The sequence below is a fragment of the Protopterus annectens genome, chromosome 1.part2 (assembly GCF_019279795.1).
Source record: "Protopterus annectens isolate FY-2018-M chromosome 1.part2, PAN1.0, whole genome shotgun sequence".
In the NCBI taxonomy this organism is placed as follows: domain Eukaryota; kingdom Metazoa; phylum Chordata; order Ceratodontiformes; family Protopteridae; genus Protopterus; species Protopterus annectens.
In genome coordinates, this window is record NC_056727.1 from 168,912,873 (window position 1) to 169,057,051 (window position 144,179).

The following is a 144,179-nucleotide window of genomic DNA, read 5'->3' on the forward strand; positions in this document are numbered from 1 at the left end:
AGTAATATCGCAGTAGGGAATGGATGGCAAACTGATAACAGGTTCATAGTTACTAGGTATCCTTGCCAAAAAGGACTGCAACATCCACCCCATTTACAACACAGTACAGTATCAGCAATGCATCTACCTACTGTGGGTGTAGAACCCACAGCCTTCTGCATCAAAAGCAAGCACACTGCCTGTTGTGCTATTAACAATCAAAACACAAACAAAAAACTGGAAAGTTTTAAACAACTAAGAAAACAATAAGTGAGTCCAACAGGCGCACCCAATATAAAAAAAAAAAAATTTTTTGAGTTGACACGTTATACAACACAAACATACACTTACTTCTTCAGACAAGTATATAAACCAACTTGTGAGTTTTATATATATCACATACCAACAATTGTATCCAATTTACTAAACAATTTATCAATTATTAAGTTTATTATTAAATAATTTACTTTGATTTTATTTCCTTAAAACTGCAACCTAATATAATGTATGTATATTAAGAGACACACATTTCCAAAAAAAAAACTAAATTCAAAATACCATATTCTAAACTGTATTACAAACTGTCCAACAATATATATTTGATTAATAAAAACATAATTATTATATAATATAAATGCATACCAAATTCATATTATACAAATGAAATTTTATATTATATATTATATATTCTATAAAATGCCTTTTGAAACAAAAAGCTCTTATTAGGTAATAGTACATTTACAAAAATATAATATATAATATAAAATATAAAAAAACTTCTTATGTATATATATATATATATATTTTTGTACTATATAAATACATTCACAAATTCCTAGATGGTCTAAGCTTGTACAAATGTGATATAAACATATAGAAGTTGATTTGGTATTTTTGTTTTAATTGGTGAATGCATTACAGATTATTTCATTTGTATAATATGAATTTGGTATGCATTTATATTATATAATAATTATGTTTTTATTAATCAAATATATATTGTTGGACAGTTTGTAATACAGTTTAGAATATGGTATTTTGAATTTTAGTTTTTAACTGGAAATGTATGTCTCTTAGTGAATACATTATATTAGGTTGCAGTTTTTAAGGAGGTTAAAATCAAAGTAAATTATTTAATTGATAAACTATTTAATTGATAAATTGTTTAGTAAATTGGATACAATTGTTGGTATGTGAGTATATTTAAACTCACAAGAGGTTTCAGTAATACTTGTCTGAAGAAGTGTATGTATGTTGGTGCTATTAACAATGCAAGTTGACTCACCATAAGCAGCACTAAACTTTTGTTCCCCTGCAGCTCTCAGCTCCTTGTAAAATCTACTCAATACTCCACTCTATCTCTGAACTTTGCAGCATAAGAAATCTGGAAAAGGCCAAAATTTATCAGGGCGGGGACAAAAGCCCCAAAACCAGGGACACATTTTAAACATTGCTTGTATAATGTTGGAAAGTTGTTGCAATAAAATACTGTGTTACCACCATACATTTCACTGCCAAGTCTTAAACCCAGGGGAACCCTGTGCATAACAGTCAGAGCAACATACCACTATCCCACATCAGCTGTTTTGTGAAAGAGAGGAAGACTGAAACTTAAATGACTACCATTTAGTGAATTCAGTTCTCACCATAGCTGTCAACCTCTTAGCACAAAATACCTGAACAAAGCCAATAATGGGGGAATACAGCCCTCAAACATATTCAGTGAATTCAGTTCTCACCATAGCTCTCAACCTTAACACAAAAAAAACTGGACGAAGCCAATAATGGGGGAATATATTCCCAAAAATAAGGACACATTTCAAATATCCATGTTATAAACTTAGAAAATTGCTAGAATAAAAGGTCATGCACTTTCTGAAGAATATGAAGACTGAAATTCAAATGCCTGTTATTTTTATTTAACATTTGTTAACCAGGAAAGTCTGACTTAGAAGAAAAACCAGTTTTCAGCAGAGCAGGGAGAAACACTCCAGACACATGTCTTTGTAAGATGGGAAGACATGCAGACTCCACACAGAAAGCACCCCAGCCAAGAATCAAACCAGAGAACCTGTAGCTGTCAGGCAACATTGCTACCAGTGCATCACTGCACTACTAACTTGGCCAGGATCAACAAACATATAGAAACCACAGATTTTATGAGGAACAGAACAAATATGATGCAAAAAACCTGCACATTTTTTACAAATGGTGGTGGGTAGGGAATTCAGACCCTTACTACCAGCACCCATGGTACAGGGTTCAAGCCTGAGTATTCTCTACCCACCACCAGGTGTTCTCTCTAGCCACCAGTATGTAGCAACTGGGGCATTACACACACACACACACACACACACACACACACACACACACACACACACACACACACACACACACACACACACACACACACTGTTCGTCCTCCATAGCAGCCAGATCAGTCCTGAATCACACACCCTACCTCCATAGCAGCCGATCAAAATCCTCATCCTCTGTAGCAGCCTAAATCCATCCTCTGCAGCAGCCCACTCTATATAGATCATCTGCAGCAGCCTGTGCAAGATCCTCTGCAGCAGCCTGTGCAAGATCCTCTGCAACAGCCTGTGCAAGCTGTACTGGTTTTTCTGTGAGATGAGAGTAGGCTGGAGCCTCTAGCCTGTGGGTGATGCAGTCCAGTGTCCTTGCGGTCATCACCGCACAGACTTCTGGGCTGGCAGGGCAGAGATCCCTTTCTTCCCTATCCGGACTGCCTAACACAGCAGTCTGGAGTTTTGAGTACCAGGAACTCCAAGCACGCATGCATGGAGTTCCAGGACTCGCAATTTTTTTTTCTATTTACTTTCTACAGGTGGGGAGACTTGCAATTTGGTTTTATTCTTTTCTGTTTTCTTTCTACAGGTGGGGGGGGGGCTGCAGTCCTGCAGTCCTATAGCACGAGCCGCCCCTTTTATTTAATAAACTCAGAAAAATCACTAGTATTTCCAGTCAATCTATCCCCAAACTAACAATATACCCATTGCCCACAGAAATTAAATTTAAACACACTATGAAATATGTCAGAATTATTTTTCATGAAGACCCATCATTAGTGTACTAAAGCAATGTAACAAACCTATGGTCAACAATACAACAGGACTTTCATAAATGGGAAAAACTTCATTTATCTGTACGAGCCAGGGTTGCCATTATCAAAATGAACATTCTACCCAGAATGTTATACATATTCAATGCTACTGACATACCAATATAATCTAACTTCTTCCATAAACTACACTCTTCTCTCTCCAAGTTTGTATGGTATCCTAAATTAGTGAGAGTTCCATATAAAACACTGATTCTCCCTAAAGAAAAAGGAGGCTAAGCTCTCCCAGACTTTAAACTATACTATGACATAATAAGAGTAAACAGGGTACTGGCAATATCTGAATATAGTCCAAGCAAAAAAAAAATATGGTCTCCTACTTGGATAACCCTATACTATAACTTTGTTAAATCATTAAACATAAATCCCCAGGCTCTCCCTTTCTTGGACAAAAATAGTGTGAAGAATATGAAGTTACATTAAACAATTGGAGGCAAAATTAAGCCACTGCAAAAACTTATTAACTCACTTAATTTATATAATGCCTTTATTATAATGCAACCTCTGCATATGAATCCTAATCTTAAGATTAATGATAAAATGTTAAACTTAAAACCATACCCCTTGCTAAGAGAGCTGATGGTGTTAGACCTTTATTCATATAGGAATCAATCCCTTACAGAGCTGAAAACAACTTTAAATTTACCTAAACAATACCTAATTATGCTAAGACAAATCAGAGATATGTGTGCCAGTATAATAAATAATCCTACAATCACACAGAGAGACATAAGTTTACTCAAAACACTCTGATCTCTACTAACACTGAGAAAGAAAATGATATTGTGCTCCTACAAATGAATAATGTCAATAAGGTACCAAGAAGAGATACTTTTCTCAAAATACTGGCATGACATAGATCCACTAATTTCTAATGACCAAATGACTCAATCTGTGCAAATGATAATTAAATATATTCCCTTCAGAAAACTGAGACTCAGTTCATGATACTAAATAATGCGTACCTTACCCTAACACAAATAAACAAATTTATACCTACTTCATCCCCCTTATGTCCACATTGTGATAGCCAGAATGCTGACCTACTTCACATATTCTGGAGCTGTAAATGCTCATACAAATTATGGTGTTCAGCGGTGTTGCCTCACAGTAAGACGCTGACCAGTTCGATTCTCAGCTAGAGTGTCTTCTGCGTGGAGACATGCATGAATGGGCATACCTTCATTGAAGGTTGTGCATTAGGGCTGGCAACTCAGCACATAAAAATCAACTGCCAATCATTAGCGGATCGGAGTTCCGCTGTGGTGACCCCTAAATGGGAAAAACCGAAAGACACCACAACAACAACTCAAAGTCAGATTAAGGAAAATGGGATATGAGAAATCTACATTATCCTGGAAATTTGCCCTATTACATGTTCTCCCTGTGAAGCTAAAGAAACAACAAGAAAGAATATTAATTACACTATTCACACTTATGAAGTATTATATTACACTGAACTGGAAAGACAGAACTCAGATGTCTTGGAATTAATTCAGACAAACAGCAATTAGATGCATAACAGCGCATGCATTTTTAATGAATACCCAAAAACAAAATAAACATTTTGTTGAATTTTGGAACTCGCTAATGGATCACATACTGAGATAACACCCACTGACTCCTACCAATGTCCAATTATTAAGGAATAAAACTGTATTTTTCTCTACACTCAATCCCCAATACCTCTCCCCCCGCCATCATTTACTTATAATCAATACACTTCTGGGATACTTGTTATGATCCAGCCTCATTTTATTCTTCCCCAATAGAAATAATTACATACAAAGTACACCTACAATGTCATATTTTTTGTTTGTTTGGTTTGCAGTAGCAGCACATATGTGTATATATATATATATATATATATATATATATATATATATATATATATATATATATATATATATAGTTTATTGAATTTAATTATTTTTTTCTCTTTTTTTGCTAATCATGTGTGATAACACCATCCTCTATTACATTTCATTGTATTTAACATTGTTATCTAACTATTTTTTGTTTTCTGGTCTGGTATGTTTGTTCTTGGTATTGCACTCAATGGAAATGTTATTTAAGAAATGTCAATAAAGAGATTGTTAAAAAAAAGAGTAGCACAATTCTGCAAAATGAAGGACAATAAAAGGGGTGGGTGAACTTCAATGTTTTGATTTTAGGACACATTTGTTTCCACTACTTTTTCTTGCTACTTTAATGATTGTGTATGCATGTGTGTATGTGCCTTTTTCTGTCCATCTGTATCTATATGCGAGTCTGTTTGTATTTCTGAATATATATGTTTTGTATGTAGATGCTTGTGATTATGTCAGTCTGTTTGTGCATCTGAATGTGTGTGGATGTGTGTGCTTTTGTGTGTGAGCTTTTGTGTGTGTGCACGTGTGTGTGTGTGTGTGTGTGTGTGTGTGTGTGTGTGTGTGTGTGTGTGTGTGTGGACAATAAATACTTAACATAGCTTACATTTTGGATGCAAAATCCTTCCTCCAACAACAATTACATATATTTTAGCAAGATTGAATCTTTAGATGGTGCAACAGTTTACATCAGAAATATAAGCAAATAGTAAAAAAACAAAAAACAAAACAAAAAAAACAATTAAACAGATCTCTAAGCACAATAATGTCCTGGGTGTATGTTATTGTGTAAATAATACCCTTCCAGGAGAGTAGAGGACCTCTGTCTATGGCATTGGGCCTCAGAACACACTGAACATGCATTATTTACAAAATAACATATACCCTGTCAGGCATTATTGCTTGCATAATGTCTAGGGACTCTCTTAGCTTCCTCGTCACTCATACCTGACTGTCATTGGTCTTCTCTCCCACAGTCCATCCATCTCTTTGCTGCATGGCGTTGTTTTCTCTTGCCTTATTCCTGTCTATCCCAAATCCTCATCAGATTGTCTTCTGTTTTCCTGCAAGTGCCCAAATCACTGTAATCTGTTTTTTTTCACCTCTGCAATTGGAGCTAGTTGGGCTTTTGCTCTGATGTCTTCATTTATTTATCTGCCCTACAGTGTTTATCCTACTACTTGCCTCAGACACTTCATTTCCATCACCATTTGCTTACTCAACTGTTCTGCCTTTACTGCCCAAGTTTCTGTTTTTACTTTTCAGGTTCTTTGGCATTCTTTGGTCATATACTATCCCTGACACTCTGTGCCAGTTGGCTGCAGCCCTTCTGATTCTATTTGAGTTCCTCATTCAGACTTCCCTTTTCCTCAACCAAACTTCATAGGTACCTGAAGCTGTTAACTTGTTACAATACTTTCTCTTCTATTTCAGTTCTCATCTTTTTCTGATTTCACCCATTTGCTGCCATTGCAACTGTCTGATATGTACTGTGTTTCATCCCATTTGCCTTGAGTATTGCATTCCATTCACCTATCCTTTCTGAAGTTCTTGTTCAGTGTCTGCTGGTAATGCCACATTGCTTGCATACAGCAACTTTGGTTATCTGTCCCCTCTGACCTGTTTACTAAGGTATTCCCTCACCAGTATGAACATTGGTGGGATCAGAGCTGAACCCTGAAGCGCACGCACTCCTACTGAGAATCCCTGTGTGAGTCCAAAGGAATGCACAGTTGGATTATTTCCTCATCTCTAGCTTCTTCAGAAACATCTGTCTCACTAGAAATATCAGGTTGGTTGTGCTGCATCCTGATCTGAATCTGAACTACTCATCTACCATCTTACTTTCTACTATTCTGCGTATTCATTTATCAATCACCCTCTCCAGAACTTTTATGCAGTGTGACAGGACTCTGATACTTCTGTACTGCCCACAGTTGTGGATGTCACCTTTGTTTGTGCAAACTGGCACTAATATGCTTACTTTCCAGTCATCTGGGATACACCTTTCTCTCTGTACTGTTATTAAGTACTCTCAAGAGATATTTCTCCTCTAACTTACAACTATGACTACCCTCAGGAGTCATTTCTTCCATTGCACACCCCATGAGTACCCTCATGAGCCATTTCTCCCCTAACTCAACCTGATATTCATCATCATATAGCTATACTATTAACTGATCAGTCAGTGGCATGCTTGTAGCAAAATAATGTATTTGCACAATCCTAAGCCTGTTTGAATACTGCTTACTTTGGGTTCTTTCTATTACATTTTTACCTCTAAGTCTCTTACTGTTTGAAAACTTCTGCTTTGATACAACCATAGCCGGCCTTAGGCATAGGCCAACTAGGCAGCTGCCTAAGGTGTCGCTCTAGCAGGGGAGCTTTTCCAGCATTTATTTGGTATAGGTAGACCAGGATGGGGGCACCGGGTGGTGTGGGGGGGGGCATTGTGGAGCTCTTTTGCCTAGGGCATCAGTTGACCTAAGGCCACTCATGGATACAACATTTACTATGGTTAGTGCAGCTCTGCTATAACTGTGGAAACAAGCTTTCATAGAACTTCTCATATATGTGCTAAATCACATTATTTAAGTGTTTTAATGGCTCAGCATTTATGCATATATTTCACATACCTCACTCACGTCTGGCTTTTTTTCTTTATCGTGACTGCTTTTAAACAAGGGGTGGTAAACACTGTAACTCCCATGCTCCTTTTACTCTGTTACATATAATTCGGATCTTACTTGTCTAATAACAAATGGACAGGGCTCAGACTGTCTCTTCTGAATGAGTTCTCAAAGGATTTATTTCCTAATTAGAATAACTAGATAATAAAGTTACTGTCACTGGTGCTCTTGGTGACAAATGGTCTAAGGTTTGTACATTTCATCAGACATCCCATTTCATGCTAAGGCAATGCTTTCTTTACTATACGTATTTCTTCCACAGTAATTTCTGCCAATTTCAACAAGCTCTGGTTCTGTGGAAAATGTAGTTCATGTTTTGCACTTCTTGCCTTTATTTTTATGGTGGTTCTGTCTTGCAATAACTCTGTGTGCACTTTATTCATTTTGTTTTTTATTCAACGTGCCACGTAACATTGCTTACATTTGATTGTCTATATAATGGCATGCTTACTAAAATAATTTGGCGATAATGTAGTGTACTGGCTCACCAGATGCGCAGTAGCAAGCCCTGCCCAAAACCCTCCCCCGTAGTTGTACGTCAGTCGGACTGATGAATATTCATCTTGTGGCAATGAATATTGATGCCAATGTATTTGAGAATGCTCAGAAAGCATGCATTTTCCAAACATAAAACCTAAAACATGCCACAATGTGTAAAACATGCATTTTCCAAACAAAACCTAAAACATTGCTGTATTTAAAATAAAAATCCATTACCGAAAGAAAAACATCTTTGCGAACATAGGCACGGACACACAGAGCTACATTACAAATATATCTATTATGCTCACCTCCACCAAACCACAAATATCCACACATTAAGAAAACCAGATACACATACCAAATAACAAAATTGATACAATACCATATAAGTGAAGCATCATGTACGGCCCAAAACAAAAACGGGACATTAAGGTACCTAGTCACCTGCAGTTAGTGTATGAGGTGATAAATGACATTAGCACAAAACAAAAACGGGAGTTTAAGGTGCCTATTCACCTGCACTTACAGTTGAATATCTGAATAGGGACTGGTAATTGATTGTGCAACTGAAATGTATTTCTGAACACCAGGCATTTACAGTTGAATAGTATGATTTGCGAGGTGGTAACTGTCAATAGTTGGACTTGCAAGGTGTTGAGGAGGTTATGATATTGATGAAAGTCTCCGAGCTATGTTCCTTGAAATTGTAGCTTTATGAAAGTTAACTACCGATGTACGTGTATGCTTTTACATTTAAGGGGATCTGGAAATTGTACATTGGAAGAGTAGGTAACTGTACATTGCTACGTGTATGGTTATACATTTAGGGTGATATTTATCAAATACTTTAAAAGTGTATACTTTTACATTTCAGGGGATATTTGTAAACTACACTTGCCTCTGAGCTACGTTTCTGGAAATTGTAGCTTTATGAAAGTAGCTACTGATGTACGTGTATACTTTTGCATTTAAGGAGATCTGGAAATTGCACATTGGAAGAGTAGATAACTGTAACGGGAGTTTACACTTGTACACTTGACTTACATTCAGCCACCTTAATTGTATGCATGATGTCACTGCTAATATGAATGGCACGTCAATCATGCCTCATTTCATATGCATATTTTAATGCCAATCAATGTAGCCACGCCCACTCCTGCGCAGAACTGAAGGTGAGCCAGTACACTACACTACACTACACTATCACCAATAATTTAAACTGCAATTTTTTTTAATGTATTATCAGTGAAATATGTTTGTGGCTGTTTCCTCACTAACACATGGCATCTTAATAATGTTTATTTATTTAATATTTGTTTACCGGGAAAGTCCGACTTGGAACGCAACAATTTTCAGTGGAGGCCCAGGGAGAAACGGTCCAGACACATGAGTTTACAAAGTGGGAGGAAACCCACGTGAATGCAAGGAGGACATGCAAAGTCTGTACAGAAGGCACCCTCAGCCAAAAATCAACCAGAAAACCTCTTCCTATCAGCCGGCAGCACAAAATGCTGAACCGTTCAAGTACATGCTCTTTACTTTTTCTATTTAACTACATCTCTGTACCAGCAGAAGCTCACCTGTATTATCAGGGTGATGTTAATTTTTATAACTACAAAGACATTTTTGTTATCCTGAAATTGCGATCTCAATCTATGATACTGTTTTGTTTACATTACATTTTTAGTCTGTTTCTGATGTTACTTTCATATACTTGGAGAAACACTTGTTGTCTGCCTCGTCTATTATTTATATTTACATAATGCCATCCTTTTTACTTGAAAAAGATATATGTTCACAGCAGATATATTCAAAGCATTTAATTTATGATTCTTATTCCATTATAAACGTGTATTCTCATTTTTCTGACCCAGTCTGGTCACTTACTGGTTTTCATATTTACTGCTTTGGACATTGAGGTTAGAGATGTCTCAGTTCTAGGTAATCCTATTACAATGAAGTTCTGGACAGTGCCCATAAACTACAGACATTTTTTAGGTTTTTATATAGTTTGTCTATGAATTATTTATACTTATTTTTTTTCATTTTTAGAAACATAGCAAATGTTAGGAGAACTGTTCCCAGATAATCAGTTTGAGGATTAGGCCTAAGGTGGGTCAGGAGTGGAGTTATGTTTTTTTTTACTTTGGTCTTTTATCAGTAGCGTTTTGTTTTGTTTGTGATTTTATATAACAACTACAGCACCCCTGCTTTAGATCTACTCTATATCATTTTCACTTTAGATTTTGATACTGTCTCAACACACTGATTAATAACAGCCAATGGTCTTTAGGATCCCCACAAAGGTTATCTGTTTTATAAATTTTATAGAAATATTACATTAATACAAGGAGCATATATGTACAAAAAAATAAAAACAAACAAAAAAAAAAACAACTGGATAACATTCAGACTGTATGAACACCCAACAGGAGAGGTCCCAGCACAGAACCCTGGGTGACTCCACTGGTGACTGGTCTCTTAGTGGAGGTAACTTCCTCTATTTTGATCTCTTGTGTCCTATCTGCAGAGATGCAGCTGGCACAACCGGCACCCTTTGCTGGTATCATGAACTACTTACCCCCTCAACTCTTCAACAGAATATTATATACACCGTACAACACATCGTAAGCATTGGCTTATTACAGTTAGACCCATATCCACTCAACATCTCTTCCCCTGTAGAGTATTAAAAAAAAACTTTACTGTAACAAGCTGATGGCTTATTATAGTGAAATCAATGCCCCCAGCTCTTCCATTAAAAAGACAAAAAAAAAAAAATATACACTTTAATATAAAAAAAAATAAAAAGAAATGAAGTATTCTTTTAAACTGTAGAAATCTGTTTGCTACAAATTTAGCAAACAGTTGCTACAGTTTATACCATGCCTGCACAGAGCTCTGTGGTGTTCAGGTTTAGTTAAATAAATATATTTTTTTAAAACTGTAGACAATAGTTGCTACAGTTTATACCCTGCCTGCACAGAGCACTACACCATTCACATTCTAGTAAAAAAAAGTGCTTTTTTTGTTTGTTTGTTTTACTTTTAAAGTGTAGGAAACTGCGTACAAGCAATTATTAAGTTATTACAGTTTAGACTAAACATGGAGTGCTACAGTGCTTAGGTTTAACTGCAAATGCAATACTAGCTTTTAAAAGTCAGTATTGCATTAAAGAGGGATCGGCTGATCAGACCCCCCCCCCCACACTTTGTGCTCGGGGCAGTTGCCTCTCATCATAGCTATGTTACTGCCTATCTGTGAGCAAGTTGAGAATCCAGCAGGTGATGTAGAGGTTTATTCCCAGTTTAATTAACTTTTGTACTATGCCTGAGTGGAAGGATTATATCAAAAGCTTTGGCCAAGTCAAGGTATGTGGTGTGTGCCATTTTACTTTCATCTATTGCTTTGGTGACCTTATTAAAAAAGTCCTCCAGACTGAGTAAGCATTACCTGCCCATAACTGAGATGGGTCCATTGTTTGGAGATTCCCTATGACTTTATTGACTTAGTCTTTCCATGGTTTTGCACATGAGGCTGATCAGACTTATGGATGTGTAATTTCTTGGGTCTGTGGAAGGTCCTCCCTTATGCCTCGGAATGACTGTAGCTGTTCTCTATTCACCTGATACAAAACCTGCATAGAGGCTGAGGATGAACAGTGTTGTTATTGGAGTGGCTGAACTGCGCTTCATGTAGGTATTTAAGATACATCCAGGGATATTGTCAGGTCCAATAGATGCAGTAATCTTCACTTTTGAAAGTGCTTTAAGACTTGAGTATTGTGTTATAGCTGGAGATGAGTCAGTTTCAGGTACATCTTGTGGGATAGATGGGGGGAGATGTAAAATTTTGCTGAATTTATCAACCAGTAGGTTCACTACATCTTCTGCCTCAGTGTAGGTAACATTGTCTGTAATCAGCGCAGCGTGTTGCTGCAGGTTGCTTCTGAGATTATGAACATAACTAAAAAAGGCCTTGTGATTGTCTTTGTCTTTGACTCAGTGTTGATACAGGGTACAGCTATATCTTTGCAGCTTGTTTACATGCTGGTGTAGTGCAGTGGTGTGCATATATTCAGCAGAATTAACTGGGTTTTGTTGGAATTTGAAGCATGCCAATGTATCACCTAGGAGTAGATAGTTTGTCTTAGAGAAAATTCTAAGGGTACCTTTTGTGGAAGGGGTTTTTGATTTCAAATTTATTTTTGTGGAGACTTTTATGGTCAGACATAACAGGTGAGGAAGATATTGAAGGGACTGTGCAAGATGCCCATGTATTAGTAAAGATAAGATCCAAGATGTTCCCCTAGTGGGTACTCTGACTAATTGTTCTAGGGTGTTTATACTGACAATGTCCAGGAATCTGCTTGTGCACTAGTGGTGCACTAGTGGGGGTTAGGTTTCCTAGTCTATAGCTGGATAGTTTTGATCACATAAGTAAATGGTATTGAGTTTAATACTGAGTGATCCCAGTTCCTGTAGACTGATATTGTGACTTTCTTGGGTCATAGAGGGAGTTCTATAGCTAGCTAATATATGGTACAGGACCTTTCCAATAGTTATTTGGACAGAAAGAAGTTCTTCTACATCAAGCTGCTTTACCAGCTTCTGGATGAAGATTAATACACCTCAACCTTTTTCCCCCATCCTGCACAGCAACTGGCCTAAAAGTGTGGAAGACATTATAACTCTGCATAGCCAAAGTGCTTTCTGCATTTTAAACCATGTCTCAGTCACTATACAGATGCCTGTGTTTTCAAGGGTGTGCAGGGATTGTAGGGAGTGGAGGTTCTTGTTTAGATACTTAGCAGTGACTAGTAACATTGTTAGTATTCTTCTCTGCTTGAGTCATTATATTGGTAGTCTTATCAGGCTGGCATTGCCTTAAAGAGGCACTATGAGGTTAGATAATGTCATTGCAATAATCAAAAACCTAGAGGGAACAAATGAAGGCATCCCTGGTAAAGCAAAGTGATCTGTTGATCATATTTCCAGGCTGGCAAATGCTGGATCCCCTTCAGATGACACCAGAAAGTAATTCAATTATTGAAGTCAGTTTGTTTTTATTCATATTGCAGCATCATCCTTAGAGAAGATAAGACTGCTGCTCAATGCTAGACTCATCCCTGTTTGGGACATGTGGACTGAGAGCTCCATCATATCTCTCTTTGTGTAATTAGGGAGGTGACACCCACATGTACTGTAACAGAATCACAGAGGCAATTGTTGTTCAAAGACTTGAGTGTGTGTGTGTGTGTTTGTGTGTGTGTGTGTGTGTGTGTGTGTGTGTGTGTGTGTGTGTGTGTGTGTGTGTGTGTGTGTGTGTGTGTGATTTGATGGAGCCTGGCACCAGACAAACAAGTAACTATCACTCTTTCCTTGCTCAGCTTGATAAGAGGTACAATTTTATGTCTTACAATGGAGTCCTCCATAACTAAAATGTTTTGTCTGGTAGATGGCCCCTTTATGGGATCAGCATCTGTGATTTTGGGACTTCTTATGCTACATGAGGTGGTAGACTGAATTTGCTGAGTGTGTTTTGTGCTAGTGTTGTATTTTGGAAGTCTCTGAGGTTGAGGCAAGTTAATGTAAAACATCTGAGCTGTGGTGTGTGGTGTACTGCTAATGATTTTGGTGTCTGAGTTTGCTGTATATGAGAGTTTTGCTTCTAAGGGCATTATATATGTACATCTGTCCCAACTATGTTATGCTGCCTGAGAAATGATTGCCAGACAGCATGAGACAATACTTACACTGTCTCAAGAAACTTATCTCACTCAAGCTGGCTATAGAAATTGGGGAGAAGTGCTGGTCCATGGTTTGGGGATGCAATACTGACTATAATTGCTTGAAATTTGTTTTTTTTTAGGATGTAGTTTGGATGGATTTACTACTAAGGTATGGGGAAATGGAAATGTGTTATTATTTGGTTGGGGGTTTAATGCACCTCAAGTTGTGTTTATTTGTGTTTGCCATGAGTTATTTCAGCCTCAGACATGGATTTCTAACATTGTGTAGATTTTTCAGGTCTCTTATAGGGGAAAAAGTTCTTGCAGAGACAACCCCCCTGTAGAGTGAGTCCAAAGTTGGCAGTGCACTGAGCGCAGCCTTTTTTCCTTCCCTTTTTGATGAAAAGCTAATTTTTCACAGTTCAGGGATTTCCAGGGTTCTCTGAGTCTTGAATAAAATACTTTCAGTGAGTGCAGCTCTATGAAGGTTAAAGCAGACAAGCTAGAGAGGGTTCCAGTTAAATAAAGTTATTAGTGGAGCTCTGTAACTTCAGAACATGTGGCAAATTACACTTCTTTTAGTGTTACAACTCTGAACTACAAATCAACAAACCCATGTAGATTAAAATTTCAGAAAATGCAGCTTTTACAGAGGGAGGAAGGAGAAACTGTAATTACTGTGCAAACAATGGGGAGCAGTAGGAAGATCAGTACTTAATGTATCAGTGGGAAATGGGAGGACTGTAAGAAAGTAGCAGACACAAGAACAGCAAAATGGTAACAAATATAACAATAAAACAAATGTAACAATTTGAAAGGCACTGCAATACAATTTTAAGGAGGCAAGTAATAAGAAGGATATAAAATTCTAGCAGCAAAGCTAGACTGGATACAACGTAGCCATCACTATTGCAATCCAAACATCAGTGTAAGGCACCAGACCAAGCAGAAATTTACCAGTAACACTGCTTATGGAAAAATTCAGCAATAAATTACTAAATGAGGCACAGATCCTGCATTAGGTCACAATTCTTCCACAACTGCGAATGAAACTGCAAAGCTAAGGTCCTAGACAAAGTTCAAATACAAACCATTAACTTTTAAAATAATTCTACTTATGGAGGTAGGAGTGCAGTATACTGTATACATGATGCTCAGATCTTAATTATCCTACAATTGTGAATGAAGCTACAAGCCTAAGGTCCCAGAGCAAGTTAAAACATGTAAACAGATAAGTCTTTGGCCAAAATGTGAAAAAATGCAGAAAAGTACAAAAAAACATATCACCACACAGGCTACTTTAAGTGCAACTGCAACATTCAAGCAGAATTGAAATAAATACTTTTTTCTTCCATTTTTGATTAAAAGCTCATTTCTCACAGTTCAGGCCTTTGCATTTTTCTTGGAGTCCTGAATAAAAGACCCTGGGTGGGCATAATTCTTTCCTGGTTATAGCAGACTAGCTAGAGAGGGATTCAATTGAATAAAGCTAATAGTGTAGTTCTGTGACTTCAGAAGCTGTAGCAAATCACAGCTCTCTTAGTCTTATGACTGTGAGCTGCAGAATGATGACCCCAGGCAGTCTATGATCTTTAGCAGCTCTGTAAATGCCCTAAGATGGTAAAACTGATGGCTACCTGCTAATGCATGTGAAACATCATCTCTTCATCCTTGTTCACTTACGTGACTTGAAATGCAATGTTGCCATCTTTTTTTTATATTAGAGCTTTGGACAGGGCACAATTACTAGCTGCCTTTTAGAGTTCTTATATTTTTTAATTTCTCCAACTGTTTTGGGCTTCTAATATCATGATGGGAATGGACCCCACTCCTAAGTCAAAGTGTGATTAAAGTTCATGAAATTAGTATTGTTTTACTCTTTGATGTCAGCCAAAAGTGCTGTTTGCAGCACCAGCAATGTGGCCAGTAATGACCCCTTCTGCAATTCGTATGGAGTTACATGGATAGGTAGCATATCTAAATATGATTGTAAACTCTTTTTTTATAAGACCTGTTGCTCTTACTACTATTGGAACTATCTGGGTATCTTTCTTCCACACTGCTGTCATTTCTGCTTGCAAATCCTGATATCTTATGACTGTGTGTCTGTCTGTACAAAGGACACTGTAGTCACTGGGTGTGGTGATTTCAATGATCAATGTTAGTTTTGTCTTCTTTTCTTGGAACACTATATCCAGTTTCCTAGTGTCTATCTTTTGAACTGTTGGTAATGGATGATCCCATGTGATGTAGACTTCAGGCCAGATTCAATAAAGGCTACACTAAGTGTACATGATGTGTATTCAATAACATTCTTATCACATTGTTTGTGCTTTCTAGTCACTCAGCAAGATTACATTGTGTACATGTAGTCTAGAGTTTCTGGTAACCTGTATGAATCCCTGTCAATATTTAAAGATGCAGGAATATCAGTAGGAAAACTAAAACGAGGAGGAAGATGGTGTGCGTTATGTCTGTGTTGTCTGTTCACACTGTACACAGTATATATGTAGTGTAGGCTTTATTGAATCTGGCCCTTCATCATTTTCTCTGATGCTTTGTGGCTCATGTTTCCAGTGTTTTTTCAACCACGTTAATACCATAATGTTTGCACAATCTCCAGTGCAGCAGTTTCACCACATTATTATGCCTTTCAGTATACAGTCCTTCTGCCATTAGTATGTCGCAACCAGCAATGAGGCTTGCAACTGTTTCCAGTTCTGTTTTACAAAAGCTACATTTGTCTTTCATCCCACATGTTCAATGGACTTTGTAAACCAACGTGTATGTAGCCCACTATCTTGGGCCACCAATATTAACATTTCATCTCTTGGTTTGAATTTACCTCTCCTTAACCATTCATGCATTCGTTCCTGATCAAGATGAGGTTCTTCCAGAAGTTTTCTATACTTGCAACTGTATTTATGCATTTTCCACATTTCTTGCCTCCTCATCTGGTCCTTCACCTTACATTCTTTCTTTTGTTTTTTGGCACATTCAGTTGCTGCCTGGTTTTTATCTGGTTTGATTTCCATTCCTGCTTAATGCCAATATGCTTCTGCTAGATTAAGCAGAGAAGACACCTTTAATTTATTCTCCTCATGTTTCAAAACTTTTACTATGTTTGGGTCTGGCAAAGTCAGCAGATATGTGTGGAGTCCCACAATTGCAGATACTGTAATCAATTTCAAGGAGGGCCATCCCTCCTTCAGAATGATGAGTATATAATCTTGGTATGCACTGAGTTTTATAAATCATTTGGTGAGCATGAAGCATCCTTCCTGTTTTCATATCTAATCAATCCAACATGCTTTGGGGCCAGTCAATCACTCCAGTACTGTGAGTTAGGACAGGAAGACCAAATTGGTTTATAGGTTAGATTTTGTTCCTAGATGTCAGTCCTGTTTTCAGGATTAATTTAAGTCATCTGAAATATTCCTTACTAAGTTTTATTCACATTTGTTTGTGTTTTATTGTTGATCCTTCATAGATTCCCAAATATTTATACACTCCTTCTTGCTCAAGTTCTTTTATATCACATTCTTGTCCCAAACTGATGTTTTCTTGGTGTTGCAGTTTTCCTACTTTAAAGGTTGCTTTTGCACATTTATCAAGACCAAAGAACATTCTTATATTATCTGAAAAAGTTTTGGCAACTTGCAGTTATGCTTTCAGTTCCCTATCTGATAAGCTATACAGTTTTAAATCATTGACAAAGAGAAGATGAGAAGTCTTTAAACATTGTTGTTTTCTAGGAGCCAAATTCTAGCCATGGCATAAGCTGTTAAGTAGACAGCTTAATGGGTTAAGAGCAAGGCAGAATAGCAGCAGTGACAGAGTCACCCTGGAATATCCCCTTTTGAATTTTTATCCCTGGGATAATAATTTGTCCTTTATCATGGCTTAATTACAAAGTGGTCTGCTACTGTTTCATGGTCACTGTAATGTAGTCGATCACTGTAGGATGTATCTTATACATTTTTAAGTACTCTTTTGTCCATGAATGTGGGATACTATCGAATGCTTTTGTGCAGTCAATCCATGCTATACTTAGATTCTTCTCCTTTTTACAGTTCTCCACAATGACTTTATTTAACAACAAATGATCCTTTGTTCCATATGACTTTCTTTTATTGCCCTTTTGTGTAATGCTATAATTGAGTTTTCTTCTAAATAACCATAAACTCTGTCAGGATCAATTCCCATGTATAGTTTATATGTTGTCGGAAGGCAAGTTATTGGTCGATAATTTTTAGGGTAGCTTGCAGGTTCTCTCTTAAGTAGGAGCATTGTTTTTCCTGTTGTTAGCCAGCTTGGTGTCTGTTCAGGATGCGCATATAAATAGTTCTTACTCATGGCTAAATCTTTGTGCAAAGATGTTAATGCTTTTAACCAAAAGTTAGGTACAGCATCTGGGGCTGGGGTTTTCCAATTAGATGATTTTCTTAACTTTGTTTCAATCTCTCTTCATCCCATTTCATATCCTGTACCTTTAAACTTCTTATTCTTTTTTTACTTGTTCTGTCCATTTAGCATCTTTGTTATGTTCCGTAGGATCTTCATAGATACTTCTCCAAAATGTATCTATTTTTTTTGGCGGTCTTTCACTTCCTTTTACCTTGTTTCTCAGTTTTCTATAAAACCTTTTTGGGTCATCAATAAATTGTTTATTTTGTACTTTTCCTTTATATTTATCTGCATATCTTCTAAGTTTTTCCACCTGTGCTGAAATTTTTAGTTTATTATTTGTGATAGTGCATGATAGAGCCTGCGCATTGATTTTATCACATCTATGAGCTATTCCCTCTTCTGTAGTTTTCTAACAGTGACACTTCTTGTCTTAATTGCTTTATAGTTTTCTCTATTCAATACTTCCATGATGGCATTCGATTTCCCCCTTCCTTTCCCTCACTACCCTGTGTTCTTGTGGTAATACTTTATCAGGTATTAATTTAGCTCCACAGTAATATATATCCTGTTTACTTCTGTTATATTGCACGAATCTCCATGAACAGTACTAATTACTGTGTTCATTTGGTTTATCAGACTTCTGACTTTTTGGGTTTTTATTGACCTTCTGCAGTCTATTTCTTTCATTGATTGTAATATATCTATCTATGTCTAGTAAATCAAGCAACTCTTGAAATGTTCTTAATGTATGAGGAGGATTGTGGTGAGAAATATATACTGAGTTTGAAGCTATTGCACTGATTTTCCATACTTATAATGAATTTAACCATTAATTAATATAAAACTGTCTTTAGTCTATATCATAGAATACAGTAAGACTCATTTTAATAAAAAAATGCCTGCTACACTCTTACCACAGAGTACCCTGTACTGTATAACAGTGTTTCAAGGATGAAACATTTTTGTCAAATTCATGAACTCTGACAAGGCATGAATAATATCTAATAACACCCACAATTTATACCTGAGACACAAATGCAAACCTATTACTCAGTAGATAACCACAGGGCATAGCTCTTTCAAGGGCTTCATGGTGTCACAAATAATTATAGCCTCGGTTTTATATTATTCTTAGTTACATTAGGAAAGAGATGGCCAACCAGATCAGTCTGAAGCAGGAGAAATGTTTTTAGGTAGAAACATTGCATTCTTATAGGAGATTTCCTCTTACTAAATACAACTAAAACATTCTGTTTATCTGCCTTGACAATTGTTACTGTAAATGCATCTGAAAAGGTACTTGAAACAGTGTACTTATCAATCAGGAAATGTGTCCACAAAGACATGCATGCATTCATAACTCACTCACTCACTCACTCACTCACTCACTCACTCACTCACTCACTCACTCACTCACTCACTCACTCACTCACTCACTCACTCACTCACTCACTCACTCACTCACTCACTCACAGTCTTCCAGAAAGTGGGTCTGCCTCAAACGCCATTCCAGCCTTCAGTGTGCTCTTCTTAAGGTTTGGATTTCATACTTATGTTGTGGCTTGTGAGCTCTGTTTGACATAACTCAGACCTGGAATGGGAAAACTTGATAAGGAGCACCAGTGACTGCACAACTCATCCCGAGATGAGAAGCTTAGGATCTCCCACATCACAGTTCTATAGGAGTTGGCCAAGTACGGGAGTCAGATTGCCATTTGTGATATTTCTCCATTTCCTGTAAATGATCAGCTCAGTGCCTTATGACCTACAATGGTGGAGCTCCACGCTAATGTAGGTCAAGCAGGTGGTCACATTAAGAGACTGTTTGCAGGAGCACGTCAGAGAAGAGTACATCTTGCGGAAATATCAAACTGAGGTAATGACTTCTTTATGAGAGCACTGTTAAAACTAACTGAATAAATCACTGATCTCTAATTAACGGGATATCTTTAGTAAGAGATCATTTCTTAAAGAAGTCATTCAAGGTGAACAAAACTATAGAATAAGAAAATGTCTGATAATCAATCAAAAGCCCTCTTCCCATAGTGCAGTGCCTAATAATACCTTTAAAACATCAATAATTTCTGCAATACTATCACTGTATGTTTTATATAAAGTATTTGTAGAAAACTTCCAATGTGCAACATCTAAGTGATAATTTTGGTACTTACTGATATTTCTTGTGGGCTACTGCTATGTAATTATTTTCTCCCTTAGTGAAGGCATTTGTACTGTCTTCTGTAACACCAGTTGCCATTAATTATTTACAATGGATTAAACTGTTTTCCTAATGAAGAATCAGAGGCAAACATTCCTTTTCAAGCATCCAGCCCATGCAAACATGTCAATGTCAACAGGTCCAAGTTTTATTTTATTCTCTTACTTTTATGTACAAATAATTAAACTGGACAAATTTGACTTTGTTTCTTACATATATGTTTATTTACAGGTAATTGGACTAGATCACTTAGACATGTTTCCAGTCATTAACACGTTTCATAATCACTGAACAAATAGATTATATGCAGTGGTACTTTAATAAGGCTACACTTCTTAAAAAGGTGATTATGAAATGTTCTTTGCCTTCTGTGTCCCTCCCTTTCTCTTTAGCTCAGGATACAGTGATATCATAGGTGTATGCAAACTCCTACACATTCTACTTACTACATCCATCAATGTCTGGCTGATGATCTTGCACTTAATATTGTCCCAGAAATAGAAGGTTAGGACACCCACGGTTGCCCTATCTGGGAAGTAGAGCTAGCCTTGGCTGCTAAATTCTTTCCATCATGGCTGACCCACTAATATTCTCAGCTCATTCCTGAATGTGGTTTTCAAAGGCACAGATGGGTACTCTACCTCTTTACCCAGTGGGACACTCAAAGCACAAGACTATTTGAGCCAAGTGATGCAGATAAAAATGAAACTCAAACAGACTTTCTAAATGGCCGTAGCTTGTCGTTGTAATATCACATTTCATAATCATGTCAACTTCAGAAAAAAGAAAGTGTAAGTTTGGAAATAATGATTCATTGCCACATACTAAAAACCCAGCCGGTCTTGTTTTCTCTTTCTCAATTTATATGAAGTGAAAGTAGATGTCAGCAAGCATTGCCGCACTCTCTTTAAACTGGAGGAACTTGATGGAAGTACAGTGCAAGAATGTAGTGTTTCTGGATTGTTTGTGGTGATTTTCATCACATGATGGCTGAAAATTATTCTGTCATAGCTGATGTAAAGTCTTCCTAAATGTCTAACCATATTTGATACTGCTAGGTAAAGTCACTGGTCTTTCAGATTTGATGGTTCCATAAGATTGGGGCTTGGTATAATGGTTAAGGTGTCTGACTCACAGAGAAAAGGTAGAGTGTTTGATTTTCACCTTTGGGAAGGAAATTGGTTAGGCTTAGAATGGCCTATTAAGAAAGCTAGCCCTGTAATTAGCCATGGATTTATGAAACCATGAATCTCAGGAAAAAGGAAAATGAACATTTTATTCGAGTCACTCAACAACTGTTATGTCTCTGTCATAGTACATGTTGGGGTGAATGACTGACGATTCATACCTCTGTGGACTATAGTAAAACAAACCAGAGTATCGACCACCACGATGATGAAAAAGGCTTCTTTATTCAAACAAACACAGGGATGAGCGCTTTCGCGTACACACTGTACGCTTCTTCAGATCTAATGATTTAGTAGAACCATGATCCTTATATACACCAAAATACTCTAATTAATCAATCAATCATGTAAAAATAGCATCAATCATCCAATTAATCAAAATTAATTAAAATCAATAAGATGGAACTACTTAAATATATCTAGCTACAAGAGCCAAATAAACTAGTAACATGCACTTACTAAAGGGACTGTGCTATCAAGTTAAAACAAAACAATATATATATAAACTTTAAAATAGTTAATCAAATAATTTATATATATAAATAGAAGTATAAATATATAAAAAACATATATATATATATATATATAAAGTATAGAAATATAGAAATATAAAGTGCATGAATATAAAGACATAGAACTATATATATTGTATTTCTGAGTTCTCTCCTAATGTTGTGTTTACAATTGCTAAAATAGAATAAAATAAACCTAAGTTCATATAAGAATTATATATATATAAAAATATATATATATAGACATGTGTATACAACCTTGGATGTGTTTGAGTATATACTGTTATATTCATAAAGAATAAAACATGAATAATAAAACAATTTAATATGGAACAACAAGTGTAAAATGGAGATAGATCATTTCAAACTCCGTCCTTTTAACGAAGATCTAATGCTAATATATTGATTGAACCCCGGTGGATAATGTGCTTTAAAACGTAATATCCAACCTAGTTCAATATTCTCTAATTCATTAAAGGTATCACCTTTCCTTTCGCTAGGTGTAACAAGTTGTAATGTTCTAAACCTAAAGATATGTCCAGGATTACTGCTAACATGTTTTGATAAGGCATTCTTATTATCATTTTTCTTTATATCATATAGGTGATTGTAAATTCTCTCTTTTAGCAACCTTGTTGTCATTCCTATATAAAACGCCTTACAATCTAAGCAGTCCGCTAAATATATTAAGTTGGTACTATCACAACTAGCTATAAAATTAGGGTTAAACTTAAAATCAATTAAAGGGTGTATGAAAACTTGTTTTGTCGTAATATAAGAACACATATTACATGCATGACAAGGATATGTCCCTAGTTTATTATGTAAAACCCTTGTGATAGCTCATTTCTCTTTATCATTACTTTTTTCTATACATAATAATCTTTTAAGATTTTTGCTGTTAGTATATGTAAAAGCAGGTCTCACACCTACTAATTTCTTAATCTCTGCATCTGTTAGAAGAATATGCCAATTTTTATTTATAATACTCGTAATACATTTATTATCACTAGTAAATCTAGTTCTAAAATTAACAACTTGTCTTCTAGGTGTATAGGTATCTTGTGTGACATTGGTCCTGTCTCTAATATTGTGCAATGTTTCTGGTGACTTAAATGATTGTTTTATTGAAGATACTATCTTTGTGGCATAGCCCTTCTCTATGAACATCTGCTCTAATAGATGGTTTTGTGTGGATAGATCATCAGCATCTTTACATAGTTTATTAATCCTGGTAAACTGACTCTTTACAATGTTGTAAAACACGTGCCTGGGGTGCATGCTATTGAATTGTAAAAGTGTATTTTTCCAACAGGATTTCCTGTAAATGGAAGTATGTAAGGAGCCTTGTTCATCCTTTGTGATAGTAATATCTAGGAAATCTATCTTATTATGAGAGTATTCAACTGTAAATTTAAAGAAGGAAGTAGTTGATTCCAAATATTCTATAAAAGTCATAAGTTCATCTGTAGTGCCCTTCTAAAATATGAGGACATCATCTACAAAGCGCTTATATAGCAATACCTTCTGAAAATCTATGTTGTTAAAAAGATACATACATTCCCAATAATAAACGACTAAGTTTGCGAAGGTGTTAGCACAGGGAGTGCCCATAGCCACTCCCCACTTTTGCAAAAACAAATCGTTGTCATACATAAAAACATTGTTACTTAATATTAGATCTAACAAAGCATTAAGTAAGATCTGTTCATTGCCATCAAATTTGTTACTGTCTTTAATAAGACATCTAATAGCATCTGTGCCATAACCATTGGGTATGGATGTAAAGAGATTTTTAACATACATGGTTACTAACAGGCAATCTATAGGAAGACCTTCATCAAAAACATTCAGCTCATCTAACAGTTGGTACGTGTCTCTTAGTATGGAAGGAATATCAGTAACTAAAGATCTTAATTTCCTTTCAACATAAACGGACAAAGTTTCTGTAATCCATCTGTTCCCAACTACTATGGGACGTAGAGGAGGTGGTAGTATGTTTTTATGTATCTTGGGCAGACCCTTTATGTATGGAACTTTAGGTTGTTCTACCAAAAAATAAGAATATAATTCATGATCTATTTGCCTACACATTAAAAAGTCATAGAGTTCCTGATGTACCTCATAGATCAATTTTTCTAAATCAGTTTGTTTTATTTTTGTGTATGTATCAACATCATTTAACATAGTTCGCATACTACTGTTATATACTTGGCTATCTAACAGAACAATCCCCCCACCCTTATCAGCTGGTTTTATAACAATGTTATTATCACGCTGTAAGGAGTAAATCATCTCCCATTCCATATGTGAAACATTAGTGTACAACTCTTTGGTTCTAGGGTTAGTAAAATAACAATAAAAGTCATTTTCACAAGCTTTCATGAAGCATTCCACTACAGGTGGTAATGTCGGTGTAAAGGTGCTTTTCCTTTTAAATTCAGAGCGCGTTTCTTTAGCAACCTCAGAGGTTTTATTCTTATTTTTACTAAAAAACTGTTTCAAAGCAATCGTACGTGTAAATAGTCTCAAGTCAATCAAAATTTCACTGATGTTACTGACCTGCGCCGGTATGAAAGAGAGTCCTTTATTTAATAAGGTGTTCTCAGTCTCTGTAAGGATCCAGTTAGATAAATTAAAAACTAAACCGCTCGATCTCTCATTCGGTTCCTGTGACTTGGTTGTTCACCTAAGAACTTCCTTTTTGTTCTCCCTCGGCTGTTGGACCTGCTTTGAGATGTTCTTTGAAATTTTGCTGGTAACGGTAAAAAACCCTCTAAATTTCCTTGTTTAACTTTTGGTTTCGCACCCATCATACTTTGATTCTGCCTTTCTAGCGCTTGCTGGTTGGGAGGGGGAGTGTCTGTGATGTCATGAGCCACAGTATTCGCTGTAGTTGAATGCGACGTCGATGTATCATCTGTGGAGACAGGATCTCTTAAAAGGGAGATATTTTGTTGAGTGTTCGGAGCCATCACTTCATTTACAATGGGCATACGTTCTTCTTGTATATTATCATTATTAGTAGATTCCATTCTGGTGTCACGATATCTAGGCCAAACAAATACCTGGCCATTATGAAAATCGATGTGGTCTCTTTGTAGTTTTCGTGATTTTACCAATTGGAGTTTATCACCATAAGCAGACACTTGGCTATATAGATTGTCAAGTCTTTGAAGAAATGTTTCCCCTTTAAACTTATTTGAAATTTCTTTGAACAAAGTTTCAGCTTTAGAGGTCAATTCTTTTTTTATAGGTAGGAAATAGTCAATAAGTAATCTTATATAGCTGAACCCAAGATCTAGATTCAACTGTTGCCATCTTCTTAAGAGTTCCGGATGGTTTTCGCCATACGTTGGCATACAGAGAACTCTCATTCCCCTGGGTATAACTTTAAAATGTAAACAGGCTTCTAGGTGTCGCCTTTGCCAAGTGAGCCTGTATAGTCTATAAAGAGCATTTTCAAGTTCTTTATACATGGAATTGAATTCTCTTTGTACGTCTATATTGCCTTTATCTAAAGCTATAGTTGACACCATAAATTCAATGTTAAGTAAGGGATTGTCTTTTGATTCAGTTAAAGCGTTCCATTTCCTTACCAAAACTTGTTTATCAGGCACATAATCCAATTCTACCGCAGAAACATCCATCATGTGGAAACAGCTGAGTGTAGAAAGAAAATATGAAACCAAACCAAAAAACAAAACCTCAGCTGGTTCCCAAAGGTCTCCTCCACAAAAATGGAAACTATGCAGTAAAACAAACCAGAGTATCGACCACCACGATGATGAAAAAGGCTTCTTTATTCAAACAAACACAGGGATGAGCGCTTCCGCATACACACTGTACGCTTCTTCAGATCTAATGATTTAGTAGAACCATGATCCTTATATACACCAAAATACTCTAATTAATCAATCAATCATGTAAAAATAGCATCAATCATCCAATTAATCAAAATTAATTAAAATCAATAAGATGGAACTACTTAAATATATCTAGCTACAAGAGCCAAATAAACTAGTAACATGCACTTACTAAAGGGACTGTGCTATCAAGTTAAAACAAAACAATATATATATATATATATAAAACTCCTGCACATTCTACTTACTAGATCCATCAATGTCTGGCTGATGATCTTGCACTTAATATTGTCCCAGAAATAGAAGGTTAGGACACCCACGGTTGCCCTATCTGGGAAGTAGAGCTAGCCTTGGCTGCTAAATTCTTTCCATCATGGCTGACCCACTAATATTCTCAGCTCATTCCTGAATGTGGTTTTCAAAGGCACAGATGGGTACTCTACCTCTTTACCCAGTGGGACACTCAAAGCACAAGACTATTTGAGCCAAGTGATGCAGATAAAAATGAAACTCAAACAGACTTTCTAAATGGCCGTGGCTTGTTGTTGTAATATCACATTTCATAATCATGTCAACTTCAGAAAAAAGAAAGTGCAAGTTTGGAAATAATGATTCATTGCCACATACTAAAAACCCAGCCGGTCTTGTTTTCTCTTTCTCAATTTATATGAAGTGAAAGTAGATGTCAGCAAGCATTGCCGCATTCTCTTTAAACTGGAGGAACTTGATGGAAGTACAGTGCAAGAATGTAGTGTTTCTGGATTGTTTGTGGTGATTTTCATCACATGATGGCTGAAAATTATTCTGTCATAGCTGATGTAAAGTCTTACTAAATATCTAACCATATTTGATACTGCTAGGTAAAGTCACTGGTCTTTCAGATTTGATGGTTCCATAAGATTGGGGCTTGGTATAATGGTTAAGGTGTCTGACTCACAGAGAAAAGGTAGAGTGTTTGATTTTCACCTTTGGGAAGGAAATTGGTTAGGCTTAGAATGGCCTATTAAGAAAGCTAGCCCTGTAATTAGCCATTGATTTATGAAACCATGAATCTCAGGAAAAAGGAAAATGAACATTTTATTCAAGTCACTCAACAACTGTTATGTCTCTGTCATAGTACATGTTGGGGTGAATGACTGACGATTCATACCTCTGTGGACTATATGAAGAGAGACATGACTGAACTCTCAAATTATGTGTGTGAGGCAGGTATGTCCCTGTCCCTAAGCAGCATTCTACCTTCACCCAGGATAATGCCACAATATAGGCAAAAATGATTGACTTCAACAATTGGCTTAGCTTCAGGTGTCTAGTATTTGGCAGCCTGGGAAAATATGGTTGACAGACCAGAATCAAGGTTATGCTGTTTAATGCTAGGAGCTTAAATGGGAAACTGTACTCCCTGGAAGCACTCCTCATCTTAGAAGATGCTGATGTCTGTGCAGCCACTGAGACATGGTTCAAGGCTGCAGACAGCATCCCGGCTATGCAAGGGTGCAATGCTTTCCACATATTCAGACCTCACAATGAGTGTGAAAGAAACAAAGGTGGAGGTGTATCCATCTTCATTAAAGCCAAGTACATTTCGAGATTGGTTAAACGATATGACTCCCTTGAGCTACTCCAGGTCCAACTAACTATAGATAAAACACCCTACCATATCATTGCCAGCTACAGGTCCCCCACCATGAACCAACAGAAGCACACCCTATACAGCCAAACACTTTGGTCATGGGTGATTTCAACTATCCTTCCATCAAATGGGTGACATACATAATCAAAAACATGCTCACCCTGAGGTTCCTGGACTTTGTCAGTACAGATGCCCTGGAATAGTTAGTCTGCACCCCCACAAGGGGCTCAAATGTTCTAGACTTAGTACTCACCAACATAGAGTGTCACTGCACTACCCCCTGTGTGTTGTCCTCCTTGCTAAGGTCAGACCATAAGTCTGTCTCGTTTTAAGTACTGATCAGACCTGACACCCCCACAGGAGCAAAAATAACTGAACAATTCCTCCAATGCAAACTGCAACCTATTAGATGATGGTATAAAAAGTTTTAAACCCCCTGCAAACACAGCCAGCAATGACCCTTACACAGAAAAGTACACAAATACCCTGTATAAGCTCCTAAACAACTGTATAGACTCAGCTGTACCTAACCAGATCAAAACCAGGTCCTCCCAAAAAAAATGCCACCCTGGTGGACCTCAAATATAAATAGATTATATAACAGAAGGAAGAAACTGATGTCTAAGAACAATAGAGAACTTACTCAGCAAAAGAAGAATACCCTCCCCAGCTTGAACAAGCAAATCAGATATCTTGTAAGGTCATCTAAAGCTAGTTATAAAGCTAAATTAACATCCCTAGCTAAGGATAATCATATGGCATTCTTTAACTATGTCTGAAATCTAAAACGAAATGCACAACTATGTGCCAAACTTATAGTGGACAGTATTTCTCACTACTTAACCCAAGGAAATTGCCAAACTGCTAGGTGACAGATTTGGCACAAACTTCACCCGCTGTTCCCACCAGTCATACCCCAAAGCATACCTGATGCCAGTCCTCTACCTAGTATCGTCAAAGAACAGATAATATCCTCACTCTTCAAGACCAAAAACATGGCCTCTGTGGCACCAGATAATGTCCTAGGCTGCTTACTAAATCTAAAACAAGATCTAGTGGACCCACTTGGCATTGTCTTTAACCTCAGCCTGAGAACTGGCTTTGTACCAGCAGAGTGGAGAACAGCAATAGTAATCCCCTTGCAGAAAGTGAGTCCATCCAGTGATCCTGGAAACTGTAGACCATAAGGGTAACCAGCCTTATCTGCAAGGCTATGGAAGTAATCATCATGGACCTTATCAACAAGGACATAGGCAACCTTCAAACTATTGACCTGACCCAGTTTGGCTTTATTAAGGTAGGTCATGCTTATTGAACATGGTGAACTTCTTTGTGAGTGTCACCAAAGCCCTGTATGAAAGCAAAACAGTACATACAGCCTATCTTGACTTAGCCAAGGTTTTTGACACAATTCTCCACTCATGTATCATTGAGAAACTCTCCCAGCCTAGGATTAACCCATACGTCACTAGATGGGTAGCCAACTGGCTCAACAACAGAATGCATACTGTCAAAGTTAGGGATTCCACCTCTACCAGTAGACCAGTTACCAGTGGTATGCCACAAGGATGTGTGCTGGGCCCTGCACTGTTTGGAATTTATTTCTAGAAGTCCAGGCAAAAGTAGATGGTCTGTGGCTTACTGACTTCGCTGATGATCATAAACTAGGCACAATCATTGAGTCCCCAAATGATGTTAACATATTATGGGGACACTTGGAATTAACATAGCTAGGCTTGTAAAGACTCTAGGGCCACCAGCCTAGTAACTTCCTATGAACCTATGAACAAAATGAGCTAACACAGACAAATGATTGGTGCCAAAGTCACAGACTAAAACTAAATGCAAAAATGTGAATTAGTATCCCCTTTGGCAAAGAGGAAGTCCCTGAAAATTACAATATTGACAGCACCCTCTAATCACAAACCCAGTGGTGCGAGATTTGAGAACACAGGTTGATAGCAATCTAAACTTCGATCACCATGTGTCTACAGTGATACGTAAAACCTTCTATGTTGTGCAACTCATAAGTAAGGACATTGCATCCAAGACTAAGGATGTTATAACTCCTCTGTACTTGACCCTCATCAGACCACTAATAGAGTACAATATTCCCTTTTGAGTGTACCTCACTAGACACCTGCAGCAGCTGTAGAGACCACACAGGCTTCTCACCAAGAAAATTCAGGGCCTCCAAAACATGAACTACATGGAAAGACCAAAAGCCCTGTCATTGTATTTTGTATCCTACAGGCTGCTGAGAGGCGACTTGTCCCTCGCTTAAAGAGCAGTCTCTGATCCTCCCCTAATGGAAATGCTGCACATCTGCAAATCAAATGGGACAAGAGTCACTCACTGCAGGGATCTCAACCTAGCCTGTGACATTAACAGAGCATGCTGGAGAGACAGATATATCTCCCAGAGACTGCCACTCCTCTGGAATAAACTCCCAATTCACATGAAGCAGAGTTCCTCAATGACCCTATTAAAGTTCAACTGTGGCAATTGAATGGGAGACCATAAATTCACCCCGGTGATGGCACATATGTTCCTCATGGACAGGAGCAGTCAGTGCTGATCATAGACTCACTGTGTGAATATCTACCATCTAACCAAGTTCAATTAGGAAATACAGGTATAACATGGATAGGCTTGTAAAGGCCTTAGGGTCATTAGCCTAGTAGTCCCAAAAACAAGCCCGCAAGTACGGCTGGTGCAAAAGGCCAAAACGCCTCTTGACAAATCCAGAAAATGGCCAGCACCAAAAGAGTGAGTACTACAAAACTTCTTTATTGTGGCACACCAAAAACATCAGACTGGTTTCAGCAATAATGGCTTCCTCAGTCGCTGAGTTTTATAGTACTCACACTTTCGGTGCTGGCTGTTTTTTTGGATTTGTCATTAGCCTAGTCATCTCCTATGAACCTATGAACCTATGTTATTTAATGCCCACTGTGTGATGGGCTTTGCAGGACTCTGCGCCTTTTATAACATTTCCACCATCTATTAAATAGGAGTGTCAGTGGTGCAACAGGTAGCACACTTGCTTTTGGTGCTGAAGACTGTGAATTTGTTTCCCACACCAGGCAGATGGATTGCTGATACTGCAGTGTGCTGCACTCCTGAGCATGTCATTTCAATGAGATGTTAAACCAAGGCCCCATCTTTCACTTGGTGGTAGCTCAGGTGGATGTAAAAGAGCCCATGGCAGCTATCAAAAAGAGTATTGGAAGTTTCCCGGTGTCTTAGTGACATTTCCCTTAGTAGCATAAATATCACTTTGGATTCTCCCATGAAAAGAGTTCTAAAGGGAATAACCCAGTAAAATGATAAACAGATATGTCAATAAATAATAAATGTTTGCTAACAGAATTAGCCATGCCCCCTCACTGTATATAAGGGCAATTACGGCATTGTAGACTAGTGGACCAGAGAAGCCATACGTTATTTCCTGTTACTGGTACAAGGCCCAAGCTAAGACCTTTTGTGACTAGTGATAATAGAACATATGGATAGTCTTTATTTTGTAATTTTAAATGCCCATAATTTTTATACCTCTTCAAATTTATTTTCTTTGTGCTGTGATTGAGTCTGGTGGCTTTGCTATATTTCTAGGAAGAGATTACATTCCCCAGGTTTCTATACCATGAAAGACATCTCTACCAGCACAGACAGCTCTGACACTGGTGACCCAGTTTCATTTAATGGTTTCAGCACCTTCTGGAATTGGAAGAGGGGGGAGAGGGGAGGTGAAGAATGAGGAGGCTTATTCTGCTTGCTTGGAGGGGTGGGAAATGTGTGTGTATATATCTATGTATGTTCTCAGTGTGAGAATCACAAGTGGAGACTGGAACCACGTGCAGGTGCTGTCTGAAAAGGGGCAAAAATAACTGAATTTATTGCATGTGGAAGTGTGGATGTTCTTTGCAAAGTTCCATTGCACACTGCCTCCATGTGTGCTGCAGAAATGTACATATGGAAGAAAATCCTGATTCCCGGTGCATGGATGATAGTTCCCACTCCCAGCTCGCTCATATCTGAGCATAAATAACACCAAAATAACAATAAATACATTAATTTCAACTTCATTTCTGTCTGCTGCCTACATGACACTCAGTAAACTGTATTTGAGAACCAACTGCTTCCCTTACACAGGGAATACCAACACAACACTTCCCATTTTTTCCAGTGGTTATCAGTACATGGAGCAGACAAATCTCCATGCTCTACAAACAATTATGATCAGATCGCTAATCATAACTTTAAATTATGTGTTCTTGAAAGGGATGCCAAGATTCACTTTTTGAGCTTCACTCTTGAGGTGAATTACTTGGCATCCATGTCTCAAACATATAGTATTTAAGTTATGACTGGTGATCTGATCATAATTCCCTATATTATAATAATTATACTAATATACTGGTCATTAACAATTACTGAGTATGCTGTACAATTGATCTGTGATATGGGACACCCCAAATAAGAAAACAATTTAAACAATATCTAAACATGAATTAAACAATAATAGGTCCAATGTATATTAGTTGTAGTTGATATTTTATGTGTTCTTTTCCACTGTTTCTCATTCAGTTATACCACCTCGTCTGTAATCTTCTGTTACCTGTTTGTACTGTTGGTAATGAGTAATCAAGAGAAAGAATACAAAGAAATCTCCTAATATTACTAATGTAGTCTCCCATACCCTTGGAAGCGGAAACATCATTACCAATCAGGAAACCTCAAAGAAAGCCCATCTGTTTTACAGAATACATCATGCAAGGTGTAAATCTAGTATCTTTCTCACTCAGCTCTTCCCAACTACATACTATTCTATCTACCCCTGTAACCTCATTCCTACCCCTCCTATTACCTCTCTCTCTCTGGTAGCATGCAAAGCTTCTATCCTTGCTGGCTTCTATCACCTAACCTTCTCTCCTTCCCCTCGTTCTAGGTAACTAGACCCAACTACTCAATGGAGCAGACCACAAGCCTTGTCAGCATTCAGCCGAAGGCTTAAAAACCTTAACCAGACTCAGTGGTCCTACACTATGGCAAGCAGTATACTGTATGTTAGGTCTTAATCATATTCCTGCTAAATATCTGTTATTGTTAGGCTGCTTGCCCATCACCATGATGAACTCCTGCTCCACCCCCACCCCACCCCCTCAGCTCTCTCCCCACTCTATGTACTCTACTCCACTGCAACCTACTATAATAATATAATAATCCTACCCTCCAGAGTTACGATTATTGTGCAGACTACCAGCTACATTGCCACAGAATTCTCTACCTTACACCCCCCCTTAATTCAGTAGTTGTTGACTTTGCTTAATTTGCTCTGTCTGCATAGCCCTGTACTTAACCACCTGCTCTTCCAACCTCATTGTTTTTCTTCTGTCTGTTGCAATCTCACAACATGGTTCGGCCTGCATCATTCCCCCTTGCTATGCTCGGGCTCACTCCACTCCCCTACCCACCCCCAAATCCCACCACATCTCCTTCTCAACTCATTATGCCACCACATCTACCTCACTTTCTACAAACCTTGCAAGCTATACCTATATATCTCCTAACCTTTACCTAATAAACCCTCTCTTCCAATACAAGCTAAAAATTTCCCCGTTATAAACAAAATCCTAATAACTTCTAAAAGCTACACTACCACAATCCTTTCAACAGCACAACACCAAATCTCCCACAGAACAAGAGCCTTTATCTTATATATTTACTTTTACTACTTTGCCTTTATCAGGAGATATACACCTCAACCCAGACCCCATTACAATAAATATATCCACGCCTCCACCTGGAACTAACTCCCACAAATCCATTTACATGGCAACTATAAATATTCAAAGTATTTGCAACAAAATCTCCCATTTACACACATGGATCACCCATAATAACCAGACATCATTGCCATCACTGAGACCTGAACATTTTAGGGAGTAAAGAACAGTACAATGATGGGAGAAGTTTTTGGAATTTGTTGCGAATTTTGCAATTTTATTATAACATGTGTCGAGCTTAGCTTTTAGTGTGGTTTGGAGGTTGGTAAGTAGAGGGGTGCCATACATTAATGACATTGCTCCACCAAACACCTCCCCCACCTTTCCCATCTCTACAGGCACTGCATCCCCCCGAATCCAACTCCCATTCTACCCCTAATTTCACTGTCAACACTATTTCTACCACAACTATTAAAAGACTACTCCATAAAACCTACATTAAAGACTCTGAATTTCTCCCCACTGACTATCAAACTATAAGATCCGACAGGCCCAAGAAATCAGGAGATAAAATAGTGCTAATCCTTCCTAATTCATTGAACATAGTACCCTACACAAATCCCATTCCACAATTCACAAATGATGAAATTACCATCGCTCTCCTAAAGATTAACAACTATAAAAACCTTTATTTCATAGCTCTCTACATATCCCCCTGGAAACGATATCCCTCTACTAGAAGAAATTCTTGCCTGGATCTCTACTAACATTAAAAAATGAAACTGTTATTCTAAGTGACATAAATATCAGCTAGCTAAACTTGAACTCCAAATCTCATACCTCCAATATTAACCTATTCAACTTTACTCAGCTCATAAAGACCCCAACCAGACCAAACAAGGATAAAAGCACAGGATCCACCCTAGACTGTATTCTTGTCTCTCACCCCAATAAACTATTTGAAGTAGGCACTCTTCCAGACACATTGAGTGACTACCTCCACGTCTTTATCTGCAGATCCCCCTCAGCCCTCCAAAATCAACACCAGTACAAACAGATAACGAACATAACTGCATTCAACCCTCTAATCTTTAATGATATCCAAAAAATTTTAACTGGCAAATATTATAAATACTTCCACTAGACAATGCTATAGATTATTTCAATACTATATCCCTGGAAACACTAAGTAGCCTTGCACCACTCCGCATGAAAAGGATCAAAAGTAACTATGCTCCTTGGCTGTTCAAGCCCACTTAAAACCTGATGTACCTTAGAGATAAAACATGGAAACATTATCAAACTTGCAAAAACCAGGACAGCTTGATACACTTTAAACAACTCCATAATCTAGTAAAAAAGCTAGTGCATAAAGACAAAAAAAGCTTACTACACAAAAATGCAGTCTAACCATAAACAAAACCCTGCAAAATTCTGGAGTTCCATCTCATCTCTCCTGAACCTTGGCACAAAAGACAATCATTGTCCACACCCTAGCAAACATCCTCATGAAATTGCCTCTCTCTTTAACTCTTTCTTTATAAATTCAGTAGCCAACATTACTGCTAGCTTTCATCATGGTAGACACAGCTTAAATGACACTGCTCCACCAAACACCTTCCCCACCTTCCCCATCTCTACAAGCACTGCATCCCCCCTGAACACAACCCCCATTCTACCTCTAATTTCCTCATCAACAGTATTTCTACTACAACTATTAAAAGACTACTCCTTAAGCTCAAACAATGCACTAACGCACCTGATAATCTATCCCTAACATTTCTAAAGATTGCTGCTGAAGCCATTGCATTCTCTATAAGTATCCTAATTAACAGATCCATTCAAGAATCTTACATGCCCAAATTATGGAAGAAAGCCTACATTCTTCCTCTTCACAAAGGGGACAAAAACAAAGATATATCCAACTGTCTAGCTATCGTTATCATGTCCCCTATCTCTAAGATCCAGGAAAAGTGCATTCTCATTCAGCTGATGCCCTACCTACTTCATAACCATCTCATGTCTTCCACACAACATGGTTTCAGACCTGCCCACAGCAAGGCACCTGTCCTTATTTCTTTACTGGATACTGTTAACAGAGCTCATGATAATGGGAAAATAGTATCTACCATATTCTTAGATCTTTCAAAGGCATTTGATACAGTTTCCCACTCTTTACTACTATCGCAACTCACTAACTTTGGACTTTAAACCACCACACTCAAATGGTTCTCAAGCTATCTAAAAGACAGGCAACAGGTCGTCAAATGGCAAAACTCTATCTCTTCTTATCTTAACACCTCTACTGGAGTTCCTCAAGGCTTCATACTTGGTCTCCTCCTATTCAATATTTTCAGTGACAATTTGCACACATCTATGACCAATAGAGCCCTTTTTCAATATGCAGACAAATCAACCATCATCTGGACAGCTGACTCTATTTCTGAACCCCAATGCAAAACCCAAAGAGCCTTTTCCACCACTGAATCCTGGATATTTAAAAAATGCATAGCCCAACCCAAATAAATCAAAGATCTTGCTTTTCACTCCCAAAATATCAACCCTGTTGGACAAAGCCATGTTCAATATGTACTCCCAAAGTAAAGTGCAAATAGAAGTTGTCAGCCACACAAAACTTCTAGGATTATCCATAGATGAACACTTAAAATTTGATATTCACCTGCAATAAAACATCCTAAAAACACATCAGAAACTTGGAATGCTCTATAGGCACAACCAGTTCCTTAGACCCTCTACCAATCAAACCCTTGCCTCCACTTACCTACTCCCTTTCCTAATGTATGGTACCCCTCTACTTACCAACCGCCAAACCACACTAAAAGCTAAACTCAAGACATGCTATAATAAAATTGCAAAATTCACAACAAATTCCAAAACCTTTTCTCATCTCTGTGCTGCTCTTTACTCCCTAAAATGTCTGGAACTACCAAAGTACCTCAACTATCTGACATTTACTACTGCTCACAAACCTTATCTTTAAACCTTCTGATTGCCCCACCCTTAGTTCTGTCTTCACCTTCTATCTCACAAATAGGACCCTTAGATCTTAGAATCATCAACATCTTCAGGTTCATAAACCAAACCTGCCACCCGGCCAACTTCTCTTCTCTTACCCTTTAGCTAAAAATTGAAATGCTCTTCCATTAGCAATCAGAACAATCTCAAATCCTGGCCACTTCAAAACTGGTCTCCACACTTATCTATCTTCCACTTGGAACTGTACTTGCACTCAACCTCTTTGAATAACCAGCTCTAATTCTATATTCTCTCCTTACTTTCTATGCTGTGCATTATCTAGAAATCCTCTATGCAATAATTTATCTCTAAAACGTTTGCAATCTTTTCACTGGTATTTGTCTGGCCACTCAGTTTCTAAGTGTGTTTTTAACTTTGTATTTCAATATGTTGGATAATGGTATACTACCAATGTGTATCATTTTAGTCAATTGTTTTTTTTTTTTATTGTACTGAGGAGCTTTTTTCCCCGGGCCTTCACTAACAATGGGCTATGTTCAGCCCAGTGGACTTTCCAGGTTAACAAACTGCAATTAAATAAATATTTGTTTGATAAACATATAATTGTCATATAGTTTCTTGCTATTCTTCCTGTTGTACCAAAGACATTTTTAGGCCACATGAAACGTTGTGCACTCCATTAAATCAATTAGCTTTGTTAGAATTGCGACATCAGTGCTGCTAGCTGTTATAAACCATATAGCATGAAGTATGGAATGACAAGCACTCTTTCCTCTGTGCATTTGAACAGAAAATTATATTATGTGCGATTTACAGTCATGCCTCGAATGGTACAGTGTATGTGCAAACAAGGTAATAAGTCCTACTAAATACAAGTTTAATTTCCTTCTCTTAATGAATGCAAGCTACCAGGCAACACTCACTGTTGCTTTCATGAGTCCAAAAAGGCACCATGTAAACTTCATATAGTAGCTGCACCCAAAGCATATGTCCTTTGTAATGTCTGCTAGTGAACATATTTTATACTATTCATGTGGATCACAGCTATTAGGGTAATATCATCATCATTATGTTGCATCTGTAAACCATAGTTCACTATTCAGAGTTAGCAATCAGTTGTCCCATGGCATTTACTGTGACCTTCTTATCTTATTAGCTCTGTTCTTAGTGGCATTCTGTGTCTACATGGGACTGTCAGGCTAGCTCACTATTAAAACAGCAATCCACAGGAATGTTTTAAACTTGCAATTGCTGCACTGTGGAACATATCACTGTCTCTAGCTGTATTGTTGTGTAACATTTTACATTTGCAAAAATGATGCTTTTGCTCCTAGCAAATGGCAAAAGTGGGATGAAGGTAGGAAGCATTTAAAGGCTGTAGTAGCCAGAGGATTGCATGCAACACCTCAGTAAAACCAATTGCTGTCAGGGATATTGCTTTGATCCCTACCTCTATGGTATAACCTAAGAAAAAACACATTCCATTATAGAGTTCTTTGTTGTTTTTTCTTAGTAGCATCTAACTACAAGACAGGGTACATTACATGCCTGGCTAAATACAACCTAAACAAAAAGTGATACAATTTAACAATTTAATGCAGGCAATGGAACAACCCTACTGAAGCAAAATGGCATGCTCCAAAAAAAAAATACATTGCCATGTAGCCAGGCTTACTAGCAATAAATTAGGTAAGGTCACTGTAACATATGTAGTCAAATGGGTCTCACAGCCATATAACTAATACAGCTCACTTTTCCTCAAGTAACTAAACATGCAAATTGTGTTAAGTAACTAATAAAAATTAAAAAGTTGTCTTACTAATTAATAAAAAAAATTGTGGTGCCATACTGGTTCCTCTCTGTTACTCTTTCTGCCATTTTCAGGTGGAGTTCCCTGTTTTAAATGGGATACAGCCATAAATACTAAACAAACATTTTTCAACAGACAAACAATATGTAAGGAACAATTTTAAATAACAAATGAACTAGAATATAGAAGGGTTCAACTTTTTCCTAAAGTAGACTAGCAAACTAGAACAAAGAAACATAATTAGCAAAGCCTTACAACATGCTTAACCAAGTGATAATTAACCTGACCTTATTACAGGTGCGACAAATATAAATATTATGATCTATATATAGTGAGTTACATCAACACATATATACGTATATATATTTCAGGTATGACTATAATGCCAAATATCCATAATCAAACAAGTCTAATGTGTATATGTTAAAATATCACTAAACATATAAAGTGGTAGTTTATAATAATTTGGCAGTCTATTCCAGTGTCAGTAACTCTCCAAAAAAAATATTCAACACTAATCATCTACATATAATCATCTACACATTCTGTCCAATGTTTCTCTACCACATTCTCCAAAGTAGTCAGAATAAAGTCTCTCTAAGAAATAGAATCTAATAAATATGCATATTAAATAATATTTAATTTAACATAATTCACAACTTTTTATACAGACTTTATCAGAAGGTATATATATGTTTGCTTTTTCCATTTTATTCATTTATTTAAATTTTTACCTTTTTTTTTACTTTTTTTTGGGTTTAATTTAACATACTTTAGTTTACTTTTTAATTTAACATTAATATAAATACATTGATTTTTTCATTCATTATTTTTTTTATATTTAATTTAAATTTTATTATGATATTTATAGAATATTGTTTATTTGAAAACCAGAAATGATTCAGAAATATGACATTATTATTAGGAATAATCTCTACAATATTTACCTTTCACTCTGTCTCTCAAATCTCATGTCTAAGTTTCTGATATTTTGTTATTTTGATTGTTTGCATTTCATTTTTCATTTTTTTTTTTGCCTTCTTTCCTTGCATTGACAGAACCTATTTTCGGTTCATTCACGTCTGTAGACCTATCAAACAGAAAGACAAATCAAACAGATACGGCCTAATTGAGTATAGACCCAGGGAAGAGCACTGTGAGCACTGTGGGATCCCCTGGATGTACCAGCTGTATTTACCTGCTGATGATACTCACTGCTAAGTACTAGCTATCTTATATATCTTATATATTTATATTAATTTGTTGTTCTGATTTGTATTTTAGCATTTTTATGTATGAAACTAGTGAAGATAGGTCCACATATATGATAGCACAACAGTTTTTAATTTATAGTTACTATTATTATTATTATTATTATAGACCATTATGATTTAGGCTGTTATAGGCACATTTTCAACATAAGCATACTAATACATGGTTTCAAGACCCAACCTTTCCATTTCTGACAATAATTGATCCAAAATAACCTTATCCATTATTTTTTTTACAACAAGAAAGTAGACTTAACTGTCTGTGTATTGTCTGGGTTAGTCCTGTTCGCCTTTCCCTTAAAGATAGATTAAACAACTGCATGTCTCCAATCTTGAAGATTCTCTCCATACTTAAATTACATAGTGAATAGCATGTGCAATTATACATTAAGTTCATGTTGAAGAATCTGAGGTCATTGTTATGAATTCTGTCTCCTCCTTGCACTTTACTAGGGTACAGTTTGTTTTGTACTTTTCAGTTTGTTTGTGTCTTTCGGCTTTTCCCAGTTCGGGGTCGCAACAGAGGAACTCCAGTCCGCTAATGATTGGCAGTTGATTTTTATGTACCGGCTTGCCAGGCCTGATGCACAACCTTCAATGAAGGTACGCCCATTCACGCATGTCTCCACGCAGAAGACGCTCTAGCTGAGAATCGAACTGGACAGCGTCTTACTGTGAGGCGACAACGCTACCGCAGCACCACCACCACAGCATTGTTTAGTACTTTTCAGTATAATATTTAATTTCAGTATCTGAAGTTACCTGAATGTTCCTATCAAATGTTGTGGAGCCAAAACTGCTTTACATAAGATTTTTGTAAATACATCCGCAATCTGTTGTTTCAGACTGAATGTTAGCATATACAAATATTTATCTACTTATATGCCTTTATTCCTATCACATCACATATATCTATGAAATGGTTTCCTGTTATGCTCTATATCTTTATATACAATGTCTTCAATTTGTTCTTGATCTTGCCTCACACTGTTTAATTTGTCTGTCTAGTTTATTTCAGTTTTCAACATTATAGTTCAACTTCTTTTCCCATTTCTTACATTTTTTGACTGTCATCTTAAATAAGTATCTTGTTCTTATGGAACTATATTCTCCTGATATTGTGTACCTGAATTTATATGTTATGTTAAACATTTTTCAATTTTTTTGCATTAAAACAATTTTCACTTCAAAACTTGTCACATTCCTTCTGCTGTCTTTCCACTGAACACATTTTATACAACATGCAGTTTAGTCCACAAAGTGCCTCAGCCTGGTTACTCAGGTTGGCCTTGTACCCTGGAATCCAAGTCTGGTCTTAGAATTTTGCTAGTATACACTTGAGAAGGTTCGGCCTACTAACACAGCCCAGCTATTCTCTTACCCATGATGACTACCAAATATGTCATCATTTAGCATCACATAACCATGTAGTCTGCCTATATTAGTGTACCTCATATGTAACATTAAAAGGATAGCACATTATTTCATTTTCATTTATCTTTGAGCTCATTGTTTATATTTTAGACAAATGGGTCCTTATTCATAGTTTTTCTAATTCTCCTAAAAACTTTCATTGCATCATCAAATTGTCTTACTGAATTTATTGTTAACTATGCCCTTAGAAATAGGTACTGCCATATACCTTCATCAAACTACTTACCTGCCAATAATCTTAAAGTTAACAATGAAACTCACTATAAACCCCAAAAGTCCGTGGATGAACACTAATTTGTCTTATGTAACATTTTTGATAAATCAAAATCCAAAGAAATGCTTTTGAAGTTGTCCCAGTCAGTCATTACAGTGATCAAAAACTCCCACCTGTCCACAAACATGTCAAATCTGCTGGGCATTGTCTATACTTGTACGATGCTGCCAAAGCCTGGAACTCCTTATTTCTATCCATCAGGTCAATACCTTCCTTCCCATCCTTCAAAACTATTCTGAAAGACTTTCTACCCAAAAGCTGTCTCTGTTCTTGCTCAACACCAGGATAAATTATATCCCTAAATGTGAACAAATACCTTTTCATACCTTACATCTTCTTAAACTCTCTTCTTCACTAACCTTATAATGTTATCAATTTCTTCACCCTGACTTTCTCTCTAAATATACCACAAGCCTGCTTTTCCCTCTCTTCATATTGCAGTTCCTGTTTGTATTTGACTAACTTAACTTTAATTTCTCTTTAAACTGGCTTAAATATTTCTAACTATTAAATCATTATCATATTACTTTTAATCTATTCCTAACCACTGTTTATATATTATGTCTAATTTGGTATAATTATTTAAAATGTAGCTGTTATTTGGATTATTTATAAAGACTGTAAAATTATTGTTCTTCAAATGTTTTTTAATACTTTAGAGCTTCTCTCCCTGAGCCTCTGCTGAAAATGGGCTCCTAACCAGTCGGACTTTCTCAATAATTAAATGTCAATGAATAAATAAATAAATAAAATACATAAATAAATAAAGTTACAGCTCTGACTTTCTCTAAATCTTCTGACCCCTGGAGAGGTAGAAACAAATCCCAAACCTTATCCTTCTAATATCCAATCATCCCTAGGCTAAATGTGCCATATGTAAAATCTAAAAATGAGTCAGTGTTGCCTATTTAAAGGTTGTAAACCTTCACAAAAATCCTTGACTTCAATGCTTGGATGCCAACTGTTAAACCACAGATAATGGAGGTAACTGAAGCACAGTTAAAAACATATATTTCACGCTCAGAGATGAACATCACAGACTACTGAATTTGCAGAAATAACTGAGTGAAGCAAAGCACTAATCTAGTTATACTTTTTGTACAAAATTATCTTCACTCCCACATCTGTGGCAATCACCCTTCTAACTTTGATAGACTATATGAGTAGCATGGCAGGTTGGACAAAAACTTTCTCTGTATCTCTTACAACTATGTCTGATGAAGCCACATCTGTAAGCTACTAGCTCCTACTATAAATTGCTTTGTGGGAACAACGGTACTTTAATATACACTGGGACTCATACAGTGGCACTGACTGCATAAGTGACTGTATCACTCCTCATTTTACTTAAGCCATTAATTATTTTTTTTATTTATTTTATTTAACATTTGTTTACCAGGAAAGTCTGACTAGGACAGAGCCAATTTTCAGAGGAGGCCCAGGGAGAACTGCTCCAGACGCATGTCTTTGGAGTGTGGGAGGAAACTGGATCACCTGGAGAAATCCCACACGAACACAGAAGGGACATGCAAACTCCGTACAGAAGGCACCCCAGCTGAGAATCAAACCAGAAAACCTCTTGCTTTGAGGTGACAATGATAACTGCTGCACCACTGCGCCGCATTAGGCTACATGAGTCAGCAATAACAATGATGCCAGGCATATACTGGACTGAATTTTAAGCTGGAATCCTGATAACATGAATGTATGATTGGTACACTACCTAATCACATGATTGATTATTTATCCACCTATGTAATTTGAAAAGATACATGTTATCATCTATGTTACCTCAATGACTATTAGTAGAAACTTAAAGGACTTACCTGTTGATACAACTGATGAAACTTTTCCTGAATGCTGTTTAGTCCTTCACAGAACACTGTCCCAGTATTAGCTTAGACACTGAAACTTTCAGTAACAATTTGATAGAGATCCTTAACAGACATACCCTATAAAGACAACTCAAAAGTCATAACTAAAGTTCTACCCAGGACTTTGTTAGGGCAGCAATGGAAGAATGTAATAATAATAATTTGAATACAATAAATGTTAGTGTGGACTGGTTCCTTGGTTGCTGTTTTTTTACTGCATTTCATGTTGGTTGTATTTTTTACCCAGTTTTCAGACTGTAATTCCTGGAGCATGTACAAAATGACAGGTATGACCACTGTAAAACACCATATAGATCCCTTAGGAAATGATACTTCATTGATACTTCATGGTTATTAAAATGGCAGTATTTGCTCAATCTGTACTAACCAATACCAATAGTCTTAAAACCTATTTCTCAGTTTGTACTGACTCCTTAACTAAAGGTATGCCTATATATCTACTTTACTTACTGAAACTGGTAAATACGTTGCCATGACTGCATGAAAACATCTCAAAAATAAAATAAAATAGAATAAGATTCACCATCTGTTGATGATTTGCCTCCAAATTTCCACTGAGAAATAGCACACTTTATAACTCATCTTGTTTCAGCGATGCCTCCAGCATACCCAACCGCTCTCATCACTGAATTGCTATCTCAAACCCATCCTGGCTAGAATTTCACCACTATCTCTACTATACTCAGTTAACTTTTGCCTGTAAGCTAATCTTCCAACCAGATAGATGTCCAGCACACCAATCCATCCTACACACATACACCCCTACCCAAACCCTCCGCTCCTCAGACAGAACTCTACTTCATGTTGCCAAACCCAATAAGAGAGCAGGACAGTGCCTATATTCTCATAACATTGCCAAACTATGGAAGAGCCTTCCCACATCTATCACTCAGCCTGACTCCCTAGTGGTCTTTAAAACAACATTAAAAACCTACTTTTTAAACAATCCAAGTTGTACCTGTGAACTACAGCGTAAACCCAAACCCCCTTAACTTCAATAACATAAACCAATCAACCCCATCGGATACCTCAACGTCAAGCAGTATGACACACTCATCTAATTTCTAGATTTTATAATATATATTTAACTATACTAGGGTCATAGATTACTTTCATGTGAATTGAATAAATGTAAATAAGTCTTCTGTAATTAGAATGTTTATATGTTAGTACCCCTTTGCATATTTTCAAGGTTTGCTCTATTTCTGTCTCAGTTTCTCTTATATACTAATAACTGTCTAATTATCTTATAACAGTGGATCTTTTGTACTGCTTCTGTACTGCATACTCTGTATATTAATAACCGTGTTAGCATTTTATGTCTGTGGAGCTTTTCTCCCCAGGCCTCCACTGAAAATGGGTTCCTGACCCAGTGGACTTTAACGGTCAACAAATGTCAATAAATAAATTGTTTCAGTGATGTTCAACAGATCGTTATGGAAGGAATGGCTCTAGGAATTTGGAAACTGTTTTTTCATTGATGTTCAACTGGTCATTATGGAAGGAATGGCCCTAGGAATTTGGAAACTGTTCAAGATCATCCCACTTCTTAAGAGTGCTGATGTCAAAAATGCAGACAATCATCAACCTACTAGCACTCTTAGCTGATTGGCTAAAGTTCTCCACAGAACTCCTTCATAAAGAACTAGCAAACTATTTTCACACTATTGACATCACACCTGAAAGACATTATGGTTTCAAATCTATTCATGGGACTTAGACTGCTATCATGAAACTAGTCGACAATATTGCCAATAGTTCAGACAAGGGTCAACATACTCCTGCAATGTACCTTGATTTTTCAAATCTATTTGATCTTGTTAATTGCAGCTTTTTATTAACAGATTTAGAAGTACTGGCTGCCATTTTAGTGCAATGAACTGATTTCTGATTTACTATTTACACAGCTTACTGTAAGTAAGCAGTTTTTCACAGAACACATTATGTGAATTCTATCTTTTCAAAACTGGTTCCCCAAAAGATCTGTCCTTGGACTGCTTCTCTTTTCAATCTAAATGAAATTAGATGTATGTACACCCAAATGGACTCCAGTTGACTCTGTATGTTAATGATTTCACCCTTTTCCACTGTGCTAATACAAAGTAAGATTCCATGGATGAACAGCACCTGACATTCACTGCAGTAGAAGACTGGATTACTAATAACAAAAACTTGAAAGGAGAACAAACAAAATTGTTGACTTTTGCAAACTTGAGACCAGTGCTATCTTTACCTTGACTCATTGTAATTAAATCATAGAACGTCAGGGCCAACTGAACATATTGACAGTCATGAGTAACTATGTCTTGCTCTTTTTCACCATAGGGAATTCTGGAAGTTGGCCTCATCTTGTGAGAAAATGTTTGTGACAAAAGGAGATACTGCCAGCCCATGAAGCTGGAATTTTGTAAATAATTATATGTCATTTGTGAATATCAACATGATATATATACAAATGTGACAAAGAGAGACAGTGCCAGCACAGCTGTCTGGAATTTTGAAATGGTTATGTGTCACTTGTGAATGTCAACATGCTTTATTTAAGATGCTTGTGCTACAAATGTGTTAGAGCTGTATGTCATGTATATATCAAACTATGTTTGTACAGGCATGTGTGTTGAAAATATATTTTATAAAGTACTGAGCTTAAAGATGTATCCACAGTGTGCCCTTCTGGAAGATAACGGAAATGTGTACACACTATTGTAACTGTTTAAATGTATATATTTTAACAGTGAAAACTGGAACTCAGGAGGTTAACTTCAGTCCAGCAAAACTTCAGAAAAAAATAGCTGAAATTAAAGTACTTTATGGCAGCTACAGATACAATGTATGTGCTGAGAAGCTTTCTGCATCGTCTTGGATGAGTTTTGTTGTTTTATGACTTTCAGCATTTGCCAATGATCTGAGGAAAACACTTGTCTATGTATTTTTACAGGTAGATGCTAAATGCTACCAGCTGCCATCAATGGTTGTTTTGGGCCTGGGGACTAGAACTCAGATGACAAGAAATTATGTCATTCTGCAAGCTAGCCCAGCAGTAATATTTGAGATATTAATTTGAGAACTTTCTGAGAGAGATACAGCATTCTGTATTCTGTCTTTGACCTGACAACTTCAGCTAGAAGATACATTCACCACATCTGCCTTGCTCTGCAGAAAATAAATTCTTAGGATATATTAACTCTCTTAGATATATTCAGGAATATAGCAAAGCTTAGCTTAGATATTTTTCTTTATTTAATTGAGACTGTCCTGCAATGTTGTTTTAAATGTTTCCTGTGATTTTGAATTCTGATGTTACTGTAAATATACATTTAGTATTGTCTTGTTCTTTTTATTATTTATTATTAAACATATTTAAACCTTCCATTGTGGCTGATCTGTGTAGAGATATTCAAGTTCTGAAAGTACTTGCATATTTATTTGGCGACACTGTGTGGGTCACTCCTAATAGCCTTGCTCTTGGTCAAACTATCATTTGTAATAATAGCAACATTACACAGTAAGTTTGGACACCCTTTGATAAGGCCCTTAAAGTAGTTGATATGGAGGTAGCGGGTGGCAGTGATAACTACCTTATAGTTTGGGCAAAAGGGGGCATAGCTAGTAAACCTGTGCCAGCCTTTCCCAGGTATGTGTGTGCATAAATCAAACCTCAGAGAGAATGTTGGCTACTTGGGCATGGAAACGAAGCACTGGTTGGAGAGAGAGGGTGCTGGAGGTCTTCGCTTGGCCACTCAGCTGAGATCTCAACTCTATAGCTGTGCCAGTGTGGAGTCTTACTGGGGATCTAGAGAAAAATTGTGAAAACAGCCCCAGACTGACTGTGGTCTCTGTGTGCTCTTAAGGGAAATTGCATTTGATGCAGATGGGTGCATCTGGAAATACTGTGTGTGCACCTTGTCACCCTCTCAGTGTATGTCCCCCACTGTTGCTAGTGGTGAGGACTGAGGCAACTCCTTAATTACTGGTCCAGTGCTGGGTCATCACAATTTTGCTCTAAGCCCCCTCTTTCTTCTACCTGTGGTCCTTATCCTGGGAACCTGGTTTGCCTTATGGACTGGGATCACTGAATACCCATAAAACTGGAGAATATGGTGCATTTATATAAGGAGAAAGGGCTAGACAGACACCGATACTGCTCGCAGAGGTTGGCTTGCTGGACATGGAGGTCTTACCCTTCTACAGGCCAACAATCTATTGACCATCCACTGCATGTAATATAGAGTGGCCTAGGAGTATCACCAGTGCTCTCCATAGACAGGGATACCCCCCAAAACCTCCTCCCATGTATGGCATGGCTGCTGATTTGGAATTCAGTCTCTACAAGAGCACAGAATGTGGTATGCCCTTATCAGCATGTCACTTCATCTCTCCTTCTAGAAATTAGGTGATCAAGCAAAATCTATCAAGACCCTCCCTCCATTCCAGCACCAACAGGTGACTGAACCAGAAATTACAGTTGGATCACCTGAGTCAGAGTCAAGACCTTACCTGTCCATGCAGACAGAACTTATAAATACATGTAGGTCTCTTACAGTCAGATGACTCACTTTCTCACAACATGTACAAAACATTGCTAAAAATAATTGTAAGTTATGTAGAGATCACAGATTCCAGAATTTCCATAGCCTGTACTTTGCATCTTTTGAAATTCCTACAATGCACTGTTATTATAGGCAGCTTACAGAGTCTTGTATTTGATACACTCGGCTATGTATTTAATAGAACTGACAGTTTATTCAAAATTGTAGAATAACTGCTCATTGCTATTCAGAAATGAGCACATTGAGTGGACAGCCCAACCAGTGTGTCTAATGTAAATTGAGCATATACCAAAAGAAAAAGTCTGGCTGCTGAAATACCTCTGAGAGGCCTGACTTCCCATTGGTATATACTAGGGGACAGCTAAATATGAAAAAAAATCAGGTATGTTCTGCAAAACTAAAAAAACAGAAACATACCTGATTTTTCCATGTATTTCTGCACAGTCCCTTGTAAAATCCCAGTTTTAACCATTAAAAAATACAGCAACAGAAATTCTTGTTTCTCTGTTGTTTCTCATGCACTGTGCAAGCCGGGGAGCATTAAGTCCCATACACAGGGACAGTACATCAGCATACAGAAGACAACAATGAAGAAGACTGAGGTGCTGTTATACAAAGACATTATTTAAGAAAGGTAAGAATTTGTTTCTTAAGTAATGTCACTGTATAATAGCAATAATCCAGTCTTGTTTGTGGGCATATCAGGATTTGCCGACACACAGTTGTAGATTACTGTTTAAGTCTACAAGGAATTTACCCTCATTGACTCAATGTTTTATTGATTTAAATTGGGCAACATTCAAAAAGAAACAAATTATATAACTAAAATATATTTTCATTTAAATTTCATTATGGTAATAGGAATTTCCATCTATCTGACTTCCTATTCTGTCAAAAGATTATTAGACATCTCCTTGTTCTACCAAGCAAAAACTCCCCCATATTCCCATGAAACGCTCAAAGACTGATTATAAAGCATCAAGTCTTTTCTTTCCCATGTATTCGAGTGAATCACTCTTTCACTAAAGAACTTTGGACGGCTTATCAAACTGTGCTTTCTTCTCACTATCCTCAGCAGTTTCCTCTGACTTACATTACAGTTCATTCAACATCCAACTACAACAGACACAAGACCTTGTGAAGTAGCAGCAAACATCCTATTCTTGTTTCTGCCTTATATATTTGACCACTTAGTTGTTAACTTTTCAGATTTTGTCATTGAATTTGAATGTGATTACTTTTATGAGCAATAATTTTCTTTCTCAATTGCTTTGGATGATAACGTGGATTTTTTTTGTTTAGTTTTCCTACCATAATTTTAGTCCCACTCATCAAACTTCTTGTTTTTTGTTTTGTGTTGTATTTGCATAACATTTAATTTTTACCATGTCTCATTATATTGCTGTCTCTTTACCACTTATTAGAATGTTTTTACTACTTCTGTGAGCTTTTATCTCCTGGTCCCATTTGTAAAGGGGGCTTTGTTCAACTCATTCAACAAATACAAACAAACAAAATAAAAATAAAACAAATGTGTCAGTGTAATGCTATCAGAAGTTAGAACATGTTCTCAGTCATGTTTACATTTATCCATAAATCACCTCTGCTTTCATTGAGCTATGAACAAATACTGCAATAATGTCTTTTGAAATGCTTTTTATTCCATATAGATGAATGCTAGAGTATCCTACAGCTCTAACAAGAAATCTGGTGCTGTTGTTTTACTTTTGTGTAATGCACATGTTGACATATGTCATGGCGCAACATAGTTATTACTGATATGGTATACCTTACACTAAGTGATTAAGAGCAAAAAAATATATACTATTTGCTTACAGTTACATTTATGTGTTTAACTACTGGTCAATATATTTATCTGTTTGCTTGCTTGTTTGTTAAAGGAATAGACAGTCTGGTCCATGAACATTATTTACCTATGAAATAGGAAAAAGGCATTACAACACAGTACAGAAAATCAGTACTAATGCTACAAGACAGAACAATTTGTAATAGTGTTTCAACACATAGACATGATTAAGTAGTAGTACAAGGCATTAGAGAGTAAAATCTTACACACCTTTTCAATCAAAACAAGCAAGCAGTAAAAACAATGACATACCACATGCAGTGAGACAATCTAATCATGCACCTAAACATATAATTCACAAACAAACGAACAGATGTGCCAGCATCACACTGGCACAGACACATGCATACCTTTGCCATGAGATAATCTAATCAAGCACATAAGCACACCATCTGTCACAATATGCATACACTCTCCTCCTTCAATAACTACACCTTCATTAGCTACCTTAGCAAATACAACTGGGATATTCTAAAATACTTACCTCTAGATGGCACTGTACTCAGTTTAAAAATACATTCATTAACATACTAAACCTGCCTTCCATCAGCTCAAAAAGAATCAAAATGAGTTGTGCCCCTTGGCTAACAAGAGAAATGAGGCAACTCATGCTAAACAGAGATAAAGTTTGGAAAGCATGACCTACTGACAAAACACCACAAAAAATGGTAATATTTTGGACAGTTTAGAACCATTCTAAACAAAAATCATATTAGACAAAATTAAGTATTTTTCTAAGATTCAAGACAACCACCCATAGAACATTAAGCTTTTCTGGAACATAATCAAAAGACTGTTACACCCAAGCCAAACTACAACTGCTTAATCAACTACCACCACCAACTCAGTCCCTATAGCTACTCAATTCAACACAAATTTCATACACTCTGTCCTCTCCATACTTAGCAAAAAACAACCCACTATCTTCACTATCCCAAACAGTACTAATCACCACCAAAATCCTTTCTAGCACCACCAGTATCTACCTCTTCTATTAAAAAACACCCCCTAAAACTAAAAAAATTCCACAGCAGTTGCTGACAACCAGAATATCTCAGAACTGCTGCAGATGCTATAGCATGTCGTGTATCTATAGTTATAAACCAATCAGTTACAGAAACTCTGTCTTTGCCACCTGGGAAAAATCCAACATCATACATGTACATAAAGGGGAAACATCCACCCACCTCTGCAATTACTAATTTATATCAATTCTAACTCCATTCTCCAAAATATTTAAAAAATGCATTCATTTCCAACTCCTTTCCCATCTTCACAATAACAATCTCCTTTCCAACACTAACATGGTTTTTGACCTCACCACAGCACCACTGCTCGCTTTTACTGAAATCATAAACTTTAATATAAACACCAGCACCCTAGTATCCTCCCTCTTCTTAGAATGTCAGAAACATTTAACACAGTTTAACACCAATGCTTGCTGCATGAACTATTGTCCCTAGGACTCAGCCAGTCATCCATTAGCTGGTTCTGGCTCTCCTCCATTCTGTCTTCGTTGGCATACCTCAGGGATCTATTCTAGGTCCATTATTACTCAACACATTCAGTAACAATCTTCACAACACTACCAAAGAAGCCTCCATAGTACAATAGTCAGAGGATGTCACACTTATGTCTTCTGCACCAGGTCCACTGCTACTCCACAAGATGACCCAGGGCTGGCTAGATGACTGCCAGCTACCTTTAAATTCTAACAAAAATAAATAAATAAATAAATAAATAAATAAATAAACAAATAATGCTGTTTGTACACAAATCTCAATCAGCACAGAAACAATCCTTCAATAACATACCAGCAAATAATATCTCAGTTGAAACAGTTTCCAACACAAACCTTCTTGGTGTCTTAATTGATGATAACTTAAAATATGATCAACGCATCACTTAAGCCATCAAGAAAACTCACCAAACATTGGGTTTGTTCTATAGAAGCAAACCTTTTCTCACTGACTAATCTAGGCATTCTTTAGCAACATCTTATCTTTTTACTTCTTTTCTCTATGCAGTTCCCATCCTGCCTAATCTTCACTCCACCTTAAAAAAACAAACTAAAGGTTTGCTACAATAAAACAGATTTGCATCCAACTTACCAAATCGTTCACACCACTGCCTAGCATGATGCACCTACACTGGCTTGAACTACTCAGTTACCTTACCTATTCTCAACTGATTAGTCCCCACAAAATAGTACACAAACTAGACACCTGGCCATCACTACAAAACATCCTCAAATACTCATTCCCCCTAGGAATCTCCACTCACAGAACAAATATCTCCTAACCCAGACCAAGTCTCATAACACTGCAGGTGACTCACTTTACTCAACCTATGTTACTAAGCACTGCAACTGTATTCCACCTACCCTAAAACAAGACAGCATTACCACACGTTGCAAATACAACCTAAAACAACAGCTAACCTCCTCATGACTATGCGTATGCTCCCATCCTGAATAATCCTACCTTTCTTTGTTTCAATTCCATTGCCAGTCTCTCTGTCAATCACCATGATTCTTTCACCTTTTTATCCCTTTCTCTTTCATCCTCATTACTGCTCCTCCAAGTAACATATATCCTTAAATCCTCTCCTACTAATACCCCTTTCTTTGCCCTCTTTATACACTCCTCCAAGTAACATATATCCTTAAATCCTCTCCTACTAATACCCCTTTCCTTGCCCACCTTATTATATTACTTATCTACTATTATCTCAACCTCTCCACTATCAGAATTGTTTCTGCTTATGTTTTTCTTGATTATTTCTGCTTATACCCTTCCTCTTCCTTTGTTTTCTATTGTCAATATGCATATACTGAACCTATGTGCATTAACATTGGTCTTGTATCTCCAGCTATTACATGTTAACATGTTTTTGACTTATGTAAAATAATATAGCTTTTAAAGTATATGACACATGTTTTTACTATTTGACTCATTACTACCTGCAAAGTAATGCTTAAAATGTTTTATTTTTTATTGCTGTTAATGGCAAATGTGTATTTTATGTGGAGCAATTCTCCCTGGGCTTCCTCTGAAAATGGGGCTTGTATTCATTCAAACTTTCCCAGTAAACAAAAGACACTACATAAATAAATACATAATACCTCAAAGATTGTTGTTTAAAGGACAACAATGGGATTCTGTTATTAAATGCTCAACTTCTCTGTCCTTCTTCTCCCTATTTACTGTCCCTGCTATGAATAAACAACAATACAGCATTTACAATATTTTAAACTGACTGTTTCTCTCCACTAGAACAGTACCTTACTTACTGTGGTGGCTTCACTTTCAAAAAACATTTATCCTGCCCTGGAAAAAACTTGCTGCAGTCTCCAATTTACTGATGTCATCAAGGCCAATGAGTGCAGGTAGTTTTCTGGCCAATCCCTTCCCCAAACTGACATCACCATGACCATCCTAAAAACCCACCCATGCTGTGATGTCATAGCTCCCTGGTCCTTCCCTCACCCATACAGAAAGTAAAGGCTAGAACAAGGAAAAAGTACATGATATCCTACTGTGAGCTGTCAACTCACAGCAGGTAGCAGCTCAAATTACCCTTAGCACTTTGACAGCTTGGAAAGTTAGGTGTGAAGGGGGTGGGAGATCAGACAAAGTAGTACACTTCAGGCTTTACAAAAGACTGCAATTTAGCCATTGTAAAAAGAAGCAGCAGTAAAAAGCACTTTGGAAGTCTGTTCAGTGGCATTTGCACTGTTTGGGTTTTAAGTAGTCATTGAACGGCATGAAATGTTACTTAAAACTGACTGAAAAACAGCAGTGTATGCATGAAAATCAATACAGTGACAGGAGCTTTAGGAAGAAAGAGGCCTGCATGATGATTTTTTTACAGACAAGTACTGCACCGTGGGATACCTAGAGGTAGACTAAACAATCAGAATTACTTCAAGATGCCAGATCCCATTTGGTCAGACTCAGAAAATATGTATAAAAATATTTAAAAACCTGTAAATAGTCCCATAGTGATGTTAAAATGTAGGAATCACCAAACCATGATGAAATAAACATGTTTTTTGAGTCTGTGGGTGCGGTTCTCCTTTAACATATGAGCTGAGTGCAGTTGTAATAAATATTTAGGGAATCCATAGCAATAACGTGCATTAGTTCATACATATTTATAAATTAGAGTAAGTAATTTATTCAGAATTTTGGTGTCATCACTGAAAAGAGGCATTTGGGTATAGTGGATTTACGCACTAAACAAACAAAATAAATTACAAAAAAAAAATAAATACTGAACTCTGAAAAATTAAATGTATTATATGTTGCTCAATGCAGATAAATATATCTGAATATTGATTTATCATGTATCAGTTTGTATTTCACTTAAGGGACAACCACTTATATATATGATAACTGTTTAACAAACCCATTAGTATTTGAACTCTACCTTCTGGTTGCCCTACATGCTGAAACAATTATTTTCTATTGTTTATGGCAAACTGTTATAACAATAATAACTTTAGAGTTTAAGTGTGCATTCTATCTTACTGCTAGAGAAAAGAATGACATTGTCTCTTTTCAGACCTTGTTGGTTTCTTAACTGAATCAGCACAAAGAATAACACAGTTATCTTCTAAGTGTCAATGATTATTGAAATGTAAATTTAAATTGGTTATGTATTGTCTCTGAGAAAATAATCCAGTACTGGACTAATCTGTTTCCATCAAACATTTCATAACCCAGATAATGAATTAATTGTATTTAAATCTGTTTTACAATAGCAATTCCTAGACAATCGTAATATAATTGTGGTGAACTGACTTTCTGTTCCTGTACTGTATCACTATAACATTTCAAAAATAATGTTCAGCTAGATCCTCTAGCCACTAAAATATGTAATTTTTTTACATTCTTCATTATCCATTTTAAGTGGAACAAGTGGAACAGCATACATGTTTATAAACAAGTGTAAAAAGAATAGAAATAACATTCTTCATCATATGTCAGCATGTACATAATTCCATATTCATTAAACCAACGTATCATTTATGCAAAATAAAACAGACTTTCTGCAGTAAGTTAGCAATAATGCCCAACAGGGTGTGCTTAATTGTGGAAATATTGCTCATCACTCCTTGAAGGGTGTTATATCCACAATAACACTCACACCCTGGGGGGCATTATTGTACTTAGGGAATGGGCTGTCTGTAAAATTGTTGTATTTTACTTACTTACTTATTATTTTTTATTACTATATATTTTTGTATATTTTTGATGTAAAATAGTTCCTCTGCCTAATGTTTCAAACTTGCTGTAGTATTTGCAAATGGTGTTGGAGGAAGTATTTTGCATCCAAAATATAACACTTAAAAAATATCAAGATATTTAATTGGTCCCTTGTTCCTAAAATCTGCGGTTTGCTGCCAGTCATTGGGATTGAAGTCACTAAATAATCACAGATTTGACTTTCAGATATTTATTTCCTTCAGAAAATTCATGCTAACACAAATCCTGTTATTTAAGCAACTTTGTAATTTTATAACAACAATAATTAAAATCTATTTTTGAGACGTTAGTGTCCCTTTGTTTAGGCTTTATCCACATTTCTTGTGCTAAGAGGTCGAGAGGTATGCAAACCTCTTTACTGCTGCTGCAAGTGGTCAAGCGACCTTAACCTTTCTCTCACGCAAACACTTTCTGGTTCAGGAAATATATGCTAACACAAATCCTACTATTTATGCAACTTTGTAACTTTATAAGAGCAATAATTAAAATCAGTTCCTGTTTTTGAACCTTTGTCCCCTGTTTATTTTAGCCTTACCCAGATACCTTGAGCTAAGAGGTGGAGAGGTACGCAAACTTCTTAACTGCTGCTGCTGTCAGGGATCACTTGATCGCTCTCACTCTTCACTCACTCTCACACACACACACACACACACACACACACACACACACACACACACACACACACACACACACACACACACACACACTTCTGCTTTCATGCACACAGTCGCTCACACACAGACAGAAACATAAACACACACACACTTTTTCTGTTTCATTTATTTTTTTTATACTTGCTAAATAGCAAAAGTGCTGCTTAGCGAGCGCAAAATAATAGCTCACTCAATCTCTCTATCCCTCTCACACATGCATATACTCTCACACATATATATAAACACATACACACACATTTTTTAATTTTAAGTTTGTTTTCTTTTTTTTTATTTTACACTTACTAAACAGCAAAAGTGCTGCTTATTGAGTGTAAAATAATGGCAGCCATTGCTTTTTTTTTTTTCAGTCTGAGCTTGATATGCTTCTGCGAAGTGGCAGACACATTTTTAGCAGGCACTACCTGTAGATTAACACCCTGTTGGAGAATGTTTCTTCTCCAATCAAGGTGCGATCTACAGGTCACCCTTTCTTTAATTAATAATATCATCACAGTCATTAATGGAAACCAAAGTCATGTGGATGTGATTATGCTAATGTTGTTTTCTGTTGTTTTTGCCCATTTTTTGCAGTATGTTAAAGGTAAGAGGCATGTCTAGCTGTAATGCAATTTTTTTAGAAAATCTGTAACTGTTGGAAGTGTGGCATATTAAAATGCTATCTGGTATGCATGAACCAAACGATCCAGCTCTGACTCACTGGCTAATTTGGCAATAACACATTGTCAGATATGGGCAAAGCTTCATATACCCATGGATAGTGTGGTTTGGTCTTCGGGGTCCACACAAAGCCAACTGTAGCTAAACCAAGCATTTTCCACATCAAACCATGGTTTAATTGCTGTTGTACGAATCTATTCATTTTGAAAAAAAAAAAAGATATTTATTTATGATTTTTAGTTTTTTGTGTGTTTACTTGTGTAGTCTTCCTCTTTAATATACAAAACCAGTTCTCTTGCCTTTAATGTGTTACTGTTTTTATTTGTTTATTTATTTATTTATTTATTTATTTTTGTTTGAGGTTCACTATCTTTATTAGGTATAGATACAGTTTTTGATAATGTTCAAATTATTTTAGTATGTATGTGCTATTAGAGTTTCCAGATCATTAACATTTCAGAAATTGAGGGAAGGAAAACTGACGGATATAAGGATAAAGACATTAATAAAATAGAATCAAACAGAGATAGGTAAAGAAAAAAATAAAGTAAAGGGAGACAAAACATGAATGCAGAGATGGCCTGAAAAGGAGGCAGAATTGCAAAATAAAGTACAAACAATGGTGAAGAGTACCCATAGTAGGGACAGGATCCAGCCTTAAGAAAGTATATGAAAAATTGCAAGAGACATTTTGTTAGGCTGTACACAACTATAACGGGTGAGGAGCAACTGGAGGAAAAGAAAAACTTTGGAGTCAGAGAACTGGTAATACAGAATAGTAGAACATATACAAGCAGCAAGACAAAAAAAACATTGGTGAGGAAGAAAACAATGTATGCGATACTGGTGCAAATGGCAATGCAAACAGGCCAGAAACAGCAGTAAGAATGATAAAGAAGTAAAATGGTAATATCCATAATATCGTCAAGGAATATTTTAATAACAGAGATGCACAACAAAGTATGGTCAAATTGAGAAATGCAGAAGCCAAGAAAAATATTATTCAGTTCAGAAAGTATCACTCTGTGAAGGCTGGTTTGAGGAAAAGGCCAGATACAAGCAGAAAAAAACACAGGAAAAGAATGACACCAGTCAGGTTAATAAAACAATTGTTTATGTTCTACTGGGAAAATAATCTAGTCTACTACTTGATGAAAATCATTTGCCCTATATAGACAGAAGAGGAAATAGACAAAAATAGGTGAGATAACAGAGTGGAATGTAAACAATACAGAAGACTGTGAGCTGCAAACAGAAGAAAAAAACTAAGAATGAACAAATACAGGCCATTTGTCATGCCATGTGAATGCACAACAAAGAGCATTCAACAACCAGGATATTGATTTATATGGGCCATTATGCAGCAAAGAATATTCCTTAGCTGTTACTGATGACTACAGAAGATATCCAGTTATAGAACTAATACTATCCAGACTCTTATATATAGTAGTTCCACCTCCAAACAAGTTATTTGCCATCTTTGGAATACCAGAGACTGGACAGATAACGAACTACCTTTCTAATATATTTAATTAAGAGTTTTGTGAAGGCCATGAGGTTAAAGAATAACTTTTCTGCTTTGGCCACAAACCAGTGAAATAATGGAAGGTTTCATGAAAATATGGTAGCAGGTCTTTAAAAAACACCAAGTCCAAAATTATTCACTTTGAACAGCAATTAAACAATATTTTGAGAGCTATTCCTCACACTGTTGGATCTGTTTCAGTCAGTCTGTTTATTTAAACAAAGCTACATAAACAAGATACCTTGCATTTTCAGACCAAGGCTAAAAATTATGAAAATATAAGGTAGCCATTTGAAATGTCAGGACCTGCTTCAGTGAGTCCCAAGTATGTGAGCTGGATGGCTGAAAAAATGGATTTGCATATATTAAGTCTAAGATGGCCATTTCTCAGAATATTCCCTTTTTTCCTGAGGTATGGGGATATCAGGGCTGGTGTATATACAAGTTTCTGGGGTGCAGGGGGCCTTGCTCCTGACAAAAAGAAGTTTAAAGAAGAGTGACGCTCAATATTTGCTCTTTTCCTGCATTTTTGTCCTTTTGTCTGTGTGTTGGCAGCGTTTGTTACTAGTGTTGACATTTCAATAGAGAGACAAATACAAGCAGAAAAAAAACACAGAAAAATGAATGACGTGAGAAAATATGTTGATGCACATAGAAAAAAAATAAGGGATACTAGTTTTGGAAAAGACAATATTTGTTAGTAAGAAGTGAGAAATAACACAGTCATATCTGTTCATCTTGTAGCCCTACCAGATAAGTGAAATAAAAGTGGCATTGATTACAGTGTCAAATGAAAAAATACGTTGTTACCAGGCATTATTATCTTCTGAAGTGCCAGCATAGCACTGTTGGTGATGAATGAAATATTCTTGATTATGATTTTACGTAAGGGCTGAAAGTCATGTTGGAATATTGGTTTTATCGCTCTCTTGTTGGAGATATAAATCAACAGTTTTAATGTTTAAATGTCTTGGGGTGATATGGGTTAAGTGGGATTGGCAGATCCAACATGGAAAGTTTCCTTACCATTTATAATAGGCACTTTGATGTCAGTAAAGACATTGATAAAAGTCGCTACCTTTGTAGCTCAGAGGAGCAAAGTGAAAGGATATTCTTAAGGTGGAAAAGTCCCTTGCTCTTTCATCAAAGATCAAAGGATGGATGGCAGGTATTATGCCAAGATGCATGCAATTCAAGCAGATTATGGATGAGTTTGTTAAAAAGAATAAAATCTTAAGCTTTGGGGAAAAGTTTATCCACCAAAGTAATGGACCTACAGCAGATATTGGCAGAGCACTCCTATCAGCTGACAGAGGTGGACAGTACACTAGGGTGTTTTTTGCAACATCTTGCCACTATGGAAACATAATTAGACCTGAAAAAAGCCATACTAGGAGAAAAAGCTTTTAATTTTTGGTGGTACCTGAAAATGATGAAGGGGTAGGCTGCCCAAACTTTGTTGCAAGAAATGAGGCCAGATAGATTGATGTCTCACAGGAGGAGATCAGAGTGAAGAGTGGCTTTTATTTCTATGTACCCCAGGCAGTTAGAGGCAGATCAACTTGACTGCTCCTGGTAAGGTCTGAATTAATTATACTTAAGAAGAGGATATGCTTGTCATTTTGGAGACCTGGGAAAGTTATTCAAAGTAATGGCTCTAAAATCTTATGTGATGATGATTTCTCAACATAGACTACAAGATAGCATTTCCACTTTTGCCAAGTTATAAAGGTGTGCAAGGAGAAAGGGTGGAGAAAAATGGCTAAATCCTGCCCTCTTCAGGTTTCTTTTCACTGGGTATCTTTGCCTTCTCCTTTCAGGAGGAGGCTGAAACAACAGTGAGATACCAGGGCAGGGGCAGGTGCATCTGCAATCAAACGGTGTGATGCAAAGTAAGGCAATATTTCCAGTATTGTAGCAGAGATCAGTTGTAGGCAAGGAGTGCATCACAAGGAAAAAGTGAGAGCGGTAGGACTTGAGTCAGAAAAATAGCAGCAGCTCTATATACAGAAGAAACTGTAGGGGGGACAGAGCACATCCCAGCCTGTATCCTTCTTTTAAAAACTAGTGGGGATGAAAGCCTAGTTCATATTTTAATTTGAGCCCTAGAGTGCTCATAAAGGGATGGAACGAATCTAACAAACTCTGCCAGAAATCTGTAAAATCCCAGCAAAGTGAAAAGATATTCACAGTATAATATACTCTGTTGAACTCTATTTCTGCATCATAACTTAACATCAAAAGCCACTGAGATGTTGATTCATCCCTTTCTAAGATTTTCATTGTTACAAGATTATCTGCCATGTTCCTCCCCAACACAAATTTAGTGTGATTAATCTTAACTGATCTTGAAATAATCTTAATAAGCGTACACAATAGTATGTACGTAAAGATTTTATAATAGTACTTTAGGATAGATCTTGGCTGATAAGACTGAGACAGCGATGGTTACTTGCCTTGCTTCAAAATCTCTGTAATAACAGATGTTAAGTAGTCCTATCTCACCTTCATTCTTTACATATGGGATCGGAGCCAGTCCTCGGCTCCAACTCGGCCTATTTACAAGCTGGAAGATTTCTGGTTGGCTCGTGGCTAGGAAGGTATCCCATGGTGCACCAGCACAATCCCCAGATCTCGTTTGCCGCATCAACGAGTTTGGTTGTGCTTCTCTTTGGCTCTGGCTAAATGTTTGCATATTTTCACCTTTTTCAAAGTTTTCTTCACTGTTTAGTTTAGATTAGTTATATGGTTCAATATAGCTAAATTGTTACTGTTTTTAGTATTCAGTTAGCGTATATATTTAAAGTTGTTATCTTCTATTTGTGCCATTTGGTGCAATTTTGGCCTTTGGCCGTTAATTTCTTCTTGGTATCCCATGTACCAGGCTTACTTTTTGGATTAAAGTATGTGCTTTTTGTGCACTAGTATAATGGGTGTTTAAATAGAATTTGGTGGTTTCCGCTTGCTATTTAGAGTTATTAGATTGCTGTTAGCATCGCTTTGCTAATATTGTTGACAGAACTTCATTCTGTTTGTATTTGCAGTTGACTTGTGCTATTATTGTTCTCCACTGTTCTGTTGAGTATGCTATCCTTCCTTTATATCTGTTGGGTCTGTTTAAGTTAGAAGACCCTATCTCTCTTGCCCGGTCTAGGCCCATTTAAGTTAGAGGACCTAGTCCTCATGGTATCTTCCTTTCAGCAGGGCTAGGCTGTTTAAGTTAGCGGACCTAGTCCTCCTCCTCCTTCTTCTTCTTCTCTGTGTGCCTGTGTTCTACTGATTTAAGAATGTCTAAAGAGAGTAAGGAGCATAAGCCATCCGTCTTCAAGAAATGTGTTAAGTGCTCCCAAAAGATGTCCTTAATGGATGGTCACCGTAATTGTGTTTACTGTTTAGGGACCATCCATTTGCAGGAGACCTGTTTATTTTGTCATGCCTTTAGTCCTAGGGTGTTGCAGGAAAGGAAGAACAAGTTAATTCTAAAAGGTCTTCTTAAACCTTCCTTCGAGGAAGACTTATCAAGTTCCTCATCATCCTCCAAATCTGCTAAAGGAAAGTCTAAATCTGCCAAGAGGCCCTCCCTGGCACTGGCTGCTGTCTCGGAGCCACCTCTTAAAGTTGCAAAAACTGTCTCATCAGTTCCACGGATCTCAGAGCTGACTGAGAGTGGCATTGTTGTTGCAGGGTTGGTTCCAAGTTTTTCAGAGCTGACCGCTAAGACTCTCAAGCCTACTTCTAGGAGCTGATCTGTGGACCCTCTACCGGTCTCCTTTGTAGTGAAGTCTCCTGTATCTATGAGATCTCGATCTCCTACTATATCATCCAGGTCTTCCAGGAGTTTATCGAAAGAAGATGTGGAGAAGGGTAGTGCTGAGACTTTTGAAGTCATCTGCTTTGCCTAAATTGTTGTTGGCACCGACCCAGTCGGCTCCGGAGCAACTCGAGCCCGTTCAACCCTCTGTATTCATTCCTCCTCCAAGCCATGCTGGTCTTTCGGAGCCGGAATGCTTGGTACCACCGGTGGAACCTTCAGCTCCAGCTCCCATTGTGGCTGTTTTGGAGCTGAGTTCCACTCCGACACTTTTGGTGCCATCCATAGTGACCAGGGGTTGAAGCTCTCTGGTCGTCCCCGACAGGGATGCTTGGAACCAAACTTCTTCGGTTCTGAGTCTTCCTCTAGGTGCATCGGCTAGGGTGAGTTTGGACCCTGCATCTATCTCAGAGCCAATGGATCTGGCACCGATGGCATCCTCAGTCTCCTCGGAGCCGGAGAGGTCCTTAGAGCCGGAGAGGTCAGCTTTCGAGATGATGAGGAGCATACTTTCCCGACCGTCAGCTCCTACCGGAGGTACCAGCACTCTTCCTCACATAGCACCTACTTCTGTCTCAGCTCCTACTCCCTCCAGCAGCAGCAGAGACCCCCAACCTCAGGAGCCACTGGTCGGTTACCCCCATTCTTCCAAGACCTCCCTAGAATGTCCTTTCAAGGAGCCCCCATGGAAGAGGACTTGTAAGAGGAAGCATGTCGACTCCCAGGATGAGTCTTTGGCATCTGACACTGACCTTGAGGATTCAGAAGGGTCCCCCAAGTCATCCTCTGATGATGTCTTCTTTGTAGACATCCTGGAGATCCTTAAACAGAGGTGCAACTGGCCCACTATCACCCCTTCTGATGAGGAGTCAGTGTACCTGAAGGCTTTCGGTCTCAACCTTCTGTATCTTGGGTGTCTCCACCTTTTGATGAACTGATGGATTTAGTTAATCGAAAGGTGTGGGATACTCCTGATGCCATGAAGCCAGTTCCCAGGAGACCAAACAAGTTCCTTTCTTCCCCTCTAAGGAAAGACTTTTCATCTAAAGGTGTGCCTGTAGATGCCATGGTGGTGGCGGCGGCCACTAAGAAGGAGTTAGCTGAGACTTCTTCTTCTGTTCATTCACCGAATAAGGATTCTCGAATTGTGGACAGATACGGGAAGGGTATCTTCTCTTCAGCGGCATTTACCCTTAGATCGTTGAATTACCTTACTCACTTTACAAGGCTCCAGAGAGATCTCCATAAAGAGTTAGGAGATTCTATACAAGGTACATGTACTGAGGGAGTCCCTGACAAGGTTTCTGCCTAGTTGTCCACCTTGACCTCTATTGTTAAATCCTCCATGCGGCTTATTTCGTATGTGGCCGATGGTGCAAGTAGGGCAGTGGGTTCAGGAATTTCCTTAAGGTGTCATTCCTGGATGAATTTGTGTAACTTTGTGGAACCATTTAAGTCTACCTTTACCAATGCCCCATTCGAAGGTTCCTCATAGTTTGGATCCAAGGTACAGGACACTCTCACCCGGTGTGAGCAAGAAGGAAAAACACTCTCTGCCACAGGAGTACATTTTATTGTTCCCTCTAGACCATACCCTAAGTGTCAGACGGGCAGTAAAATGTGGTTCAAGAAGTCTCAGAGGTTTTTCCAGGAGGCACAGGGTGACTCCTCCTTCAGAGGCAGAGGAGGAAGAGGAAATGGTAGACATCACCCTAGAGGCAGGAGTGGTCTGCAAAACCAGGGTAGTCACGATTCCTTTTGGGGCTGGCCTTACCAGTGCTCCTGATGAGGAGCCCGACTGCGTTTCTCTGGGGCCGGTCAGGGGTCACATTTCTTTGTATCCAGAAGCCTGGCTAAGTATCACTCAAGACAAGTGGGTACAAGGAATTATTACCAGAGGTTATATGGTACCCTTTTCTCTTCCACCTTTTGTTCCCAAGAAGATCCTAGATGTTCCACCCAATCACAGAGATCAGGCAACTGTGGAGGTCAACAAGTTGCTGTCAAAAAGAGTCATCCAAACCGTCCCAGCAGACCAAATAGGATTTGGCACTTACTCCAGATTCTTTTTAGTGCCAAAACGTACAGGGGGCAGGAGGCCCATTCTGGACCACAGCAGATTGAATGAATCAGTAAAGAAGGACAAGTTCCGGATGGTAACACTGAAGTCTATACTCCTGTTGTTAGGGAAAGACAATTGGATGTGCTCAATAGATCTCCAAGATGCTTACTATCACATAAAAATGGACAGGGCATCAAGGAGTCATCTACACTTCTGGCTGAGAGCCAGTCACTTCCAGTTCCATGCTCTGCCCTTTGATCTCACCACAGCCCCCAGGGTGTTCACCAAATGTATGGCAGTAGTGGCTGCTCACCTGAGACGTCGAGGATTCCAGGTGTTTCCGTATTTGGACAATTGGCTCCTGACCACCCCAACCAGGCACCTACTCCTTCAGAGCAGGTACAATACTATTCAGCTTTGTGCCCAACTGGGAATCTCTATAAATTGGGAAAAATCTGCCTTATTGCCCTCTCAATCTGTGATTTTTATAGGCACAGAGATAGACACAGTAAACATGGTGGTTCATCTTCCTGCCAAAAGGGCACAAAACCTGGTGTTTCAAATTCAGTTTTTCTCCCCTTGTGAAGGGTCAAAGCCAAGATTGTTCTGCAGCTCCTTGGGACCATGGCTTCCACCATACTATTAGTGCCACTAGTCAGGTTACACATGAGAATTCTTCAGTGGCTTCTGCCGTCCCAGTGGCCCGTTCAGCACCTTCCATCATCCCATCACATCCTACTGACATAATCTTGCAAGAAGGACCTCCTTTGATGGACATTTCCCAATCAACTGACCATGGGCTCTTCAATTGTTCCTTGCCAACCTGTTGCCACTGTAACCATGGATGCCTCAAAGATAGGGTGGGGGGTATTATCTAGGCAGGACTGCCCAAGGCACATGGCAAGAACACGAGGCCCACCTGCATATCAACATTTTAGCAATGAGGGTGGTGGTCCTGGCGTTGCAAGCACTTCACAACCTTCTTCCTCTGGGGACTATTGCAATACAGTCAGACAACATGTCGGTAGTATGGTATATCAACAAACATGGCGGAACCAGATCTTACCCACTCTGTCGAGAGGCCATGTGAGTTTGGGACTGGGCGATATCTTCCCAGCGTTTTCTGGTGGCAACGCACATTCCAGGGATGACCAATGTGATAGCCGACAAGCTCAGCTGGGCAATCCTGATGCCTCATGAGTGGTCTCTGAAACAGGAAACAGCGGAACAGATTTTCAACAGGTGGAGACAGCCTTGCTGCGATCTCTTTGCCAGCCCAATCAATGCCAAATGCAGCAGATACTTTTCCCTCATCCCCGCTTTGGGGGAGTCACCAAGAGATGCACTTGTTCACAATTGGCCCCTTGGTCTCCTGTATGTTTTTCCTCCCTTTCCTTTCATTCCCAAGGTGATTCAGAAAGCAAAATGACTGGGAAGCAAATTGATCCTCATTGCTCCTTACTGACCTCGTCAGGTTTGGTTCCCCTTCCTCGGGCCTCTTCTCCTGGACAATCCTTGGATTCTGGACCCAGTTCCAGACTGGTTGAATCACATGTCAGGTTCTCTTCACCCCTCATTACACACCCTCAATTAGACAGTGTGGCGGCTCCAGTTCCATCCCTAGTCAGGCTTCACGACTTCTCGCCTTCCATGACTCATATCCTTACGTCTTTTCATAAACCTTCTACTAGGAAACTTTATTCCAGTAAATGGAAAAGATTCTCTCTTTGGGTGAAGAAAATGGATGTTGACTCCTTTACTGCCTCCATTCCCGTGGTTTTGGAATTTCTGTCTGAACTATTTCACCAAGGATATGTGGCTGCCACTATCAGAGTCCAATTGACAGCAATTTCAAATTTCCATTCTAACTTGATGTCTCATAAATTGTGCAAAACCTTCCTCAAAGGTGACACTTTGCTTAGACCTCCAGTTCAGGACCCTGTGGCATCATGGGATTTAACATTGTGTTATCAAAATTAACATCTCCGCCCTTTGAGCCTTCTCATTCATGCTCTTTGAAGTTCTTGTCTTGGAAGACATTGTTTTTGGTGGCTATCACATCTGCCACATGGGTGTCAGAATTGCAAGCCTTGTCTGTTAAAATGCCTTATCTGATTTTTCATAAAGACAGGGTGTCCCCTACGTACTAACCCTTCCCTTGTTCCCAAGGTCTGTTCTCATACCACCTTGAATCAGTCCACAGAACTTCCGGTTTTCTTTCCGAATCACTCCAATGCAGCTGAGTACAGGTTTCACCAACTGGATGTCCATAGACAATTATGTTTTTATTTGCACCGGACTAAAAAGATTAGAAAATCAGATCAATTGTTCATTTCTTCTCTGAATCCAGGTTGGGCTTACCAGTTTCTAAAGTGACTCTCTCTAACTGGATTTCTAGCTTTATCACTTATGTTTACAGTTCTGAGGATAAACCTTTACCCTTTAAAATCAAGGCTCATTCTACCACATCTCAAGCTACCTCTGCAGCCTTTCAAGCCAGGGTTCCACATGACAATATTTGTGCAGCTGCTCCGTGGGCTACCCCTCACACTTTTATTACTCATTACAAATTGGATTTAACCTCCAGGGGTAGAGCATCCTTTGGTTCCACGGTACTCAGGAGTATTTTTCCTTGAGCCACCCAAGGATAAGGTGCTAGGGACGCTGTCCCATATGTAAAGAATGAAGGTGAGATAGGACTATTTAACATAAAGAAGTTATGTACTTACCATAACATTCCATGTTAGCAGTCCATCTCACCCTTCATTCTTTCGAACCTGCCCTCCTGCCCCCATCCTGGAAGTACCTGGAGACAGTAAAATACTAATTTCATTGTTTATGGAGACCTTTTAGTGTTGACTTTTTCTGTGGGCTGTTTATTTTTTTCTAGTCAGCAGCAAACAAGATCTGGGGATTGTGCTGGTGCACCATGGGATACCTACCTAGCCACGAGCCAACCAGAAGTCTTCCAGCTTGTAAATAGGCCGAGTCAGAGCTGAGGATTGTCTCGGATCCCATATGTTAAGAATGAAGGGTGAGATGGACTACTAACATGGAACGTTCTGGTAAGTACATAACTTCTTTTTTCTTTCCAAGACTGGAGATACCCCCACTTAAGATTCCACTGAGCAATTTTAAGAGTATATGTATAAATGCCTCCTTAACATCCACATATATTTCCAAAGAGATCCCATCCAGCCCTGGTATTTTATTTTTAGTGATTCATTTCAGCACCCACCTGATCCCCTACCATCTGTGCAACTTTAGGAAGCTAGAGTTCACTTACATATTCCTACACTTGGTCCTGACACTTGATCAAGTCTTGGGACATTTAGTACAGATTCCCAGACTATTGATGAAAGATTTATAGAACCTCAAATTCTGAACTCTTAATTCAATCACCAAGTATTGAACGTTCCTTGGGGCTGATCTTTTAATATAAGAGTTGCATCATCTTCCTTTTGCATTCCTGCATACACCATTTTATATATCACCTTTCTCTCCAGCCTCCACCTCTCTATCTACAACATTTCAATGAGTATTTCTGTACGACAACATCCTACTACTTTATGCTGCTTTCTCATCTGTTGGCCTACATGTTCTCTTAGGGAGCTTGTAACAGGTTCACAGGTCACCCGAATAGTTCTCCCACTGTTCCCATTATGAGATATGAGTCCATTTGCAAGCTATTTTAAGCCTAGCCAATTATCCCGTGTGAGACTCAAACCCTGCACCTTGTGTTTGTAAGGCAAATACCTTAACCATTAGGCCACCCTCCTAAGTTTTTAACTTTCTGTTGTACTCAGTACTTTTACATAAATATAAATGGCCTGTTAGCGATTTTATACTGTCTAGATCCACGACTACTTTTAAAAGTATAGGTGAGTGCTTTGACAATGCATGCAGCATATATTCTAAATTTTTTTTTAATAAACAGAGAATCTCTTCCAAGCAATAACATCTATCTAGTCTTGTTGGGGTATCATGTCTGAGTAAAAGGGTATAAGTACCTAAGTCACCCTAAATCACTTTATGAGCATCTGCCATACCCATCAGGCATCTGCTCTGGGGAGGAAGTGGGACAGAAGGCCATTCAACACATCACATATTAAAGATAGTCAATTTCAATCACTACCCCCCTTATCTTTTTACCTTCACTAAAGGATGTCCATACTTCCAGCAAATGGGCAAGAGTAGAGGTTTTTACCCTGGGGGTGGATGGAAACATTGACTAATGAAACCATATGTCTCACCACATGTGGTTTCAGGAGTACTGCTGATACTGTCAAAGCAGGATGGGAAAATTAATGACTACAGCTGGAGGGTTTGGTGGGGTCATAAGAAGTCAAGCATCAGCTGGGACCTGCTCACTTTGCCATTAGAAGACTGTGGTTTGTGGCTCCCAAGTTGTGATTCATTATCCTTTATCTTTTCTACGAGGTGAGTAATCAGAATTATTCAGCTATTTGGAAAGAGGTGTAGCTAGAGAGCTAGGGAGGTATGAAGGGCATAATATTTTAGGGGGAGAAACAGCAAACACCAGAGTTAGGTCAGCCTTCAAAACAGCAATGCTACATGCAGTGGTGAGGCCACTTGAAGACGATGAGACAATTTTCTTGGAGGAAGACCTGATCCCCACTCCATCATGTCCAGGTTTGAACTCTTTGAAGAAGCAGTTAGATAGATGGCTTTCTCAACAAGGGATGAAGTATATTGGAAGCGAGATGCAGATCTGATACTGTAAGAGGAATTTGCAGAAAGGTTAATTTTTAATACACTGGGATGAAAAAGCTTAGTGGAAGGTTGAAGTCACAGCACATGGATGGTTAATCAACCAGAAACTATATTGTGGATTATTGAGGCCAGGTATCAGACCCCCCCCTCCCCCGGGATTAAGGGGCTGGTAACCAGAATATACAGAATTCTTCAAAAAAATAACAAAAGTCTGGCACCTACCTGATCCCCTATATATAAAGTGTAGTGGGAGAATGAACTTGGATGCCAATTACACAAATTCAATGGGAACAGCTACTATGACTTCTTAGATATACTGTGAAATTGTGCTGCAATGTTTTTACTTATTTAGTTATTTTTTGTGACAATGTCTGTTCAGATTATTTTATACCAATTCAAAACTTGCAAGAATGTTCCCGGTTCAAGCAAGGAGATGTTCAGATCTTGGAGACTGGATTCATATCTTTTGAGAGTGCAACACATTAGAGACATTCAAGACAGACGTCCAGGACATGTTGTTGGGTGTTTCTGCCTCGCATCTGCTTTGCTTTTCTTATCTCTGAAAGTTATTTATGGGGTGGTTAAAACTGGAAGCTATCTCTTCTCAAACCATGTGCTTTTTGTAATCACTCGGATTGGGCTGTGTCAGATTGTATTAGCCAAAAAATAAAAAACACAAGTATCTCTGTACTCAGGATACTAAAGACCAGCCACTAGTGAAGGATATTTCAATGCACTACTCATGAGGATCATATTGTGTACACAATATTAAGTTTATGTGTTGGCAATAAAATTATAAAATCTGAAAAATAGTTTTGACTGTGTGTAGCAGGTTGAAATTTACTGTTTAATTTGAAGCTGAGAATAGGTATTAGATAAGAAAACCTTGACCAGACATTGTAATAAAGGAAAAATCTTTATTGATACAACTAATAAGCAAAACATTACAGTTGAAAGTTAACTTAAAGAAGATACTATATTACATACAAAAATAACAACAAATGTCACTGGTTTGCTTTCAAACCTAGAATGTTCAAAAGGAAATTGACTCCTTAGTCATGTATGATTAATTCTTAACATTTACAATAAATAATTAAAGTGTGGGTCAGGTTATAACATGTCAGTGATTTACCCCGTATTAGCAATGCATTGTATTATCTGCAAGAAATATAATTCAGTTGTCATTTTATATGTTCATAGGTGTGTACTAGGCTAATGGCCATGGAGGCTTTACAAGCCTAGCCCATAGAAGTGCCCTGGCATTGTGCCGCCCGATGTTAGTTCCCAATGCCTCTATCAAATAGAGCCACTGGACTGATCCCTGGGGTGAACTTTCTATTACCCATCCACTCATCAAGATTTCTCTTGAAGAGGGACAGCGAGGTGCTCTGCTTGACATGTATGGGAAGTCTATTCCAGACAATGGGCAGTCTCTGGGTGAGGAACCTGTCCCTACAGCATATTCTGTTGATTATGGTAATGAGGTTGAGGTCTCTGGAGTATGTGGTGCAGAGGGATTGGGATTTCTTTAGATTCAGCATTCCTAACAGAGCTGGGTCAGACATGGCTTTGTAAGTCAAGCAAAGATCACCTCTAAGTAGGCAATATGAGACAGAGAATAGCTGGAGTCTTTTGAGTCTGTCCGTGTAGGACATGTGTTTAATGCATAGGATCCTCTTCGTGAGGTACTTCTGTGGCCTCTCTACCTGCTGCAGGTGTCTAGTGAAGTACATGCCAAATGGGGCATTCTACTTGATGACTGGTCTAATGAGGGAGGAGTAGAGAGAGAGATGATGACCTCCTTCTTCCTGGATGCAAAACCCTTTGTAATGAGATGTGCCACATAGAAGGGCTTTCTGACCACAGTGGCAATGTGGTGGTCGAAGGAGAGGTTGCTGTCAACCTGCATCCCCAGATCTCTTATAACACCTTCTGTGTTCAGTGGGCTCCCATCAATGTGGTAATTAGTGGGAACTGAGTTTTTACCAAAGGGGATGGCAACACATTTTTTGGTATTAAGCTTAAGGCCATGGTTTTCTACACCTGTCATTGGTCTCAGTGAGGCCTTTCTGTAGAATGTCTGCATCACTTGGGGAGTTAATAATGGCTCCCAGCTTGCAATCATCTGTGAACTTGGTCAGCCAGAGTTCATTTGTGTTAGCCTGGACATTTAAGAAGTAGATGCTGAACAGGAGTGGACCCAGGACCGATCCTTGTGGGACACCACTCATGGCTGGTCAGCAGTCTGACTTGGAGGCTACTACTTTCACACTGTGTGTTATATCTGTGAGCCAATTTGCAACCCACCTAGTGATATAGGGGTTGATGCCTAGTTTGGTAACTTTATCAATAATTCCTGAATGAGAAATGGTATCAAAGGCCTTGGCTAGATTGAGGTAGGCTGTATGTACTGCCTTGCTTTCATCCACAACCCTAGTGACTGACTCAACGAAGTCAACCAGGTTGAGCAGGCATGATCTCCCATTCACAAAGCCAAATTTGCATTGTTTATTTTGTAAATTACTATATGCATTGCAATTAACATCATATTTACATTTTCTAGTTCCACTGTTTAAAGACCTTAATATCTAATATCTCATAATGCTTAAATAATCTATTATTATTTATTTATTCATTGAGTCAATAGGTCCCTTGTTACTGGTAGGAAGTTTTTAACATCATATCCATGCTGAAATCTGAAAAATCTAGCAGATGTAGCAAGAAACAAATGTGTATATACACACAAAATAACAATTTATTTACCACACCAATTAACTTTCATTGACAGAAAATATATCTAAAAAGTTCATTCAGTGATCACAAACAGCTAACAAAAACACTGAACTGAAGTGATTGCAAATGTAAATGAGTGGCTTACATTTGCAGTCACTTAAAAAACAAAAACATTGCTTTTCCCAGCATAGGAGCTCTTTCTAACACCCCTGGAAATGAAATATACTAACTCAACAGTCGCACAACCACAGAAACAGAAGATAACTTCTGAAATCATATTACAGTCAAAGTGGTGAAGTATGACTTAATATAATTTGACCACTGTAACCACCAATGAAATTTATCAGAAATCACGCAGAATCCAAATCTACTGTGCCCATACGTCTCTCTCTGTATATGTATATATAAATAAATATAGGGGTTTGCAACAAATGGTGGAAATGCACAAACATTGAATCAAAAATGAGCACTGCAGGCATTTCAAAACACAAACTTACCAGAAATAAAACCAGCCAAAATAAAAACAATGAAAAAGGAATAGAAATATTTTTATTTTCTGATCATACAACAAAGCCCTACTACTACTACAGACTGACCAAATTTGTCTGAATTATGGTAGTGTTCTGGAAATTATTTTCTTAAGATGTTGGGTTACGGTTAGTGGTGGGGCAATGTTAGGTTTATGGTTAACATGTTTTAGTAAGGTGAGCAGGAGTGATTACTTGTAATTGTTTTAATGTAATAAAGAAGATGCACCAAGGCATGTGAAGGATGTGTGTATATTTATATTTTTATGCTTTGTCGTGCTAATACCACATTGGTAAGTCTTTTATTTGCAGAACATGACTGGAGAGGGTCAGCAGACGAGTTCACCCACCTGGTAAACAAAAATAAAATAAAAATAAATAAAGTAAAATACTGTTGTAATAAATATGCTGCCATTACACATTAATTTCACTGAGTTGAGCCCTTCTCCAATATTCACAGGGCATAAATGGAGTAAGCTGCATGTTGTAGGTGCTCTAGTGCCAACGAGAATGTGTTACAACAATGTTAAATAAATGATAACAATTAAACCAAAGTCCTCATAAATTAATGAATTATACAGTGCAAGGAAGTACTGCTCCATGGTCCTCAGTATAGGTACATTACATCCCAAAATAACCCTTTACCTGTAATACTTTAACAGCAAAAGCAATAGTCTAGAAAGTCACCTGACAGCCTGCATTTATAATTTGGACAACCCTAAAATGGGATCTGATGGTCAAGTGCTCATCTGTAGTTGATAAATTGGTCTAGACCATAATGAGCACAAGGCAGCCATTAGTCAAGGAGGAGTTGTGCTAAATTTTCTTTTCCATTGCCACTTTTGACTTATCCATGCAAACATTTTTTTATTATTTTTTCAGCTATTTAACTTTGCTATTTTCCTGACATAAGCCTAGACAATTTCTCTCTTGCTGCTTGAATTATATGGTGTTTGATCAGCATTACTCATACCATGGTCAATAATTATATAGTACCCTTAGTGATGATAACTAAGATCATACCATGCATAATTTGAGTGGATTGTTCCATGGAATAAAGAAAGCATTTAGGAGCTGCCCTTATCTGTTAGTAGTACAAGGGACAATCCTGGGGTAAATGTTCTATTACCCATTCACAAATTCAAGTTGCAGTTGAACATGGACAGGAATGAGTTTTGTTTTACACGGATGGGGAGTCTGTTCCAGAGCAGCAGTATCCTCTGCAAGATACACCTGTCCCTCCAAACCATTCTGCTGATGTTGCAGAAGAGGTTTAAATCCCTTGACTGAGTATTTCTAATGCCATTTGACTTGCAGATGTGCAGTAGTTCTGTAAGTATTGGGTCAGAGGATGCCTTATGTGCCAGACAGAGGTCACCTCTTAGCAGTCTGTAGAATACAGAGTATAGTGACAGGGCTTTGAGTCGGTTCATGTGGGACATATTGGTTAGGCCTTGTATTCTTTTAGTAAGGTATTTCTGTGGACATTTCATCTGCTAAATGTGTCTGAACAGATACATGCCAAAGGGGCATTATGTTCAATAACTGGCCTAATGAGAGCTGAGTAAAGGTGGACAATGACATCCTTAGATCTAGACACACTGTCTTTGTTTGTAAGCTGCACAATGCAAACAGAGAAAATAAGATTCTTTGATTCAAGTTTCTTTGAGGTGAAAATTTGATTGTGATGATGTTGACAGCATTTCTGTGGCTGTCTGTTTAAATTCTTTCTAGGCCACGCAAGTGCATCTCATAATGTCCTATTTCCTCTCCTAGACAGATGTAAATCATACAATTTATGTAGATTAGCAGCAATCCTTTTTGATGTCAATTCAACAGTGAAGCCAAAGCTTTAAGTGCTTCACTCTCCAATGATTCTTTATAATGTGAAACATACTATACGTATATAAATAGGGATCAAAACCAGGAGTGGGAGAATACAGATGCACAACCCTTTAGGAAAGTTCTCCAGATAAACTGTTTCTGCAAAAGGAAACAGCACCACAAAAGACCAGAAAGAAACCTTAATTTTGTGTGAGAGACAATCCTCTACACCCTCAAGAGGAGGTTGTACCCTTAAACTCTTTGATAACTTATCCAATCCCTTTGAGGTTTACCATTGAAATGAGGAAATATTTCTCAGAATTCCATTTTGATTCAGAGTTGCTTTTTTCGGCAGTATTTGACATACTGTGCTTGACTGCTTGTGTTTTGGTAGAGGCAGTTTTGATTCATGCATCCATCCACCCACTCCTACATCCATCCACAACCACTTTGTTTCTGTTTTGCACATGGGTCAGGTTGCCACATTAACAGTGACAGTCATCTAGAACCAATATTTTGATCACCTGCAGCAACTATCCCATAGATGGGCAGTACCTCCTTAAGTGCTACTATGGTTGATAGTTGCTTCAGGATCATGCTGGTTTCCCAAGACTATGTGCTCTCCTGCACGCTCCAGCCAATATCCAGGCCATGTTATTTGCCCCTTCTTCGGCAGTGACATCAGACTTCTTACCCCATGTAACTTATCCTGTAAATTTGAAGGCATTCTTTCTGTCTATTCTCCGCCATTGAATCAGACATACAGTTTTTCTCCCTGCTCATGTTAAGACCTAGTTTTACTTCATCTAAATAAGTGAATCCCCCCAGCAAAGGTTGTATATTTCTTCTCACAGTGTGTACCTTTACACCTCTTTCATTTCACCTATTACATCATTCTTTATTATTGCTGTGGAGCATCCTTAGAAGGATCCATTTATTTATTTATTTATTTACATAAATTCTGCTGTGGTGTATTCTTAGAAGGATTCACATATGCCTGGACCTCGTAAGAAGGATAAGAATGGAAGCACACTGTTCCAGCAGTCTCATCTTCCTAAAATCTTCTGTGGTCCTAATATTCCTGTTTCTTATTACTCTGTCTGATAGTGGAGGTGAATGTATAGGCCATTGGGTGACAGAAGCAGTCCCCAACTCCACCCTATGATGGGCTACCTCCTATATCTCACTCTGTCTGTCTGCCTCATTCCAGATGTTTCTATAGATGGGTCCACATCTGTCTCACTGTATTATGCTGTTCTACAACCACTTCACCATCCCACCTTCTTAGCTCTTACTTTATTTTGCTGTAAATGAGCAGTACTACTTCAGTCTTGCTGATGTAGTGATGCACTTTTCTTCAGGATTAAAAATTCAGATAGTCAATCTCTAGGGGATAATAGGTTCATAGGTAGGTACATGGCAATCATTCTGTAGAGTGTTACATGGTAGCCATTAATCAGGCAGTGACCAAAGGTGTGAATCAAACCATAGTACTATGTGTCTGTGAAGTGAATGCCTTAACCATTATGCCAACCCCAAAACAACAACTCGGGTATTTACTTAAATTCTTCTTTGAAGCCTGTATTTGTATTCACACAAGACATTGTTGTAATCCCCTTCAGGCATGTCCCTGTAAAAGCAAAGCAGACCACACTTTGGGTGAGATTGTAAAGATGTGAAACAGAGAAGGGAAACTAACAATTGAGTAAGCCCCAGAAGCACTGATATATATATACATATATATATATATATATATATATATATATATATATATATATATATATCCATATATATCATAATTACCATTTCATCGAATTGTAACTCATTTAATCGAAAACTAATTTAATCGAATCTCAAATCATTGAAAACTATGAAGCAACTACAAATAACATCCCAGACACTTTGTACTATTATATATTTAATTACAGCCCCATATGGGGTGCATATATCTGCATAAACGTACTAAAAACATTAGGAAAGCACAGCTGCAATAACATGAAAACTAAAAAAGCAGTCTAGTGTTATGCTTTGTCAATGCAATATCCTTTGATTGTTTTATGTACGTATACACCACACCCTACTGTAGAGAATAACAATTTGGCATATATCTATTTGCTTGGCAAGCAATAAAAATGTTTAAATTTGAGTGTGACTTAATCCTCATTTTTAGTTCTTGCATTCTTTCTTCTGAGTTTGTAGATTTTAGAAACAAGTCATAAATGGCTGTGATTACATGAGTGAGAATTCTGTCTGATGTAGCATTTTATATATCTGGCAGTTCAGTCTGAGGTGGCATTTCACTTTGCTGTAAAAACTAACCCTCTTTACAGTATCTGTACATGACTCATGGCAGTTTTGAAATTTTGATTTTCTGTGACATTAACTTGTCATATTAGGAACATCTCCAGCTTTTTAAAATATTTGTCTCAAAACTGAATTTAGAAATCTCAGGGAGGAGGCTGTGTTGTCCCTACACCAGCATCCTGTTTTCTTGACAAACACACAGTGACGGTGAAAGAGGAGAATGACGCCTGTCTTAGCTTGACTGTTAGAAACAGAAAATGGATACATGGTGGTTTTGCCTTAATACATAGATACACAAATCAGATGGAACTATGCAACAGGGGAACCACCAAGTTCACCAGAAGCTTGATAGTTCAAACAACACAGCTGCAATCATCCTGACATTGCATTTATGTCAGACAAAATAAAAAAGATGTTGAAATATGTCTTTCAATGGCAAGACTTTTCAATGATCTCTGAGAGGGATAAAATGCCTGGAAAAAAGCCCATTCTATAACCAAATGGGATCAGTTATTATGAGCACAAAAAGGGAAACTGGCTATGCTTAAAATGGTCTACAAGGACAACTGGTTTAGTACTTACCTATGAACCTATGGATAAACACATGACAATTGTACAGAGCACTGGAATACTAGCTCTGGAAAACTTCAGTTGTAAAGGACTTAACCTGTATGAGCTTTTGATATGTTCACATACTCTTCGGATAGTAATTAGGTACAGGTCTACAGATGTTACATAAACGCAAGATAGCTACAGTAAAAGCATGCAGGAGATCCTGATCACAGTTAGAAAATGCACATAAGGATGAATATCTATAACAAATTCCACTCACTCACTGAATATCTCACCCTCTCACGTACTCACTCACACTCACACATGCACCTGAACACTCACACATTCACTCACCCCAAACTTATTCACTTATTCACTCACACACTCGCACTTACTCATTCACACACTCATGCACTTATTCATATGCTCTCACATTTACTTGTACTCATGCACTCACACATTCACTCACAGTCATGCACTCACACATTCAGTCATGCACTTGCACTTATTCACTCACTCATGCACTCATTCACATACTCAACACATTCTCTTGTACACATGCATTCATGCATTCACTCTCACACTTATTCACTCACACACTCACGTAGTCATGCACTCACACATTCACTCATGCAGTTGCACTTATTTGCTCAAGCACTTACAAGCTCACACATTCACTTGAGCTCATGCACTCACATATTGATTCATACACAGTAATTTACTCACTCACTCACTCACTCACTCACTCACTCACTCACTCACTCACTCACTCACTCACTCACTCACTCACTCACATTTAACAGAACAACACACAAAAGATTATGACCACATACAAAATAAACCTTGTAGCAATTATAAAAAACTGTAAAGAAGTGTGTTTTTGACAAGGCATAAGAGACATGAAATAATGCACACCATCTGCAGAGCTGCATTGAGAATCTAGGGAATGAATGATTAATCATGACAAACAATTTGCTAAAGCCTGTTTCACTGATACTCTCAGGAATGACAACAGACTATTGGAAAGTTGTAAAATAATGTAATGAGGTTGGAGCTCCCCAAATCCCAGTGCTGGTTACTTTTCACTGTGCACTCTCAAAATTAAGTATTCTAACTGCAAGGCTGTTGCATATAGAAAAAACTGTCCAAAATACTGTCTCAAACATGAGAAATAGTGTTTTGGACAGAGTAATCACCATTAATTGCATTGGGTGATTGGTATTTAGTCATTAAAAGTGCACCCAGAGCTGGTACTTTGACTTAACGGAAACTAAAAAAAGCAAAGTCTTTGAAATGATGGCTGTACTCAGGATAGGTCAACCAGGGCATATCAGGGAAAGTGTTTATAGATTCACAAGCCACGTCTGAGTTTTATGTAAAAGCATGGAACAGTATATAGCTATCATAACTCTAGCCCAGATGTAGTGGCACCATCATTATTGCAATGTCTATAGAGGATAAAAGTAAGTGGCCAGTCCTGGTTCACCCAGCGGGAGGGGAGGGCTGGCTAAGTCATACTTCAGGACTGTCCTGTGGGGGAAGGTTCAGAAATGTTCTCAATATACACAGAGAGTCAAAAGTATGAGGGCAGGCAAGCCACTTTTGCAATCCATTTGAGCACTGCAAGGTATGTAGAAGCATTCACCAGTCCTTGGCTTGCCAAAGGGAAAACTACACAGTGCATGCTAGCCAACAAAGGAGACCTGTAGGCCTAGCCTACAAAAAACCTAGCAGTTACCTGGCATAATGCCATACCAAAATTACCTTGACCTTCCTGCCAGGCTCATACAATGTGAGGTCACTGCTCCCTGGTTTTCTATTGGTTGGGGTACTACAATGTTGAGAGTAAACCACAGTTCTGGGGCAAAGGTAGGAGTGTATGGCACTCAAAATCAAGATACAAGTGTGCAGTAGAACAGATTTAATGATGCCACATGCATGAATAGTGTCATGGCATAACTCAACGTATGTAAATAAAGGTAAAAGAAAATACATTGTATTTTATGACTGGGAATAATTTGGGGACAGCACAATGCCTGAGGTACTGCCCAAAATTAGAGATATGACATTGAGTGCATCCTGGAGAGTGTCTAGCAATCTTTAGCCATTATAGCCAACACTATATTTGACATCTTAGTACAGCAGCTTCATTTATAGGTCTCCACCTGTACCTACTTGTGCCAGGTGCTTTTGGTCATGGAAATGGACTATACATACACAAAAAGAGCTAAGAGGATGGTTGTTCAGCTTTTTGAAGATCACATGACTATAGTGTGCTCTGGCATGAGGTATTTGACCCAGCAGTAATCAGTTAAATAATTCAGAGTTCAACCAGAGATGCTAACCCTTGCCTTTGTCTATGAAGTACAAAGGGAATATGTCATCATCTCCACTGATTCTGTTCCATCTGCTGGTTGCTACCAAGTAAATTCAGCACCAACATCTGAAACGTGCACACCAGCCATGCATTTTATTGAAGGTACTGCATCCTAGCTAACATCTCGTTAATGAACATTTGAGTTATCATCTTCATTTACCTCAGCAGCGTTCCAAATTACTTACTGAGTTTGAATGGCACAGTCTAATAAACTGCGTGCTATGTGATGCTTCTGTAGAGGTCAAGTTAGTGGAATGAGCATTTAACATTCTAAGCCTCTGTGCAGAACTAGACAATGGCCTTTAATCTGTGGCTTAATCCCGTACTAAGACAATATAGTAGGATAACGCTTAAAAAAACCCACTAAGGTACCTCACATAGCTATTGGAACAAACTGTCCTGAACGTATCAAGTCAAAAAGCAGAATTTTTATGACATCTTTAATAAAGATATTGTCCATTACCAAACCCATACCATTCCATATGTAACAGAATTATTTCCTGTATTGCTCAGGATAAGCTCTATTGTGACTTTCTCTAGGATTTTACAAAGAGTATTTGCTCAGTTTGATGTATTTAAAATTGTTCAAGTCTGATGTGTCCTCCTCCCCTTTATGGGACATGTCCGCATGCTAATTTTATTTAACATAACTGATAAGGATGTAGACAGGTTTTCTTTGATTATTTGTGGTAAACCATCAGATATGTTGTCTATTCCCATGGAACTTGAGTGTTTTTTTTTCTTTTTGATTTGTGGAAGTAGTTGGTGATCTGTGACATAAATTTTTATTTATTTATTGTGAAATGTGCACAAAAGTTTTCTGCTGATGAAGTCACAATGTCCTGTGGCTGAGTGACATTGTCATTATGTATTGTTAACATTTTACTTTCACACATTTTCCCTTTTAGTTTTTTAATGTAATAAAGCTGAGAGTTTACAGTTAGGTTCAAAAGATTCGACAAGAAGCAGTTCCTGTACTTTATTTAATCTGGACTTATTTTTATTACTAAGGTAGTTTTGAAATATAAAAGAGTTACCTGCTTGTTTACTGTAGTGCTTATTAATGTTGTGATCACTTCAAAAGTTTTATTTTTTTGAATGATTTTACTTGTGTATTTCCATCATATCAGGATACATTCATAAGTACAGAACTCCACACTCTAGCAGCTCTCTTCACCCTAGAGAATACTGACGTCTGTGCGGGCACTGAGACAAGGTTTAAAGCTGTGGAGAGAACACCAACAGTGCAAGGTTAAAATGCCTTCCACACATTCAGACTAGTTGCTACACAGAGACTACAGGTGGAGGTGTCTCTATTTACATCAAAAATAAATATACCTCAAGGCTGGTCAAACAAGACAATATACTTGAGCTGCTCCATGTTCAAATCACCATGGACAAAATCCAATACCACTTCCTTGCAAGCTACAGGTCCCCCTCTATGACCCAGGTAACCCATACCATGTATTTAAACTAATGGGAAACACTCGCCATCCAACCCAATACCATATTCATAGGCAACTTTAATTACCATACTTTTAACTGGGAATCCTATATGACACCAAACATACAGGCACAGAGATTCCTGGATTTTGTAAACACAAACTCCCTGGACCAGATAGTCAATACACCAACCAGGGGTGCAGCCATACTGGATCTGGTTCTCTTATATGTGAGAGCGCTGCACACCTAAGGTCAGACTACAAAATGGTCTCCTTTGAAGTAAAAATAAATCCTGGACTCCCCCCCCCCCCCAGCTAAACCTGGAATATTCAGGAACTACTATATGGCTAACATCCTGCTATTAAGTGATAACCTGGCAAAATCTGAAGCTCCCATAAACCCTGAGAACACTGCTGCCTATGCAAAACTGTTCACAGAAACCCTGTACAAGCATGTTAAGAGCTGCATAGAGGCAGTTGTACTCACCAGGAAGAAATACAGAACTAAGTCAAAAAACAAGCCACCCTGGTGGAATCAGAAAATCAATCGACTGTATAACAGGAAGAAAATCATGGCAACAATTAGGAGGTGCAGCACCCAGCAGGATAAAAGAATCTCATCAAACTAAACAAACAACTCAGAGGACAAATACAGTCTACCAAAGCCAAATCTGAGATAACGTTGGCCTCCCAGGTCAAGGGCAGCCACAAGGCACTATTTAGCTATGTCTGCAACCTCAAAGGCAATACATAATTTTGTGCAGAGCTCATTGTAAGTGGAGCCAGCTATACTGGGCCAGAAGACATATCAAACCTACTGGCCAATAAATTCAGCTCCAACTTTACCCCTCTCTCCCCCTCAAACTTATGTCAGGAAATACCAACAAATATACCCACCCACCCCCCATTATCACTAGGGAACAGGTCCTTAATGCTTTCTCTAAGGCTGAGAACACTGCATCATTGGGCCTAGACAGTATGCCAGGATGCCTTCTAAGTAGCATGAAACATAACATATCAGACCCTCTGGAACTGGTATTTAACTGTAGCCTCCAAACTGGCTTTGTACCTGATGAATGAAGAACAGCAACATTCATCGCTCTGCACAAAGGTGGGCCAGTTACAGACTCTGGAAACTACAAACCCATAAGTTTCACTAGTCTTATATGTAAAGCCATGGAAAGAATTATTACAGAATTGATCAATAGTGATATAGTAAACCTTCAGACACTGGACCCAACCCAGTCTGGTTTCATCAAGGGCCAGCCATGCTTACTTAACCTGGTGGACTTCTTTGACAAGGTCATCAAAGTAATGGATGAGGGCAAATGGTTCATGCTGCCTACCTTGACCTGGCAACGGCATTTGACACAATACCCACCTCAGGGATTGTAGACAAGAGGTTAGGTACAAATCCGTATGTCACATGGTGGATAGCCAAGTGGCTCACAGACCAGAGCCAGGAAGTTAGAATTGGGGAGCCCACTTCTACAAAGAGGACAGCCACAAGTAGAGTCCCTTAGGGATCAGTTTTTGGACCATTCCTTTTTGGCACTTACTTCTTTGAAACCAAGGTCAATGTCAGTGTCTCTGGCTGACTACATTTGCAGATGATTGCAAATTAGGAGCCGTCACTGAATCCCACACTGACACAAATGTCTTCCAGGAAGGGCTGACACAGACAATTTGCCAAAAATAAACATATTTCTTTGAGGAACAGACCAAAAATATGAGGCAAAAATCTGGACATTCTGCAAAAATTTGGTCAGTTGAGAGGTATGATGACAATGCATCTGCCCTTTGTGGGCATTATCCCTAGGCTTGTAGGCTACCCTATGTTACTACTAACTCCAAAATGTATGCTTCAGATGAAATGCAAGTTCTGCCTTATCCCCATTTAATAAATGAACACAGAAAATACCCAGTGATCTGCATTATGAACACTGCTGTTTTATACTATATTAAAATATGTGAGAACACAGTCTAATATGCAGCCTCATCCAGTATGCAAAATATATTGTTATGTACACATCTTTTAATATGAGTACTATTCAGAACATGCAAATCTATAAACTTATCAGAAAGAATTGGTTAACAAACATATGACTGGCATTCAGTGGAGGTAAAACAATTCTCTATACAGGTGTATCTAGGACCCAGAAAGCAAATTACTCCTAATCGTGCAATCAGCCACTGGAAATTATCCAAAGGTAGTATAACCAAGTTCAAAGGTCAATGGGCAACATCAGGAACCTTGCCTTGAAAATGCTGCAGTGACTGAGAAGTCCTTGCCAAACTCCAGTCCAGTCTCACATCACACCAGAAGCCGGAGAAGTTGTGCCAAGACTCTACCAGTTGTTCCATTTTTTTTCTTTTTGACTGAGGTAATTTAAATGACTTAACACAAGCTGACATGCAACAGCTTTATCTGTTGGGTCACAAAGCTGTCCACACTGCCACTGCTTTCCCTGTTACATTACTGCAGAGTACTTGTGTCATTAAATTAGATGCCCTGAAACAACTTGCTGTCCTACTAGTAGTTATTGGATTACAGGCAGACATTTAGACAACTAAGAATGCCAGCATTATTTATCTTCAAGGGATATAAGATCATGTGGCATAACCTGCTGGCCATTGGTTGATGGACCATTCAATAGTGCAGTGCCTACATTTTTTACCATGAAATAGGTTATCACATTCAGTTAGGAAGTTACAACAGAATAACATTCCCAGTACAACTATAAAATACCTATTAGATATAAGGAAATGCAGATACAGGTCCATACACCAATTCATATCTGTAAGTAAAATTAAGCTGTTTACTTATATTTATTTTGGAATGTACCATAGAGGCATTCTCCTGCAAATCATAACTGCACAGGAAAAGCATACATTAACAAACAACTGCATACTAAGTCTGAAATATGGTTTCCTCTCAGAAATGTAATCTCTTCCTTTACTGTTACTTAAAGACATTAAAATGTATACTTATTCTTTAAACATTAAAAAGATGAGACGTGGGACGACTGTCACTTGCTAGGAGTGGTTGTCACATCTACTTTCTTTTTGAAAGTTCATACTCTTCTGAAAAACAAATAATGTTGTCCATGACAAGTGTGCTACAATGCAACTGGCATTGTCTTTGGTATTTACAGTGGATCATGGGGCAATTTATTCACTCCTAGCAAGAGAGTTTGGTGCCAAGGGCAAAATCTTATTAGTTGGGAATAAATTCCACCAAAATCCATGTCCCATCCATGGACTATTGCTTAAGTAGCACAAATGTGACCATTTATTTTTGCTATTATAGGGTGGAATTTTTGAAAAAAATAACAATAAAGTAGCTGATGAATTTCTTTTGCTTTTTTTTTGCATAAAGATATTACTCCATAAAATTCTGCTTGTTGGAAATGAATGTATAGTATTAGTCAATATCCAGCTAACCAGATTTGTAGAACTGATTATAGCTGGGTTTGCTGTGGCTGCTTTTGAGACACGTTTCATGGTATCTGAAGTCCTATCTGAATTTTTCTTATGGATGTTATTATAGCAATAACCCACGCCTGGGTGTGGGTAATGCTGGATTTACCCACGGTTGACGTGGTTCTTCAGCCAACCGTGGGTAAATACAGCATTACCCACACCCAGAAGTGGGTTATTGCTATTATATGACATTATTTAAGAAAAGAAACTATTACTTTTCTTAAATAATGGCATAGTATAATGCCTGTTTGCTGCCCTTCCGCAGATGTCTGGCATCCGCGGCAGTTCTGATGTACTGCGAGCCTGCGCAGTACATCAGAACTGTGGGCAAAAGCAAGGGAGAAAGCAAGATCTCCGTTGCTTTTTTTTTTAGTGTTTCGCTATGTTAAATGGGTTTAACATAGCGAGACGGCTTTAAGATAAGCAACGGAGATTAAAGCCATTTAACATAGCGAGACAGTGTTTTAAAAACCGAGTTATACTAATGGAAAAAAGTCCGGGCGACCGGACCTTTTCCCATTAGTATAACTCGATTTACAACGGGCACGCTGGCCAATCAGCGTGCACGTTTTGGAATAATAATGGGGGGTCATGGTATAATATGTGCATTGTAAGTTCAGAGCTCTGAAGTTTCTGATACACATTTAAGGAAGTCAGCCTTTATATTTTTAATGTATTTATTCACTGTTGACATTTCTGTGTAATTCTTAACTTTGATTAACAATAGCACAGTTTGTAGTGTGATGTTCTATAAATACTCTACATTCTCAATATTAGATTTTTTAGTTTTGTATACCTCTTATTTTTCCAAAGATAGGCACTTTTTTTAAAGAAACAAACCTAGGAATTCATTGAAGGGTCTAGCATGAGCCATCAGGCCCTTCTCCCATGATGTATCCATTTGTGATTCAGAGACATGGTAGCTGTGACACAGAAAGACCTCATTATTAGCTAATTTGCATGTCTCTGAATCTCATTTACTATCAGGATGTGCAGATCATTGCTGATCTACACATTCTAGTAGTAAACTGCTGCTTGTGTAGGCGGTGGCATCCCCTGCCTTAATGATGGCACTCAAAGTGTATTTGAAATGGCTGAGCAAAAGGAAATGAAAGGAAAGAACAAATATCTGGGGTGTGTAGCTCAAAGTATGTAATAAATAGTTTTCCCACCTTTCCTTTTCTTCACATCCATATACTCTTAGCTGAAGTAGATTGATTAGTCATGTTAAAGATGGACAGCTAAATACAAAAAATATTTATACAGTGTCCATATAAAGCCAAACATGACTGATGCCTGAAATGAAACTGCAAACTCAAATTGTATAATAACAAGAAAAGACATTTTCTCTCAAGAATTTTTTACGTAATGATTAAGTGATGTTATAACTCTACTGTACTCGACCCTCATCAAGCCATTAATAGAGTATATTGCTGCCTTCTGCATGTACCTCACCAGACATCTTCAGCAGCTGGAGAGACCACAGAGGTTTCTCACTAAGAAAATACAGGGTCTCCAAACCATGACATTTGTGGATAAAGTGAAAGCCCTGTTACTGTATTTTGCACCATATAGGCTGCTGAGAGGTGACTTGTGCCTGGCCTACAGTGCAGTCTCTGACCCCACCCTGATGGATATGTTGTACATCTGCAAGTCAAATGGTACAAGAGTCACTCCCTCTAGGGATCTTAACCTAGCCTGTGACATTAACAGAACATGATGGAGAGACAGCTATATCTCCCAGAGATTGCCGCTACTCTTGAATAAACTTCCAATTCACATGAAGCAGAGCTCCTTACTGACCCTATTCAAGCTCAGCCTGGACAAATGGATTGCAGATGGACAGAGGTAGTCAGTGTTTATCATAGACTCGCTTGGTGAATTACATTAATCTAACCAAGGACAATTGAGGCAACTCAGGATTAACATGGCTAGGCTTATAAGGGCTCAAGGGATGCTAGCCTAGTAAGCTCCTATGAACCTATGTGAGTTATTACAAATGTATTTTGTCTGGGGTATTTGAACCCCTCAGAAAAGTGATTGTGGTGCAAATGAATAAGAAAGAACAGACACTAACAGTAATAGAGCAATTAACCCAATATGTGCATTAGGTAAAATTACAGAATGCATTTATAACATGTATTGCACAACCAGACTCAGTGCAGTTTTATTGGACAGAAATCTTGCACAACTTTATAAATCTGCTGATTGTTCAAGAGGCTGTGGGTAGTTTCTTGGATGTCAACATAGAAATGCACATGATTTTGTGGGGCTTAGAAAGGGCTTTACATGATACATTCCAGAAGCTGTTTTTATTAGTAGTTTAATAAAACGTTATCAGTGTGCAAGTATAAAAAAGAAGAAAAGTTATAACAGAAGCTACAGAACTTTTCTTTTTCTTTCCACTGTAAAAAAAGTACCATAAAACATATAATAGGCCTGATGTACTGATGAGATGGATACAAATTAAAATGTAACAAATAAGTCAGTGACATATTAAACTTAGCAATTAGCATTTCACAGAAGACAGAAGTTCTCTAAATAAATTAATAATGCTAACCTGCATAACTCAGCAATTCAGTCGGTACTGACAATGTGAGAAACAGTGCCGGTGTCATTTACAATTACAGCAAGATGCCATTCAGACTAAGTAAAGACTTAATAGAGGTTTCGATCTGGACAGTGCAGTGGTGCAGTGGTAGTGCTGTCACCTCACAGCAAAAGGTTCTTTGGTTTGATTCTCAGATGCAGTGCTTTCTGTGTGGAGTCAGCATGTCTTCCCTGCATTTGTGTGGGTTTTCTCCCACGTTACAACAATATGCATCTGGAGTGTTTCTTCCCAGGCTACCACTGAAAATTTATTTCATTCCATGTCAGACTTTCCCAGTAAACAGATGTTAAATAGATCATCACTTTCAAGGATGTATACCAGTCCTATTTTAATGTACATTAACTTTAAATTGCTCCGCAGCTCTGTTTTCATGTCTTCTAAGCACATGGAGTTCACCGTCTATAGCCACTACTGACAGAAAGTTATTTAATTTGACTTTGTAAGTTATTAGAGTGGTGTTTATACATTTCTATTTAGCAATTGCTGTCTATTCTCTGACTTTGTACATTACATTTAGTCTGCATGACTTGAACATTCTGAAATGTCAGCCATAATAATTTTCAGTCCTATATTCCAGTGTGCTTTACGTAGTATGTATAACCTCGGCTACATGTGCATTGGAAATGTTTAAATGCTACATGACATTCATTGTTATATCTCTAGTGCACAATTTATACTCTTTATATAACTCTTACTTTTCTGACTAAGATTCGCCTAAAAGAGAAGCCTTGTTTGCCCTATGGAGAATATTGGATTAACCCAGTAACTATCTTGTGTGTGTGCATGCTTACTTTTCTGACTAGGATCTACTTAAAACAGAAACCTTGTTTGCCCTATGGAGAATACCAGATTAACCCAGTAAGTATATTGTATGTGTGCATGCTTTTGAAAAATGTGGAGCTTGTTTGAACAAGGTAGTTTCCAAAGAATTTAAATCCCTGTATATTAAGTTGTGCATAGACCTTTGCAATGAAGCCCCTTCATATACTCTATAAATCATAATACAAACAGTTTTACCACATAGCTCATTATATTATTACTGATTTTGAAATAATTAATACAACATAGCAAATTATGCATATTTTCAAGGAAATGTCTTATTTATGTTGATTGAAAGTAATGTCTCGTAACTCAATTCAATCATGTGGGCATGATGTTTGCCCTCTCACCACAACACACACACACACACACACACACACACACACACACACACACACACACACACACACACACACACACACACACACACACACACACACGCACACACACACACACGCACACAGACACACACACACACACACACACACACACACACACACACACACACACACACACACACACACACACACACACACACACACACATAAAATATGTCTGTGGTTTTAGTACTGTCCACAAATTAAAGTCATACTCCTAGATTGCTGTTGGAATGGGAGTTTACTAGCATTCATGCATATAGTAAAGTATGAAATTATGGGAGACTCACGTACCTTGCATACATTACTGTAGAACCTTAATAAAGAACCATCAGTCTTTTAACACATGCATTCTGTAGTCTTTAAGACAAGTTTCTGTATACATTTTTCACATACTTAGTTTTATTGTAAGAAACCCTCCTGGAGTGAAGCATATAACATGACAGGCAACATAACCAAGCATCAGATACAATCCTTTTGTTAGTGAAAGGCAGATATTGTAAGACTTAGCACCAAAAGATGCACATTTTGCATCAGGCATGAAAACCTGAAAATATACTCTGCAATTCATACACTGGTTATTCGCATAACATTTTAATAATTTCACACTACAGTTTGTATAAATAATCATTTAACAGTTATTAAATTCTGTCCTAATAGTACTCTACAGACATCAAATATCCCAAATGCATAGTACTATCTTTGCATCTGAACTAGAGTCTTTTACAGTTTTTAGATGTTTTCATTCTTGGAATAACTTAATCTAAGGTACAGTGATAATTTGAAAAAGGTACAGAAGTTTATCAAGGATGTCTTTGGCTTATAGAATTTGGGTCCCAACATGCACGAAGATGAGTCTAACCAAATAACTTCCTCAGGGCTTTTTCTCCATATCCTGCACTATTTGACCATATTATGCATATTGTATGTTAGGACACAGTCTTCATAGTAAAAGTAATCATAGTAATAGTTGTAAGAGCAGTAGCAGTTGCAGAAACTGTAGCAATAGTAATAGTAGTAGTATTAATAGTAGTATCGTGCAGCAAAAAGTAAGCCAGTGAGCACTAAAGGTCCGAACTTGTAAAAGATATGCCAAAGTAAAAAACAACCGAACCAGACCAACAGGGCTACGTATGTAAAAACTTTAATAAGTTAAACAAAATGAAAGAAAAAAAGAAGAGGGCCTACGCCCCTTCAACACAGGTTTAAGTGGTAAAACGTCATTCAATCCTGGAAAGGTACTGAATTGAGGGCAGATACATTTTCAGGAATGAATGACGTTTTACCACTTAAACCTGTGTTGAAGGGGCGTAGGGCCATTTCTTAAATGTGATTGGCTACAGCTGGTTTTTAATTGTGTAGAAGTTTTCATAGCATTAGATCTGATGAAGGGCAGTGTCCTGAAAGTGCTAATCTTTTATTTTGCTTTTCTTATTAAAGTTTTTACATACCTAGCCCTGTTGGCCCAGTTTGGTTGTATCTTACTTTGGCATTAATAGTAGTATCAGTACGTAGTTGCAATAATCGCAGTAATAACACTAGCAGTGACAATAGTATTAATAATTGTACTAATGTTAGCACTAGTAGCCATAGTTGCAGTAACAGTAACTACTAGGTTGGGGGTTGGTATAATGAAAAAAAAAAAAAGCTTAAATGGCATGAGAACAACCACTGATAAAACAGAGAATGTGTCATCGAGGAACAGGATGGAAAGCCACCAATGAAAGTTTCAAAAGAAATTTAATGAATGTAATCATCAAAGCACTGCTGGAAAAAAAACACTGAAATGGCACAATGGTAGAAGATAACCATAAAAATTTGATCTTGGATTGAGTGCTTTCATCCCTCTAAAATGTAATGGGATTTCATCCAGTCAAGTCCTGTTGCATTTTGGAGGGATGAAAGTGCTCAATCCAAAATCAGTTTTTATGGTTCTGTGCCGCTATTGGGTTGGTATAATGGTTAAGGTGTGTACCTCATAGACATAAGGTACAGGGTTTGAATCTCACCTTTAGAAGGAAAATTGGCTAGGCATAAAATGGCCCACAAAGTTAACTAGCCCAGTACCCATCCATGAACCTATTATAGTAGTAACAGTAGCAGTATGAACAGTAGTAGTATGAACAGTAGCAGTATGAACAGTAGCAGTATTAACATAAGCAGAAATCACAGTAGTATTAACATGAGCAGAAATCACAGTAGTATTAACATGAGCAGAAATCACAGTAGTATTAACATGAGCAGAAATCACAGTAGTATTAACATGAGCAGAAATCACAGTAGTATTAACATGAGCAGAAATCACAGTAGTATTAACATGAGCAAAAATCATAGTAGTATTAACATGAGCAGAAATCACAGTAGTATTAACATGAGCAGAAATCACAGTAGTATTAACATGAACAGAAATCACAGTTACTGAAATAGCCCTGCCTTAATAATCATGCTCAAAGTATAGTCATAATGAGAGAGCAAAAGGAGAAGAAAGGAAAGGACAAATGCCCGGGGTGTGTAGTGATAGTAACATTAATAAATGCAGTAGTCATAGCTGTACTTGTGCTAATCCACTTCTGCTACAAGACATCCTTAACAATTTTGTGATTAAGCAATAATCCATGGGACTAGTATGGATTATGGCAGGATTTACAGACACATGCAAAGTTTGGACATATGTTCATAAGGGCAATGCCTAATATATATATAAAATCTGAATTTGGTTGGAACTGTGTTTGGTATGTATCTGTTAACTTGCGAAAACTTGGCCTACTAAACAGATGGCTAACAGTTATGCAAGTTCACATTATTCTCTGGGTTGGGGAATTTGTCCTTTCCTTGATATTATGCGATTTTGTAGTTATATATAATTTGCAGGATGTGTGGGGTCACAGCCCTCCATATTGGGGTGCTGGGAGCTGGCCAATGAAAAATAATGATGCTTTTTTTTTTGTTATTTTATTACTTTTAATTTTACACGTGTAAAGGTTATTCCTCTGCACGTCTAGTGCTATGTCAATGTTTGCACTGTTGACATTTTGTGATCAGTGTTTGGAATGTTGCATCTGGGTCTTTCAATTAAACTCTGTAGACCCATTTTATATATATATATATATATATATATATATATATATATATATATAGTAATTTATATGCAAATATGGTAATGTATATATAAGTTATAAAAGGTAATTTGCCCTTACCCCACTGCTGTGTGATCTTGGAGCTGGTATATGTAATTAGCAAAGGGTGTGGGGGTGCAGTAGGGCTTGTACCCTTGTAAAAAGTTAGTTTTACTGCTGCCTGTTTTTGATCATTTAACATTACCACTAAGCTGTTCGCTCTTTCTCTCTCCCTATATATATATATATATATATATATATATATATATATATATATATATATATATATATATGTGTGTGTGTGTGTGTGTGTGTGTGTATGTGTATATAGAAAGATAGATAGATACATGCATACATACAGACAGACACTTGTATTTGTGTTTGTGTGTGTTTGTGAGTGTCTCTGCATATGTATTGCCACTGGGAAAAGGATATTAAAATTCTTGCTTTGTAATGAAAATGCTGCTTTTGCTAATAATTTTTTAATGCTGCTTTGCTACATTTTCTGCTGATCCACTGTACATACTCGATGATTTGCTACATTTAGTGTTGTTCCATACATTTAGTGTTGTTCCACTATACATACTCCATTCTTTGCTACATTTAGTGTTGATCCACTAATCATACTCCATGCTTTGCTACATTGTGTTGATCCACTATACATTTTATTTTATTTATTTATTTTACATTTGTTGACCAGGATAATCCGACTGGATGCATGTCCATTTTCAGTGGAGGCCTGGGGAGAAAAGCTCCAAGGGTAAGCAGATACAGCATTACATAATACCAGCATTACATATTACAAACAGACTATTTACAGAGATTACATAAGTAAACAAGTTAAACAAGTTCCACAGGTTACAGTTAATCCTGAGCGCAAGTCAGGATTAAATTAAATTACACAGTAAACTGGTTAGCAGATTTTTACACATTCTAGAGAGAGTTAGCCAGGCTTGATACATTGACATAGCCAGTTAAGTGACAAATGTTGTTGAGTCTAGTTTTAAATTGACCTAAGGTGGAAAGTAAGGTAATATCAGCTGGAAGAGAGTTCCAGGATCTACTTACAGAGTTTGCAAAGAATTTTGTTAGTCTGAATTAGTAGTTTGTTAGAGGATCGAAGCGGTCTAGGATTGTTATAGGGTGTGATAATATTTTTAAGTGCAGGAGTATTGTCCGGATTATAGAGGATTTTATAAGCCATAATCAATTGGTCATACTGGATTAGGCTGGGTAGTTCAAGCCACCCAAGCTGATTTAGATTGATGCAATGATGAGTCCTAAAAGGCAGCCCAGTGGCAAACCTAGCAATGTGGTTGTAGCAAATTGAGAGTTTGTTAAGGATAGCATATTCCAAAGACCGGACACACAGAACAAACTGAAAAAAATGTATCAGATCCAAATGTTCAACCAAAGACCTCAAAAAACAGATGATTTAGCGCTTTCATTCACTATTTTATTCCATGAATTTCATCGGAAAAAAGACCCAAACATCCTTTTATATCAAATACACAGGAAATGACATAATTAATTTAAAACACTTAATATTCTAAATAAAACAGTGTATATTTATATAAATTAACTCTGTATCTATTTGTTTAATAAAAAACATTTTAAATTAATAGACTCATTTAGTCCAGGTGCTTGATCAGCCCCTAAAAATAACTGCCAAAATGTTTCTTTGCACTCTAGCACGTTATTCAAATCCCCTCCGAACATAATATTCTCTACTTTCTCTATTACAAAAAATTCAAACTTTTTAAAATCAGCACATTTCAAAGCATGCTTGGCCAAGGAATTAGTTAAATCCTTATTTTTTATGGCCAAGTAATGTTCATAAACTTTACGTTTCAAAGTCCTTATAGTTTTCCCTACGTAGTAATATGCACATGTAACACACTGCGCAATATATACCACAAATTCTGTATTACAATTGTAGTAGTCCTTGGCCCAAATAGCGTAATTCAAATGACTAAAAGTAATAGAAGAACTACTACCAATAAATCTACACTGTTGCTGTGTTTGTTAAGGACAGTCTTGTTTAAATTTGAGAGTAGAGGGGATGCATACAGAAGGGTTGAAAGAAGGTGAGAGCGAGCTATGGCAATTTTAGCTGGAGGGGTTAGGAAGGCTTTTATTCTGTAACGTGACCCTAGTTTTTTATTGATGATTTTGATAGTTTGGTTAACATGTAGGTCAAATTTTAGATTATTGTCTATGATGACACCTAATAGTTTTGTAGATGGGTCAGGGGAGATTATTGTGCCATCATTTGATTTTATGTTAAAGGTGAAAGCGGTAGACCTACGTGTTGGTGAAAATAACAGCATTTTAGTTTTTTGGGATTTAGGATCAGATGATGTTCAGAAAGCCAGTTTTCTGTCGTATTAAAGGTGGTCTGGGTAGCTGACCATAACTCTACTGGAGATGTGGCTGAGGAAATCAGAGTAGAGTTATCAACATATCGGATACAGCTGACTTTTGGGATGACAGTATAAAGGTCATTAATGAAGATGGAGAACAGCAAGGGCTCTAGTATACAGCCTCGTGGTACTCCAAGGGTGTTAGGTAGAAGGTTAGATAGTTTGTTCTGTCAGAGGACAACCTGCTGTCGACCATTCAGGTAGGATTGAAACCATTGAAGGGCACTAGTATCTAGACAAAATGTTTGCAGGGTGTGGATTAAAAGTTGCTGATCAACCATATCGAATGCCTTGGAAAGATCCAAGAAGAAGGCTGAGAATATATAATTATTGTTGTGATTATGGTTTATGGTGTTGGTAAAGGCTAGGAGGGCTGAGGTAGTGCTGTGATGAGGACAGAAGCCATGCTGAGTGTCTGCCATAAGGTGATTCTGGATTAGGTGGTGCATGAGTTGTCTATGAATACATTTTTCCATAATCTTTGCAAGTGGAGAGAGTATAGCTATTGGCCTATAATTGGAGAATTCAGTAGAGCTGCCTTCTTTGTGAAGTGGGATTACATAGGATATTTTCCAGATGGTGGGAATTTTAGCTTCTACTATGGTTCGATTGATTAGTATTGAGACGGGGTAAGCAATAGCATCAGCTGATTTTTGTAGGTACTTGGCAGGGAGTTGATCAGCAGAAAGTGTAGTGGGTTTTAATTTTTTGATCAAGGTATGGATAAGTGAAGTGGTGACTGGTTGGAAGCTGAATGCGAGTAGGTTTTTAGGGGTGCTACTTTCAGGACCAGGGGAGCTAGGAGGTAGTTGGCTAGCTAGGGCTTGAATTGTCTCAGTAAAAAATCGGTTAAAATTGTCAGAAACATCTTCAGGGGTTTTATCAATAGTAGCAGCAGGGATTGGGGTTGAAGTTTGTCCAGGATGTAGTAGATTATTTAAACCTGCCCAAAACTTCTGAGGGTTATTTTGATTTACTGTCTGTAAATTACAGTAGTATTGTTTTTTGTCTTGTAAAATTGAGTTTTTGATTTCGTTCCTGGATTGCCTGTATTTAATGTGATCTTGAGGGTCTTTAGAGGAACGCCATAAAGCCCATGCTTTGTTTCTAAGGGTAATTTTGAGTTTAGAATCTTTAGAAAGCCATGGCACAGTTTTTGCCTTGGTTCTCTTTGAACGAACAGGTGCATGCAAATCAAGGATCTCAAGGAATTTGTTGTTAAAGTATGCTACTGCTTCCTCTAAGGGGAGGTGTTTTAGAATAGACCAATTACATGAGTTTAGTTCTTGTTGGAATTTGGCAGGGTCAAAGTTTTTATTGTTTCTAACCTTTCTGAGTAAGGGTTGTTGGGAATTAATGGTTTTGTGCTTAATTACATATGTGAGAAGGTGATCGCTTAGGCCATCAAGGAGGGTACCAGAGGTGTACAGTTGAGAGTGACTATTTATGAGTACCCAGTCAAGTATACTTTCTTTTTGGTTGGGTTTACCTATCCTAGTAGGGGTGGATATAATTTGTGTAAATGCATGCAGGTTAATATGGGTGGTTGGGGATTCTGAGGAACAGGTGCCCCAGTCTATGTTAAAGTCTCCAAGTAGTAGGGTTTTTTTGGGGGTAGTGACATGATAGCCAGTGCAGGATATCTTCAAATGTAGATATATTGTTACCCGGGGGAATGGACATACAGATGATATTAATGCATTTATTTTTATTAAGTTGCAATTTGGTGGCAAGAATCTCTGAATTAATCTGAGGTGGTTGTATTACATCTATGGTGACATTCAACTCAGATTTATAGAGTACAGCTACCCAACCCCCTTCCTCGAAGCATGATCCAGCCTGTGTATGTTGTACCCAGGTGGTAACACTTCATTGTCTTTAGTGTTAGGTTTTAACCAGGTTTCAGATAAACAGAGAATCTCAGGGGATTGGACATCCAGAAGTGCATGCAATTCATGTACCTTGTTATTAATGCTTCTAATATTGAGATGACAGGCTAGGAGAGAGTTAGTTGGCCTATTAATTGTAGGTTTGTAGCTTAGATTGCAAGTAGAGGGGGTATGTGTATCTGAAGTGAGAGGGCCAGGGTTGGGGTGAATATCACCACCAAGTATTGGGTTGAGTCTATACTTGGTGATGAACTTCAGGAATTTGTTTATTAGTTTGTGGTAGTGATTGGATCTAGAGCTAATGTGCCTGGGGTTGAGATGTTGATAGACTGAACAAGATGTTGGATAGGATCTGGTACTGTAAGTATGGTTGAAGGTGGACGGATTTACAGCTGGGGTGATAGTATGACCTTTTGGGACCTGAAATCCTATGAGAAACTGGTTTTCATACAAGGTAAGGAGGTATGGTGCGAACAAGAGGGATAGTAAAGAGGAGTATATCATTATCTGTGATTCAGCTAGTGAGTTAAGGAACTGTTTTACCTGGTGATGCAACACCAGAAGATAGAGTGGTGAGGTAAAGGTACTGGAAGGGGGATGGGAGAATGCCAGATAAAAGCTAATAGGTGCTATTAAAATGTAGGTAGACGAATGGGGTGGGTGGAATTATCCCAGATGAAAGCAGATAGGATCTAGAAAGTGGGGGAGTGGCTATAGTACTATAAATTTAGAGGTACTGGGGTGGGACGAAATTGGGGGCAGGGAGGGGAGTGAAGAGAGCCCAAGCATAGCGAGGGCGAATGTAGCAGGGCTATTGCAGTTTACAAGGTTTCCTAAGGTGTCCTAAAGCTATAAGGTAAGTATTATAGCTCTTAATGTAAGAGTCAGTTTACTTACATTACAGGGGAAGGAGGCAAACACTCAAGTAGAAAAAAAGAGCCCTATGGCTGACCAATATGGTGACCTGCTGAATTACACAGCACTGTAAGTGAAAGCTTAACAAATGCTTTTTGTGTGTGCAACCTACTCTGTTTAAATGATGAGAGAAACTGATTGCAGTCCTGTAGACACCGTTTTGTAGGGAACTGTAGAGTTCAACTAGGAAAAGAGAAAAGCAGAGATTCTAGGGTAAGCATGAAGGCAACAACAGGCAGTTATTTTATAATAATGCATTCAAAGGTTTGGTGGGGGGGGGTAAAGTAGCATACTTCACAATGAACTAAGATTTATAGCTAAGAAACCTAAGCAAGAGAGCAATGCAGTAAATAAACACTTGCCAGATTTTAAAGATATACTAGAAACTGTGGAGCTTTTCTCCCTGAGCCTCAACTGAAAATGGGATCAATCCCAGTTGGACTTTCTCATATTCCATGCTTTGCTACATTGTGTTGATCCACTATACATACTCCATGCTTTGCTACATTGTGTTGCTCCACTATACATACTCCATGCTTTGCTACATTTAGTGTTTATCCACTATACATACTCCATGCTTTGCTACATTTAGCATTGATTCACTATACATACTCCATGCTTTGCTACATTTAGTGTTGATCCACTATACATACTCCATGCTTTGCTACATTTAGTGTTGATCCACTATACATACTCCATGCTTTGCTACATTGTGTTGATCCACTATACATACTCCATGCTTTGCTACATTTAGTGTTGATCCACTATACATACTCCATGCTTTGCTACATTTAGTGTTGATCCACTATACATACTCCATGCTTTGCTACATTTAGCGTTGATCCACTATACATACTCCATGCTTTGCTACATTTAGCGTTGATCCACTATACACACTTCATGCTTTGCTACATTTAGCGTTGATCCACTATAAATACTCCATGCTTTGCTACATTTAGTGTTGATCCACTATACATACTCCATGCTTTGCTACATTTAGCATTGATTCACTATACATACTCCATGCTTTGCTACATTTAGCATTGATCCACTATACATACTCCATGCTTTGCTACATTTAGCATTGATCCACTATACATACTCCATGCTTTGCTACATTTAGCATTGATCCACTATACATACTCCATGCTTTGCTACATTTAGTGTTGATCCACTATACATACTCCATGCTTTACTAAATTTAGTGTTGATCCACTATACATACTCCATGCTTTGCTACATTTAGCATTGATCCACTATACATACTCCATGCTTTGCTACATTTAGTGTTGATCCACTATACATACTCCATGCTTTGCTACATTTAGCATTGATTCACTATACATACTCCATGCTTTGCTACATTTAGCATTGATCCACTATACATACTCCATGCTTTGCTACATTTAGCGTTGATCCACTATACATACTCCATGCTTTGCTACATTTAGCATTGATCCACTATACATACTCCATGCTTTGCTACATTTAGTGTTGATCCACTATACATACTCCATGCTTTACTAAATTTAGTGTTGATCCACTATACATACTCCATGCTTTGCTACATTTAGCATTGATCCACTATACATACTCCATGCTTTGCTACATTTAGTGCTGATCCACTATACATACTCCATGCTTTGCTAAATTTAGCGTTGATCCACTATACATACTCCATGCTTTGCTACATTTAGCGTTGATCCACTATACATACTCCATGCTTTGCTACATTTAGCATCGATCCACTATACATACTCCATGCTTTGCTACATTTAGTGTTGATCCACTATACATACTCCATTCTTTGCTACATTTAGTGTTGATCCACTAATCATACTCCATGCTTTGCTACATTTAGTGTTGATCCACTATACATACTCCATGCTTTGCTACATTTAGCGTTGATCCACTATACATACTCCATGCTTTGCTACATTTAGCATTGATTCACTATACATACTCCATGCTTTGCTACATTTAGCATTGATCCACTATACATACTCCATGCTTTGCTAAATTTAGCATTGATCCACTATACATACTCCATGCTTTGCTACATTTAGCATTGATCCACTATACATACTCCATGCTTTGCTACATTTAGTGTTGATCCACTATACATACTCCATGCTTTGCTAAATTTAGCGTTGATCCACTATAGATACTCCATGCTTTGCTACATTTAGCATTGATCCACTATACATACTCCATACAATATAATTAAGTGTGCAGCAGCAGAGAGCACGCAGCAGTAAAGACAGATTTGGGACAGCGGTAAAATGGGTACTTAAAAGAACGAGCTCAGAACAATATGCAAATGTATTTATTTATCTTAAAAGAACGAGCTTAGAACAATAGGCAAATTTATTTATCTTAAAAGAGTGAGTTCAGAACAATGTGTAAATTTATTTATTTATCTTCATTTCCTGAGAAAGTCCAGCTGGGATTGATCCCATTTTCAGTTGAGGCTCAGGGAGAAAAGCTCCACAGTTACTACAGCTATAAGTACAGGGAACATTACAAAATACATATATAAAGTAACAAAATAGGATTTTTTCAGTGTACAAGGGGAAACAAACTGTACAGTTTCACTATGGGAAAATACAGAATATATTCACTTTACATTCATATATTAAAACATTGTGGCATTTTTCATTATGAATCAGACATATGCACATTAAAACTGTATGTGCAGGTTAGTATCTATGTAATGTCAAACATAGTGAAAACAGATGTGTTGGCCATATAACTCCCTCTCTACAGAGAGGCAAAGAGTAGGATCTCTTAGTTATTATCAGCCAGCAAGTTGACTAGAAGAGACAGCTACTTGTCTTTGTGAAGGATTGTTGTGACACTTGGACGATACCAGCTGAAGAGTTTGCTGGAAAAAAGTATGGTGCGACAAGAAGACACTCGTGTATCTATTTGGGACAATATCTGAAGTTTATCTGAGACTGTATACAACATTTGGTGATTATGAAACCAGAACTATAAAACTTTGAACAGACTTTTCATGCTGCAGAACTGAGAAAGTTTCATTTTACCTTTATGCTTTACTGTAAATAAACTGAACTTGAAGTTCTAGGTCTCTCCCGGGCATTCTTGCATGCGCGCCTGCATATATACGTGCATGTGTGTGTGTGTGTTTGTGTGTGTGTGTGTGTGTGTGTGTGTGTGTGTGTGTGTGTGTGTGTGTGTGTATGTGAGTGTGCACATGTGTTACATATTACAGCATATGTATGTTTACAATAAGACATGAGGGGTGTGCATCATACAGCTATTATGGCATGTACACGGGTGTTGTGAGACATGAGCCCACATAGTGAGTATCTTAGAATCCCTGGGCATGTGGAATATCTGCACCATGCACACCTTAATTGCCCTACTACAGTTATAAAATGGACATCTGTATTTTGTTTGGGGAACTATGAGCACTTGAATCCCAAGTACTTGAAAACCACTGTCTAGGAGCCAGGGACTTGTAGCTCAAGTGAGTTGCTGCTCATGCTGAGACTTAAATATGAGTTGGGGCAAACAGATGTGATGAGGGAGCAGGAGGGTGATTTTAAGGTTAGGGAGCAAGAGGGGGGAATTTTAGGGTTAGGGAGCAAAAAGAGAGTTTTAGAGTTAGGGTGCTTTAAGGGAGTTTTAGGGTTAGGGCACTGTAAGAAAGTTTTAGAGTTAGGCTGCTGTAAAGGAGTTTTAGGGTTACGGTGCTGTAAGGGAGTTTTAGAGTTAGGGTGCTGTAAGGGAGTTTTAAAGTTAGGGTGCTGTAAGAGAGTTTTAGAGTTAGGGTGCTGTAAGGGAGTTTTAAAATTAGTGTGCTGTAAGGGTGTTTCAGGGTTAGGGCATTGTAAGGGAGTTTTAGAGTTAGACTGCTATAAGGGAGTTTTAGGGTTACGGTGCTGTAAGGGAGTTTTAAAGTTAGGGTGCTGTAAGAGAGTTTTAGAGTTAGGGTGCTGTAAGGGAGTTTTAAAATTAGTGTGCTGTAAGGGCGTTTCAGGGTTAGGGCATTGTAAGGGAGTTTTAGAGTTAGGCTGCTATAAGGGAGTTTTAGGGTTACAGTGCTGTAAGAGAGTTTTAGAGTTAGGGTGCTGTAAGGAAGTTTTAGGGTTAGGGTGCTGTAAGGGAGTTTTAGAGTTAGGGTGCTGTAAGGGAGTTTTAGGGTTAGGGAGTGGGATGGGAGTTTTAGGGTTAGTTAGTGATCAGGGAGTTTACATTTAGGGAGAGGAAATGGAGAGTTGGATTTAGGGAGCAATCAGGGACTTTAGGTTTAGAGAGAAGGGAGTGGAGTTTTAGGGTAAGGGAGTGAGGACTTAGATTTGGAACTGACTGAGAGTTTTAGGGTTAGAGTTTAGGCTTTGATATGGATATACAGTTTTTAATGATTGAGTGCTTGGAGGGCTACATAGAAACAGAAGAGTGGGCAAGTGGGGAGTTGAGCAGTATTTTTTTGAACAAGTGACAGCAATCGTGTTCCGAAATACTAGTACATAGTAGCCCCTTTTTATAGTTTAAATTTTACATTGAACAGTGCAGGTTAATATAAAATAGTCCTATCACCTGTTTTAACTAACTGATTGTCTTACAGAGTTATAACTTTTTAAGTATGTAGATTTTGTTATGAAATGTACAAGGTAGTCATTTAAAGAACCCCTCTGTTAAACTGTAGCATGCTGTTGCACAATTCTGCTTGTTAATATTTTCTTGGAGTATTTTTACAAACTGTATTCTGGATCTGAATTGTACAGATTCAGTGTCCTAGTTCAGATAGTGCATAAATGGTTTATTGAAAGTTTGAGTTTAAAATGTTACACTGGTAGAGTTATGGACTTTTTTTGAAAATAATGTTAACAAAAATGTGCATTGTTCATTTTAACTCTTTGATTGTTTTGCAGTGTTACATTTTAACCTTGAAGAATTTTGGTGTGAAAATTTTCAGGATAGTCATTTTAGGGACCTTTTTGTCTAAGTGTTATGTGTTATTACAGAACTCTATTTGTAAGTTTTGGCTGGTAATCATAGTCTCTGGGTTCACATCTTCGTAAGGGTAATTGACGAATAGCAGCACTGCACCAGTATTTTACAATATTTTAGTCAACAAAGCACAAACAAACTCTGCTAGTCTCAAAATAACTCAGTCCAGCAAATAAATGCCCAAAGGACTTTCACACATCTGAAGTGGTGTAAAATGAGTTGAAACCAGTGTAGTTTTCTGTAGAGGAATTCATATGTGCTTAAAGTAATGAAGAGTGTTAGACACTTTTGGGTGGTGGAAGTGGCTTTTGCAGATATTGTGAGAATTTCCAGGAGAACCTACACTGAGCTGAGTGGAGTGCTGCTGGCCCACAGTTAACCCAAACTGTTTTAAGGTTTCTTTCATTTGCAGTAAGGGTGTCCTTATATGAACACCTTTGGAAAGGGGGAAGACAGAAAAGTAAAAAATATGGAGAGGGAAGACAATGGACACACAGAAGGAAGACATTAAGAGTATTGTGCAAGAGGAGGAGGGAGAAGAGGGACACTATGCTTATGTGTGGCATAGACCCCATTTTACAAAATTTTTAGAGGCAAGTTGGGGTAATAGTAAGGGTAGAAGGTGTTAAGGAGAGGATTAGAATGGAGCAAAGGAACCCATAAACATAAATGAGAGACAAGAAAGACAGCAACACTATGGTGGTTTGGCATCAGGGGGCATGAACTATACATGATAGACACACACAAGAGGGAAGTGGTGGAGGTGTGACACCCAACTACCACCTCAATCTAGAGGACCTCAATTTTCTCTACTTATTGATAGAGCTGTAAAGGGGAACCCTGATGATTTGGGAAGCCTCCAGTGTCTCAATGGTTGGATCTGACTGAGTCAGTGAGACACACACTGTAGGGCATATAGGGCAACCACCATACCCACCATGTGAAGAGATCCCTGGGTGGGAAGGGGGGTCAGCATTATTTCGCCTGGGAAGCATGTGGCCGAGCTTCCCCAAGGACGTGTGGACCTGTAGAAAATGTAACGCAAAAGGGACAAAGATAGAAAATTGTGAGACAGAGAGAGAGAATGACTTGTATTTATGTATTCAGAAATAAATTTTACGCAATTTTTCACATTTTTCACTTAGTACTTGAATGATTGTATTCTGAGAAAATATTTCTTGATAGCACTTTATATTAATGTTTGTTACATCATAAGTATTAGTGACTGCCTTACCACAGTATGGATTACTGGAGCAGTAAAAAGTGTCAATATTACTGTTTCAGTGACAGTTAATGTTATTACTACCAATGTAGGCATTATTGATATTTATACAATAATAGCCCATTGTCTTTCAAAAACATGCCCGCTAATTGGACAGCCTAATCAACGTGTCTGTTGTAAATTGAGCATATACCAATAAAAAACAATCCATCTGCTGAAGTACCATTGAGTGGCCAGACTTTTCTGTTGGCATATGCTAAGGAGGACAGAGCAAAATACAAGAAAAATCAGATACATTCTGCAAAACTAAAGAAATAGAAACATATCTGGTTTTCCTTGCATTTCTGATCTGTCCCTCCTAAAATCCCATCAGACTCTGGTACCTCTCAGCTGTCCAGATTTTTTTGCAGAATGTCCATATTTTTGACTCATACTTTTCATCTTTTTCTCATAAAAAATGTAGTTTTCTGGCAAGCCACTGGGGATTGAAGTCGTTAAATAATGACAAACATTTGACGTTAAGGATTCAAATCTTTCAGAAAATGTACACTAACACAAAACCTTCCATTCCAGTAACTTTCTAAGTTTATAAGAGCAATAAAATCTGTCGCTATATTTAGACCTTTGCCACCCCCCCCTCCCATTATGTTGAGGTTTGTGCAGGTTTCTTCCATTAAGGATGGCAGGGAAAAAAACTGCAATGGAGATTCTGTTTCCTGTTTTGCTTCCCTGACCAGAACTATGGAAGCCTGTACAGGGTTATTGCTAAACTAATAATTTTTCTTGCACTTCAGTATAGTGCATTAACATTCATTTCTCTTTGTTTTACTATACTGATTGTGGACTGATGGTCTGAATGCAATCTATGAGATAGAATCTTAGAAATGCACTAATAAAGGGAACATTTTAAGTGAATTTATTTTCATACGACTTCTCATATGTCTCTTACTTATGAGTGCTCTCACAAGTCTTCCAGATCTTCACTAGTCTATTATAATTAATTTCCTCAGATGCAGAGATATGAAAAAAGAAGCAAAAGAAAGTTGTTTACTCATTCCATTTGTGTGTGCATCATGACTGAAATTAATTCATTACTTACATTTTATTAATTACTTACATTTTCTATCAGATGTAGTCATCATTTTGTAACTGAAGTCAACACATTTCTACCCCTTACCTCCTTCATGTTCTGAGGCAATTTGTTATTTTTTCCTGAGGAAATACAGAATGTTATTATGTAAACGTGACTGTGCCATGGTATTTTTCACAAAACAATAGCAAATTTGAGAAAGTATCTGTCCTGGAAAAGTATGCCTTTACTTCTTCACAACCAGAGTGTGTAACCTCAATAAATTGATACAGCCAGTTCTTCTTGAGTGGATACATTGAGAGGCACCACCATGTAGACAAGTGGGGTATTAATTTATTGCTCAGTTTCACACACGTATTTTAGCCACATCCCTGCAAGTTTTGTTAACTTTACAGTCACAAGTGACCAGTCTATGCTGCAATGAAACAGTCACATGAATGCTTAGCTGTGTGTATGTGACTCTATAGATGCCGTTAGGTCTAAGTTAAGGTAATCCATTATTTCATTCTGTATGTATGTTACTTAGGATGACTGAAAGCATTGCAATTTGCATTACTGTAATCATACTCAATCTTAATCTTTGCAGCCAATGTCTGCAAAGCCTCCATCCCTGCCACAGCTTTGGTGTGGTGACTTGGTCTATTCAGCTGTTTCTGAAGTGGAGGCAACTTCTGAAAATCACAAAAAAAATTATCAATATGTATTTCAATTGTATTGCAACATAGTTATAACAACTTTCACAGTACAAGTTGAATTTTCCCTATGACTAAGCAGCAGAAATTTTGAAGCTGTTAATACAGAACAATTGCTGTCACTGTATGACTGAATTGCAATGCTTGACAAAGCAGCAAATAAACATAAGAAATACTTCAGGTGTGACTGATGTGGCAGCAACAATACCTTTTCTACAACAGGCATGAAACATTGCATTTTTACTGCTTTGAGTAATGCACTGAAACCAATACCTGATACATATACATATATGTACATATACATAGTACACAGAAATACACACATACCCACATGTGTATTATCTATCGAGCTATATTTAGTACTTGTGCCTGTGTGGGCCTGAGAGTGCATATTTCTTTTTTTTTTTTAAACAAGAAATATCTTTACTGAATTATCACTTATGACGTAGGCAATTATACATTTATATGACTGCAAACAAAACATATTGACATATTTTCCATTGCAGACATTATACATCGTATATAATCTTCTGTAGAGTCATTGTCAATTGAACATTACATAGCTGATTCAATTTCTGTCTTCCCTTACACCTCATTCCTCCTCCAAATCATTATTCTGCATGTATTGTTCCCACAATTCCCATGTTCTTCATGTTATTTGCTCCCACCTTTTTCTAAAAATCTCACTTTCAGTTCTTTTATCTCTGTTACTATATTCACTACTTCTTGTGCAGTCATATCTCTCAACCTCTTACTGCAAGAAATCTGGACAAAGCCTAAAATAACTGGGTGGACAAAGGCCCAAAAATAGGGACAGATTTTAAACATGGCCCTTATAAACTTTGGACATTGTTAGAATAACAGGATTTTTATTAGTATGCATTTTCTGAAGGATGTGAAGTCTGAAACTCAAATGTATGTAATTATTTAGTGATTTAATTCCTTAGCGATTTGCCAGAAAACCACATTTTTTTATGTGGAACAGACCAAATATATGAGGCAAAATCTGGACATTCCACAAAAATATCAACAGTTGAGAGGTATGAGTACAGTTGGATTAGAGTTTGATTTCCATTTTCTAGCAACTATTTTTTTTTGGTTGCAACCGGAATTAAACTCAGCAAGGCCTTATCTATGTCTAGGCAAGTCTGATTCTGCAGCACAACTCAGAATATTATTTCCTTAGTTACATCAATTTTCTCACCCAGTATTCCTGACAGAGTAGTCTGCAAGTCTGTCAGTTCATTACACTCCTAAAAAATATGTTACAAAGACATGTGTCTGGAGCATTTCTCCCCAGGCTACCTCTGAAAATTGGTTTTGTTCCACGTCGGACTTTCCCAGTAAACAAATGTTAAATAAATAAAAAAATAAAATAAAAAATAAATGTTCCCTGTTACCTCTTTATTCTGCATCACTGCAATCTACCTGAGGAAAACTTCTTTGGAGTCTGCTTGGGGTATAAAATACCTATGTAAACACTTCCAAGCAAATATAGGTTCATTGGTTCATAGGTAGATACTAGGCTATTAGCCCTAGGGCCTATATAAGCCTAGCCAAAAAGGTACCCTGGCTTTTGCCACCCAAGAAAATTATTTTCCTGTGCCCCTGTCGAGCAGAGCCACAGAAGTGATCCCTGGGGTGAATTTCCTATTGGTGAATTTCCTATTTCCCATCCAATTATCAAGACTTTTCTTGAAGAGTGCTAATGAGGAGCTCTGTTTGACATAGATAGATAGTCTGTTCCAGAGTATGGGAAGTCTCTGGGACAGGACTCTATCCCTCCAGCAGGCTCTGTTTATTGTGGTGACATGGTTTAGGTCCCTAGAGCATGTAGCTCGGCGGGATTGGGATTTCTTTAAGTGAAGCATGTCCAACAGCTCTGGGTTTGACATAGCTTTGTATATTAAGCAGAGGTCACCTCTGAGTAGGCGATATGCGAAGGAGTAAAGCTGGAGTTTTTTGAGACGGTCTGCATAGGGCATCTGTTTCAGGCCAGTAATCCTCTTTGTGAGGTATTTCTGTGGCCTTTCCAGTTGTTGTAGATGTCTTGTGAGGTGCATACTAAAAGGGGCGGTGCACTCTATAATGGGCCTAATGAGTGATGAGTAGAGGCGAACAATGACCTCTTTTTTTCTGGATGAGAAACCTTTTGTGATGAGGTGAGTCATGTAGAAGGATTTCCTGACCACTGTGGCGATGTGATTATCAAAGGAGAGATTACTGTCCACCTATTTCCCAAGGTCTCATCACACTTTCGGCGTTAAGTAGACTACCACTTATGTGATAGTTCATGGGTACAGATTTTTTACCAAAGGGGATGACAATACACTTTTTGGCATTGAGCTTCAGGCCATGGCTTTGACACCAGGCATCTGTTTTAGTGAGGCCCTTTTGTAGTATGTCCACATCATTAGGAGTTTCGATTATGGCTCCTAGTTTGCAGTCATCTGCAAACTTTGTTAGCCAAAGACCTTCTGTGTTAGCCTGTACTTCGGAGAAGTAGACACCAAACAGGAGAGGACCCAAGACTGAACCCTGTGGTACTCCACTTGTCACTGGTCTGAAGTTGGATTTGGAGTCTGCTACTTTCACAGTGTGGGTTCTGTCCATGAGCCAGTTGGCAACCCATCTTGTGACATAGGGATTTATATCTAGTTTAGTGAGCTTATCTATAATTCCAAAGTGGGGGATGGTGTTGAAAGCCTTGGCGAGATCTAGATAAGCTGTGTGAACCATCTTACCCTCATCTATGGCTTTGGTGACTGCTTCAAAGAAGTCAATCAAGTTTAGGAGACATGATCTGCCTTTTACAAGCCTGAACATCATAGGTTCCAGAGTTTGGAGATGACCAATGTCTTTGTTTATGAGTTCCATGATGATACGTTCCATGGCCTTGCAGACCAGGCTCGTCAGGCTAATGGGGCAGTAGTTCCCGGGGTTCGTTGTGGCTCCCCCTTTGTGGAGTGGGATAACCGTTGCAGTGCGCCAATTAGTGGGCAAAAAGCCTGAGGTGAGGCTATGAATGAACATGGTACTTAGGTAGGGTGCCAGTTCATTCTGTAGTTCATGTAGAATGGAGCCTGGGATATTGTCAGGTGCCATGGATTCTGTGTTCTTGGCTTTGGAGAGTGTGTTTTTTACCTGTGCAGCCGTGATTACAGGAACTTTGCATTCTTCCAGTATAGAGATGGGCCGTCTAGAGGGTGAGAGGGGTGTAAAGTTAGCACTGAACCTATCTGCTAGGATGTTGGCAATATCAGTTGGTTCTGTATATTTAGTGCCATTGTGCTGTAACTCAGAGCAGATCTGAGTGTTGCCATTGAGATTCTTGACATAGCTATAGAATGCTTTGTGGTTGTCTTTAGAGTCAGTGGCAATTTTGTTTTCGTAACTAGCTTTGGAGGATTTTATGAGGGATCTCAGCTTCTTACTGAGGTTGACCAGGGAGTTCCTCCAGTCATGGGATTTTACTCTTTTTTGCAACAGTTTCTTTCTTCTGTTGTAGAGTTTGTTTATGGCAGAGGATCACCAGATTGGCTTCCTTTTTTGGAGGATAGCATCTTGGTTCTATTAGGGATAGCATGATCCATGCACTCATGTAAGTGCTTATAAAGTGCATTTGTGTAGGATTCAGCAGTCATACCTCTATTGTTCATCTGCATGGGTGTCATGAAGTTTGCCACTTCTGTCTTAAGAAGTGTGAAGATGACTTTGGAGAAGTTTTTAAAGTGGTTTCCCTAATTGGGGGTGGGGGTGGGATGTGGATGTCTAGGGTGATTAGCTTGTGGTCGGATCTGACCAATGAGGAATTGACCTCTGGTGTAGAACACCAGTTGCCCATGTTGGTACTGATCAGGTCTAGGATATTTCTGCCCCTGGTGGTGGCGTGAATAAGTTGATCCAAGGCGTTGGAGTTTATGAATTCCAGAAAATGTTGAGCAAAAGAGTTAGCACATGAGTAGTTTTCCCAGTTAATGGGGGGGTAGTTGAAATCACCCATTATTAGGGTGTTGGGTTGTACCCTAATACTTTACAATGTATCAAGAAATGAGGAGTGGGAATCCTGGGGCATTGTGGGGGATCTGTAGCAAGCTACAATTTGGATTGCAGTCTTGCCCAGAGTTAGTTGAACTTGGATAATCTCGGATGCATTATGCTGTGCAGCTAGCCTGGAGGTGTGGATATCCTTAATGAATATGGACACGCCTCCGCCTTTAGTGCTTTGTTCTAGGTTAGGTGGCCGAAAGGTGTGGTATGAATTATAGCCTGGTAATGCAGGGGTGCTCTCTGGAGCTTTGAACCAGGTCTCTGTCACTGCACAGATGTCAATGTCCTCCATTTTAAGGAGTGCCTTGAGTGAGTGCATTTTGAGGTTTAGACTTCTAGCATTGAGTAGCATTACCCTCAGATTTTGCTTGCTTGTACCTGTTACAATGGTGAATTTGTCATTTGAACCTTGCCTAAAAAAGGCACTATAGGGGTGGCAAGAGCCTTTGCCAGTATCCAGAATCCCAAGGGTGACAGGTGCAGGCCATCTCTGGCAAAGCATCGTGGTCTGTCGATCATGTCATCCCAGGCAGACATATACTGGATCCCCTTAGAATGACACCAGAAGCTTAGCCAATTGTTGAAGTCAATCATTTTGTCCTTGTACTGTGGTATCATTCTGGGTGATGGCAGGATGCTACTCAGGGCTAGGGTCATACCTGCCTGGGCTACAAGATCAGAGAGCTCCTCCATGTCTCTTTTCATGTAGTCCAGGGAGGTACATCTCAGGTCATTCACACCAACATGGACAATGACAGTGTCATATTTGTGCTTGATGTGGAGTGATCTGAGTGTGTGCATTATGTGACGGATCCTGGCACCTGACAGGCAGCTGACAGTAACTTTCTCCTTGTTTAGCCTGGTGAGTGATACATAAGTGTGCCTGACTATAGAGTCACCTATGACTAGAGTGTTGGGTACGTTGTTATGCCTTATGGGCACACTGAGTTTGTGGGCTATGTGATGATAGAAAATCCTAAATCTTCTTTTGGATATAGGTCCCTAGAGCATGTAGCTCGGAGGGATTGGGATTTCTTTAAGTGAAGCATGTCCAACAGCTCTGGGTTTGACATAGCTTTGTATATTAAGCAGAGGTCGTCTCTGAGTAGGCGATATGCGAAGGAGTAAAGCTGGAGTTTTTTGAGACGGTCTGCATAGGGCATCTGTTTCAGGCCAGTAATCCTCTTTGTGAGGTATTTCTGTGGCCTTTCCAGTTGTTGTAGATGTCTTGTGAGGTGCATACTAAAAGGGGCGGTGCACTCTATAATGGGCCTAATGAGTGATGAGTAGAGGCGAACAATGACCTCTTTTTTTCTGGATGAGAAACCTTTTGTGATGAGGTGAGCCATGTAGAAGGATTTCCTGACCACTGTGGCGATGTGATTATCAAAGGAGAGATTACTGTCCACCTGTTTCCCAAGGTCTCTTATCACACTTTTGGCATTAAGTAGACTACCACTTATGTGATAGTTCATGGGTACAGAGTTTTTACCAAAGGGGATGACAATACACTTTTTGGCATTGAGCTTCAGGCCATGGCTTTGACACCAGGCATCTGTTTTAGTGAGGCCCTTTTGTAGTATGCCCACATCATTAGGAGTTTCGATTATGGCTCCTAGTTTGCAGTTATCTGCAAACTTTGTTAGCCAAAGACCTTCTGTGTTAGCCTGTACTTCGGAGAAGTAGATACCAAACAGGAGAGGACCCAAGACTGAACCCTGTGGTACTCCACTTGTCACTGGTCTGAAGTCAGATTTGGAGTCTGCTACTTTCACAGTGTGGGTTCTGTCCATGAGCCAGTTGGCAACCCATCTTGTGAGATAGGGATTTATATCTAGTTTAGTGAGCTTATCTATAATTCCAGAGTGGGGGATGGTGTTGAAAGCCTTGGCGAGATCTAGATAAGCTGTGTGAACCATCTTACCCTCATCTATGGCTTTGGTGACTGCTTCAAAGAAGTCAATCAAGTTTAGGAGACATGATCTGCCTTTTACAAGCCCGAACTGTGTAGGTTCCAGAGTTTGGAGATGACCAATGTCTTTGTTTATGAGTTCCATGATGATACGTTCCATGGCCTTGCAGACCAGGCTCGTCAGGCTAATGGGGCAGTAGTTCCCAGGGTTCGTTGTGGCTCCCCCTTTGTGGAGTGGGATAACCGTTGCAGTGCGCCAATTAGTGGGCAAAAAGCCTGAGGTGAGGCTATGATTGAACATGGTACTTAGGTAGGGTGCCAGTTCATTCTGTAGTTCATGTAGAATGGAGCCTGGGATATTGTCAGGTCCCATGGATTCTGTGTTCTTGGCTTTGGAGAGTGTGTTTTTTACCTGTGCAGCCGTGATTACAGGAACTTTGCATTCTTCTGGTATAGCGATGGGCCCTCTAGAGGGTGAGAGGGGTTAAAGTTAGCACTGAACCTATCTGCCAGGATGTTGGCAATATCAGTTGGTTCTGTATATTTAGTGCCATTGTGCTGTAACTCAGAGCAGATCTGAATGTTCCCATTGAGATTCTTGACATAGCTATAGAATGCTTTGTGGTTGTCTTTAGAGTCAGTGGCAATTTTGTTTTCGTAACTAGCTTTGGAGGATTGTATGAGGGATCTCAGCTTCTTACTGAGGTTGACCAGGGAGTTCCTCCAGTCATGGGATTTTACTCTTTTTTGCAACAGTTTCTTTCTTCTGTTGTAGAGTTTGTTTATGGCAGAGGATCACCCGATTAGCTTCCTTTTTTGGAGGATAGCATCTTGGTTCTATTAGGGATAGCATGATCTATGTAAGTGCTTATAAAGTGCATTTGTGTAGGATTCAGCAGTCATACCTCTATTGTTCGTCTGCATGGGTGTCATGAAGTTTGCCACTTCTGTCTTAAGAAGTGTGAAGTTGGCTTTGGAGAAGTTTTTAAAGTGGTTTCCCTAATTGGGGGTGGGATGTGGATGTCTAGGGTGATTAGCTTGTGGTCGGATCTGACCAATGAGGAATTGACCTCTGGTGTAGAACACCGGTTGCCCATGTTAGTACTGATCAGGTCTAGGATATTTCTGCCCCTGGTGGGGGCATGAATAAGTTGATCCAAGGCGTTGGAGTTTATGAATTCCAGAAAATGTTGAGCAAAAGAGTTAGCATATGAGTAGTTTTCCCAGTTAATGGGGGGGGGGTAGTTGAAATCGCCCATTATTAGGGTGTTGGGTTGTACCCTAATACTTTGCAATGTATCAAGAAATGAGGAGTGGGAATCCTGGGGCATTGTGGGGGATCGGTAGCAAGCTACAGTTTGGATTGCAGTCTTGTCCAGAGTTAGTTGCACTTCAATAATCTCGGATGCATTATGCTGTGCAACTAGCCTGGAGGTGTGGATATCCTTAATGAATATGGACACGCCTCCACCTTTAGTGCTTTGTTCTAGGTTAGGTGGCCGAAAGGTGTGGTATGAATTATAGCCTGGTAATGCAGGGGTGCTCTCTGGAGCTTTGAACCAGGTCTCTGTCACTGCGCAGATGTCGATGTTCTCCATTTTAAGGAGTGCCTCGAGTGAGTGCATTTTGAGGTTTGGACTTCTAGCACTGAGTAGCATTACCCTCAGATTTTGCTTGCTTGTACCTGTTACGATGGTGAATTTGTCATTTGAACCTTGCCTAAAAAAGGCACTATAGGGGTGGCAAGAGCCTTTGCCAGTATCCGGAATCCCAAGGGTGACAGGTGCAGGCCATCTCTGGCAAAGCATCGTGGTCTGTCGATCATGTCATCTCAGGCAGACATGTACTGGATCCCCTTAGAATGACACCAGAAGCTTAGCCAATTGTTGAAGTCAATCATTTTGTCCTTGTACTGTGGTATCATTCTGGGTGATGGCAGGATGCTATTCAGGGCTAGGATCAAACCTGCCTGGGCTACAAGATCAGAGAGCTCCTCCATGTCTCTTTTCATGTAGTCCAGGGAGGTACATCTCAGGTCATTCACACCAACATGGACAATGACAGTGTCATATTTGTGCTTGATGTGGAGTGATCTGAGTGTGTGCATTATGTGGCGGATCCTGGCACCTGACAGGCAGCTGACAGTAACTTTCTCCTTGTTTAGCCTGGTGAGTGATACATCAGTGTGCCTGACTATAGAGTCACCTATGACTAGAGTGTTGGGTACGTTGTTATGCCTTATGGGCACACTGCGTTTGTGGGCTATGTGATGATAGAAAATCCTAAATCTTCTAGACATTGTTGCGAGACTTTGTTGAGAGAGAAACCTAAGGCATGGAATAAGGTAGCAGCTAACATTAATTTTGTAGGAGAAAGCTAACATACCCTAGTACAGTGCAGGAAAATAGCTAATATCATGGTGAGACATACCAGGACAAAATGTATGCAGAATGGAATTGCTTGTAGCAGGATGGAGGGTATCTCTCCCACACCCCAGCCTTTAACACCAGACAAGGAGTACCCTCTCTCTATAAGGGGTGATGATTTGGATGTGTCTGAGGATGCTGTGTGGAGTTCCCCCACATTATCGTTAGAGTCGGTGTCGACACCAGTGCCATCAGACTCCCAACAACAACCATATCTAGGCAGTTTAGAAGGTTAATGTAAAGCACATTTTACCACAATATGCTAAAATGTATTTGAGGTGACACATCAATAGACCATCCTTATATGTTTCATCATCAGGTATGCCATCAACGTCAGATGCGGCAGGACATCTGCAAACAATTGCATGGTACTTTTTGTCATTCCACCTTTCACATGTCATATTAACCCCATGTTCGCATATTTCTTACAGCGACCGCACCAGAACTAAAATCATCCTGTGCCTTATGACAGAAGGCTGATGTGCACAACAGAATGTCAGTCAATGATGATGACATCACTCTAATACTCATGTCATGATGATGACATCACTCTAACACTCATGTCACAGTCTGAAGACAATGACATACAGTCACAAGGTATATTGGCAGGACCCTCTGCACCAAGGCAGGTGGATAACTCTTTAGGCAGTGGCACAGGCTCACACACCCATATTATTACAGTGGAGGGGATACCAAGCAGCTCAATATCTGCTTCTTGTCCACACAGTACCCCTTAAAGAAGAGACTACCCTTTTAAAGGAAGCAGGGTGGTGATATCCACGGTGGTGGTGCTGCGGTAGCATTGTCGCCTCACAGCAAGACGTTGTCCCATTCGATTCTCAGCTAGAGCATCTTCTGTGGAGACATGCGTGAATGGGCGTACCTTCGTTGAAGGTTGTGCATTAGGGCTGGCAACTCAGCATGTAAAAATCAACTGCCAATCATTAGCAGACCGGAGTTCTGCTGTGGCGACCCCTAACCAGGAAAAGCCGAAAGACACAACAACAGTATCTACTGCTACAACAGTATACAAAGGCAATGACATATGTCACAGTTAGCTCCAGTAACACATACAGTGCCATGGCTGCTCAGCACCAGATGTTCTGTGACAAAGTTCAAGCCCAGGTTGCTGCCACTGAGAGTAAGGTAGACTTGGATAAGGTACTGGAGGGTGTATGTGAGGTACTTCATCAGTATATGGGAATGCTTGTGGCCAGGACAATGCTGTGTTAATTTCATGCACAGTATAGCTGTAAAGACATAATCAATGTCAACTTCCATGTGCACACTTGCAAGCCATACTAGACATACATTGGGAACACAGGTGGACATGTCTGAGGAACTATGACCTGACTGCAGGACTGATATGTTAGTTATGTTAGAATTTCCATCAACTGGACTCTAACCCCAAAAAGGAACTAGGGGGAAGCAAAGCCTTTTCCAGTTTATGGAAGCTTTGGAGCAAGTGGTGCAGGCCATCTTAGTGAAGCAAGCTGGACTGTTGTGCATCTTTTCTTATGCTGATACATACTGCATACCTGTGGAATTACACCAGCTACCTACTTTTTTTTGGAAAATCATTATTGATTGTTCAGCCACATTTAAAGAACATCTATGTAAAATGTCATTGTAGGATCACATGGGTATATTCAGAAACTTTTTAATAGAATGAAGAAAGCTGCTTCTAGCAGGTTTGCACAGTGCAGTGCATGTTTCTGATTCTAATAGTGCTGCAGCATTACAGCAGTTAGCAGCTGCAAGCAGGTAGCTCTACAGAGGTCTACTGGACATGATGGCAAACACATAATGCAAATTAGCCATTGCTGTTTCCAGGCATAGGAATGTACATTTTTCACAATATGTACCCGTCACTGTCTATGGTAGGAGACAAGCTATTTGCACCACAGCAGGAAAGTACTACAAGGATATGTGTGTGTGTGTGTGTTTGTGCACATGTGGGCAAGTGTGTAAGTATGTAGGGGCATTCTTGGGGCTATCCTGGTGTCTGTATGTGATTGCTTGTGTGAATGTATATGTGTGTTAAAGTGTGTGTGTGTGTGTGTGTGTGTGTGTGTGTGTGTGTGTGTGTGTGTGTGTGTGTGTGTGTGTGTGCGTGTGTGCGTGTGCACATGCATGCGTGCAAGTGGTTTACAACAGCTTTTTGTGGATTTTCACAGGAAATTATAGGGAGGGTTGTATTACTCATGCTGTATGTTTCATTTTGTGACATGAAAATAAGCCACTAATGAACTTTTGCTACATGTAGCTTCTGCATATTTCTGTATGGCTTGTTATTGATGTACATTTTAAATAAATAAAAATGCTGGCAGGCAGAGTTTCACAGGCACAAATCACTCAGGTGATGATAAACCAAAGGTGTATTTAATGATAAAAATCCACAAGAAAAACAAATAAAATGTGAGCGCTTTCATTAAATAAGTGTTAACTTCATCAGACACCATTAAAATGTAAGACAGCCATTTATATACATATAAGAAAAACTCTGATTGGGTAAGCAAAGAGAGGCAGCTAGCTAAGCAACACTGAGACAGAACATTAATTAACCTCTTGATGACTGTGTTACAGTTGAAACTGTTGCATCTTAATACAACTAAAACTTGTAATTAAAAGATAAATTATTAATTTCATACTGGTGTCATGAATGATTCTAAATAGGATAAAACTAAAACCAAAGTCATTTTTAAAATCTCATGTTAAATATTTACATAATGCTAAAATGTTTACCAAAGTCAAATACATACAAAAGTGCTTGTGCTTAACAAATGTTTTGAGATATTTTGTTCCTTTCTAGGGCTTTTAATTTCAATACAGGAGAGATGGATGTTCTGTCATTTATCCCTGGCCATTTATCTGCCTGTAGTAAGATTTGCCACCTTAACTCCTTTAACTCTAACTGTAGTCCCCAAGGCTTTTTGTCACTGATGTCTACATGGTCTATTGCCTTACATGTGAAATTGTGGCCAGTATTGTCCTGAATATGCCTCGCTAAACCATTATTAATATTATTCTTTGTTATGGCATAGTTGTGTTCATAAATTCTGGAGTTAAATTTCCTTTCTGTTTTGCCTACATAAAATGCTAGGCATTGGTCACATGTAGCCATGTAGACCAGTGCCTTGGAGTGACAGTTATATTTACCTTTTACATAATGGTCTATACCATTCACTGTAAATTTGCTGCCTGATTTCACATTGTGGCACCAGTTACAAGACTCACATTTGTACATCCCTACATGTCCTGTTCTAGTGTAGTTAGAACCTTTCCTAAGAAGGTCTTTTAAGTTTGAGCCCCTTCTGTATGTAACTATAGGTCTTTCTTCTATTTGTGCCCTGATGTACAAGTCATCCATTAAAATGTCCCAGTTCTTATAAAAAATGGACATCAAGTGGTATGAGTCAGAGCTGAATGTAAGCACCATAGATCTAGAAAAATAACTTTTTTCCAACTCAGGTCTCCCCTCTTCAACTTCAGAGGGGCTGTTGTCTATTGTGTTTTCCCCAACTATGGGCTTAAAATGCCCTACTCTTCTTTTAACTATCACTTCCTGCATAAGCTCATTAAGCAAGTCTGCTGGATACTCCCTCCTCAAGAACATCGTTTTTAAGTTGTCGCATTCAATGAGAAAATCTTCTTCTCTGGAAATCATACGGGCTGCTTGAACTAATTGCCCTTTAACTACCGACCTCTTTTGATGCTTGGGGTGGGAGCTAGTGTAATGCAGGAACGAGTTTGAGTAGGTCTATTTCCTGTGTATCCTATTAGCATACTTTTCATTATGTGTGTCTTTGTATAAGTGGACATCAAGGTAATTCATATAGTCCAAGTTAATCACCCAAGTGAACTGCAGGAATGTAGTGGTGGTGTTAAGGTATCTCAAAAACTCTTCCAAACAAGCAGTGACCCATTCCATATCAAGCTGATATCATCTTGGTATCTATAATACAGTTTGACCTTAGAATAGTACTGAGACTGAAATACATCATTTATTTCCCAATATGCCATTACCATATTTGCGAATTCCCCACCACAAGCTGAACCCATTGCCACTCCTATGGTCTGCAAAAAGAACCTGCCATTAAAGGAGAAATAGTTGTTTCTTAAAACAATTTCTAATAATTCCACAATTAGATTAATTTTCTCCTGATTAACTTTGTATAACAACAGTAGGTCACCCACCCACTTGAGACCAATTTCTTGTGGGATGACCGTGTACAGGTCTTTTACATCTATAGTGACCATGATGTCACTTGCATCATACCTGGTTTTGTTCACTTGTTCTAAAAAAGCCCAGGAGTCTTTACAAATTTGGCTTTCATTACACAATATTTTCTTCAGCTCATGGTCTAAAAATTGGGCGCAAGCAGTGGTAATGGAGTGTCTTCCATCCACTAAGGGCCTCATAGGTGGGTCTGATAGGTTCTTGTGGATCTTGGGAATACCAAAGAACACTGGTATCCTTGGGCTAATGATGTTAAGAGTTATGTAAGGAAAGGTCGATTCTTCTTTCTAGAAATATGTCAGTGAGTTGGCTATAGATTTTCCTATATGCTGCATTTAATTCATTAAGGGACACTTCCGTGTAATTTCCTGTGTCTAACATAGCCAACATTTTGTCGTTATATGTGGAAGAGTCCATGATTACAACCCCTCCCCCTTTGTCAGGTTTCATAACCCTGACGTCATGTTCTTGCAGTTCCAATAAACAATCATGTTCATTTTGGTTCATGTTGTGAAGTGTTTGAGCTGGTCTGTATTTGTTCTTATTTAAATTATACAGATCTAGTTCACAAACTTTTTCATACATTGCTAATTTTAGGTGCAAAGGGGGGTTGTAGGTAGAACTGATCTTAAAAATGCTGCCTTCACTGACATTAGTTTGGGATCTAGTACCATGTAGTAAGGTCAAATTCAACTTTCTTAAATAAAGTTTCAGATCTAACATAGTGTCTACGACATTAAATCTCTTACCAGGTACAAAAGACATTCCCTTAGACAATAAGTCAACTGTAGTTTTATTTATACATAAAGTAGAATAATTGTGTACTGAAAAGTCTTTTTGGTGGTTAAAAAACATTGTATAGGTACCTGCTTTTTGAATAGAGTCCACTGGTGTTGGGGTGCTTACATTAATGGAGTCATTAACATTAACATGGTGACCAGAAGACACTAGTGGAGATGCTAAACTCTTCAGTTCCTGTTCTTTGGCCTGACCTCCTGAAAAACCTGTGGTTGCTGCCTATTGTTGTAATGGCTTTTGTTCCTAATTCTTTCACTTCTCCTGAGTTCTGGGAATTCATCATCATAGTTTAAAATCACATAGTTAGTCTCTTCAAACCTACATTCATCATTGCTGGTTACTTCAGGTGGGTGTGGTAATTGCTTGTTACTTTCCCCTTGTGGGGCTTTAAATTTTTTGTATGAACCAGGAGGTTTAGGGTAGGCCATGCCATTAGCATAGTCCTGAACATCCCTGTCCAGCTTGTTCAGTTTACCAGCTTTCAGTTTTGTTATGTGCTGGTCAATGCTAGTGTAAATCCTGTAATGTTCAAATTTCATGTTGCTATACCCATGATCCTCATGGATGGCAGAGTCTAGAATTGCAAGGTCTTTGAATAACAGTTCCAGTTCACTGTTGTTATGTTTAACTAAAAGCTCTAAAAGGCCAAGCCCACATTCATCAAATAAGTTAACTAATTCATTGTACAAAACAGAGTAATGCTGTAAACCAGTAGGAAAGCGCCAGACCCTTAAACCTTTGGGAACCACTTTTAGTCTAGTGGATTCCCTTAGGTAGGCATTTTCCAGTTGGAGTTTCTTGCATCATAATAATTTAACATCAAAATCTGTCAGCTTACCTTTCAAGGAAGGGCTATTGTGTTTGATGCTTCTGTTAAATGAAACCCCATTCTGCAACCACTCCTCCAGCTAAGGAATGTCCTTGTTAAGAGTTTCTGTTAGTCTATTTTGTCCTGCAGCATTCTGAGAGTTCCTGTTGTCAGAAAAACTCATTCCTGCCATGCGCAGATGCGTTGTGCCTTCCTGCCTCAATTCACTTTGCTGTGAATCGGAAATGAGGCATAAAGGTGTATTGTGAAAGTTAGTATCATGCTCGCTTGCCTGCCCATGTTGATTTGAGTGTGCAAGAGCAGAAGTGGTACTATTTAGTCCCACATGTTCATACAGACACTCCATCCTCTGGGTTAGTTGTAGAATAAGAGCAGTAAGCTGTCCAATCTCCGCCATGAACAAACTCAGAAAAACAGAAGCAGCAAAACAAACTAAATAAATAAAAATGCTGGCAGGTAGAGTTTCACAGGCACAAATCACTCAGGTGATGATAAACCAAAGATGTATTTAATGATAAAAATCCACAAGAAAAACAAATAAAATGTGAGCACTTTCATTAAACAAGTGTTAACTTCATCAGACACCATTAAAATGAAAGACAGCCATTTATATACATATAAAAAAACAATCTGATTGGGTAAGCAAAGAGAGGCAGCTAGCTAAGCAAGACTGAGACAGACCATTAATCAACCCCTTGATGACTGTGTGACAGTTGAAACTGTTGCATCTTAAATACAACTAAAACTTGTAATTAAAAGATAAATTATTAATTTCACACTGGTGCCATGAATGATTCTAAATAGGATAAAACTAAAACCAAAGTCATTTTTAAAATCTCATGTTAAATGTTCACATAATGCTAAAATGTTTACCAACGTCAATAGACCATGTAGACATCAGTGACAAAAAGCCTTTGGGACTTCAGTTAGAGTGAAAGGAGTTAAGGTGGCAAATCTTACTACAGGCAGATAGATGGCCAGGGATAAATGACAGGACATCCATCTCTCCTGTATTGAAATTAAAAGCCCTAGAAAGGACCAAAATATCTCAAAACATTTGTTAAGCATAAGCACTTTTGTATGTATTTGGCTTTGGTAAACATTTTAGCATTATGTGAATATTTAACATGAGATTTTAAAAATGACTTTGGTTTTAGTTTTATCCTATTTAGAATCATTCATGACACATGTATGAGACTAATAATTTATCTTTTAATTACAAGTTTTAGTTGTATTTAAGATGCAACAGTTTCAACTGTAACACAGTCATCAAGGGGTTAATTAATGTTCTGTCTCAGTGTTGCTTAGCTAGCTGCGTCTCTTTGCTTACCCAATCAGAGTGTTTTATATGTGTATAAATGGCTGCCTGTCTTACATTTTAATGGTGTATCATTAAATCCACCTTTGGTTTATCATCACCTGAGTGATTTGTGCCTGCTAGCATTTTTATTTATTTAGTTTGTTTTGCTGCTTCTGTTTTTTTGATTGATGTACATTTACTAGAGCTCACCAGTGAACCACTAGTAATGCTGCAGAGATAATGTCTCTGCATATCCCATATCCTTACAAAATTAAACAAAACAGAGCATACATTTTCATAAATAACTTCCATCTTTCAATTTTGCAGTCTATAGGTTCATAGGTTCATAGGTTTATACTAGGCTAACTGCCCTAGGGCATTTATAAGCCTAGCCCAAAGTTATGTGGCTTACGCCGCCTCTTATGTTAGAAATACTGTGCCCATTAGTTTGTTGTGCCTCTGTCCAGTAGTGACACAGAGATGATTCCCGGGGTAAACCTACGATCTCCCATCCACCGGTCAAGATTTCTCTTGAACAGAGCCAGCGAGGTGCTCTGCCTCACATGGACCGGGATTTTATTCCACAGCATGAGGAGTCTCTGGGTGATAAATCTATCCCGTCCTATTTATATCCGTGCTAAGGTTTAAGTCTCTTGCTCTAGTGGTTTTGGTGGATTTGGATTTTTAGAGGTGGAGCATGTCCATTAATTCTGGGTTGGTCATGGCCTTGTATGTCAGGCACAGGTCACCTCTGAGCAGATGGTATGCAACTGAATAGAGTTGGAGTTTCTTCAGTCTGGCAGCATATGACAGGTTTTGGAGTCCCTTTATCCTTTTGGTGAGGAACTTTTGGGGTCTCTCCAATTGCTGCAGGTGTCGGGTGAGATACATCCCGAATGGGGCATTGTACTCAATCATTGGTCTGATAAGTGAAGAGTACAGGGAACAATGACCTCACTTGATCTGGATGTGAATCCCTTCATGATCAGGTGGGCAATGTAGAAGGTCTTTCGAACCACTTTAGCAACGTGAGTGTCAGAGAGGCCACTGTCAACCTGGGTCCCCAGGTCCCTGATAACCTCTTCTTTGCTTAGTGGGTTGCCACCTATATGGTAGCTTGGGGTTACCTTGTTTTTCCAAAGGGTATGACTATACACTTTTGCGTTTAACTTCAGGCCATGGCTCTGGCACCAGCTATCAGTTTCCGTGAGACCCTCTGAAGGATGTCTGTGTCCGATGTACTATCCACTATGGCACCCAGTTTGCAGTCATCCGCAAACTTTGTCAGCCATAGTCCTCCTATGTTTGCCTGTACTTCTGAGAAGTAGATGCCGAACAATAGGGGGCCAAGGACTGAGCCCTGTGGGACTCCACTTGTAACCGGCTTGGAGTCTGACATGGCTCCAGCAACTCTAACCCTGTGGGTTCTGTCCTTTAGCCAGTTTGCAACCCATCTTGTGACATATGGGTTTACATTTAAGCTGGTAAGTTTCTCTATAACCCGAGTGGGGTATTGTGTAGCTTTTGCAAGGTCAAGGTAGGCTGTATGGACTGCCTTTCCTCATCAATGGCCTTGGTGACTGTTTTGAAGAAGTCGACCAAGTTCCAAGATCTGCCCTTGACAAAGCCAAACTGGGTTGGGTCCAAGGTCTGCAAGTCCCCTATGTCCTTGTTTATGAGTTCCATTATGATCCTCTCCATAGCTTTGCAGACCAGGCTTGTTCTTGGGCACATATCCTGTGGTGAGGCTAAGATTAAACAGCTGCCTTATGTGCGGGTTCATGTAGCACACAGCCGGGGACCCCATCCGGTCCCATTGATGCTGTGTTTTTAGCTTTAGAGTTTTCACTTTGAGATGTCTGGGAGGCTGCACTCAGTTGGGATAGTTATCTCTCCTTGCGCTGAACCTGTCTGCCAGTATGTTGGCAATGTCTGTGGGTTCAGTGATTTTGTATCATTTTGGACTAATTCTGAGCATATCTGGGAGTTTCCACCCAGGTTTCTGACATAGCTGAAGAAGGCCTTATGATTGTCTTTTGAATCTATGGCAATTTTTCTCTCAAAGTTGGCCTTGGATGATTTTATGAGGGATCGTAGTTTCTTGCTAGTGCTGATCAAAGATGCCTTCCCTTTTTGGGATTTTGCTCTATCATGTAATAGCTTTCTCCTCTTATTGTAAAGTTTGTTTATGGCTGGGGTCCACCAGACTGAATGTTTGCCCTTGGTGGAAAGAGTCTTGGTTTTATTTGGGATTGCCTGATCCATGCAGTCCTGAAGGTGTTCATAGAAGGCATTTGTAACGGCTTCCACAGCTTGGGTTGTGGTTTCCATTGGCTCGGGGGCCTTGAAGGATACCACACCTGTCTTGAGTAGTGTGAAGTTTGCTTGTTCTTCACTGTGGTCTTTTGTTTGGGGTGGGAGCAGGATGTGGATTTCTAGTGAGATTAGTTTATGATCTGATCTCACCAATGAGGATATACTTCCGTTGTGGAGCATTTTGTCCCCATGTTCGTGATGATGAGATCAAGTATATTTTCTCCTCTTGTGGGGACGGTGACTAGTTGTTCCATGGCATTTGAATTTATGAACTCCAGGAACCTTTGGGCTAGAAAGTTTGGGCTTGAGTAATGTTCCCAGTCTATATTCGGGTAGTTGAAGTCACCCAATATGATGGTGTTTGGTGATACATTTATACCCTCCAGTGTCTTCAGGAAGGCTGTGTGGGTTTCCTGAGTTTGAGAGGGTGGCCTGTAGCATGCTACAAATTGTAGAGCAGTTTTGCCTATGGTTAATTGCACCTGGATGGTTTCCGATGCTAGCCACCAACCTGGAGGTGTGGGTATCCTTGATGAATATGGATACACCTCCTTTGTGGTGTGGTCCGGGTTTTGCGGCGAATGCATGATATGAGATGAAACCTGATAGTGCCGGGTGCTCTCAGGAGCCTTGAACCAGGTTTCAGTCACAGCACAGACATCGATGTTCTCCATACTGAGAAGGGCCTCGAGCGTGCATTTTGAGATTTAGACTTCTGGCATTGAGCAGCATTACCCTTAGTTTCTTCACGTTTTTGTTTTCTAGGGTGGTAGGTTTAGAATTTGAGCCTTGCCTAAAAGGCACTATGGGGTGGCAAGAGCCTTAGCCAATATCCAGAATCCCAGGGTGACAGGTGCAAGCCATCCCCAGCGTGGCTTGTCGAGCATGTCATCCCAGGCAGACAGGCACTGGATCCTTTGAATGACACCAGAAATTAAGCCAATTGTTAAAGCTGATCATCTTGTCACTATATTGTGGCATCATTCTTGGTGAAGGAAGGATACTGCTCAGGGTCAGGGTCATACCTGCCTGGGCTACATAATCAGAGAGCTCCTCTATGTCTCTTTTCATGTAGTCAGGTCGTTCACACCAGCATGGACAATGACTGTGTCGTACTTGTACTTGCCGTGAAGTGACCTGAGTTCTTGTGTTATGTGGCGGATTCTAGCCCGATAGGCAGCTTACCGTGACCTTCTCCTTGTTCAGCTTGGTGAGTGGGATGTCAGTGTGTCTGACTATGGAGTCACCTATGACAAGTATGTTTGGTGTTGTATTTGGCCTTAAGGGCAGTGACTGCTTTTGATTTTGTTGTTTATGTGTTGTTTGTGTGGTGTATTGAGTTTGCAGTTGCTTGGGTGTCTGCTTTGGAGGCCTCTGCTGTTTAGGTAAATTTTACTCGAGTATGTCTTAGTGTGTTTATGTGTTTGATTCAGTGGTGTGGTTGAGTTATGATCTTGACACACATTATAAACCTTGACGACATGGTGAAATTATATATCCTTCGTACTATATATAACATTCTTGGCTAAAGGGAATCTTCTTTCAAAATTTAGACTTGACTAAAATGTAATAACTTATTAGTTCTATCTCATCTTTCTTTAGTTATTTATATCCTTTTATGAGCATCAAAATTGTGTGGATGTATCTTATTTAAGTAAGTTCCTTAACCCACTTCATATACCCTTAGTACACCAAAACATATTCTTTTCAACTCAACCAAGTTTAGTCTTGTTGGAGTGCTATCCCATGAAGTTCTTACTAACTAAATCTACCTATTCATTATCAACTTAATCTCAAACAACTATATATATATATATATATATATATATATATATATATATACATATATATATATATATATATATATATATATATATATATATATACATATATATAAACTAGTGTGGTCTCCTTTAACGCCCCTGAGCCAGTGGTAAACATTACTCAAACCACTGAATCACTTACAAATGCCTTCTACCAGCACCTACAGGACTGCATGGATCAGGCAATCCCAAACAAAACTAAGACTCTTTGTACCAACCCAGTCTGGTGGACCCCAGCCATAAACAAGCTCTACAACAAAAGGAGGAAGCTACTACAAGATAGAGCAAAATCCTTGAAAGGTAAGACACCTTTGATCATTATAAGTAAAAAACTAAGAGCTCTCATAAAATCATCCAAGGCAAATTTTGAGAAAAATCGCCAAGGACTCAAAAGACAATCATAAGGCCTTTTTAGCTATGTTAGAAACCTAGGAGGAAACTCCCAGATATGCTCAGAATTAGTTCAAAATGATGTGAAGATTACTGAACCTACTCACATTGCCAACATACTGGCCGACAGGTTCAGTGCAAACTTCTCCAAAAGGAGAGATATCTATACCAGAGGATTGTAGCCCCCAAACATCTCCAACGCCCAGGTGAGAACTGCTCTCTCCAAAAACACAGCATCCATGGGACCGGATGGTGTCCCCGGGTGTGCTCCCACGAACTCAATGAGGAATTAAACCACAGCTGTTTAATCTTAGCCTCACCTCAGGATCGCACTCCAAGGAGTGGTGCACAGCGACTGTGGTCCCATTAGCTTGACAAGCCTTATCTGCAAAGCCATGGAGAGGATCATAATGGAACTCATAAATAAAGACATAGGGAACTTGCAGACTTTGGATCCAACCCAGTTTGGCTTTGTCAAGGCAGATCATGCCTTTTAAACTTGGTTGACTTTTTCGAGACAGTCACCAAGGCCATTGATGAGGGAAAGGCAGTCCATACAGCCTACCTTTACCTGGCAAAGGCCTTGACACAATACCCCACTCAGGTATCATCGAAAACTCATCAGCTTGAATGTAAACCCATACATCACAAGATGGGTTGCAAACTGGCTAAGTGACAGAACACACAGGGTCAGAGTTGCTGGAGCCATGTCAGACTCAAAGCCTGTCACAAGTGGTATCCCACAGGGCTCAGTCCTGGGTCCACTCTTGTTCGGCATCTACTTTTCTGAAGTACAAGCAAAGCAGGAGGGTTATGGCTGACAAAGTTTGCAGATGACTGCAAACTGGGTGCCATAGTCGAAAACACATCTGACACAGATATCCTTCAGAAGGGCCTCACAGAAACGGATAACTGGTGCCAGAGCCATGGCCTAAAGTTAAATGCCAAGAAATGCATTGTCATACCCTTCGGGAAAAACAAAGTTACCCATAGCTACCATATAGGTGGCAATCCACTGAGCACAGAAGAAGTCATCAGGGATCTAGGGACCCAGGTTGACAGTAGCCTGTCGCTTGGCACTCGTGTTGCTAAAGTAGTTAGGAAAACCTTCTACATTGCCCACCTGATCATGAAGGGATTCACATCTAGATCAAGGGAGGTCATCGCCCCCTGTACTCATCACTCATTAGACCTATGATTGAGTACAATGCCCCATTCGGAATATATCTGACCCGACACCTGCAGCAGCTGGAAAGGCCCCAAAAGTTCCTCACCAAAAGGATAAAGGGTCTCAAAAATATGTCTTATGCTGCCCGACTGAAAGAACTCCAGCTCTATTCAGTCTCATACTGCTTGCTCAGAGGTGACCTGTGCCTGACATATAAGGCCATGTCAAACCCAGATTTGATGAATATGCTTCACCTCAAAAATCTAGATCCCTCAGAACCACAAGGGCGGAGACTTAAACCTTGACACGGTTATTAATAGAACGTGCTGGAGGGACAGATTCATCACCCAGAGACTCCCTATGCTGTGGAACAAAATCCCGTTACATGTGAGGCAAAGCACCTCGCTGGCCTTGTTCAAGAGGAATCTTGACCAATGGATGGGAGATCGCAGATATACCCCAGGGATTACTTCAGTGTCACTGCTTGACAGAGGCACAGCAAAATAATAGGCATAGTTTTCTTCAAACTAAAGGGGTGAAAGCCAAATAATTATGGGCTAGGCTTATAAATGCCCTTGGGCAGATAGCCTAGTATGAACCTATGAACCTATGAACCTATACATATATATATATATATATATATATATATATATATATATATATATATATATATGTGTGTGTGTGTGTGTGTGTGTGTGTGTGTGTGTGCGTGTGTGTTTTATGCCTAATTTTTGCCTCCCACATGCTGGCTATCATCTGCTCCTAGTACCTGTCCTCATTCACCGGGCTACCAAGCCCTCCAATCTTCCCCAGACTAACTCTAGCTCTACCATGTTTGAGGTCAGTGAGGTGAATGCAGCATCCTGGGACAGTGTCACACTGCTGCCAGAGGAGTGTTTTCCCTCTTTCCTGCCCCTATCCCTTACATGCACCCAGTGTAGAAGGTGCAATGGGTTTTCAGCACTATACTGCCCCTCACTCACACAAGGGTCTGATATGAACAAGATTGCTGTGCCCACCCACAGGCTGCACTTTGCATGTTGTTTTCTAGTCTCACCAAGGAACTCTAACTACACAAGTATACTCAGGCATGAGCATCTCTCTTTCTCCTCCCCCCAGGATGTGTTTACCCTTTCTCCCTTTTTGCTATTCATTTTGCAGATATGCAAAATTCCATCAGAGTGGGCTCCAAGGACACCTTGCATTTCAAGAATAGATTGCCACTAAATAGTCTATAGGAGAAAGAGTATATGGATAGGGCTTTGAGGTGATCCACATAGGACATGTTGGTAACACCCTGTATTCCTTTTGTCAAGAACCTCTGTAGATTTTCCAGTTGTTGCATGTGCCTGGTCAGGTACATAAAAATGGTGATATGGTGCTCAGTGATGGGTCTGATGAGAGACAAATACAGTGGAACAATTACTTCCTTGGACCTAGATGCCATGCCTTTGCTTATAAGTTGAGCGACATAGAATGATTTCCTTATACCTTACCACATATTAGTTAAAATTCTGGTTACTGTCTTCACACATCCCCAAGTCCCTGACTACTAGGTCTACATTTAGGGGTGTGTTACCAATGAGGTAGTTTCCTGAAGTAGCTGACTTCCCAAAAGACACTATTATACATTTCTAGACACAAAGATTTAAACCATGTCTCTGACACCTATTTGCCTGTGTTAGCACTTCCTGGAGGATATTAGTATCCTGGGGGGGGGGGGTTCTATGGTTGTTCCTAGTTTGCAATCATCTGTAAGCTTGGTTAGCCAGAGGCACACCGAGAAGTAGATGCCAAAAAAGGATAAGACCCAGCACAAAGCCCCGAGGGACTCTTCTATTGACTAGCTTCTTTGTGAAGGAGGATTCTCGTGTCCTAACTTCCTTAGTCCTATCTTAAAATCAGAAGGCTCTCCAGCATGTAAGAAAGGGCTTTATGCTTAATCCACAGTTTGTTTACAGTGTCCATTCCTTATATCTCACCCTTCAAGAAAGCATCTTCATTGTACTCACTTTTCTCCTTTTTTTGTGAAGTTTACATTTCATTTCACATCTGGCTATACTTCTCAAAACAAATAATTTACATTTTAAATTCCAGTCATTTTCCTGCCCTTCAGGACACCATCCCCAAAACACTATTAGATTTCTGTCATAATTAAAAATTCTTATTGGCAAAAATACTGGAAAAAAGTCTGTGCAATCAGTTAATGAAATACACTGGTAAATATGATTGCCTTTTTAACAATTAACACAGCTTTCCCAGAAAACATAATAGTTAAGCAGCCCTAATTTACAGTAATAAACTATATTTATTAACTATATTTATGAAACTGTGCACAAGAAAACATTGAAGGGGTCATCTTCACAGTCCTAAGACATGTTTGAACCAGTTAACCTTTCTTTCCTACCAAACACAGATTCTAAATCTGGTGTTAGCCATACTGCCCTTAAATGTTTCTCAGCTTACCTACAAAACAGAACATTTACTGCAAAGTCTCATTAAAATACTTCGAATTCAATTCAAGGAAGATAAAAAAAGTGACCACTGTCCCAAAAAATAATTTATTAGGCGCTTTTGTCCACAATATTCCAGGACTTCTTCAGAATAACCATAGAATCAGCCATACAGCATTTATAATTCAGTTAAAACACAATACAATTCAAAACCCCACCATCCAATAAACATCACCATAAAAACTAATAGAATCCTAGTCAAGACATAATAAAAAGGCTAATATATAATTCTATAAAATTTTCTATTACTCATAGCCTAACCAAGTCTAATAAAAATTAACACATCACATATAAAAAATATACACATAAAAATACAATTAACATACTCTTTTAGAGCATAAAATATGCAGCTCTAAGCTTTAAAATACTACTCAAAGACATTGCTTCATTAAGCTCAGGGGTAGTAGTGGCATCAGTTTTCAATTGCCACTTAAGCTCTAAAAACTCCAACAAAAATCATCACTGGGCCTTCCCCTTTGTCCCAGATTCACCTGATCTATAACTACAAATTTAAATTCATGAAAAGGATTTCTTTCAATGTGCTTATACAAAACATTCCTGTCATCTCTTCTCCTAATATCATACAAATGCTGATAAATTCTTTTCCTCAGGCTTAATTTGGTTTTTCTGACATAGAATGCATTACATGATTTACAGAGGGCCAAATACACTACCCCTTTGCTACACAATGAAATCTCCCAAATAACTTAATCTCTCCAAAACCTTCTACAAAAAATATTTATCCCTCTGCTAAAATACTTCAGAAAATGGAATGCTCTCTGCTGGGGACAATTTTGTGTTCAATTCTAGAGCCTCTGCTATTATCAGTTTTAATTAACAGCTTATCCCAATCTTAACTGCACATGACAGACAGATTATATAATTTTATTAAGTTCTAATGAATCCATCTCTTAATTACAGAAAAAAACTACATCAGGGTTTCACATCAATTTGGAACTGGCTAAATGAAATGCAGCAGGTAATAAATTGTCAAAAAAAAAAACAGGTACTATAGTGGTTGGTACCACACAGCAAACCAAAAATAAATAAATAAATAAATAAATAAATAAACTCTTCCCTTTTCCATTCTGGTCCCTTATGGAATACCTTTAACAAAAGTAACAAAATAAAGATACTTGGAAATACCACTTGATTAAAACCTTACTTTTACTACCCATATATAAAGCAAGCAATAATGTGTAACAGGGAACTCACTATTGTAGAACTAACAGACCTTCCAGGGGCGCAGTGGCAGAGGGCCTATCCACCCCTGGAATGTTCATTATTTCCCCTATGATGCCCACCCTGGAGGGCATTATTGCAGTTAGATTACATTTTTTTATGTTTTTTTCTTAGTATATACAGTTTTTTTATATTTTTGATAAAAAATAGTTCCTCCACCTAATATTTCAAACTTGCTGTAGTACATGCAATTGTTGATGGAGGAAGGATTTTATAGTTAAAATATAAATGATGTTAAGTATTTAATTTCCATACACACACACACACACACACACACACACACACACACACACACACACACACACACACACACACACACACACGCACAAATGTACCTAGGAATTATAGCTACTTTCATGTATGATACACTTTAGCTGTCTTACTGTGATCAAATGAATGAATACAAAATTATACTGTATAAGGCGTTGCAACCCCAAACTATCCATTCTTAGGAACTATCTGTAATTTTGGCCTGTCCCCAAAAAATAATTTTCTAGTAAGTCAATGAAGATTACTGTCAATCAATAAATGCAGACATTATAGCTTTGTACTACGAATAGTTCTGGAAATCACTCTCCCATACACACATGCACACACACATTGTTGGCTTTATCCAAATTCTCTTTTTTGGTTGTTTTTAACACATTATTTTCCAAAATCAAACTAAATGGACAATACAACTTGTACAACAGCATGTATGGTACACTCTATTAATATCTTGGTAACTGGGTTTATACTGCTAACTAAATTTGATAATTCACTCTTAATTACATTAAACCCAGTCCTGTACCAAGGTTTACAATTAATTAAACATTTTATAGTTTGCAATTGCATATACCCCAGGATTCAGCAAGCTCTGCACGGCATGAAGGAATAGTGCAAGAGCTGCTGCAGGCAATATGGCTGCTGTGCAATCCAGGAATAAGCTCCCAGGAAGTGCACAAGTGCTCCTGCACTATTCCTGCATGGACACAACCCCTGTATGCTAATTACCCCATTTGCTGGGGAAAACCATGCAAATGAGGTGAGTTAGTGATCCAGGAAGCAGGCAGATGTCCGTGCAGGAATAGTGTAGATTGCAGAAATACATTCAGCCAGTAGCTGAATACTTGTCTGCAAACTACAAAACGTAGGCATGACAGCTCGTACAAATGCATGTATTAGAAGGGTTAGGCATGCCAAAGGCCAAATATATGGCCATAGGCATGAAAAATAATTTCAAAATTATAAAAATTAACTTTTTTTTGCTGGCCGATTTCACACAAGGCAAAAAATAAAGCGGGCGGTGAAAATAATTAAAAAAGCTGGAAATAAGCTTTTAAACCAAAATCATAGTTTTGCCATAATAGTAATTGGCATGCATAATGCAACAAAACTGTGAAATAGTGGTTGCTAAGGGGGAAGGCTGAGTGCTGGTTTTGTAACCATGCATTAGCAGTCAGTCCTATGCAAATGAGGGCAATGATACTGAATCACAGATTTCCCCTCAGTGCTAGCTTGCACCCAACTGTGTATGTGCAGTAAGACCATGGTGTAAGCCTAAGAGCTAGATGACTTCATAAGGGGGTGTGTCATGCATGCTGCAAGCTTATTGGACCTCTGTGGCCCGTGTTTGCCCTTAGCTAAGCTCGTGTCTGAAGCTGCCTAGCAGTATTTACATTGCCTAAACGGGTGTGCGCACTGCGAACTGGGTTTTAAACAAAAAAAAAAAAGAATCAAGGAGAACTAGCATAGCTGGCAGGTGAAATGTATCAGAACCAGCCAATTACACAGGCAGCAGCCCAGCCCAGCACACTACTATAAACTATGCAAACACCTTTCCTTCTGTTTTGTCCCACAAACTCTACACCACCAGTGTACACAAATGGGGAAATTTTACCTAACAAAAGCAACAAAATGATAGGGGCTGCTTTCGCTCCCATAAATCAACATGTGGAAGAGGCTGAGGGTGGTGCGGATGAGAATGCTGACGACCAACCCACAATGAAGAGAAGGAGAAGAGTGTACAGACCCAGGGTAACCTACCAGGGGCTACATGAGCTGGAGATAGTGGAGCGCTATAGGGTGGACAGGGACCTCCTGCAGCAAATTGTTGATCTGTGCCGGCCATGCCTCACACACAGAACCAACAGAGGGGAGCCCATCCCACTGGATACCAAGGTATGTGTAGGCTTAAAAATACTAGCCACAGGTACCTTCCAAAGGCCAACTGGGGATATCATGGGGATCTCACAGGCATCAGCATCCAGGGTACTCCACCAGTTCCTGGATGCTATGTCAGAACATGCCGGTGAGCACATATATTTCTACAACATCCGTGAGGTGTTGTCCAGCAATATGTGTCTCTTCCACCAAATAGCAGAATATTCTGAGGTAGTGAATGTTACAGACTGCATGCACATACACATCAAAGCACCACCCAGTGAGCAGGGTAGGGTCTACATAAACTGCAAGGGCTTCCCCTCCGTCAACCGCCAGGTCATATGCGATGCCCAGGGCATTATAATGAATGTGTGTGCTGGCAGCCCTGGAAGCTATCATGACTACCACATCTGGAATATGACGCAGCTGTACCAGAGATTTGCCAATGGGGACATCCCATATGGCCACCTAGTGGGGGATGCTGGTTATGCACTGGAGCCGTGGCTGATGACACCCATCAGAAATGCACACATACCCGAACAAGAACTCCATAATGAGACACATGCACAAACCAGAATCATAATAGAGCATGTGTTTGGGATGATCAAGTCGCGGTTCAGGTGCCTGGACATAGCTGAAAGAGCCTTGCAGTAATCTCCAGCTATATGTACCCAAATTGTCATTCTATGTGCCATGCTACCCAATATGATCCTGTATAAACAGCTGCAGCAGGAACAGCATGGGGCAGGGCCACACAGCCCCCCACCATTGCCAAGGCCAGCACAGGCACAGAGTGACTCGGAGGAGGAACAATCTCAGCCTGCCCCTGTAGGCAGATGGAGGCATGCCCAGTATGCCCTGGCTTTAGCAAAGAGGCAATGCATAGCACATACACTGACATGGTAGGAACCCAAGGAATAACACCTCTCTCTGACTCACACATACCATAAAATGGATGTCAAACATGACACTACCTGTGCTTAACCATGTATAGGAAGTGTACTATGTGCATCTGACATAGTCAGCCCTCCAGCACCATCCTCAATACTGGCTTAGCCACAAGGTAAGTCACTCTCACTATCAATTGCTTAATGGAGTAGTATGTTCTGCTACTTGTATCTATGGTATGGATGTGAGCATGCAAAGGAATCGGGTGGCTAAATGGGATGGCAGCAGATAGTAGACACCAATATGGGCAGCATGAAATCCATAACAAATACTGGTGTCAACATAGTAGGCAGTACTAGACAAGGTGACAAATCCCACTGCAAGACATGTGGTGGGCCAAATGTGTGTCCATAGGACACACACACATATGCATGTCAGTGAGGCTCTCATACCCAACAACAGTCTCAGCCAGCAGGACAGGTGTAGATGACCACAAAGAAAGGCTGTGCTAAGGCCTCCAGTTGATGGCAATGGAGAACAGCCCCCCTCCAGACCTACACAGACAGATTATAACAGGTCAGGCAGTGGGATGTTAGTTCTGAAGGGTAAGAAACTGAAATGTCTGTCAATAAAACCTAAGATGTGTACTACACTGATATGCCTCTAGTCTGCATGATAGGTCAGAATACATAATGAAATGGAAGCCAACAGAGTACCTGAAATACCAATACAGTCATAGCGAATGTTTACAGTTGTCAGGTGTGCCCCCCCCACAATCCTATGTAGAAATGTAGTAACATGTACGTGTGGGTATAATAACAGTGGAGCAAAGATTACCTGAGCTGGCCAAATTAGCAGGATAGATTGTTGCACGTGTACAATATACAGGGCTCTGTGTATTAGATTGTTGTGTGTTGTATATTGTGTGAAAGTGGTCAGCATGTAGGCATGGAGGGTTGTGTCCCGGTGGCCAGTGGCCAGTACTGTTAATGACAGGGCCAACAAATGCAGTGCCAAATACAGTGCATCCCAGCAAGTCCTAATCCAGCAATAATCCATACTAATTGTTCAGATGTAATATTTGCCACCATCTGAAAGATGAACATGGCATGAATGTGGGCCCAGACATGCACACAATACACAGGTGGAAGTACCCTAGACAGAGAGTGTAAAAAATTTTACTGTCAAATGGACACACCTTTGGAATTGTACATACAGGTTAGCAGCACATTAGTTGTCTGTGTAGTATGGAATACTGATGTAGTCTGGCCAAACACTGGCAGACCACAAAAGGCACAGTTATGAAGTACTGAGAAACTGCTGATGTCCTTGCACAAGCCAGCATAAGGGGAATGCCCCACGTATATCTGTGAGCCAGCTGCAAGTAGCTTCCATAGCACACATGCACTCAGCTCACCCCACCATCAGCCACAGGTACCTCACAGGTCATATCCCTGCTATTGGGAATGAGTACAATGTGACCCCCACATCTGTATGGGAATACCCACAGATTACACCATGCTGAAGAGGTGTCCCATGCAGGTGTGTCCCTAGCTGTAAGCAGCACCCTGCCAGCATCCACATCAATGGATTAATAAGGACAGAAACTATTGCCATTAACACCTTGCACACCCACCCAGTCACCCCAGGGGAATACAGTGGCTTGCAGCCTGGGACTATAGAAGTGACAGAATGCACTGGCTTGCTACAGATAGTCTGCATCACTACCAAATACCCTACAGTCCTCTGTCAAAGGCCTGTGTCTCACCTGTACTGCCAATGTATGTTATCTCATGGAGTCCCAAATAACAACATAACACAGTCCACAGAACACAAATGCAAGGCCATGTCGACAAATCCCAGTAGCATGTCCACCATGTCCTACTGCATGAACTGTGGACCAACCCTATATACTGCTGGGATGAAGTGATAACTATAGGGATACTTATCAGATATCATAATTTCTTAGGTTCATAGTTTCATAGGTAGGTACTAGGCTATTGGCCCGAGGGCATAAGTAAGCCTAGCCAAAAGTGTCTTGGTTTTCGCCACCCATGTAGATTAAATTCCTGCCACTGTATTGAGCAGAGCCACAGACATGATCCCAGGGATGAATTTCCTATTACCCATCCACTCATCAAGGTTTTTCTTGAAGAGTGCTAATGAAGAGCTCTGCTTAATGTGGATGGGAATTTTGTTCCAGAGCATTGGAAGTCTCTGGGTCAAGAATCTATCCCTCTAGCATGTCCTATTTATTGATGTGGTGAGGTTTAGGTCCCTAGAGCATGTAGATTAGTATGATTGGGATTTCTTTAAGTGGAGCATGTCTATCAATTCTGGGCTTGACATAGCTTTGTATGTCAGACAGAGATCTCCTCGGAGTAAGTGGTATGCGACTGAGTAGAGTTGGAGTTTCTTGAACTGGTCAGCATAGGGCAACTGTCTGAGGCCAACAATCCTCTTGGTGAGGTACTTTTGGGGCCACTCTAGTTGTTGTAGGTGTCTTGTGAGGTACATCTCAAATGGGCCATTGTACTCAATGTGGAGTCTGATAAGTGATGAGTACAGGGGGACAATGACTTCCTTTTTTCTAGATGTGAACCCTTTTGTGATTAGGTGGGTCACGTAGAAAGATTTTCTGACCACTGTGGCAATGTGATTATCAAAGGAGAGGTTACTATCCACTTGGGTCCCAAGGTCTCTTATCACACTTTCTGTGTTAAGTGAACTTCCCCATATTTGGTAATTCATGGGTACCGTGTTTTTACCAAAGGGGATAATACTGCACTTTTTGGCATTTAGCTTGAGGCCATGGTTTTGACACCAGGTATCTGTCTTGGTGAGGCCCTTTTGCAGGGTGTTTACGTCAGCAGGGGAATCGATTATGGCACCCAATTTGCAGTCATCTGTAAACTTGGTTAGCCATAGACCCTCAGTGTTCGCTTGCACTTCAGAGAAGTATATACCGAACAGGAGAGGTCCCAAGACTGAACCCTGGGGCACTCAACTTGTCACTGGTTTGGAATCGGATTTGGAGTCTGCAACTCTCGACATGTGGGTTCTGTCCATGAGCCAGTTGGCCACCTATCTCATGTTATAAGGGTTTATGTTACGGTTGGTGAGTTTATCTATGATTCCTGAATGGGGGATAGTATTGAAGGCTTTAGCGAGGTCCAGGTAGGCTGTGTGGAACACCTTGCCCTCATCTTTGGCCTTGGTAACTGTTTCAAAGACGTCTACCAGGTTTAGGAGTTATGATCTACCCTTTACAAATCTGAATTGGGTAGCATCCAAAGTTTTGAGGTTACCAATGTCTTTGTTTATGAGTTCCATGATGATACGCTCCATGGCCTTGCAGACCCAGCTTGTCAGACTAATAGGTTGATAGTTCCCAGGGTCTGCGGTGGATCCTCCTTTGTGGAGTGGGATAACTGTTGCTGTGCACCATTCAGTGGGCACATAGCCTTTGGTGAGGATGTGATTGAACATGAAGTTTAGGTGGGGGGCTAGTTCATTTTGGAGTTCATGTAAGATGCAGCCTGGGATGTTGTCCGGTCCCATGGATGCTGTGTTTTTGCTTTAGAGACTACCATTTTTACCTGCTTGTTTGTGATTAATGGGGCTCTACAATCATTTGGTATAGTTATAGGCTTTTTAGGGGCTGAGAGGGGAGTAAAGGTAGCAGTGAACCTATCTGCCAATATGTTGGCAATATCAGTTGGCTCTGTATATTTTATGCCATTCTGCTGTAGCTCAGTGCAGATCTGGGTATTGCCATGGAGATTCTTGACATAGCTAAAGAATGCCTTAACTTTGGAGGATTTTATGAGGGATCTCATCTTCTTACTGAGGCCCGTCAGGGAGTTCCTCCATTCATGGGTTTTTACTCTCTTTTGCAACAGTTTCTTCCTTCTGTTGTAGAGTTTGTTAATGGCAGGGGACCACCAGATCGGCTTCCTTTTTTTGGGGGATAGTGTCTTGGTTTTGTTATGGATAGAACAATCCATGAACTCATGCAGGTGCTTGTAGAGTGCATTTGTGTAGGATTCAGCATTCATGACTGTATTATCCATCTGCAGGGGCACCGTGAAGTTAGCCACCTCTGTTTTGTGTAGTGTGAAGTTTGCTTTGGAGAAATTTTTTACGATGGTTTCCTTGTGTGGGGGTGGAGTCGAGATGTGGATATCTAGGGTGATTAGTTTATGGTCTAATCTAACCAGCGAGGAGTTGATCTCGGGCATTGAGCACCGGTCACCCTTGTTGGTAATGACCAGGTCCAGAATATTGTTGCCCCTGGTAGGGGTGTTGACAAGTTGATCCATGGCATTAGAGTTTATAATTTCCAGAAATCATTGAGCAAGGGGATTAGTACAAGAGTAGTTTTCCAAGTTTATGTTAGGGTAATTGAAATCGCCCATTATTAGGGTATCTGGTTGGACCCTCCAATGTCTCCAGGAACGAGGATTGTGGGTCCTGGGTCATGGTGGGGGATCTATAACAAGCTACAATTTGGAATGCATTTCTGCCAAGGGTTAGTTGCACTTGGATGATCTCAGGCCTTGTGTTGTGCAGCTAGCCTGGAAGTGTGGATATCCTTGACAAATATGGACACACCTCCGCTCTTAGTGTTTCGGTCTGGGTTTTGTGGCTGAAACATGTGTTATGAATTATAGCCTGGTAGTGCTGGGATGCTCTCAGGAGCCTTGAACCAGGTCTCAGTCCCTGCACAGATATTGATGTTCTCCATTTTGAGGAGTGCCTTGGGTGAGTGCATTGCCCTCAGTTTTTTTGTCACTTGTAGTTCTTACAGTGGTGGGTTTGTCTTTTGAGCCTTGCCTAAAAAAGGCACTATGGGAGTGGCAAGAGCCTTGGCCAATATCCAGAATCCCAGGTATGACAGGTGCAGGCCATCTCTGGTGAAGCATCGTGGCCTGTCAAGCATGTCATCTCAAGCAGGCAGATACTGGATCCCCTTTGAATGACTCCAGAAGCTTAGTCAATTGTTGAAGTTGATCATTTTATCTTTGCACTGTGGTATCATTCTTGGTGAAGGCAGGATGCTACTCAGGGCTAGGGTCATACCTGCCTGGGCTACAAGATTGGAGAGGTCTTCCATGTCTCTTTTCATGTAGTCCAGGGAGGTACGTCTCAGGTCATTCACACCAAAATGGACAATGACAGAGTCATATTTGTACTTGCTTTGTAGTGACCTAAGTGCATGCGTTATGTGGTGGATTCTGTCACCCAACAAGCAGCTGACAGTAACCTTCTCTTTGTCTAACCTGGTGAGTGGGACATCAGTGTGCCTGACTATAGAGTCACCTATGACTAGTGTGTTGTGTATGCTGTTTTACCTTATGGGCTGTGGTTGTGTGGCACACCGAGTTTGTGGGCTATGTGTTGCTTGGGATGTGTTGATGGGAGGAAGTTGCTTGTGTGTCTACTTTGGAGGTCTCTGTTGCCTAGGCAGATTTATATTTATATTCAGAGTCTCCATATATGTCTCTGTGTTTCTATGTGTGGATTTTGGAGGTGTTGGTTTAGTAGGACTATGTGAAGTTAATAGGGTGCTGTGAGTTTTTATCTTCTCCTCTTAACTGTCTGTTCCAGTCTTGGTTGGAGAGAGCTTTGCCTCCAGATTGGCTGTATAAGTGCATCTCTCACAGGTATTAGTGTTTGGTGGTAGGAAGAGGATAGAATAACAGAGAGGGGGTAGAAGCATGGACTCCATGGAGTGTGTGAAGTCTGAAACTGTGATGTGTGCCCATACTATCCCTTCCTGCAAACACAGGAATGGGTGGCCACAAACCTGCTTGTAATCCACAATGTGAAGGGGTAATGACCAGATATATGAGCCCTGCCTCGAGGTAACCTGTGCGAATCTGTACAGTTGAGAGGTAAGGCCACAGCAGAATATGGCCATTCTGTCATGTTTATAGATGTACAAGCATGGGATCCCCAGCCACCACAGTACTGAGGTGCTGGACCATTTACACAAACCCATCAGCAAGTGTCTGCAGCTCCCCCTCCAGAATGGCATGATTGTGCAAGAATATGTAGGCTGCAGACCACAATACTGGACACAGCTTCATTCATCTTGTATTTCCCAGGAAATTATTGCAAGCAAATACATATATCTGTCAGTAGTTGATGACATAATGCATCAAAGTGTAAAACAGTACATATGTCTGAATATTTCTGCTAACACCAAAACCATGTGGCAGAAGCAGCACAGACACAATTAGTTGCAGTATCCCACTATCCTTTGCCCATTGTGACCCCATATTGTCAACCTATCTACAGATATCCTGCAGAAACAGGTTGCTAGCTGTAGGTGTAGAACACAAATGCCTGCACTGGAGTACAACCTACCTGGAATGGATTCACACATTCAATACAGAAGGTCATACTGGGCATGCTCCCACACTTAAAATGAAGTCCATGTCTGGCAACAACAGTGCACTTTACATATCTGTCAGTCACAGATGTCTGTGCACACACTCCACACTGCACACCAGTCATGCTTTGCACATACATTGGATATGAATACACACATACATCCAAGGACAACACACTATAATAGGTCAAACATACACAAACATAGATGTGGGGAAGAGACAGACAGACAGTGACAAAGAGCTTCCCATCATGAGGCCTGTCCCACCCAGCACATATACAATTGGCAATTATCACATGATGTGTCACTGTCTATCACTGTAGACATTTGCTTCTGATAAACCTCAGACCTATAGTGTCTGTGGTGCTTGTGATAACTGTGTAACATGACAGTACAAGCCATTATTCATCTAGCAGTTGTATACACAGTCCTGTCAAATGTAAAGTCTGTGTTTCCAGAGGAATGGTTTATGGCCCATTCATACACACTGCACTCCCCATTGTCCTAGTTTGGCTAGCCTGCTGATGTCAGCCACCTTGAAATAACCCTTTGGACAAGCGTCATCCCTATAAGCTCTGTGGTGTGTGCAATAACTGTATAATGCTATAGTGTGATGTACTAGTAAGGTAGGAGTTCTAGTCTCAGGCATGGCAAATGTGAAACTGTGTGTGTGTGTGTGTGTGTGTGTGTGTGTGTGTGTGTGTGTGTGTGTAGGGATCAATGCTTTTGAGGCCATTCACAGTCACTACACCTTCCATTGGCCTACTTTAGCAAGCCTGCTGATGTCAGTCACCTTGAAATACCTCCTTGGACAAAATTCAGCCCTGTAAGCTCTGTGGCACATGCAATAACTGTGTAATGTTACAGTGTAATGTACTAGTTAGGTATGAGTTCTAATCCCAGACATGGCAAGTGTGAAAATCTGTGTATGTCAGGATCAATGCTTTTGAGGCCATTCACAGTCACTACACCTCCCATTGCCCTACTTTAACAAGGCTGCTGATGTCATTCACCTTGAAAAATAACTTTGGAGAAAGGCTAGCCCTATAAGTTCCATGGTGCATGCTATAACTGTGCAGTGCTATTATGTGATGTGCTAATTAGGTAATAATTCTAATCCCAGACATGACAACTTTGAAAATCTGCATGTGTTTGTGTGTGTAGTAATCAATGCTTTTGAGGCCATTCACAGTCACTACACCCCCCATTGACCTGTTTTAGCAAGGCTGCTGTCATTCACCTTGAAATACACCTTTGGAGGAGGGCTAGCCCTATAAGCTCTGTGGTGGGTGCTATAATTGTGTAATACTATAATGTAATATGCTAATTAGGTAGGAGTTCTAATCCTAGACCCGGCAACTGTGAAATGCTGTGCATTTGTGTGTGTAGGGAGCATTGCTTTTGAGGCCATTCACAGTCACTACACCTCTCATTGCCCTACTTTAGCAAGGCTGCTGATGTCATTCACCTTGAAATACATCTTTGGAGAAAGGTTAGCCCTATAAGCTCTGTAGCACGTGCTGTAACTGTGTAATGCTATAGTGTGATGTACTAGTTAGGTAGAAGTTTTAATCTCAGATATGGCAACTGTGGAACTCTGTGTATGTGTGGAAAGTAATGCTTTTGAGGCCATTCAAAGTTACTACACCTTCCATTGCCCTACTTTAGCAAGGTTGCTGATGTCATTAACCTTGAAGTATACCTGTGGAGAAGAGTTAGTCTTATAAGCTCCATGGTGCATGCCATAAATGTAGAACAATGTAGTAGCAGTAACTACACAGCTATGGGTTTGAATCCCATCTGTGGCAAGTGTTTGTGTGTGTACCTCAAAGTTTTTGTCCTTATTTACAGCCAGTACACATCTCAGAGCCTGACTTTAGCAGTCCTGCAGATATCACCCACCTTACAAGTATCTGTTGCAAAGCCTATACCATATCAGGTCAGTGGTGCATATGGTAAATGTGTAATATAATGGTCCGTAAATGTTGTTAGAGGTTTGAACCTCACCCCTGGCAAATGTAAATGTGTGATTAGGGTGAAATTATTTTTGGGATCTCTCACCCACTACATCACCCAATGCCAGTATTTACAAGGGCTGGTGATGTTCCTCACCTTAGAATTACCTTGGGACAAATCCATTCAATAAGCTCTGTGGCACATGTGATAAATGCAGTACACTGTAGTAGCAATACATAGCTTGATAGGGGTTTGAATCTCAGTACTGGCAAGTGTGTGTGTGTGTGTGTGTGTGTGTGTGTGTGTTTGTCATCAGTATCCTGTGTGGAGGCTGTTGTGGTTGTGTGATGACAGGATTCATTGTGGGGTGGGTTTTGCTAAATTCCTATATTAAGGACCTACTATATGTCACAATGTCCACCTTACAAGAACAACAGATGTCAAACAGCAGAGAGGCTGGTATAGACAATCCATAGCCCTCCATGTGACATTATGGATCAATGAACAATATAGGCAATCCTTGTATTACCCAGAGAACGCTCTCCACCCATGTCTCATACACAAACACACTTGGCTAGGCAACAACCACTATATTGGTAGTTCCCTGCATATTGTCCACAGATAGTAACCATGGTGTGATTGCAGTGGACTACATGCCTGTTCACCACAACACTGCCACTGACATCAGAATGTACTGTGATGTGTAACATCTCCTGACTGAGTGCATGTTATCCATCAAGTAAAAGGACATGGCACCCTGTTCCATCCCTACAATAGGCAAATAATTGCTTACAGTGGTCCTTTGCTATATTCCCCACTGGATTCCTGAAACAACTGTAGAGTCTGCAAATGTAAACCAGAAAGTGTATACCATGCCTTATACACATGCCCTATATGGACAGATGCCACTAACTCCACTGAATACCTATATCATGCTGCCAATGTAGGTGTAGGCATGACCTCAGTTCCATAGCCAGTTCTCACCACATGAGGTCAGGAATGCCACATCAGATAACGATCTGCCCACAAAACATGTCCCAGAGGCCCCAGGTACACTTCCACACATCACAGAACATGCATGTGGGACATGTGCACAACCCAGACACTGTCCATGTTATGAAATATAGATCACATACATGCCAAGCATTGCACAGCACTGGCCACCCACAATAGTAACCCAGATGAGTGGATGAATACAGTACCCACCTGTGTGGGCCAATCCAGGGACTACACCCCTGAGCCACACTGGAGATCATTGTCATGTGGCCTGATGCCAACGTATACCCTTTGCCTAGCCTTGTACAGCCTTCTGGCACAGTCAACTACTACACACCTGTGAAGCAATGAACCCATGCATGTCAGTACTTTGTGACATCTTTGTGTGTGTGTGTGTGTGTGTGTGTGTGTGTGTGTGTGTGTGTGTGTGTGTGTGTGTGTGTGTGTGTGTGTGTGTGTGGAGATTCATGATTTTGAAGCCATTCACACTCACTACATCTCCCATTGCCCTACTGTAGCATGCCTTCTGATGTCAGTCACCTTGAAATAACCCTTTGTCCATATATCAGCCTGATAAACTCTATGGTGCATGTAATACCTTCGTAATACTGTAGTATAGCAAACTAGTTAGTTATGAGTTCTAATCTTGACCCTACCAACTGTGATAATGTGTGATTCCCCGAGAGAGTGTGATTGTGTCTTCCTTGACACATGATTTGTGGACAGTTGCATGTACTACACCTACCTTATCCCCCCTTTATCACTGTTGTTGATGTCACTCACCTTCAAAGATACCTTTGGAGATCTCTCCAACATGTAAGCTCAGTGGCATGTGCAATAATTGCATAACAGTGTAATATCAATATATAAGTAGGGGTTTGAAACCCAGTACTGGTAAGTGTGTGTGTGTATTATCAGTGGGTGTTTGGATGATTGTGTAATGACAGGGTCCATTGCAGTGTGGATTTTGCCACATCATCAGCTTGAGGAACTACACATCCCATTGTCAGCATTACAAGGCCAACATTTTCCAAACATTGTAGAGATTCTAGTCGACAATCCTCAGCCATAAATGTGTACAGCCATGTGCAATTATCATGTGACAATATGGATTAGTACACAATATAGGCGACTGTCATAATGCCCAGATGCCACTCTCCACCTATGGATCATACACAAACATGCTTAGCTCTTACTGTCCTACTCCCTTCCTTTCTTACTTTGTCTCTGTCTGTCTGTCTCACACCCTCTCTGGTGGATGTGGAAAATACACCTGCTTTATTTAGGCAGCAGCTTGTGTTTTGTAAGTGATGTTCATGATCAGCTGATGGCCTGTGCATGAATTGCAATCCTCCACTAGCTGACTGCATGTGGAACAGCTGTGGTATCATTCCTATAGCCAATTGCATGGAAACACACTCCTATAACTAAGCACTTTATGTGGGTGTTGGACCTTTTCATTCACTGTGAGCAGGACTTCATGTGGGTGTTTGAAAAAATGCTTACAACATACACTGTGGAGACAGGCCAACAAACAGGAGGGGGATGTTCCAGACAAGAGGACAGAATGTAGGTATTGCTCTTCTACATTTGAAGTAATGTTGGTTTAATAGGGTTTGTGTGGATATGGCTGTTCTACATGATTTAATATCTGTCATGACAGTGTTATGTGGTTGAGGAAACTCTCACCTGTAGGGCTATCTGCAAACTGGCCAGTGTTTGGAGTCTTACATGTGTTGTGTTACTCACACATTTCCTATCTTTCGAAATGCAATGGCATACTCTGAGGATTGCAGTCAGTACATGGTGACAGCCATGTGAGTTACTGACTTCATATCCCTCAGAAGACATATGTCACAACAAACCCTGTTACACCAGTAAATGTATGGGTTTATCATAGCAACATGTCAATATTGGCCCTGTGTTCGTCCCTCCATTCACAACTCTGTCAACCTTTGTACATATGTCATGCAGTAAGAGGTGCATATGTTAGTACATCATTATTTGCTGACATCCTACCTGATAACATGTTATATATAGTAGGCCTTATATTTGAGGACAAAACCTGGACATTCTGTTGTAGTGTGTACAGTAGTGAGGTCTATGTACTTATGGTGATTGTCAAGAGATTGTGTATTGTGAATATGTACCATGGCCTGTGTACAAACTGTGGTGGATGTCATTGTTCTTGGTCCTATTCTATGTGATGTTGCATGCTGCTTCAGTGTATGGTACCCTTTCGGTGTACATGTTTGTAGGGCCAGACCGACACATGTCCCATACCACAGTCAGGCATTGGACTACACTGTGCATTGGCCCAGTATATGTAGGGTTAGTATGTGAGTGGCACATATGAGGATGGTGTTGTTCACACAGTCCATATATTGTAATATTAAGTATGCTTACCATATATGATTGTGGCTGTGTTCAGATTGGTTGTGGATATGCACTTCCACACAGGTGTCTGTTACCATGTGCTGTTACATGCATGTAGAGCCTGCTATATTTGCAGGTACATATGTATTCCCCCATAAGAAATGTAGGCCAGTATTGTGGCAGTCTGCCTGTAGTTTGCACAGTGCTTTGTGACATGCCTAGCAGCTCAGTGTATTTACCCAGTGTGATGTTATGTCCAGATATTTGTCAGATGTACTGTTGCTGGGCCACCATAACTGTTGTGTATTCCTGACAAAACAGTGAATGCTGTACAGATGTATGTCCACTAACTAGTGGGTAGTATGTGGGCTTGTGACCTCTGCTCCTCCGGTTATGTGTCAGGACAGATAGGAGTGTGTGAATGCATAAACTGTGTGAGCTTATCTCTTCCAGTATTTTCATGATATCCCCATTTACTTGGCTGTAAACATTTACTTTGTCAGGCTTGGTCCACACGTCTTGCACTAAGGGGTCATTATAGTAGCAAGGGGTGTGATTCTACTGTCTGGGACACCTGAGTGTATATAGCTTGTACAATATTCTTTTCTGTTTGAATGTGTTACATACATGGGTAGTATCCCAGGTCATATGCAGTCACACTGGCATGTAGTGTATCATTACGTTACTACTGTTGATAGTGCTTACCCAACTAAGGGTAGATTGCAGATTGTAGTAACAATAACAGTGGGATGTCAAATGATG